At 39.8% G+C, this 102,769-nt stretch overlaps 1 protein-coding gene across 1 annotated transcript; it reads left to right on the forward strand.

Moving 5' to 3' along the window:
* The first annotated feature begins 997 nt into the window (after nucleotides 1-997).
* On the forward strand, nucleotides 998-46,330 carry LOC135473440 (uncharacterized). Its single transcript, XM_064753291.1, has 8 exons — nucleotides 998-1,077; nucleotides 40,476-40,600; nucleotides 41,107-41,450; nucleotides 41,990-42,043; nucleotides 42,694-42,832; nucleotides 43,917-44,032; nucleotides 44,622-44,733; nucleotides 45,370-46,330. The coding sequence occupies exons 1-8, from the start codon at nucleotides 998-1,000 to the stop codon at nucleotides 45,387-45,389; spliced, it is 990 nt and encodes a 329-aa protein (XP_064609361.1). The 3' UTR covers nucleotides 45,390-46,330.
* The last annotated feature ends 56,439 nt before the right edge of the window (nucleotides 46,331-102,769 follow it).

Raw genomic sequence — 102,769 nt, forward strand, 5'->3', positions numbered from 1 at the left:
CAAGCACGGCATGTCCAGCACTAGCCGCGGTGGCATCGCTAAGCTTTATTCATGCAGAAGAAAGCTGGGGAAACTTATCTCAATGACGTCAAGCATGAAACCCTTGTCAACCGCGATTACATCTGATAAGTGACTATGCCTATCAGCCTGATGTTAATGAATGATCTGTTAGCATCTCTCAGTTGCAGTGATTTGGTGGTATGCAAAGCCATATGGCAGGCGCTGTTGAAGTCACCTTGACATCTCAGAGCGTTTGATTGTCGTTGTAGGGACAGACGCCTTTAGCCGGTTTGCTAGTCTGACTTAATTCCACTGAGACCTGGACGTGTTGGTAAATGCTGACTGCTAAAGCCATCAGGTCGGTTAGAAAGAGCAAATAGCCCTTATAGAAGATCGGTAGATTCAAGGCTACTGACTCGGACGAGGTGTTGTATCGATATGACTATTTCGCGATACCAATTGAGGTTGGAGCTCAGGGAAAGCTCTTGTGGATTGCATAAGCACGGCCGGTAAAGCAGTCGACTCCAGGTTGGTGGCGGTGTATTTGGGATCGAATAAGGGAAGTTTGTCCCTTCTAGGTTTATACCCAGTGCAATCTTGTCTTATATCGATACCTGTGGACATTAGCAGATGGCTTTGGAGAAGCCGTGAAACAGTCACAGCAAAGAGAGAGAGAGAGAGAGAGAGAGAGAGAGAGAGAGAGAGAGAGAGAGAGAGAGAGAGAGAGAGAGAGAGAGAGAGAGAGAGAGAGAGAGAGAGTGAGAGAGAAAAGACAATAGTTTGCAATGTGTACTATTATTCACTATCCTGTTTGCAGTTGTGCTCTCTCTGTCCGATCGTTGTGATCATGGAAGTCTAGGCGGTAATAAAGACCAAAAGCAGCGGCCCGAGACTGCGGGGAAATTCATTGGCGCAGACGACCGTCTTGGGAGCCAGAGCAGGCCATAGGTGCGCAGGCTTGCACCGAGAAACAGTTCTGTGAGGAAGCGCTAGGAATATGGCCGACGAGGACTCCACCGAACAGACATCTTTACAGATTGACCCAGACACGGAGGAAGAAACCCCGGAACCAAAAACGTAAGTGATTAGCTTTTACTTTTGATGCTAACTGTTTTTCATTCTCTTTAAAAGCTTTCAGGAAATTGTTACCAACAAACTGCCAACACCATGTGTTTTTTCCCTTCTCTATCTCTGCAAGTCCAAATACATGCCATTTGTTTTAAACTAGTGGGCTAACCCAGAGAGCGGATTGCATAATGTGTGATTTGTCAATAGGTCGAAGTCTTTGATACCTACAGCCTACCATGTAGTAGCGTAGAGAGGAACTGTATCTATTACACTTAAGCTTACTTAATGTATACATATATCATGGTCAAGCTTTGGTGATGATCTTTTTGTCTGAGCGTGCAATCAAACGAAAATGAAACCTTTATGTCGTATTTATATTCTGGGCCATATTTCGATATTGATCAAGCCTGAACTGTTTTAACCCAGTTAAAAATGTAAGCATTATTATGTGTGAAATCCATGTGTCTGTCTGTGGCTGAATTTTTCGTCTGTGGAAATCGCTGAACCCTTTTCAATTCAACTTAGTGTTGTACAGTATTTGTAGAAATAGATAGTAAAAGTCCATTTTCACAAGGGATATATTTGGCCTGCAAAGCAATATTTCTTTTAATCATTCTCTTTTGGGGCGATTTTCATTACTCCGAGGACAATGTACGACGAAATGGACGGGAGCTTAAACGCTAACATTGCATTAATTATCTCTTACCAACGTACCGGGTGATTGTGGTTATGTTGGCCCCACTAACCTGGTTATTGTAGCTCCACTAAGGAATGTCAAGGGACAATATTTAGGTAACAGACTTAGGTACAGAACTGTTTGTTGTTCTAAATTTGTGAGTAATCATTGAACTGATTGCTTTGGCATAAGTTGTAGGTGAAAACGGTTACGACAAAGATGAAACTTAGTACTTAAAATCAGGAATATGGCCAAAAGTTAAGACTAAATCCGTGCTAAGCTTAAGGCAGGATGAACTGATATTATACAGCAAGCAAACGTATATCATGTAAACCGAACGATCATGAAGCAGAGCCAATCGAATATCATGTTGCACCAAACCTATATCAAATTAAACCAAATGTATGTCAAGTAAAACCACACGCACTACAGCGCAAAACCATTGAAAACGTGTTCCTTGTACAACTACGCCTATATTAAAGGGATACAGAATCGACGCTGATTGGCTGACAATGGAGTTTGAATTCCCTGGGTTAAACCCTACAACCTTGGTCACGCTTGAATAAATCCTCCATACCTGAAAGTCAGCTTAGGCTAGGCATATTCTGGACTTGTCTATCTCTCACAGCACCCAATCAGAATCGATTCTTTATCCCTTTAAGCAAACCCAAACGTCTGTCTGGTAAAACCACGCGTATTGTAAGGGAAACCAATCATCCACGAAGTAAAACCAATGAAAACGTGTACCATGTGTAACCAAACCTGTATCAAGTAAAGCCAGGTACATACAAAGTAAAAGCCCATGTACAAAGATATATACGTAAGAAGCAAAGGTGACCAGGTATTGCAAGATACATGGAATCAGAGAAGACAAGACATACTGGATGGCTGGTATAAGGTGACCTGGGGTGAACGATGTATTGATATTTCACTTTTGTTAGGCTTTTACTCCAACAGTGCGTTGATGGTTATGGTTCCGCGATGCTTTGCATCATCACGAGAAAAAACGCTGTATTCATTAAGCACAGACGCAGTAGAGTAAATGTTACATCCATCCCTAGACGAAGAGCGTAAGCTTGAACAACTGATGTGTGTCAAGGAAGAGTTGATTAAAATTTATTTTTTGTTGGCCTTTGGTTTCAATATCCAATTTGCAGCAGATTGGTCTAAGTTGGTCTGTGTTTTTTCCAACAGATATAGATATGATCGCAAAAAGTGATTAAATTAGGTGGAAAACTGAAAGCGTTATTCAATACAGTTGAAACTTTAATGATGAAGATGAAATTGGTTCATACTGTGTGTGCGAAGACGAAACAACAAATTGTAGTTGGTGATACTTGTAAGTACGTCTTCAAGCCGTAAGTGTGTGGAAGTACAACCCAAGAGGTGGGTGAAGAAATTGACAGGTGACTCAAACTGTAAGTGAAGCGGAGCACTAGCCAAATTGTAAGTGAGAAAACCGAGAGGGGGTGGGGGTCTCGGGGGGGATGGAGGTGTTGAAGTTCCAAGTGAAGTGAAAGCACCATCCAAACTTTTAGTGGTTGAAAAATAATAGAAAATTCAAGATAAAAATGAAGAGGAAATGCCAAGTTGTAGATGGAAATCCAAGTTGTAGATGGTGAGTCTGCGGGTTCAAGCTGTATGCGAAGTTTAAGCACCATCTAATCTACAGGGGCAAATCCCATACAAGATTGTAAGCTGTAAAACTGAAGACGTACAGCACAGAGAGATCAGAGCAGCGACTACAGTGTTATAGCTGGCAAATGGTTACACGTAGCCGGTGAAATACGGTCTCTTGTCAATCAAGGTGTTAATCTGACTGTTAATATAAATGTATAAATAGTAGCAATTTACAGCAGAGTTAGGTGAAAAAAATGCAGTGACGTTGATTTAGTATACGTCAATTTAGTATACGTCATTGGTGGCTGCAGGCAAACCTATGAATGATGACAGTGTCTTTGGTCAACACAAGAAACATATCGTAAAACTGTTAATTGCTAAAGCTGAAGAAATTTTCTGAATCATTAAACAAGCAGCCAAACCAGTGAATGACTCCACACGCAGGCTTGTTTGCCACGAGAATGGTTAACGGTACGAGTTGATGACAAAGTTGGCAAAGTTCGATATTCCATCGCGACGACTAACGGTGTGTTTCCACAAGAACTTATGTGACAAGCCTACAGAGCCTCTGGACCTTCATGTACCGTTATTTGTCGGATTCACAGGGAGCTTTATTTGTCCTGTCCGCGGGCCCTTCCGCCACTACCCGAAGCGCCTGGCTCTTTCTCTCATTTTCTCGGATTGAAATTGTTCTCTACGTCCGGACCACCATACACTTGCTGATCCCGCGTCACGCAGTTAACGTGGTTACTGGTGTTTGCGTGATGGCAGCCAATTGGACTGCATGTAACTATGATGGCTTGATAACCGGACTAAGGGCTTGTCCACGCTGTGTTCCTTGTTTCCGGCTGTCACCGGAGAGACACGAAGTCTGGCCGAGAAGTTTTGATGACCTTGATATATCTGCAGAAGTGACTCGGATCTCAATCTCAGTACATGTGGCGCATTAAAGCACTGCACCAATTACGTTTTAAAACAATAGTTTAATTGCAGAATAGTCGTTTTTGGACCCGTAAAATTTTTAAATGATACAACACACTTGGTTATTTTTCGCCGAGAATACCAGTAAAGATATAGCTGTTTTTTTGTTTTTTGTTTTCTTTTTTGTTTGTTTTCCTCTTCATTTTAATAAATTCATATTTACTTTTCCAGAATATATTGTTTTACTTCGAAAAACAAAACAAAACATATCGTGACCAGTAGAAAACTGTCTCAAGTAAGACCTTAACTTGATTCAACGTTCATCTTATTCAACCTCTTTTAACAAAACGAAATGTATTTCATCCCTTGCATCTTACGGTTGGCTTTCTACACCATGTTTGTATTGTTGAACATGAATGATGTCACAAGAACTTTCATTATTTTATATTTGGATATTTACAAAATTCTTGTGACGTAAATTCTATTATTGTCAAAAATATAAAGAGATGTTGAAAGTTGTATAGAGACAGCCATGACATGGATGGCGTCCAACATTTTCAGCTTGATTATGAAGCTCACCGTAGAATGAAAATATTAAAAAGCATGCTTATAATAATATTCAAGAAATATTTAAAACCATAATAATTATATGCACTAATAGATACAGTTTCCAGTGGGGCAACTGATGTTGATGACTGTTGCGATTTTGTTTTTGTTCCATGCATGAAGGACGTTTTATCGCATAAAGTATTTGCAAACAGGCCAGTCCGGTTTTCCACGTGGTTTCTGTTTTGTTCCCTGGGACGGATATAACAAATGTATAACAAGATTTATACAACAAATCTTCTATACATTACACTTTTCGTTCTTATCAAGTTTAGCTTTACCACATGGCTTCCAGCTTTGTTATTTACACTTAAGGCATTTCTTTTGACATTCACTACACCGGTTTTAAGGAAAACTAGATGGGATTGCCGGATTGCCCGCCCATTAACTATAATTTTCTTTTGCTCACGTGTTGCCGTTTTTGCAGACTTCACCATTTCCATGGCAACAATTTGAATTGGTGTGGTATCGATCGGAAACAGTTTATTAAATTGACATTCGCTTACTTTGCATCCTCCTTTTGCCATTTTCTTTTTTGGACAGAAAATTTCAAAGGATCAAATATCAGTTTCTTGCCGGTACTTCCGTCTTGAAATCTGTTTCCATTGGCGAAGACTTCCCAAGGTCACTTTTTGTAAGGGTCAAGGTCAAATACGTTATATAACGGTTACTATAATGTCTGAAGGTCCATTATTTCATCTTATACGCACAATGAACGTTTTAAACTTTGGACAAAACACATGTATAATGTCGTTGAGTTTTTTACTACAAATGTATTTTAACATTAACGTATACCTGTATTTGCGCGCTCGTATTTCTTACGTTTGCTAGGTTGTCCTTAACTTTACGGTAACTGAACGGAGTGTAAATAAATTATTGGGGTTAAGAGAATACAGCAGAACTATTTATTGTATTACGTTGTGCAGCATCGAAGTAAGGTGAATACTGTAAAGCTATTTAATGTGTTATGTTAATTGTGTTGCCATGTAGTAAAGTCATCGAAGTATAATATCTGTACTGGTATTATTTAGATTCTGTAGAAGTATTATTTATTGCATTAATGGACAAAACAAAGTGAATAAACACGAGCTATTAAATGTGTTACGTTTTGTAGTCTCTACGTAAAATTGAATAGCCTCCATCTTGCCTGTACGGAGGATGATCTCGTTTGAAACACTTACACGACGCGATAACAGTAATAATCCAGTCTTCTACGAAATAACATACTGTTGAGTCAGCCGGGCTTTAATCCGTTGGTCCGAGCAGTAATTCGAGGCCTAGGCACTCATTTCAGTGTGGACATCTTGTTAGCTTAAAAAGTCCAGGGCTGAAGTTCGTCCTGTGTATGTTATTGACACACCGCGAGGCCAGTGTATTGAGAAAGCTGGGTTTAGTGCTAACCTTTTCGACATTGATTAGGAACGATTCGCTGTAAAAAAAATCGATGGGAACCTTGATTTGGGGGCCTGCCATTGCCTGGTGGTATTTCTCGCATCGCACCACAACCCTGTCTGAGGGACAGGTGATGGCAACGAAACTGTGTGGTTCAGGCTTTATCTGACCCACGGTCTGGCTGGCAAATGATTGATACAGAACCGACGGTGTGTCCCTACCGCGTGTACTTTATGCCGAAGACTTTTGTACATATCATATTTATTTCTGCCTATACCGGTAATTATATGTCTAGCCATCCTTTTATAACCAAGCAATTGTTGCTTTTAGTGTATCCCATCATTTGTAATTTTATAGACCACAACATTTCGACACGTATATTCTAGCTGTGTCTTTGATGTTTATACGGCCAGGTGTACCTTGTCACTCGGGTACTTTAGGAACGGTTGCGGGGTTCAAAGTATCTGTCCTTGATACGCAAGTGAAGGTTAGCCAGTGTCTGGGTTCTTTCCTCGGGGAGAGATGAATCCACTAGTTTTGATGGTCCTATCTTATGGATATAGAGGGAAAGTCGCCATTTATCCTGTACGGCTGTACCCGCATGCCCTGGGATGAGATGGCTTTGGTAAATTTGCCAAAGTAGGGTATAGGGTATAGCTCCCGAGTTAATTTCCTAAATACTGCTATCTCGTGTCTCAATTTCTGTCTGCATTTCACATTACTTTCTCCAGTATCAGTCGATCATTGAATTTCAATGAGGCAGCAACCCACCCGATTCACATCAATTCCCCGTTCTTTTCACCTTTCAACAGTAGGTTTTAAATATTTAGATGCCAGCGTGTGCTATATTCCTGAGTATGGGTGTAATTCATTAGAATACGTCTAGTATTTTCGGCTGTTTGGTTTGTGTTTTTCTCTCCCCCCCCCCCAACCTCTGTAATATTCAACTTGTGAGAATGCTGTCAGGTAGTGTATATCTATATTTGATAAATGCTTATTAATAAAGCCTTACTCACAAATGTTTCACTTACATGTATCGATTACGCTGAAGTTTATGGGTGGGAGAAACTCAAGTTTATGGGTGGGATTTCCCGGGTAAACCACAGGGCCTAGTTGTTCCAATGTGTTTTAGCTAATACTCGTATTAAGTCATATTTTATATTTAAAGGGACTGGTATGGTAAAGCGGGGAATGGGCCCAGTGCAAGAAACTGTGCTCCCCAGGAATCGAAACTGACTATAGCTGTGAGTGGCAACTGCTGACACACTCGTAAAGCTATTTCTTTTTTCAGTTCTGTTTTACTTTTCTTTTCCTGTAATATGGCAAGAATGCATTCAAGCAATGTATAGTTCATAAAAGTATTTTTGCAAAAAATTGGCACCAGTCACACTGAAATGTCTTTTTTTTGCATTAGACACTGTAGAATGAGGACAATCACTGCACCACAAATGTAACATTCTGAAAAATTCTTGAGCACGCAGTTATGCACCAATCAATTAAATACGTATGCAACAAATGTTCAGCCTTATCCGCTACTCATAACATGTTAATGTTAATGATAGCTAGAGTACCCCATAGTCTCATACAGGATTCACGTACGATTTGCTATATTTGCCACACCTTACGTAATGCCGTGGCTTAACAATTATCCATTCTAGTTCATGATAACACTTATTTAATGCACAGCCTATATCTTTACTCACACAAAAAGTATGTTGCCAAAGAAAAACCTGTTCTCCAAAGTCACTTCGTAAATTCACTGTACTATGAAGGATGCCTGACAGACTATACAGATTTTAATGTTGCCAAAGTATGACAAAACAGATCACATTATAAAGTTTATTTTCTACATATGAAGAGGTTAACGAAAACGAAACTTTAACAGCATGTAGAACAATTCACGGGAAAGTTTTAGTAAAGATATTTTCCGATTAACGTTGATCTTACGTTAAATAAAAAACACTGTGCCTCTTTGGGTGCATTTTTGGAGGGTTATTACTAAGCAACCATGTCTTTAAGGCATTAGCGGGGCCTCCGTGGCTCAGTCGGTTAGCGCGCTAGCGCAGCGTAATGACCCAGGAGCCTCTCACCAATGCGGTCGCTGTGAGTTCAAGTCCAGCTCATGCTGGCTTCCTCTCCGGCCGTACGTGGGAAGGTCTTTCAGCAACCTGCGGATGGTCGTGGATTTCCCCCGGGCTGTGCCCGGTTTCCACCCACCATAATGCTGGCCGCCGTCGTATAAGTGAAATATTCTTGAGTACGGCGTAAAACACCAATCAAATAAATAAATAAATTTAAGGCATTATAACTTTCATCAGTGCTTCAAACTAGTTTTATACTTCTGATTCGGAAATTTACAGAATTGTGCTGGGAATTTGAAATTTTCACTTTTTTTAATCCTACCTCTCAGGGGCCGATTCTCCGCCTTACCGTATAAGGTCCTTTTTAGCAAAGTCCAGCAGCCAATTCAGTTCTCCAAAGTCCTGATGTTTTGCAAGTAAACTACATGCTTTCTCTCATGTAAAGAACAGATTTGCACATCACATCTGCGGAAGACAAATCTTATAAATCAGCCAGGCTGCGCATGCGGCCATACCAAGCAGCTTCGCCGAGTGGATCTACAGGTTCCTTGCCCAAGACTGCGTTAGAACCCGCACTCCAAGTGTCCTTGCGATTGAAAGACAAGCACCTCTAATCACTCACACAAAAAACACTTGTGTAAAAATCTAACACAACACGTTGTGCTGTTTTCATTCAACACAGGTGTCACCCAAAACAAACATCTGTTAAATAAATGTGAAGTACACTTGTTTGTGTTACAAAATAATAAAACACACACCAAAAATGCGAACCAAAACCAGTATTATGTTAAATTTATTGTGTATAACATCCAACACATCTTGTGTTAAATTCTTTCAACAAAAAACGTTGTTTTAATTCAGTACAAGATAGAGTTGTGTAAGGCCACTACAGGCCACAATGGAAAACCACTTTACTCGGTTGGAACAATTCATTAAAAAAAATCAAGCCGTTTTCCCGGACAGTGGTCAATCTAATATATACTTTGTTGGTGTTTTCTTTGCCTTTATAAATATGACACAAAGCTTTTGTTGGAAAGAACACAATATTGTGTTCATACAGCACAAATGATGTGTGTGTGCTATGTCACCATCCGCTCCCAATCAGGTTTATGGGTGGAGGAACCGGACAGAGCTGAAAGAAACGACAGCACCTTGACCAGGTGTCTTACAGCAACATGACGAATGGTCGCATCCAGTTCAGTGCTTTATTGAGTAGTTAAGAGATCTACAGTATCAAAATGAATAACTTGGCCGGCGACAAAAGAATTATCCAAATCTTTTAATCTTATTCGTGCCGATTTCACTGAAAATAAATTGATTTGAAACGCTTGGTTTTTCTCAGTACCATCTACACATCCAACACCATGATCTTAGCTGACATAATCAAAAGTAAAATTGTCACGACATCGCAGGTTTGAGGCTGATAATTTGTGAGGACCGCAATTCTTCATTCAATCGGATGGAAACAAATTTTAATGACGTTGGTTTGTTAGAAACCAAAATGGAACCTAAATTACTGTTTCGTTCAGTTATCGATTTCCAAGATCACTGCCTCACACATTATGAGCTAACATGGAATCTGTTTCTTGGCTGGGGACTTGGAATTGTAGTTTACCTCTACTCTCTGTGGTCTTCGGGACGATAATCTCACTAGCGAACGATAAACGGGCAAACAACCACGCGGACTTCGTTCCCGGCCGCTTGCCTTCCGCCAGTATGACGAGCATACCTGCATGTAACATGTGGGCAAAATCGTCAGTAAATTCCGAAAGGCAGATGGTTTACCCCAGGCTTTCTCCACCCATAAATGTTAACGCTATCGTAGAAGTGAATATACCCCACGCCATCGTGGATAATAACAACGTTGATTGCAGAGCTATCTATACATTATGCGATGACCCATCTATACATAATGGCATGACCTATCTATACATTATGCGATGACCTATCTATACATTACTGCATGGCCTATCTGTACGGGTACATTTGAATTTGAAGTCTTCGATGTTGTCCAAAAAGACCTACACATGTAGGCACAGAGGCTACCGCGAGATTCTTGAATACATCAATCTTCTATTGCTCTGAGGGTCGAAGATTGGCTGATGAGCAGTGCCCTCGATCAGACAATGAATGTCGGCTGGAATGAAAAACGTTATGGAGGGTAAGCTGACATCGACATGCTATAACTGCGTACAGACTTTCCTTGTCTGCGTAAATGTATACAAACATTAAACGAACCAATTCTGTGTATTCAGCATAGAATTTTAATGTCCTTTTGCTGGTCTCTGGTATGAATGTCGTGTTCTTGAGCGCGTATAGAAGTGATTAGGGCGTGGTAAATAATGAAGTTGTAGAATTATCTCACCACCTGCCCTATATAGATTGCCATTCTCACTCTCTCTCACGAACGAATGCCATCATGCAACTAGTTGTCATGCATCAGTTGAAAAGAAATCTGTGTGTGGTATGAAAAACGTTACCGATGGTGTACATTTATCTAGTTCCCCTTACAATAATGGCATATGTATAGTTGTGTAGTGTTGGGCAAAATATGACCCCTGAACGCTATTCCCATAATCACAAATGCCAGTGTAATGGTCTTTGCCCGTTGTATCAGTCGATGTACATGTATATAAGCAGTTAAATATGACTCCTGAACGCTATTCCCATAATCACAAATGCCAGTGTAATGGTCCTTACCCGTTGTATCGGTCGATGTACATGTATATAAGCAGTTAAATATGACTCCTGAACGCTATTCCCATAATCACAAATGCCAGTGCAATGGTCCTTACCCGTTGTATCAGTCGATGTACATGTATATAAGCAGTTAAATATGACTCCTGAACGCTATTCCCATAATCACAAATGCCAGTGCAATGGTCCTTACCCGTTGTATCAGTCGATGTACATGTATATAAGCAGTTAAATATGACTCCTGAACGCTATTCCCATAATCACAAATGCCAGTGCAATGGTCCTTACCCGTTGTATCAGTCGATGTACATGTATATAAGCAGTTAAATATGACTCCTGAACGCTATTCCCATAATCACAAATGCCAGTGCAATGGTCCTTACCCGTTGTATCAGTCGATGTACATGTATATAAGCAGTTAAATGTGACTCCTGAACGCTATTCCCATAATCACAAATGCCAGTGTAATGGTCCTTACCCGTTGTATCAGTCGATGTACATGTATATAAGCAGTTAAATAGGACTCCTGAACGCTATTCCCATAATCACAAATGCCAGTGTAATGGTCCTTGCCCGTTGTATCAGTCGATGTACATGTATATAAGCAGTTAAATATGACTCCTGAACGCTATTCCCATAACCACAAATGCCAGTGCAATGGTCCTTACCCGTTGTATCAGTCGATGTACATGTATATAAGCAGTTAAATATGACTCCTGAACGCTATTCCCATAACCACAAATGCCAGTGTAATGGTCCTTGCCCGTTGTATCAGTCGATGTACATGTATATAAGCAGTTAAATATGACTCCTGAACGCTATTCCCATAATCACAAATGCCAGTGTAATGGTCCTTACCCGTTGTATCAGTCGATGTACATGTATATAAGCAGTTAAATATGACTCCTGAACGCTATTCCCATAACCACAAATGCCAGTGTAATGGTCCTTGCCCGTTGTATCAGTCGATGTACATGTATATAAGCAGTTAAATATGACCCCTAAACGCTATTCCCATAATCACAAATGCCAGTGCAATGGTCCTTACCCGTTGTATCAGTCGATGTACATGTATATAAGCAGTTAAATATGACTCCTGAACGCTATTCCCATAATCACAAATGCCAGTGTAATGGTCCTTACCCGTTGTATCAGTCGATGTACATGTATATAAGCAGTTAAATATGACTCCTGAACGCTATTCCCATAATCACAAATGCCAGTGTAATGGTCCTTACCTGTTGTATCGGTCGATGTACATGTATATAAGCAGTTAAATATGACTCCTGAACGCTATTCCCATAATCACAAATGCCAGTGTAATGGTCCTTACCCGTTGTATCAGTCGATGTACATGTATATAAGCAGTTAAATATGACTCCTGAACGCTATTCCCATAACCACAAATGCCAGTGCAATGGTCCTTACCCGTTGTATCAGTCGATGTACATGTATATAAGCAGTTAAATATGACTCCTGAACGCTATTCCCATAATCACAAATGCCAGTGTAATGGTCCTTACCCGTTGTATCAGTCGATGTACATGTATATAAGCAGTTAAATATGACTCCTGAACGCTATTCCCATAACCACAAATGCCAGTGCAATGGTCCTTACCCGTTGTATCAGTCGATGTACATGTATATAAGCAGTTAAATATGACTCCTGAACGCTATTCCCATAATCACAAATGCCAGTGTAATGGTCCTTACCCGTTGTATCAGTCGATGTACATGTATATAAGCAGTTAAATATGACTCCTGAACGCTATTCCCATAATCACAAATGCCAGTGTAATGGTCCTTACCTGTTGTATCAGTCGATATACATGTATATAAGCAGTTAAATATGACTCCTGAACGCTATTCCCATAATCACAAATGCCAGTGCAATGGTCCTTACCCGTTGTATCAGTCGATGTACATGTATATAAGCAGTTAAATATGACTCCTGAACGCTATTCCCATAATCACAAATGCCATTGTAATGGTCCTTACCCGTTGTATCAGTCGATGTACATGTATAGAAGCAGTTAAATATGACCCCTGAACGCTATTCCCATAATCACAAATGCCAGTGTAATGGTCCTTACCCGTTGTATCAGTCGATGTACATATATATAAGCAGTTAAATATGACTCCTGAACGCTATTCCCATAACCACAAATGCCAGTGCAATGGTCCTTACCCGTTGTATCAGTCGATGTACATGTATATAAGCAGTTAAATATGACTCCTGAACGCTATTCCCATAACCACAAATGCCAGTGCAATGGTCCTTACCCGTTGTATCAGTCGATGTACATGTATATAAGCAGTTAAATATGACTCCTGAACGCTATTCCCATAACCACAAATGCCAGTGCAATGGTCCTTACCCGTTGTATCAGTCGATGTACATGTATATAAGCAGTTAAATATGACTCCTGAACGCTATTCCCATAATCACAAATGCCAGTGTAATGGTCCTTGCCCGTTGTATCAATCGATGTACATGTATATAAGCAGTTAAATATGACCCCTGAACGCTATTCCCATAACCACAAATGCCAGTGTAATGGTCCTTGCCCGTTGTATCAGTCGATGTACATGTATATAAGCAGTTAAATATGACCCCTGAACGCTATTCCCATAACCACAAATGCCAGTGTAATGGTCCTTGCCCGTTGTATCAGTCGATGTACATGTATATAAGCAGTTAAATATGGCTCCTGAACGCTATTCCCATAATCACAAATGCCAGTGCAATGGTCCTTACCCGTTGTATCAGTCGATGTACATGTATATAAGCAGTTAAATATGACCCCTAAACGCTATTCCCATAATCACAAATGCCAGTGCAATGGTCCTTACCCGTTGTATCAGTCGATGTACATGTATATAAGCAGTTAAATATGACTCCTGAACGCTATTCCCATAATCACAAATGCCAGTGTAATGGTCCTTACCCGTTGTATCAGTCGATGTACATGTATATAAGCAGTTAAATATGACTCCTGAACGCTATTCCCATAATCACAAATGCCAGTGTAATGGTCCTTACCTGTTGTATCGGTCGATGTACATGTATATAAGCAGTTAAATATGACTCCTGAACGCTATTCCCATAATCACAAATGCCATTGTAATGGTCCTTACCCGTTGTATCAGTCGATGTACATGTATATAAGCAGTTAAATATGACCCCTGAACGCTATTCCCATAATCACAAATGCCAGTGTAATGGTCCTTACCCGTTGTATCAGTCGATGTACATGTATATAAGCAGTTAAATATGACTCCTGAACGCTATTCCCATAACTACAAATGCCAGTGCAATGGTCCTTACCCGTTGTATCAGTCGATGTACATGTATATAAGCAGTTAAATATGACTCCTGAACGCTATTCCCATAATCACAAATGCCAGTGTAATGGTCCTTACCCGTTGTATCAGTCGATGTACATGTATATAAGCAGTTAAATATGACTCCTGAACGCTATTCCCATAACCACAAATGCCAGTGCAATGGTCCTTACCCGTTGTATCAGTCGATGTACATGTATATAAGCAGTTAAATATGACTCCTGAACGCTATTCCCATAATCACAAATGCCAGTGTAATGGTCCTTACCCGTTGTATCAGTCGATGTACATGTATATAAGCAGTTAAATATGACTCCTGAACGCTATTCCCATAATCACAAATGCCAGTGTAATGGTCCTTACCCGTTGTATCAGTCGATGTACATGTATATAAGCAGTTAAATATGACTCCTGAACGCTATTCCCATAATCACAAATGCCATTGTAATGGTCCTTACCCGTTGTATCAGTCGATGTACATGTATATAAGCAGTTAAATATGACCCCTGAACGCTATTCCCATAATCACAAATGCCAGTGTAATGGTCCTTACCCGTTGTATCAGTCGATGTACATATATATAAGCAGTTAAATATGACTCCTGAACGCTATTCCCATAACCACAAATGCCAGTGTAATGGTCCTTACCCGTTGTATCAGTCGATGTACATGTATATAAGCAGTTAAATATGACTCCTGAACGCTATTCCCATAACCACAAATGCCAGTGCAATGGTCCTTACCCGTTGTATCAGTCGATGTACATGTATATAAGCAGTTAAATATGACTCCTGAACGCTATTCCCATAATCACAAATGCCAGTGCAATGGTCCTTACCCGTTGTATCAGTCGATGTACATGTATATAAGCAGTTAAATATGACTCCTGAACGCTATTCCCATAATCACAAATGCCAGTGTAATGGTCCTTGCCCGTTGTATCAATCGATGTACATGTATATAAGCAGTTAAATATGACCCCTGAACGCTATTCCCATAACCACAAATGCCAGTGTAATGGTCCTTGCCCGTTGTATCAGTCGATGTACATGTATATAAGCAGTTAAATATGACCCCTGAACGCTATTCCCATAACCACAAATGCCAGTGTAATGGTCCTTGCCCGTTGTATCAGTCGATGTACATGTATATAAGCAGTTAAATATGACCCCTGAACGCTATTCCCATAACCACAAATGCCAGTGTAATGGTCCTTGCCCGTTGTATCAGTCGATGTACATGTATATAAGCAGTTAAATATGGCTCCTGAACGCTATTCCCATAATCACAAATGCCAGTGCAATGGTCCTTACCCGTTGTATCAGTCGATGTACATGTATATAAGCAGTTAAATATGACTCCTGGACGCTATTCCCATAATCACAAATGCCAGTGTAATGGTCCTTACCCGTTGTATCAGTCGATGTACATGTATATAAGCAGTTAAATATGACTCCTGAACGCTATTCCCATAATCACAAATGCCAGTGCAATGGTCCTTACCCGTTGTATCAGTCGATGTACATGTATATAAGCAGTTAAATATGACCCCTGAACGCTATTCCCATAACCACAAATGCCAGTGTAATGGTCCTTGCCCGTTGTATCAGTCGATGTACATGTATATAAGCAGTTAAATATGACTCCTGAACGCTATTCCCATAACCACAAATGCCAGTGCAATGGCCCTTACCCGTTGTATCAGTCGATGTACATGTATATAAGCAGTTAAATATGACTCCTGAACGCTATTCCCATAATCACAAATGCCAGTGCAATGGTCCTTACCCGTTGTATCAGTCGATGTACATGTATATAAGCAGTTAAATATGACTCCTGAACGCTATTCCCATAATCACAAATGCCAGTGTAATGGTCCTTACCCGTTGTATCGGTCGATGTACATGTATATAAGCAGTTAAATACGACTCCTGAACGCTATTCCCATAATCACAAATGCCATTGTAATGGTCCTTACCTGTTGTATCGGTCGATGTACATGTATATAAGCAGTTAAATATGACTCCTGAACGCTATTCCCATAATCACAAATGCCAGTGTAATGGTCCTTACCCGTTGTATCAGTCGATGTACATGTATATAAGCAGTTAAATATGACTCCTGAACGCTATTCCCATAATCACAAATGCCAGTGCAATGGTCCTTACCCGTTGTATCAGTCGATGTACATGTATATAAGCAGTTAAATATGACTCCTGAACGCTATTCCCATAATCACAAATGCCAGTGCAATGGTCCTTACCCGTTGTATCAGTCGATGTACATGTATATAAGCAGTTAAATATGACTCCTGAACGCTATTCCCATAATCACAAATGCCAGTGCAATGGTCCTTACCCGTTGTATCAGTCGATGTACATGTATATAAGCAGTTAAATATGACTCCTGAACGCTATTCCCATAACCAGAATATGAACCATCATACATATATTGTTGGCGTGAAACATTAGCCATGCTAGTGGTAAATGTCATGCAGTTGGCCTGGGCATTTTCTCCACAGGAGTTTAATATGATTGAGATGACATCACACCATGACCTATCTATACCTGTTTTGTGAGATGATGATTTTGATGATTCTGTTGCAGTGAAGATGACAATAGTAATGGCCCAGTGTTCTGCAACTTTCTTAATCGTTGTCTTTTGGATAATGGTGAAGGAATGATAATAGTGATGATGATAATGGCATTGGTAGTGAAGTGTCTAGACACTTTCAATGTTGTTGACATTCGGAAGGGTACTGATATTACATTTATTTAAATTCGGATAATGCTGATTTGTTGATGGGGATGATGCTGATGATGAAATGTTCGGGCGCATTCCACATGGCTGACATTCAGAGAAGTAATTATGTGATGATAGTTATACTTAGGACAATGTTGATCAGCTATACTTTTAGTACTGTTGACATTTGGAAGTGGTGATAACTATTTTGACAGGGATGATACTAAAGTAATGATGGTGTCGATGTTGATGTTTAGGTAAGTTTACTGTCAGTATCGCTGAAATAGCATTGTTTTGATGACTGTTTGAATATTTCATTTTGATGCCGACGTGTTGATCGTGGTAATGTTAATTACGAAGCCAAGTGGTCGAGCATTTCCCCTTCTTTCTAGCTTTCCATCAGGCACTCGTGAAGGCGGGGGCGTATATTAATATCAATCAGGGTAGTCAGAGCGATGCTGTCGTGCTACCAGACTTCATTAGGAATCAGATTTGCTTTGCCCCGTCCACGGATCTCATGTTACATAGCAGCTATTTTTAAAGACATATGATGTGACTGGCTATGCACTTGGTTTATCAGGACATGACAAATGTTAACTCTTCTCCCCAATATGTTGTGGTATATGCAGTCCTTTCTGATTGGTATCGCGGAACACATGATCTCAGATCCACAGAAGAGTGAGATCCGTATCATCATTGTGTATCTGATGCATGCAATACTTGAGCTGTGGATTTTGCTTTGCTTATTGGTTCCTTTGCATGGTTTTCATGTGATTGTTAGTTAAATGTGATTGTTAGTTAAATGTGATGACAACACAGCATTTGGAGCTTTTCTAGACCGATGACGTCAAATAAATTTCAATTAGTGCCTCTGTATTTTTTTACCTAATTTTCCTTAAGCTGTGGTGCTAAGGGACGTGTAAGTTGCTACGCAGTATGCATTTACATGAACAGTTAGAACAAAACCCTAATGGGGCTAAACTGAAAAGACTGGATTTCAGTGCTTACGCGAGAGCATTTGTAAACTGGGGGGGGGGGGGCTCCGTGGTTCAGTTGGTTACCGCGCTAGCGCAGCGTAATGACACAGGAGCCTCTCTCCAGTGCGGTCGCTGTGAGTTCAAGTCCAGCTCATGCTGGCTGCCTCTCCGGCCGTAAGTGGGAAGGTCTGACAGCAACATGCGGATGGTCGTGGGTTTCCCCCGGGCTCTGCCCGGTTTCCTTTCGCCATAATGCTGGCCGCCGTCGTATAAGTGAAATATTCTTGAGTATACCGTAAAAAATCAAATAAATAAATAAATAAATAAATTTCTCAACTGTCATCGCTCGTCTTGGCTTACTCACTATTATGCTGTAGTCTTTTTTATTGCATGGTGAGATGTTTAGCGTGGCCATCCAGACTACCTTTGTGTACTCTCCAGTGTGACATTTTCCTTGCCTAAGACCCCAGATTAAGATTTACACAAAAGTTACTCTGCATCTTTAATCAAGTTTTTTAGCTTACATTACCATTATCTTCTGCCAGAAAGTCTGTAATAAAGTGAAACGTTTGGTGTAATAAAACACTACACGAAACAATTGTCCAGATACTTAGCGGCTCGCAAAGGATGTCGTTAATTCTTAAAGCCTTTTCGGTGCCGAGCTAAATCTGCTGTTGTGGTCCTTTTCCGTATTCAGTACAAGTACCGTTGTAAATTAGCATCAACCGAACTGCCCCATCGTATTATCGCTTTTCACGACCAATTCCGCATCAGACAACGACTCTAGGGAAACATTATTTGCTAGGCGAACGTTTACCAGGTCAAACATTTCACATCGACCAACGGCTGAAGTAAAATTTTGAACTTAGAATACTGCTGGGAAAAACCGCAGCAGTTTACGCACTTCAGATGCAGTCGTTAATCAGACTCGGAAGAGTCGTACCTTTGCGAGGGCTGTTCAATATTTTACAAGTAAACCCGATCATTTAGTGCTTCTAAACACTTAGAAGTTGCTCCAATGGGCTATTTCCAGTCAAACTGAAAAAAATATGGGGACTTAAGCCGATGTCTTGTTCGATGTTCAGTGTCAAACATGTTATAAATATCTTTTTCCTCAAGCAGTGATCAATTGGCACGTAAAGTATTTTTAATTCAACTTTCTTATAAAGCTGGAAGGAGGAGGTGGCTGAAAAAGTTCGATTCAGCAGCTGGACAAAAAGCTTATCAATACCAAAGTGTACTCTGAATTAGTGATACGTTCACCAGGCTCCATAATCTCACAGAAAGTGGCCAAGTCTTGTTTGGTATTTACATCGCTGTCATCAAAACTAATTTACGCACTGACCTGAAAAGAAACCATCCTTTCTGCTGACCTTCCTGTTAGCTCTTCTGTGCCTCCAACTTCAGACAATGTCCACACTCAGCTTGTGTCTACTATACCAATCTATAGGGATAGTCAACACCCAAAAGGTTCTTGGTTCCAGACTGTCTGACCAGATGACCATCGCCAGGTTACGGCATTCCGCTGTACTGGACTGAACAAAGGATCTCATTGACCGCCTGTAAATGAATAAGTCTTGCCAGGCGGACTAAATTATGGGAAGCCTTGTGCAGGCACAGGTTCTGTGCCATTCAAGACGCTGGCATTTGACTCGTGCCTGGTGTTTGGTACTGACCAATAGAAAGGCCATGTATTATGGAACGTGTATTAAGGCCATATTTGGGCAGTACAACAATATTGTATCTCGAAGAGTGGTTCTTGGTTTTCATTGGTCAATACACGGTCACATGATATTCAAAGATAACGCAGGATGTACAACGATAACGCGCTCAAGCAAAGCAACGTCAGGCGCACAAGACGTCTAACGTTTGCGTGGCAAGATCCATCGATCTCGCGCTCAGTAATATCCAACGATCACGTGCGTTTATTCCACTACAGTTACCTCCCTTCGTGTGCTCACCGACGGCTACTTGTTTGTAAAGTGAACAACCGGATGGTTGCTAGCTCCGAACGTCCAAACTCAGTGACTTAATGTGTCAACGGAGCAATTATGCCGTTTCTGTATAATAAAACACATAGTGCATGCTTGGGGATGGGAAAACAGCAATGCCCAGATCTCGACAAGTGATATATTCTCTTGAACTTACAGTTCCTGATAGGGATATGCACTGTCTGTATAATGTATATATCTTGATAAAGGCAAATTACCAGCTGTTGACAATTCGACATATGATCCGTAAAATGCAGTAAAAAGGCATCCTGTGTGGTGACCCCGCAGGTTCTAGAAGTGTGAATATATTTTTTTTATAAGGAATAAAACATAGGTTAATCTGATATAGCAGTGTTGTAAATTATATAACATGGCTACTTCATGGGATGTAGGTTATTTGTAGCTCCACGAACCTCTGCACCTTCGCTAACACTACGAGGTACAGCTACACAACGTTCTGTTTGATTTTAAGTGGAGTAGTGCTAGAGTTCTGCAAACTCGCACCTCAGGCACTTTTCTCATGCCTCCTGCGTAAGTACAGACCAAGGCAAATATGCGCGCTACAATTTCGGCGGCCTCACCTTCATTCCTTAGGAGATTGACGGCCTCGAAGATCACCACCCCGTGATAAAACAAGGCCTGCACGTCATGATGGCCGTTCTGAGTGTAAACAATGTCGCCTCCTGTGTGTGGAGAGTTCCCACCGAAGTCGCCTTCAGCTAGTTCATTTTGAAGCCTCCAACTGCTGCAATATTTCACTGACACCTGTGTGGTCACTAATTCAGGTCTGCAAAATTTTAAAGGGGCCAAATGCTACGAAAGTCACTAGTCATTGCTAACACATTGCCTACGGCAGGTCGCCGTCGCCATTACAGGTTGGTTTTGTTTTAACACGCGACAATGATCTTTGAGGCCGGCAATCTCCTAAGGAATGAAGATGAGGCCGTCGAAATTGTAGCGTGAATACTTGAGTTGGTCTGTACTTGTGCTAATGAGCGGATGTTCGTGTGTCACACCTAAGGAACGTCAGTTACGTACCAAAGGATGGTATTTTATCGGTATTTGTTTTCTTTAGGTTGCCACCACCGACAAAATGAAGACATCGTATAAATGAAGTAAGGTTTTGAGTTAAACAACAATGAAATAAATAATTGAATGAATAAATAAATAAATAAATTTCTTTTCAAATTTTTTTTTTAAAATGTTGGATATCTTAAAATGGGAAACACACTAGTCTTGATTCTCCACCTACTTGGTGCACATGTTTCACAGTCACCTCGTGTCCTTCTCGTGTGTTAGCTGGATGCATGTGATCAACGTCCCGTTATTAATTTTGGCTATATGCTGCTGATGGATTAACTGCTGGATTAAGCTTGAATACTTGTGAATTTCAACATTAATTTCGATCAGTGGCAATTTTGGGGAATTTCTCAGCTCAATGTCGTGCTCTATGTAAAGAGCTACCTCACAGGTACATACGAATGAACTACTACTGAGCAGTTGCCATGGCAACTGTTACTTTCACCAGCTTTATCAAAATTGTTTATTTCTGCATCATACTATAGAAAAGGAGTTTCTTAGATAAGTTAGTTGATTTAACGGAGCTATTTATAGGAAAAGAAGTGTCATTTTCCTTCGACGACGTCGTAGCTCAGTTGCAGACATTTTGGCATGCGTAAGAAGCGCTTTTATCTTGTAATATCTTCGAAACCAGCTGCGTAAATATTTTAATGAAGAAGGTACCCATTTTGTCTTTTCAGTGAAATTTGATTTCTCAGTAGGGGTGAGGTTTTTTAAAAGCATATTGTGTTTTTCAGTTGCAATAAAAACATGTACTTTTTTTAGCGAATCTTTGAAGTAACGTCAAGTGATGTGTTATTGCGTGTCATTACGCTATGGTTTATGCCTACTCTAGATTACACCCACTCAAGATGTGCACTGAAATATATTTCCGCAAAGATCAAAAGCAGCTAAGAAGCTCTTATCGATATTTTTGTCTCATAACTCTAATAACCACAATGACCGTAAATATTTAGAATTAATATCACGTCCTGTATTGTTACTTCCGATATACCCGCCGTTTTAGGTAGCACTAAATAAACTGTGTCAAATTATTCCCATGTCCTGTGGATATCAGAAAGACGGAAATGTCAATATGTAAAGCAAGAACTTTGTTGACGTCATGTACATTCAATCAGTGCGATCAATGGGGAATAATACTCTCGTCCTCACAAGGTGCATTAAGAAGGCACAGCTTTGTTACCAGGCGGATAACAGAGAGATTAGCGTTGTATCTTGGCGCTCTGTAGTAGAGTGAATCAAAACAAACACAAGTAAATGATCAATGCCTTAAAAACCAGCTCCTTTGTTAAAACCGTCCATTTACGCTGAGTTACAAAATCCCGTTGTTAAAACCCATGACTTATTGCGTTCAGCAGAGTTCTGGCCAATCTCATATTCCAGGATTTTCCTAAAATTGCTTCTGGGAATCCCATCCCTTCTGCCGGGTCAATGAATAACATGGACGTTCGACCAACTGCTGTTATGTATATATTCCCTTTGCGTGTCACCGCCTTCTATAGAACTGGCTACTTAGAAAAACAAGCACCTCTGAAAGAATTGATAAAATAAATCTGGTCAGAAATGTTAAATGTTTGCTGGGTATTGATGCAGGTTACATGAAAAATGCCATTCGGTTACTACAGAGTGGTTGTGATATGGCGGAGTCAAGCAAATCAGTTTGTGCCGATGAAAGCATCCGCTGTGCTAGTTATAAAATTGACTACACTGAAAATTGGAGGCATTAGCACGTTTCACAAGTGAATAGTACAAATATTCGAAATCAGTTGCGCTGATTTATTTGACATTTAAATAATCCACACCATTCAGTATACGACATCTCAAAAAAGAGCACTTCCGTCAGTTATTAGCAATATTAGCGTTAGCGAACCCAAGCATGCGTGATTTTAGTCCATCAAACAAAACTTTATGTTATTCTTGACCTTCGGTCACGTGACCTGAGCCTACACATCTGTCTGCATTGTGGCGTAAACTGACCCATGTCAGAAAAGCAATAAACCGAGCAGGATTGCATGACGTCATAGCCTTGAAGCAGTGGGTGGTGTTACTGTATTTGAAACACGTCCGTGATAGCGTTGCCAGACTGTCCGCTGGACCCTCAGGAAGCACGAAACAAGATGATGTTCCCCTAAGACCAACTGATCGACTGCACAAGATGTTGCGTTACACGTATGCAATGCAGATTGAGGCGTCTTTTCTCCTGCTAATCATGTTGATCGCCTTTATTCTATTAATCATCAAATCGGGGATGAAAGTTCACTGTAATCGGGACTGAAAAAATAATTAGTACAGTCCCTTGGTGCAATTACCAGGAAATTTATATTGTATGAACGGAAACTAAACATTTTGTGCATAAATATTTATTTCATTGAGACGTTTAAATGAATCTGAATAAAGACAAAAAGTTTAGCCGGTCTTGTTTTTATTAAAAATATCTCGTGGATACGTACACAAATAAATGGAACAAGAAAACAGCGTGTAAGACTTTAGGCATTTTTTGAGAATTAAACAATAGTTTTATTCACTAGGAAAATTAGTCAGTTGCATATATACACATGTTGGGAATGTCAAAGGAAATTGACGGTTCAATAACCCGTTTTATAAATCAGTCATAACTCGCACCTTGCGTAACATCCATGACAACACATATATGGCGAATATACAGGGTGTCCCAGAAATCGCGCACCATCCAGGTTGAGGTTGAATGCTTGAGCTACAGAGCGGTGTGTTGCCCCATCTCTTCCAAACATGAAAAAACCAATTCAACCCTTTCTGGTACTGTTAGTTTATTAGCCATAATTAACTCTGAAAGAGAGAGAGAGAAAAAATTAAAATCAGTAATAAATTGGAAACACAGAAAAACAATTAAAAATCAGGATGGTGGGACACCCTGTATAACTCTCCATGTTAAATGCGCTTGACGCTGCCCTGTGACAGCTTAGGAAAACTGACACTTTAAGTATCAGTTTACTTTGTCTGGATTTATGGTTTACAGCTTACGTTTGTGAGAGGTTCTTGATAATCACGAGCTTTGGTTCAAGGCCCTTTTCAAGGTCAAAAATTGGCGAAAAGAAAGCAGACATCTTGACTGCAGTAACTCTTGTCTCGGACAAAAGACCATGGAAGTACATCTCATTGTCATGCTGCTGTTAAAACACACCTGACTTTCTGGTGCATATGGCCTGTGTTGTTCTAGGAATGGATTCACACGTTTGTTTTGTCTGAAGGTTGTAGGACCATTATATTTCTGGAGTTGGGGATGTTGCGAATGCGTGAGACGGTTCTCTGATCAAACTAACCTGTCAAACGTCCTGACCACACAGATCAATATGATCCATTCACCAAACACGAATCACCAGTCGTTACAAGCTTCACAATGTTCTGCATTGATTCGATTTGCTTTATCGCTAGTTTATGTCATCCTCATTACGTCTGATAGCCGGAAGATGCCGATTGAAGCTTGCCCACGCTTCTAATGGCCTATAAGCCACCAAAACGATGCAACAGCGGAAATAGACTTTCACGACTCACAATCGAATGATAATGGAATTAAAGTCAGTTCCGCTCAGAATCTTCCATCTGAAAGCTGAATATGGCATGCGAAATATAGTGGTTTATCTGGTGACATTCGAGTCAAAGGCTCCGGATTTATCTAATGACGTATACCAACTTTTTTTATTACACCCGAAGGGCTTCCTGTGGACGAGTTATTCATTATCCTGGAAGACAACTAGATATTGACCAATGGAGACGCGTGTTTGCTGTCAGTTCACTTTGGTGTGGCTGTGGCTTTAAGTAGGGCGGTCAAGCTTTCTTGTCCGTTAAGGTGTTTTTTTGCGGGCTGTACGCGCTTTATGCCAATCAAACAAATCTGACTGAAGTACTTTTGAGTGGGATTAAGATAACGATCAAACAAACAAGTAAAGCGTAGTCATAAATAACAGAACTATTTATATATTTGACATCCACCTATTCTTACCTTTTATATATGCACCTTTTTAAAAAATCCTTAATGTTTCTTGATTCGTTTGTTTATGGAATGAGCCTACTGTTTCAGGTATTTACACTAAAAGTATGCTTTAAAATGGTTTGCATTATGTGGCTGGATAATTTCACTGTATTTCCAGACATGCAGAGTGGAGTGTAAATATGAAAATGGACATTGTCGAAACCATCGATTATGTATACAGAAACTTATTTGAATACGTGCTGAACATATTGCTGCTTGGGTGTCGGTCACTGACGTACTGTTCATTTTTTTTGCCCATCACTCGTCAGTCAGGAAAATTTTCTTAGGTAGAAAACTCGGAAGAAATCAGAGCGCTTCGCAATGTGTACCTTAAAAAAAACCTTAAGACCGCAGCCACGCTGGGCAGAGTTTGATTCGAACATGCTACCTCGTTGGTGATAGGTAATTCTTTGTACTGAGGCAGTCCACACGGCTCGGTCATTATGATTGTGGTTTGAATGCATAACCACGTCAGTTATGTCATCTTGGCTGTAAAGTGTGGACCGAGACTTGTTTGTCTTTGGCGGGTTGAAGAGATTTCCATGTGAATCTTAGGGTCCGTGTGATGCTAATCGGTTCTTACTCACCGGCCCTCATAAATGTTCATGGTGAACGGATTGAATAATTCAGGGGTTTTCCGTCTACCGAGCTAGCCCGCCGATGGTGATCGTGGTGAGACACCAAGGGGCAGCGGGGTGTAACTACTAAATCCTACAACTTGCCATTTGGTGCGGTTGTCAGAATAATCCCCAAGAGGATTTGTAGGCTGGTTTTAACGGCATCCAGAATACATCAGTGTTCACATATGGAAAAGACTTTCCGCTCCAAAAATCAAACTTTACCTGCAGGACAGGGATTAATCTATTTCTGAGAGTGGATCTAGATCTGGTCGTTTGTGAAGCCCGACTGATCTTTGTTAGTTGGTCAAGTCATTTACAGATTAACAGCTTAACAACCATGCCTGTTTACTGTCCAAAAATGACGAAGATAAGCAGCGGCCCTCGCTGAAACAGTCGACTGAGCCTTTTTCTCTCGCTACAACCGATCAGCAACTGACCACTGAGGTCATAGGTTTGAATCCATTTTCCGGTACAAGCTTTGACTGCAGATTTTTCTGTAAGGGCCACCGATAAAATCTGGGCGCTCTGGTTATTTATTTATTTGTTCGATTGGTGTTTTACGCCGTACTCAAGAATATTTCACTTATACGACGGCGGCCAGCATTATGGTGGGAGAAAACCGGGCAGAGTCCGAGGGAAACCCACGACCATCCGCAAGTTGAGGGAAGACCTTCCCACGTACGGCATGAGAGGAAGCCAGCATGACCTGGCCTTGAACTCACGGCGACCTTAGCGCTCTGTTTACCCCAGCCACCAACCTGACGGCCGTCCTATTATGAAAAAAGTCACTTATTGTCGTGCAGCGTGAAACACCAATAAAATATACATGTGTCTATATACTGGCAACTCTGACAGAGACTAGATACAGAACAATGTAACTCGATCCATCGAATGTGACTAATACTCATGAGTTCATTGAGCGCATTTACGTAATTGATTAAAATTCGATTGTGGATGCTGAATGTCATCTATTTTTGGGTTATTCCGATGATAATCTTTCTTGAGTACTCTGTAATGTAACTCCACATAAATTCGTACTAGTTATTGTCTTATCTGAAACAGTTATGCTCTTTCCTATTTGCTACAAGATGGTTACTAGATAAGAAGACTACGCGTAGTTCTTTGTTAGTGTGTGGTGTGCCGTGAAAATTAGTATCTTGTATTTAGTATTTTGGATGTCGGCATGCGCTTACATTGTTAAACCCGGGTAACACTGTCCTTGTATACCGACTTGCAGAATTCGACAAAATCAAAGGTGTAAGGTTAAGTGTGTCATTTAATTTAAGAGAGATAGCACAAGTGATATGAGATTGAGTTGGTCCTATATTCAGTCGATTAGTCGCATTCGATGAATGAATTCGACAAATCTCAACGACTGTGAGTTCATGATGATGTCCTCAGAAGGGAACGCTTACGTGGCAAGTGATCGAAACTTTGAAATAGAGCATCTCATTGGGACGTCTTGTAAGAGAAATCAATTTCTGATTTAGAGACAATGGCTAAAAAACTCATACAAATGACGATCGGGAATATTTCTTCTCAAAATATCATTTATTTGTATATCAGTTTTGAAGATGATGTTGTTATGGAATTTCCCAGTGAAATTTTACTATTGTGACGAATATCATATATCTTCTTGTGGGACAACCGCATCAATTCGAAACGGCTGAAAAACAATTCCAGTTTAAATTATCTATTTGCCTCTGTTTGCCCTGTTCAACAATAGTTCACTTTTAAGACTACGGCCGAAGTTGGTGGGTAGAGATGGATGGTTGGAATGGGTATTGGGGGTTGGGGAAGGTGTGTGTGTGGGAGGGTTGGGGGCATTCGGAGGACACCGCAAAGCTGTAGAGGTCTTATTGTTCAACGGATATAGCCGTCTTTCGCGAGACCCCATTGGATGGCTTGAGTCGGAAGAATTGCGAGATTGTGAAAAAACATAATGCGCAGGGTTTCTTATGAGATATTCCATGAAACATAGAGGATATATGATAAAGCAAAAACGCCAGAGGCAGACAACACTGGCACCAAAAAAGAGAAATGACATGGGGAAGGGGATTGAAGACTAGCGGGGACCTAGTGATTGGATCGGTGTTTTTTATTCTAAAATATATGAAGAATGATACATGGAAACAGAGCTTGACTTTGCCAACAGATACTCCATATTTTGTTCGGTAATAAGTTTCGTTAACGCCAGTTTTTGTATAATTACTCATACGAAACCAAACGCATGTGAAACGGTAAACAACAACATCCACCTAGACTAGGATTTGCAATATCGACAATATTTATAACAGCCTCGGGAGATGACAATAATGGATAAATTACGGATACTAAGACTTAAAATGTATAATTATTGCTTGATTAAGAGTTTGAAATGAAATCAGGAACATTATAACCGGTTCTAATTCGTTTTGGTTTTACCGACCGTGCAACATGGTAGCCTCAAAGGATCTTATCTGGAACAGTGCAGCTCTCAGAGTAATAACCGATAAGCTTTCAGCACCGTTCTACTAGACGCATCTGCTAATTTGACAAATTTTGTTAGGATTGTGCCTTAGGTAGCGGGATATCCTACTGGAAATGTAATATTTTAGTAGCTTTATTACTTTAAGGCAAATACCGTAGGACTACATACCACTTGTGTAGTGCCATAGCAGTACGTGTGATGTGACTAACCTACAGCAGTACGTGTGATGTGACTAACCTACAGCAGTACGTGTGATGTGACTAACTACAGCAGTACGTGTGATGTGACTAACCTACAGCAGTACGTGTGATGTGGACTAACCTACAGCAGTACGTGTGATGTGACTAACCTATAGCAGTACGTGTGATGTGACTAACCTATTAGCAGTACGTGTGATGTGACTAACCTATAGCAGTACGTGTGATGTGACTAACCTACAGCAGTACGTGTGATGTGACTAACCTACAGCAGTACGTGTGATGTTACTAACCTACAGCGGTACGTGTGATGTGACTAACCTATAGCAGTACGTGTGATGTGACTAACCTGTTGTTCCTAAGCAATTCTCTGAAAACTGATTCGAATGAAATTAACATAATTAAACAGGAAGCCGTCGTAACTACACATTCTACAAGAGTTGCATACCATTCGGAAAGATAACAGCTATCACAATCCTCGTTATGCGGTGATTCATCTTATCAGTTTCATAACGCGGCTATTTCGTCGCAGATTCGCGGATATGTGAGTGTTATATGCTTGGGTTATAGTGGTAGCTATTGCCTGAGATAAGGCAGGGAACAGTTGAGGGAGGAGGTCGGGGGGGGGGGGGGGGGCGCTTAGGGGCTGGGGTGGGAGCTCTTGTAACAGTCAGCGTATAGAACGCACGGATTTGATGAATGTGACGTTAAGTGTGTGAACTATATGCCGGAGGAATAAGATTAGAGTGTTTATCTCAGCAATCAATAAAGCACACGGTAACATGACGACGACGACCTGTTGTCCATCCTCTCGTGTTGTGTGATCAAGCACCGCGAGATTCTTCACAGCTTTACGGTGGAACTCTGATTCCACCATAACACGTCAGTTCCTGCCAACATTCTCGTGGCCAGTGGTATTATTTGGACCGCAGTCAATGGTTATTGGCTTATTTTCATGCAGGTCATCAACTAATGCCTCGAGGGAAGTCGCAATTTCAGTTTTCGAAGTGAATGTCTCAAAAGGATACTTTGATCACAGAGAGAGATAAAAAGTTTTACCAGTGCACCCAGAACCACATTTCTATTGCGCAGCTTTATCGACACCTCATAATAGTTCTTCTTGACCTGACAAGAGGTGTGAGGATATAGACACTCAACAGACGGAGAGTCCTCAGTCGATGGACGTATTCTCTCTGCAAAACTACCGATAGTAACAAGAAAACATACAAATCGATCAGTTGGCTGGATCGATTCGCCTCAGACTGCAATCACTCCTCAAAGAAGCTTGGCATTCAATATACAGTGTACAGTAGTTTACCAGCTTCAGGTCATTAAACCATCTAATATGCAGATAACCAGACATGCCAAAGATTTATTGTCAACGTAATGCTCTTGGGACGTAAATTGCGTCCATTCTTTCATTTAAAATTGCAAAGAAGCAGTTGTTACTTCAGCTGTGCTGTTTTTTTTTTTAGCTGTGTTTAGCGATGCTAAACAAAGCATGGAATACAAGCACTTTGTATTTACTGCGGAGGGCAATTACCTCTTATTTGGTGTATGTAAAAGCTGATGACACGACAAAGTTGGATGACTTTGATCCGGAATGTATCGGATCAAAATTAAGCAAAAAAACTGAGCTTAATAAAATAAGAGCAGAGTATCTGGAATAATCTCGTGATTTAAAAGAAATTAGTTTGATGGTAACTGTGACTGTATTGTTGATGACACCCTTTATACGGTCGTATTTATCTTTAATATCATATACATGAAAGGTATCCAGTGAACAACGATTCCACAGATACTGTCTGTATTCTCCTTTTCATCAGAACATCTGGTCTCGTGCTCGATGTATTCCATTCTTTATTCAAAAATTTTAAAAGCTCTTCAACATATCGATTAAGAAGCTGCCATACTATTGCTCTAGCAGGTTTTTGCATCTTTATAATTTTCGTCAGATGGATATGTATAGTAACCACGAATAAGGGACGGCGAATAAGGTACAACCGCTGTATCAAGCCTTGATGCCAATTAGCTAATAGCCAGGAAAACGAGAAGCCTATACATGCAAATGAGAAATTGGACTGCCTCTGATATAAAGCTCTAGACAGCTGTAAGTAAGTTTTTTCTGTTTATCTTGTTTTAGGTTTTGAGATTTTAAACTTGGCTTACCATTAATTACGGTGTTAGAAAAATGCATACATATTGGAATCAGTCGGCAATGTGATAGCTTTGGGGCCTTTGTAACAAACAGATATATAATGGAAGCAGTCGGTAATGTAATAAGTTTGGGGTCTTTGTAACAAGCAGATATATAGTGAAAACATTCGGTAACGGAACAAGTTTGGGGTCTTTGTAACAAGCAGATATATAATGGCAGCCGTCGGCAATGTGATAGTTTGGGGTCTTTGTTACAAGCAATATATAATGGAAGCAGTGGTTAATGTGATAACTTTGTGGTCTTTGGAACAAGCAGATAACAATCAGGATTAAAAACTGTACGATAACCATCACGATTAAAAACTGTACATGTTGTTCGAAAAGATGGTTTAAAAACTGCTCTATGCAGGTTGTGTAAGACACTGGACTAAGTCAGAACGTCTTTGCTGAGCCAGATCTAGTCCTGATTATTTTCCCATTCTGCACCAGGCATCGGGTAATAAGAATGCGCTGGACTGTGGCAAATGAAGATTGATTGATGAATATATCATATGTCTGACAAAACAACGTTAAACAAATAACATTAGGAATATATAAAGCTTATAGTTTGTGGTACAGTTTGAGACCTTACTCCCCAAAATACACTAACACAAACATGTGAACAGTATTCTTGAGTACATTCAGCTGCTAATGGCATCACTCTGGTGTTGGTTTGAAACTCTGAGCATGTTGCCCCAGCGGTCATGTGACACATCCCCTGGCTGAGATGGACGCATATTGTTTCATTGAATGCTTGGAGCTTGACGTTGCTTTCGACATTATTTGGGTCACATCGATCTATGCGGTGTTTCGCAGCGGCCAGTCCAAACACCGAAATATTTGTAGTTCTAACTTTTGCACTGGCGCCAAACATGGCCCTAAGCCTCCAGCTTGATGTAAACACCTTTATTTGTGAAACGTTTAAAATGTCAGTGTCTTTACGACAAGAAGGATAATTTCAATTTTGACATTGTAAATTATCCTTACGTGGACAGCGGTATACGGAAGGGTCCTACATATGGCGTGTGCATATCTCGCCTTGTAGCGTGTGTGGCGATTTCAATCAATGTCACAGGTTATTACTGTAAAAACTAGTGTGTCAAGGTTATTCCAATGTTTCTTAAGTTTACAATGAGTATAATTCTTTTGTAAGTAAATATGGACTTAGCCTCCAGAATCCCTGCTTCATGACTGTGTCTAATTCTGCTTAACACGGGCCAGGGGCTTTATATTAATCGTGTTGAATTAGATCGCCACTTTGGATGTGTGAACAGCGTGAGTGAAATACATATTTTTTTTTACTTTTCAAGATCTAATCGCTATCTTGTTAACTGCAGCGATATTTCACAAATGTAGTACGTCCTTTTTGTATGTATATTTTGATAAATATATTTATATGTGATCACTCGCTTGTTTTTTGCATTTTCCCAATAAGTTTGTTGAATGGCGTTTCCATTCAAATGAATGATGTACGCCATGATTAGTGCTAAAACCAAGAAGTGTTCACATTAATGCAGTATAACTTAGAGGTGAAAATGAACTATACTCTAAATTTCCTCCTAGCACCTGGAAGCAAGAACCTTAATGTAGCTTCGAAGACTCTACCAGACTTTTTGCCAGGCCTTAAAACATTGTCTGGGCGAGGGCCTGTAATGCCAGCACACAGTAGTTCCACATAATAGCGATGTCTCTAGAGAGTATATTGTGGGCATCGGAACAGCATATGCTCAATTGTTTCCTCAATCTGGCAATGATTACAAACACCCGTATCATCTAAATGAAATCTGTTTAAATAAGAATTTGTTTGAATGTGCCCAGCCCTCAATCTGTTGCATAGGGTTTCTGCTCACCTGGAAGAAAGACTAACAAGATGAGAATTATGAAACAATGTCATTAAAATTATAAAAATATCTCCCTTTATAATGAAGGTGTCCCAGTCTTCCTGCCAAACTGAAAAAGAATCCGCTTAAATATATACATTGCTTCTGAAACAGACGCAGACACATGTTGAGCAATATGTAAATGAGAAAGCTCTTGTTTCGCTAGCTTGTCCGCCCATTCATTACCTGCAATACTAGAATGACCTGGGACCCACTCAAAACAGATTTTCATACCTTGGTAGAATAAACAGGTACATAAATGAAGTATATCAAAAATGATTGAAGTGCCTTTCCTTGGCGTAAAATTCTTTAAAGCAAGTATCGCACTTTAAGAATCTGTGAAGATAACGGCTCTTGCTGGCTTAAAATCCGATAAAAACTGCAACGCACACAGAATCCCAGTCAACCCAGCCGTAAATACCGATACTGCATCCGTAAGTCTAAACGCCTCACCATGGTGAATTTCTGAGACACAAAATGTACAGCCTGTTTTGTCAGTATCCGGACACTTTGAGGCATCTGTAAAAACCTGTCGATTGTGGCTCCACCTTATGGCAATATAATCCTAAGAGAAAAGGGAGAAAAGGGGGCAAACTCTGAGTTATCTGACTGTTTCACTTCTCTGTGTAACGCCCAATAAGTTTTTGAACATCAACAAATGTTAATAAAGTAATGGTAAAATTAATCACATTGCTGTTCGAGCCGTACAGTCCTTCAACAATGCAATCATTATCTTGTTAATTATAACCGAATTTCACAAATATAGCAAGCCGTTCTGTGTATGTATATTTTTAAAAAAAATACATTTGTACACATCTGGTAAGTCTCGAATTATTTTCAGCTGTTTCCCACTAAGTGATAAAGTTCGAATACCACTTACAGTCACAGTACATCGAAAACATAAGGAATTCTTTTTTCAATACCAAGGCGTTATTTTTGTGAGTGAGTCAGCGAGAGGTTTAACGTCGTACTTCCAAGGCTGTATGTAACTGTGGTTGTATAAACCTTCTGTCAGCTCAGTGTGGTTATTCCTATAGACGCTCATCCCAGGCTGGTGGTGTGTTATACCGGAACTGTCAGACTGGGATTAATTGACGCTTCTGGAGCGACCATTACGGTCTAGCTAATTTGAACCAAGCCAAGGGTCTGTAATGGCTTTATCTCACAGCCACAGGCTGTTACATACATACCTTGATGTGTCTGTAAAGGATTCCTAGAATGGCCTTGAACATAATTTAGTTAGGATTAGTATTTTTGTCATGGCAAGAAAAGAATAGCCTTTTGTAAAGAAGTCTACAATGATGTTCGTTTACCATATTTATATTAAGTATGTGAGCTTTACTGAAAATACAGTTTTAGCCTCTTTTAGATCATGATTGCTTTCATTTGTGTAAAACAAAGCTTTGTGGTTAGTTGGGGATATCCTATGACAAAAGGAAGGGTTTGCATTAATATTATTATATCAAGATTGTGCTTACTGGTAACAGACCAAACCCATGAATCTCCATCCGATCGCAGTATACAACTAGTTGACTAATGCTTAGCTTACCTCTTTGTGCCAATCATCTGGGAGCGATTCAACAAAGACATTTGTGACCCAAAATTTAAAACGTTGTCACAACTTTTAATTGTTGGTAATGGAAGTTGAACTTTTGAAACATTTGTGTATAGATAACATTGACGAGGCGGTCAAAATTTTAATTTACAGGATTCAAAACAAACTCCACAGTCATATTTCAAATTTTTGACTTAAGTCAAAACTGGCTATGTGGAATCGGCCCCAAGTGACGAAATACCAAGAATGTCCAGCACCTAACTACATGTGTGATCAGACTGGGGGTTGAACCCCGGCCTATGGCACACTAACCACTCAATCGTCAGTCAGGCTCATATTCATTTATTTATTTATTTGACTGGTGATTAACGCCGTACGCAAGGAAATATTTCACATATACAACGGCGGTCAGTAGTATGGTGGGAGGAAACCGGTGGGAACCCGAGGGAAAGGCACGACCATCCGCAAGTTGCTAACAGACCTTCCTACGTACGGTCAGAGAGGAAGCCAGCATGAACTGGACTTGAGCTCACAGCGACCGAATTGGTGAGAGGGTCCTGGGTCACTACCCTGCGCCATCGCGCTAACAACTGAGCCATGGACACCCCCGAGTCAGGCTCAGAAGGAAATACAAAAATTCCACTATAAATTTATGCCCACAGGAAAAAGTACATATCACCACACATGGTAATGTTCTCCAGGTTACACCACTTTGCACTTTCATCCCGTCTGTCTAAACCAACTAACAAGGCAGTGCCTGTTAGCTGCTAATTTAACGAGATGTGTACAAGTATTCTTTACCTAGTTACGACCCACCATGCTTACTGTATGTAGTTTAATCCTCTCTGTCGTGTTAAAGGCGTATCGTGTCAGCACAAGGGCTGCGCTTCGAGTTGCCATCGTTGTGAACGTTGCGGGGGCTTTATAAGAAACGAATGGAAAACGTGGACCACCAGCTTCACAGCCTGATATCTAATTCGTTTCATCTATTCTTGGCACGGCACAGTTCCGTGGACAGAAAGTCGTCAGATCCCAGTAGGCTAAGAAGTTTCCGAAATGGCGTCAAGATTTCATAGCCTTTCTCAGAAAATAGTTTCCATGAAGCCGTGAAATATATAGTTTTGGAGCAGTGGATCAGTAAGACAAAGAGATAGGTATCGTTATACACATGCCACATTTTTTTTCCAGATTCATAGAATCCATATATCTGCAAGGGCCATTGTCTTAGTGTCCTAGCTTAGACAGTAAGACCAGAGTAACGACGACAGTGTTCATGTATTAAATGGTTTAATAGATACAACGTACAAGCATTCCAGTACAATGACTTAAGGAGATTTGGCAAAGGTTATTAATTAAGGCTACATTAATTATTTTAATTTTTAATGTAATTAATACGCAAGACTAAAAACATGTGGTGACGATCGAAACGCTGGGTCGACTTCAAAAGGACATGAAATACAAAAGATTCTTGTACATGAATATATTTTCTTTGGTTAATTTGTGTACTTGCTATCATCCAATGCAAATTTACATCGCCTTAATGTTACCACCGTTTGGTTTCAAAATAGTTATCAATCTAAAATGGTGCAGATTTACACAAAAATAAATGGTTGATATGACAGCCAGTAATGCTGTCCGCTGTTGGATTTGCTGGGAGATTTGCTGTGTTTTAACATTTTTATTGCTTGTAATGGCGGTGTTGCTCATATCGGTAAAGCCGAGAAGTAGTTCCTCCGCATGCTGGGGCACGCGTGCACTTATATGAAGTGGGTATTCCAGCCGCAAACAATATCGTCAGCGATGCGGGGATTATTTGCAAAGCCACGTAATATGATTCGAACAGATGCTGACTTATAAGATTAAGGTCATGGGTTATATTTATTTGGGGTTTTATTTGTATACGTTATAGTTCTGGGGCCCTGTGTAGTTTTGCGCCCAAGTTACCATGCAGTTTCCATGGTCATCTCAGATATCTCAGGGTATCTGCCTCTGACAACTAATTAGGTATTCTAAGAATTCAGTGTATGCAACAGGCGGGTGGTTATTGTTTGAGCATACTGGATGATCTGATTTAGTATATCGTTTATGAAGTAGGGTCATTTGACAGCGCACCACAGAATGACAGCTTCATTAACAGTCATGTGGACCTAACACCTAACTAATCTACATTTGACTTCGTTAGTCCTTACGGTCTAGGGCTATGGAATTCCAAGCATCTAAACATTTTTAAGAGAATGTAATTGGCCGCAAGCTTGGAAAGTATGCATCTTTGAGAATCCAAAATTTTCATCAGCCTATACTAACAGTTTCTCTTACAATCCCTTGTCTTAATGGCGGCGAGCTAAACAGGACCCTGGTTATCTCTCGCTGAAGGTTTGTCCCTATGGAAAAGTTAACAACCCCTCTAGAACTGTTTGACGGTCGTTGACTTTAAGAATTCTTCAAAATTCCCGGACTGAAATCGAATTTGTGGAAACTTTCGTTTCATGGCGAAATGAAAGAAAAAATGTTTTTGATCAATTACGAAACATGTTGCTCGGTGTTGATCCCGTCGTCACATGACTTTGCTATTAACTTTGCGGCTGTTTTTTGGTAAGCATCTTCGCGAGTTTGTCGAAAGTCCTCAAAAAAGCTCTTCTAATAATCTGCTTCTGTGACAAACCTTTTGGATTGATGTCTCAGGCCATCCCGTGTCTGTGGTGTATTCGGGTTGCAGCTAATTTGACATGTCTGTTCCTCCGGTTAGGACCGTGTTATCGCTTGTCACTCTACTCTCCAGGGCCCGACCCCGATCCGACCACCAGCCGGCGCCATCGGCCAACCACCAAATAAATGTCTGTATATTGTCAGCCTGAAGGATTGAGTGTGTAGGAAAAAGTCATCTCAGGTTATAACCAAAGTTTTCTAAAATTAATACACTGATATTTTCTCAAGCCTTTACATGGCTCCAAAAATCGTTATAAATTACACCTCAGATTCCAAGGTTACATGTATTTGCAATTCATGAACATTATTCCAAATTTATGGCTTCGAGTAGCAGGGGGCATTTTTCCTGCAAGTATTTGTTCTAATATATCAAACTTGCATGGAGTATCTTTCTTAGGTTTAGATTAATTGCTTTTCCCGCAAAAACGGGTTATCTAAATAACAAGGGGTTGAAAAAGTTGTGAGTGAGACAATGCTTGAGGCAACCGGTTATATTTATAGTGTAGTGAACGTAGTAACAGGGATAAATGTTAAATTACTCTGGCATATATATGTACTCGAAAGTCGTATTGCATCGGTCACGTGTAACCATTTGCCAGGTATCACACTGTCGTCGCTGTTCTGGTTTTGCTCTCTATGCTGTACGTCTTCAATTGAACTACATTCACTCTAAGTTTCAGTGAGTATTAATCCCTGGTAAGTAAATATGGACGGATCATCGAGAATCTCTGGCACTCTGATTCATGATTGTGTCCAATTCCGCATACGCCAGGGCTAGGGCTCGTATGTTCATCCTGTGGAATTAGACCGCCACGTTGGATATATGAAAAGTTACACATCAAAGGACATCTGAGGTACATATTTTATTATCGATAAGTCAATCATATACTAGCATAGTACACAATTTGAATAATGATTTCACTTATATGCTCATAATGACAGCATCCAGACTCACATGCTTACAACCGAAGTCTTTCGAAAATCATTGAAAACTGTAGACTACTTATCTTCGTACGATTCTGTCATATTTTACTGCTTTATAAACTTTCATAGTCCTTTTGTGTTAATTGGCCTTGTGATTATTGAAGTGGAACGTACATCGTAGAACTTGCACGAAACAATGTCATCGATGACATCATCTATGTGTTAAATATGGACCACTGACCAGATGTGATTCACTGGGCAAGTTTACAAAACCGGGTTCGGGACGTCACCTGGCCCAAAAACTCGATTGGTATAATTCACATCTACGCACATTGTCAATTCATTTCCACCTAGTTACTAATCCCCTTGCGTGGATTATCTTTATCAACTCATCTGTAGGTAAAAAGAAATAGCGATAATCAATCGGTGTGACCATTTGCTATCGCAGTGTCGTGGTTGATCTTGTTTTACTCTCTATGCTGTAGTCTTTTCCATTTTTTCTTTTGTATAGCTTTTTCGTTTCCTCATAATGACACCATCCAGACAAATGTGAGTCTTTCATGCGTGTGAGTGTCGATCGAAGCTTAGTTCCACGTATACAGCTATGCTAATTGTCGATGAGCCAAAACTGACTCATGGTCTGAGAAATAGTTCAGACCTACCTGATTGTGGATCCGGGGATGTGCCTCTATTCCTGATATATCCGCTGTAATCAGCCTGGAGGACATTGATTTCCTAAGGCTACTAATGCTTACAGCTTGATGTGGGCGAGGACAACCTGGCTAAATCCTCCCCTACGGTGCTGACAGTGATGAGCTGTAATCGATATTACATCACCTTGCAAAGTGCAATGGAAAATTTGCTGCTAAATACCTTTCTGCAAAAAAGATCACTACTATACATATGGGAACTTTATGTGAAATCAACTGCTGGATCTGCAATCAAATATCCTGGATGTCATGTCAAGACCAATGTTTCAGTATGTCTCAATATTTTCAGAGGTGAAATGACATAACAAAAGGCTGCACTCAACAATCTGGTTTCCTATTATTTTACACGCAACATTTTTTCTGTCTCGCTGTGAAAGCTTTTCCCATAATTAAAGACGCACAGCACAGGAAGTAAGATCGCAGCAGGGACGACGATGTGATAGCTGGCAAATCGTCACACGTAACCGATAAAATAAAGCTTCTTGTCAATTTACCTCAGCCAGGGTTTTATTCTAACTGTTCATGTAAATGCATAAATAGTAGCAAATTACGATGGTTTAAGCGCTATGGCTTAAGCAGAATTAGATTAACAAAATGCAGCGATGTTGACTGCAATTTATTTGACGTGACTGGCATAGAATTACAAAATATGCTGTGTTGTCATCACATTTAACGTACAATCACATTAAACAATGCAGAGGGATCTAAACACGATCTTATGTAGAAGATTAAAATATGAAGCCAGCGAGACGTGACTCACTGTATGGTGGACAACAGCATGAGTGAATCGCTCCCGCCATATACTGTATGATGGACAACAGCATGAGTGAATCGCTCCCGCCATATACTGTATGGTGGACAACAGCATGAGTGAATCGCTCCCGCCATATACTGTATGATGGACAACAGCATGAGTGAATCGCTCCCGCCATATACTGTATGATGGACAACAGCATGAGTGAATCGCTCCCGCCATATACTGTATGGTGGACAACAGCATGAGTGAATCGCTCCCGCCATATACTGTATGGTGGACAACAGCATGAGTGAATCGCTCCCGCCATATACTGTATGGAATACCTCGGAAAGGGCCGTGACATCCCTGAAGCTAGCGGAGATGTGTTTTATTAAAACATGACAGAAAGAAATCGGGGGGGGGGGGCATTTAAGATAAGACTTTCTGACATCTTACATGGGTGTTCTCCGCAGCTTGTATATGTTCTAATTGATAGCTAGAAGACTATCAAAGGATAGGTAAATATTTTTTTCCTTTTGGTGCGTTGTAACTAAATCTGCGATGGAAGCCACAAGTGTTTAATGTTGTCTTGCTTCAGAAGCTATAACATATGATGTAATATGCGAAGTTAAAACAATCATCGGATATATGGATCAATCATTTTGTGTTTGATCTATAAGTGAAATATTCTTCAGTATGGCATAAAACAGGTATCAAGTAAATAAATAAATATATCCACAGATGGCGACTTTTTCAGAAAAGGAGTTAACTTAACTTCAGAGACCAGATGCATTTAATTCTCTTCGGATTTTTGGCCCTAGGTGGCGTGCTGGTTTGTTTGTATTTCACCGGCTATTAAGTCCATCATGACGCTGGTATGAAAAAAACACAGCACAAGTGGTTCCTTAAATTAAAGACCTGACCAGCCTTTCAGTGTGTTTTGCATTAGCCTTCACATGGTGTTGGAGAATTAGGACGGATATCTATAATTTAGAGACCACAGTGATGTGCGTTTTTCTGTATTTTGTATCTTTAGTTTTCCTTTACAGTAAAGCAGTTATTTCAAAGAATTTTAGAATACCTTTTTTCACGTAATTTTGTCTTTTTCGTATTCCGCTGCAACACACTGTACATTTGGAACATACAGCATAGTAAACCTACAGCACAGACATATGTAGCAAACGTAATGTAGCAACGTAAATGTTCATGGTGGCAATATAATTGAAATCGTCATTGCATTGATGTATATAGTTTTCCTTCATTACTGTTTTTGCAGACGCCGGGAAAAGCTGGGGGTTTTCCTGCAGAGTAACCCGGTACAGTATGGCATATTGGCCCTTGTCATCATCGACGTGGTTATAGTCATTCTGGAGATACTCATCGACTTTGAGATGATTGTCAGTAAGTTCTCTATATATATTATAAACTGGTAGGGGTAGAACCTACAATAGCTTAAAATGAAAGTGATGTAAAATAACTGTGACTATAGGTGACTTAGTGGGTTTAGTGTCTGGCGTGTTGGTTCTGATACCGGCTTGCTACAAGATGACACTGTCGTGACAAGAGCGACATACTGGCTTGCTACAAGTTGACACTGTCGTGATAAGAGTGACAAACTGGCTTGCTACCAGATGACACTGTCGTGACAAGAGCGACATACTGGCTTGCTACAAGATGACGCTGTCGTGATAAGAGAGACATACCGGCTTGCCACAAGATGACACTGTCGTGATAAGAGCGACATACTGGCTTGCTACAAGATGACACTATCGTGATAAGAGCGACATACTGCCTTGCTACAAGATGTCGCTGCGACATAATGTTTAAATAATATAAATCACATTGTAATACATATTTTCTTCTGTAAATAAAAATGAAATAAAACATAACATGTTTTCCTTTTTCAGTTCCAGAAAATGAAGACACGTCACTTTCTGTGACTGGGTCCAGCAGTTATTTCAACAACAGCACTGTATTTGACGCTTACCACGTTACGACTTCCGCTTATCATATGGAACCCCATGCTCTGAAAGCCGAACACGACCAATCAAATCACGAGATTCATCATGACGTCCATTCACCTCAACATGACTATGGATTATCCAATCATAGCGACCATTACAACTCATCGGATCACCATGACGATCACGGTGGCCACCATGGAAGCGGTCATCACCACAGCAATAAGGAAACTGTGGAACATATATTACACTACAGTAGTTTAACAATATTGGCCATCTTTGTAGTTGAGGTTAGTAATCTAATTCCCTTTCATCTTTTGTTTGTTGTTTGTGAGCAACTTGATAAATTTGATTGAAATGAAGCATTGTTATGAATATGCCTCCCGTAATAATGACCGCTATCGTATAAATGAAGACTTACCTTAAACGTACTGAAGTGTGAGGTCTTCTTCACCCTTGTGGGGGGTGGGAAGTGGATGTGGTCACCGTTGAAACGCCCATGCTGCCAAATAAGTTAAACTGAAAATGCATGTACATATCGGACGAACAATAACACTCAAGAGACAGATTGTATCTTGGTACCGGTATTCGAAAACGAGAGACAATTCCGTTATTTCAAATATGACGTCAGAATCCAACATGGCGGTCCATTCGAAGGACATTTCATTGCAGGATTAGCTGTGTTACAAAGCTGTATTAAAGAAAATATGGATCAACTATATAAAATCACTCCGCTTGTGTGTCACCATATGACGTTGTTTAGTATTATGTGCGTTTTCTTTGATCAAGGACGTTTTCCTTGACCCAGTGCGTTTTGTTCTTCTTGCAGGTGTTTTGTAAATTAATTGCAGAAGGTCTGCATTTTTTCAAACATAAAGCCGAGGTGAGTTAACACTGTTGTTTGTTTAATAACCAATGGTGGAATGTTTATCGGAAATAAAGGGATTTATTTTGTTTATTTCAATGATGGTTTGCGCTATAGACCTACTTAAGAATATTTCACTTATACAAAGGCGGCCTGCATTGTGGTGGGATGAAATTGCTCAGGGCACGACGAAAACCCATGTTAATCCGCAGGTCGACTGGAGAGGAAGACAGCATGAGTTGGACTTGAACTCACATCGATCACATTGGTAAGAGGCTATTCAGAAGGCGTCCTGCGCAAGCACCTTGACTCGCTTTGAAAAGTGATACATTCAAAGGATACAAATATAAATAAATTTTGCATTCTTTAGAATTATATATTTCCCCAGTCTGGACATGAAACAAGATATGGACTTTCCCAGAAAGTATTAATTATTTCCGGAATTAAGGTCCATGTAATAACTGGCCAATGGCAAGTCCACGTTCCACCAGACAGGGTGTACTCATTACGACCAAAGCCTTTTCCCATGGAGATTCAAGCATGGACATTACTGCACGAAAGTGACTTTGGCTACAACACAGTTACGAAAATGTCCTATTTTCCCCTTCAAATAGGAAGGGCTCGTTCGTCGTTTCTCATTGTGTTTCTCTCGTTACTCTTGATGACAGGTTTTTGACGCCACGATTGTGCTTGTCTCGTTTTCCATGGATATAGCTTTTTCATTCGTCACTGTGACGTCAGCAGCTCGTGATGCCACCGGGCTCATGGTCGTATTACGGCTGTGGAGGGTTACTCGCATCATAAATGGTAAGCGCCTATTAATGCCTTTCTCAAACAATAATGGAAATTTTGTACAAGCCGGTTTTGTTTTTGAGTATTCAATAGTATGAACAAGGACGTTCATGCCTCTACAGGCGAAAGGAAATAACCATAAATCATGAGAGCCCTGCAGAATTTGTTGGAGGCCGAATGTTTCGCTGGAGTAATCCAATTTACTCTGCCGCAATGTTACATCTCAAGTTGTCTAACATAGCTATGAGATCGTTTGGTCGTGCTACCTGCTTAACTTCCACATTAATCCCTCTGAAGCGTTACATTCTCTATCCTGGAACTCGAACACACTGTCTGCGCTGTCATAATAGGTGTACATCACAAAAACGGGTGTCTCATAAAAATCTAAATTCATGTCCTTTGCGGAAATGATAAAGATGATACTATATCAGTGAACGCAAATGTATCCGAAGTATCCACTCGGACAACATTTAACTCCACAAACCGCCATTTTAGAATTTCGTGATACCATTACTAGGGTGTACTAAGCTGCTCTTCCCAAACCTAAGATCATCTTATTTTCCACAATAGTTACCCATATATAGTTACTTCTATTCATTATTAAAACAAAAATTAAAACTGAGTCTTAAACAAGTTTGCAACACCATTTTTGGTCTTGTTTTCTATCTCATCGGATGATACCGAATTTGGCCGATGAGTTTGAAAATGTTCAGCTCGATGCGCCAGTTATGGTCTTTAATATTTACGAAGGACTAGGTTTAATATGAAGTGAGAAATACTTCAGGATCAGAGCAAACGTGTTTTTTTGTAGCGTTGAGCGTTCACATATTGAGGACAGCTCACTCGTTAGGTTAGTGAATGGAAAAGTACAGATCTATATTTATGAAAACTCTATACTAGAAAGGATGAAACAAATCTCAGATCTATGTTTGACGGTACATATTCTTATAGAGTACCGAATGTTTTGCTCATGTTCTCTCACCCAGATAGCCGTCTAAAGGTTACCTCTCCATACGTGTTAACCAATAAATTACCCTTGATTAGAAATTAAAAAAGCAACACAAAAACCCTGAATCCAATTCGCTCCGCTCTTTTTCAGGAGTGATTATGTCCGTTAAAAAGGACGCAGACAAAAAGATCAACGAGCAGAAAGCGGCAAGAGTAAAAGCAGAGGAGGAAGTAGAACGTATGCGTGGACGGATCGAAACGCTTCAGGTTGGTGCATTCTGGGAAATCCCAAAGGGCTGAGTAAAGAAATAACGCCATAAGTGGGTGGCTGGTTTTGACCAATGTCACAAAATCTCTACCCTAATTTCTAGTCGTCAAATTGATTTTTCCATTACACGTTTTAGCCATTCGCAGCCATGAACGATATATTTTCGAGCAATAAAGGGAACTGGATGAATCTGAAATGGCAAGATAAATAAAAATGTCACGGGATTCCGAGAAAGTCAGACTACACTAACAGGAATGTCTCCAGGTCTATTTAGGCAATCGACTGGCGTTCGTGGTGAGAAGAGAAAGTGCAATTTCTACAATATGTTCCGATCTGTTTCTCTGTATTTTTTCAAAGATGACAAATGTAAAATCTTAGCAACGTTGGCAAATGGCAGTCTAGTATGAAAGTAGTTTTATTACGGTAGCAACATTCTTATAATCTGCTATCTCGTATGCCAGATTTAAAGAAGACAAGGCCTAGGCTTATGTGTCCAGTGGAATTACACACATCTTTGGAGCCAGGTATTGGGATTTTGCTGCAATTTGGGCTTGGTATGAGTTGAATGCTGTGTATTTCTGATTCCAGAAAGAGGTTAACACTTTAAAAAAGAAGCTAAAAAATCATGAGCCGAGTACTAATAGCTGTAACCCTGGGTCGGCCGGGTCTACTAACGACAGGGAGTGTAACAGTTCTAGAGGTACGTTTACGGCGAGATGTTCAAATATTAAAGCATTCCAAAGAATGTTTCTTGATATCCATTTTTCTTGGTTTCATAGTTAGAAGCGGTTAATTTAAGCATTGACAGTCATTACATGGAGGTAGTGCTTTTATGAATGAAACGTCAAAGCATTTTTTCTCTAAGCCCACCCCCAAGGTTTTGTTTAAAGGCACATGTCAGCGTTCGTGGTGCTTTTTTGACTGTTGAGGTTCATATGTAAAAGGCTACGCCATACAGATTAAAACCAGAACAGTGACGACAGAGTAATAGTTGGAAGTAGTCGCACGTAACCGTTCGCGCAGCCTGTCGTTCCTTGAAGATCACGTGTCTTCCATCAGTATGGTGTGCACGTGTGTGCGTCATAAGTGACAAAGTTCGTCTGTAAGTTGCCAGAAGTCGGTGGTTTAAGCCGGGCACTCCGGCTTTCTTCCCTCATAAAACTGAACACAGTGATAAGTCTCCATTTCTAGTTTCAAACCAGTGAAGGTATTTTTAAATCCAGACACCCAGTGTGTGTCGGAAAATGAATCATGCTTTTTTGTTGATGTTTTTACTTTTATGGTTTTTTCCATAATACGGCATGTAAATGTAACGTGGTCTTTTTTTAACATTCAGATAGCCCAGATGACCGGTAACGAAGACTCAGCTGTGTTTAGCAATCCTTTTCTAATAATCGGCGACATTCACCGGTGGATTTGCCTCTCGTGCTGAGAAAGTCACCGACTTCTGTGGCTTCCTGAATGTGATAGTGTGTACACAAGTTCCACTGGGAAGCCCTGTCCCTGCGTGGGAAACCCCACAGAAATGGCAGACTGTGATTAAAACTTGGATGATGCCATTTCTGTGGTGGAAATGATTCATATCCGTTCAAAGTGAGTTAACGACGATGTAAGCAGCTGAACCAGCAACACTGTTTCTATTCCAAAAGAAAAAACTGTTTGGCAATGACTAATCAGCTAATTGTGGTGAAGTCTTAAAATAACACAACGCCTTGGGATAGTGTGGTGCGTTTCATTCTGGTGTGTGGCCTGGAATCAGGTACATAATTTAGACACAGAACCTTGACATAGAATTTCTGCTTCACTGTGTTATGAAAGCAGAGCAACGACTGAGGGTTGAGTTTTCTCTTAACACTCTCAGATATACCTGCTGCTTTGGCTGAAAGGCGCTCCCTGTCCACTATTGTCGTGAGGCAGGTTATACTAAGTTTCGTGTATAAATATCATAACTCGCTATGTTTAATACGAATTATGAAAGAGACCACACCGGATTACAGCAGTATTTATTGTTGACAACATTCCATTACTAAGGAAAGATGACGACCAAAAACATTGTCTTTGTATCTTTTTTGACGTTCATCATCTGTAACAAATTCAAGGACACTTGATTACCAAAGCAAATATTATGATAGGAGCTTGGGATACTTTTCTCATGGGGTTAGTACTTTACATCAGCTTTATAGGCTGTCTGTGTAATTAAGATGATGTATAAATGATCAACTGTGACATAGAATGTGTTTCCATCCAAGAAATAAGCAAGGACGAATCTTAACGGAAAGGGCATATAAATATCGTCTCTCCTCATCCCCATATACTCACATGTTGTGCTTTCATTGCCCTCGCTGCCTTAGTCGGCTTAAGTTGTTTTTTCCACAGGCGATTGTCACGTGACAGTGAGTTACAGGTTCGAATCCAGCTCTTGCTGAAAGGATTGTGGCTTTAAGTCAACTGATTGTTAGTTGCCTGACGAAAGGCGGTGAAATACTCTCAGCATTCTCGCTTTTTTCTCCAATAAACCTAATGATTTAGGCTTTAGTGGTTACTACCACAGTAGTGAGCATTGGTCAGAGCGGAAGCGAACTTTTGGTAAAACAGAGAAGCTAGTACAGTGTGAGGTGTCTATTCCTACTGTACCGGAAAACTTTTCCATTCCGTAACGCACAATTCTTGTTTTATCTGTTGTCTGAAAAGCTCTCTGATTTAGACTGAAATTTCTTGATACTAAATTATTTCGGATCGTTTGACTGAACTGAACTGATTTTATGACGGTTGTTTTTTTTTTTTCTTTTATTACCGTGCATGTTGATTTAGTAGTCTACGACGTGGTTTTCTTTCAAGGCCTACCTAGCGTTAAAAAAAACTTGTCAAATTCAGACATTTGACGACAAATTAAAATAATGAAATTTCCGTAATGACTATCTCACTTACACAGAGGCATATACATTATAATGTGTCATTCGTTAATATAAAAGGGGGCAAGTCTGTCAGCAGCCTGCGGATCGTCGTGGGTTTCCCCCGGGCTCTGTTTGGTTTCTTCCCACCATAGTACTGGCCGCTGTCATATAAGTGAAATATTCTTGAGTACGGCGTAAAACTCCGATCAAATAAATAAATAAGATAAATGGTTTCCATTCCATTTACAATAAGGCATCTAGTACATGCCCATTCACAAAGCTATGATGTCCCAAAACAGTCGGGAAACAGGGGTAAATAACCCAGAGTAGTTTGAGTGGAATGAGTATACCTAGAACCCCAGGACATCTGGACACTCTTTTGGTAAGTGTCCTAGCTTTTTCAGAGGTAGCAAAGCATAATGACGAAAGGAGTACTCCCTGTTGTGGGTTAGAGAGTAGGTCGTTTTTGTAGCTGTGAGCTTGGGTAAACAAGTGTATACTGTAGGTTCAGACATGCAGCAAAGTAGTAAAATACCGATGGTATGGCTTGTGTTATTATGACATATAATGCTATAATGTATAATTAATGACTAGAGCCGAGTCTTAAAGCTGTACTGGGACATCGCAATATCTGTTTGAATAAGCTTACTTTAATACAGTTAAATTCAATTCTGGTATCGCCTTTGTTATACTTTTTAGCAACTAAAATGCATATGATGCCAGTAAAGAAATTTTACGTCAGTAGTTTCTCATTTTAATGTGGCCAACTTTAACAGTATTTGACTTCTGATCAGTAACAGGGAATATCGAGGATCAAAAAAGCGAGCGTTTTAAATCAGAGCCTCTACTGGACTACAATATAGTTTTACTTTTAAGTGGGCACATAGACAAAATGGACTGACACATTCCGAAAAATTTTTATGTTTTGGTCCCTTTTCTATCTGTTGTTCTGAGTGGTTGATGAAATTCTGATCTGGCTTATGTGTAGCGATATCAGATGATTTGTCACTCTCGACCCGATGAGGGAACTTGCTTGATACTCTTATCTGGTAGTTTTGCCGGTTTCCTCCACCAATAAATCTGGCCACCAATGAAACGGGGCTTAATACTGGCGATTGAAATTAATAGGCTTTAAATGTCCAATCTACTGGCTTAGCAGCCATGTGATCTGGCGACACAAAGCCATCCTCAGGATATAATCATCGTACCTTACACATAATACAGGATCTTTACCATGTTATCAATGGACCACGTGTGACTTCATGTTCAGAAATACCTGAAGCTGCCTGAGCATAGGTGTACATGCCTAAAACGCTTTCCTGAATAGAAACCTTTGCACACTGTTACTTTTTGAACTTATAATCAGGTCAATGACGGAAAATGAAAACGTGAACATGTTACCAATGGATGCAGAGAATTTATTTATTTGTTTGTTTATTTATTCGATTGATTTTTTACGCCATATTGAAAAAATTCTCACGTGCAGAAGGTTTATCACTCACCTTTGGTTAGTGTGAATAGACCAGTGACGGTTAATAAATTACAGTTAACATTATTGCATTTATTACTTAATTCTGTTTAAGCCATAGTGCTAGGTGGCGTGTAATTTTCGACTATTTATGCATTTACATGAACAGTTAGAATAAAACCCTAACTGAGGTAAATTGACAAGACCGTGTTTCACTGTGTGACCATTTGCCGACTATTACACCATCGTCGCAACTCTCTATGTTGCACGTCTCTTATAGTATTAGAAGATATGGGATAGATATGGGATATTAGAAGATAGCCAATGGGATGTTCCCGACATAGATCTTGCCAATGTTATAGCAGGATGTACGGAATACTACCGATGTGATATTGCCTACATGGATGTAATACTACCAAGGTGATGTTGCCGGGATGGATGAAGTACCGCCAGTGTGACATATTAGTGATGAAATATTACCGATATTATTTTGTCAGAAAGGCGAAAATACAGTTTGTGTTATACTGGCAGAATATATAACGACATAGGTGAAAAGCTATTGATGCGATACAGTGCTTCCAATCTGTTTATGCCTCTGTTGATGATATATTGCTGATGTGATTTTGCCAGAATAGTGGAAATACTGAAGTTGGGACAGAAAACTGCTTATGTGTTGCCTACATGGATGAAATGCTAACAAAGAGTTGCTTCCATCATGGATGAAATGTTTCCGATGTGTTTTCTCTTGTAGGGATTGCATATTTTACTAATTTATGATGTGATAGGATACATCTAATCTGATGATAGCCGGATATAGAAAATACTACCAATACATTTATTATAGAATATAACCGATGTCATGTTCATCATATGGATGAAATATTGCCGATGTGATGTTGACCACATGGATTATATATTACCGATGGGATTGGGTACTGCATATGCGATGTTGACCACGTGGGTATGGTATTGCCGATGAGGGGATGGCAATATGGAGGATATACTACCGATGGAATACTACACAGCCAACGGGATATTGACCCTTTGGATTAAATGCTGCCGATGTGATGTTGACCCTAACCATTAAATGCTGCTGCTGTAATGATGACAGTATTGATGAACTGCTACAGTTGTAATGGGATATGCTGATGTGATGTACAAATTTGGATCAAATACTATCTATGCGGTGGGTTATGCCGATATGATGTACCAATATGGTTGAAATACTGCTTATGCGGTGAAACATGCCGATATGATGTACCAGTATGGTTGAAATCCTACTTATGTGGTGAGACATAACGATGTGATGTACCAGTATGGTTGAAATACTACTTATGTGGTGGGACATACCGATGTGATGTACCAGTATGGTTGAAATACTACTTATGTGGTGGGACATACCGATGTGATGTACCAGTATAGTTGAAATACTACCAATGTGGTGCTGGTAGCACATATGAAATACTACTGGCACGATGTTGATGTAATGGAATACTACTAAATGTGATGTGCAATGTAGGGACAATGAACTATTCGTTGTGCGATTTGCCAGTATGGAGAAATCACCGCCTATGTGAGGTGGGAGCATTGTCCAAATACAGTTTAACAGTACGTGAATGATTAAATGTAGGAATTCCACCTATATATGAAAAATGATCCCCATGAATCCTCCAGCATTCGTGAGGTTTCCAATAAGGCGGCACATTTTTCACGGCTTTTTGCAAGTGTGCAAAGAATGTCTAGACGTATGTACCACTTTGCCAAAGCCGTTTCTCTGCATCCATGCCAGAAGCATTGTGTAAGTGTTCAAAAATGTCTAGACGTAAGTACCACTTTGCCAAAGACGTTTCTCTGCATCCATTGCAGATGCAAGTGTGCAAAAATGTCTAGTCGTATGTACCACTTTGCCAAGGACGATTCTCTGCATCGATGGCAGATGCAAGTGTGCAAAAATCTCTGGACATATGTACCAATTTGCCAAAGACGTTTCTCTGCATCCATGACTGCATGTATCTCTGACGGATTCTCCTACACCAGAGGAAATGCACTTTCCAAAGGGTGGTCCTGTTAGTTTATGGCTGGACTCCGTCATTTTCACGCTTTAGTTCCTTACTAATCGACCGTTTCGACGATTTCCGGTCACCCACGAGGTCCACACGATCGGTTGAAAGGCACTGGTTGGGTATAAGGAATCAAACGTTATTTGGAGACATTGCTAGGTTAATCAAACACTAAATGCATGCTTCGCTAATGATCAACTTCAGAAAAATATCTACAGGCGAGGCTTAACGATGTTTGAACTAACTAGAAAGTTCAATTTAACTTGGGGAGAACACGAACTGAGCCAATTGTGACAATAATTTGACTGACGGTGTAGAGAAGTCTGTCGTCGTATAAGTGAAAATTTACTACAATCAAACAATTATGAAAGGACTAGACTCGTGGTCTGGTATAAGTCGGAATTTAGTGTGCTGTTATACGTTGTGACTGACTAGAGACAGTCGAGAAATAACATCTTTCATACACTTTTCATTTCCCCATTCAGCAAGTCGGAGCTGTAGGGTAAACTTCATCGTTTTAGACACTTTGAAATGTATTTATCTATTTGTATGTTGTTTTATCCGCTGTTTAAGGTCATAATCAGTTATACAAGGAAGAACATGGAGGATTATGGGTGGACAATTCGGGACCCGGATTAATCCATCAACCATCACCAGGTAATCTGCCAGTGAGAAACAACAGGTTGTTATGTCCCATGGCCAACATTGGCATAGCGTCATCTGGATGTGTTCAATGGGGAGGTGACTCGTATAATTCAGTGGGTAAATGAGCTAGATGACTGAATACACCACCGAGTTATCAATTCCCTTACACAACATCCAGATGGCGCTATGCCTAAGTCGGTCATGGGCTAATAATGGGTAGTGTTTCCCATTCTCCTGACTAAAAACCACAGTCTAATAGGTGGGGGATGCATTCGAGCCTGTAGACACAATTGGTTATGATCCCCTCGCTATCGGGAATATTCCTTTGTAACACGCGATTTATCCTTTACGTGAGTTACGAAGACGTTTTTCACATTTACGATGGTGGTATGTGTAACAATATTTCAAATTTACGTCTCTGTGTGTCGCACAGGGAGGTGAAACCTAAGCCGATCCTGCGGGAAACCACAGCCCCTAGTGACATACCTGACACACCAACTGACGTAAACTCGCCTACAAGTCTGCCATCTCACTGGCCAACGAGAACACCAGATGGTTCTAGCAGGAAGAGTTCCATATTTGTTCTCAGCAAGACTCAAGATTAAGACGGCAAAAATATAACGCATATTATTTGCTACTGTGTTGCATTAATTAAAGAGCATGATATAAACGCCATGAGCTTCCAGCTGTGTTTTCCAACTGAAAAATTAATTACATCGAAATATTTGTGTCTATGTCAGACAGGGGTTCTGCACGCCAAGTGACCACTCGTAAAACTAACGATTTACAACATAATTTTGGACACTTTTTCATTTTACCTGCATGTTGACGTAGAATATTATTCCCAAATCGATACGATTGCTTTACTTAAGCTGTAATTTCTCATCAAGGCAGTCTGGAGATCTAGGATGAGCGGGACTCCTTAACTGACTTACGCGTCTAGACTCAGGCCTCGTGTGTGACACGCGATTTATTATTGCTGATGTGCTTTTGCATCTTCTTTTGTTAGCTTATCTTATGACGGGCGTGTCTCAGTTCCCCGCTGACCTGTCAGTATCTGCGACGCTTGGCAACAGTAGCGTGATGTTGTTATTTGCGTCTGTGTAAATCCTAGCTTATTGTACACCTGTATTGATGTTAGTGGGTTTGAGGGTGCCCATGGGAATGGGGGTAAAGGTTGTCAAATTTGCTTTACCTGCATTACACACTGGTTCCATTGTTTGCCTCGAGTTATTCATGCTACGTATCCACCAGTTTGTCAGCGGACCACATGTGTTCAAGTAACCTGTTTCTTGTGTTCAAGTGACTTAGTGTGTGTTCAAGTGATGCGTGCATGGTGTTCAAGTGATGCATACCCGGTGTTCAAGTGACATACTAATTTCAAAGATTCCATTTAAAAACTGGCTGCTTCACTCACTGAGATTTGAAATTGCGGCCTCTGTGTTAAAAGGCGACCTTGACTGGGTGATCATCTAGCTTAAACACCTCAGTCTCAGGTTGCAACTGTTGCGTATCACGAACTGTTCACCTTTCTTACTTTGCTGTTGCTTGCATGACGTTTTATCTGAGGTAAACATTTCTACATTTATAATCTGGTTAAATTATTTCATTTGGTAATTCGTACACCGCGTCATAAGATTGAGCATGTCCGATTTACACTATAGGGGGCCTATTGTCTGTTGTCGACATTGTTTTGTTTCGCTTTCTAGTTTTCTTAAGGTTAAATGTTGATTTCCAGATTTTTCCCTCAGGTCAGAGTGGTAACTCATCCATACATTAGCCCCTGTTGTATTATACTTTGGGTTTTCCTATTACCTTGACATGTAACGCTGAACGTCAGCGGGTCTAAATTCAGACAATCACGTCACAATACTCGTCCTTAGACGACATTATTTCAAAGTAGGTGGTTATCACAGGTGTTCAAGTAGCTAAATTCTGTTAATCAGATGACAGCAAATTCAGGCTACTTCAGAAATAAAAAAACATGGCGCATACTGTTGGAACCGAAGTTTATTTTGAGGGAGAGAAGTTTAATGTTATTAGTGTTTACCGGGCGTTAACCACTCAAGAATGCTACTAATAGATAAATTCAGTCGGCAGACAAGAAAGAGCTTTTAGATATGAACTATCTACTGTCACTAATGTATATCCCAAAAAATATGAGTCGATTGATGATTTCGAATTTATGTGTCACCTTTTGATTGATATAATAAAATTAATTAAAAACTAATTTGCTACTAACATGCTTCATTCCCTCCTTTGAATGTGTACGATCCTTTCCAAGACGCTCTCGAGCAGTTGCTGACAGCGGACGAGAATCTTCAGCGATAAGGACAGGAAGGTTTTGTAATTTGTCCTGCGTTTGCGTCATTTTCGCCTCAAATGAAATGCAAATGTTTAAAGCAGGTATAATAGAATAGAAAAACTAAAATGAGTAATAAACAACTATTATTTCTTCAATACATAATGCTGTCTCACTAAAACGCTATGCACAAAATACCAGATACTATGGTCAAAACCTTTGTTTGATGATATGACAGCCTTAAATTATGTAATTATAATTGATTATCTAAAATATCTAATTACCGATAAAACAACCGGTAATATTACAGCATATTACAGCATAACTTGAGGATTGCGATGGGAGCTCTTGTAAAGGCCTATAGAACGCACGGATTTGCTGGATGAGACGTTCAGTGTGAGAAGTATATAGAAGGATATAGACACTCAACAGACGGAGAATCTTCAGTCGATGAACGTATTCTCTCTGCAAAACTACTGATAGTAACAAGAAAACCTATAAATCGATCAGTTTGATTGGCTTCAGACCACATTCACTCCTAAAAGCAGCTAGGCATTCAATATACAGTGTACAGTATTTTACCAGCTTCAGGTCATTAAACCATCTCATATGCAGATAACCAGACATGCAAAAAGTTCATTGTGACTGTCAACGCTTTTGGGACGCGTACTGAGTTCATTATCTTCATCTAGCATTGCAACACAGAAACGATTGTTACTCTAGCCATGCAGTTAAAACAAAGCTGAATGAATGGTGTAATTCATTTGGATTCATTTTTGTCTTTAAAACGTTAATTTCCAAGCAGTCTTCAAACGCCTTCTTATTTTCAATCAGCCCAAAGTTTATTTTCAACATAATAGTTATTTTTGACATATATTCTTCTTTCTTCCCTGTCAATCTGGGCATAGACGTGTTACCTTCTGCAGTGGACAGCTTTTATCTGAAACTGGCGCCAACAATAAAGTAATGACAAGACAAAAGAAGAAGAATATATTAGTTGTAAAAATACATGAAGGGAAATGTTTTGATAGCCTCGCTTCCATGGTTTAAAGACGCTCTTTATTTCCAAGCAATTGTCAAAGCCATTAAGGTTATTGCTTTCGCGCAGGGTATATTGTCATCGTAACTGCTGTGTTGACGTATATTGTCATCATCTGTAATTGCTCAATATCACTTCCACATTTACTGTCAGGACACTGAGTTAAAAACAAACTTTTGAAAACGTAGAGCGGCATATTCGTAAAAAAATTCGCGATTTGCAAGAAACTAATTTGATAGAACAATTTTCTTTGTATGACTGTATTGTTGATGACGCCCTTGTTACTTTCTTTGTAAGGTCGTACTTATCTTTAATAGCATATACGTGAAAAGTATCCAATAAACAGTAATTCCACAGATGCTGTCTCAGGTATTCGCCTTTGGACGAGAACATCCGGTCGCGTGGTATATGTATTCCAATTCCTTTTGCCAAATATATCAAAGGCTCTCCAGAATATCGATTAAAGAAGCTGCTTGAGTGTTCCCGTTGGAATGTTCTGCATCTTTACCATTTTCATCTGGTGAGTATGGATAAAAAGCATGAATAACGGAAGATAAAGGACATCCGCTATGAAGCCGATTAGCCAATAGCCAGGATTAACAGAAGCCTATGCATACAGATGGGAAATATGACTGCTTTTGATATCAAGGCAGCTATAAGTAAGTTATTTTTCTGAGCCAGCTGGCTTTTTTTTGTTCAATTGTTAACATGTTTTTGAAAAAAGCTATACATATGCTTTAGAAAAGACGGTATAAAATTTTCTCTGTACAAGTCTCTGGATTAAGCCAGAATATCTTTGGCGATCCAGATCTAGTCCAGGCTATTGTCTCATACTACAGCATACCGCAGCCAGGGTAATAAGAATGCGCTGGACTGGGGTAAATGTTGATTCATTGACGAATTCATAAAGGATATGTCAGAAAACATAACGTCAGACAAATAACAACAGGAATATGTACAGCTTATAGTTCGTGGTACCTGCATAGCTATTTGGAGAACTTACTTTGTTTTAGATGAATGCAGATGGATTGATTGAATGTTAGTGGATTAACGCTGCTTTCGACGGCATTTTGGTCATATCTCAACAATGTCCCTTTCTATGAGGTCAGTTCTAATGTCAAAATATTCGCAGTGCCACTAACCCGTTGTATGGAGATAACCCTTCCAATCACTGTATATGTTGGTAGTGAGCTTACGTTGTGGGTCTATCCTCCTTTACCGAGTTCAAAGACACTGAAGTACCAAGAATGCCGATCTTAAAGCTATAGATATGGCTTAATTCGGGATTCGGGACAACCACGTACGAGGTGGAGCCGTAATCACTCTGCCCATACAGAGCGGCGATCCTTTTGTCACTGAATGTAAGGTGTCCTCACCCTTCTATCAAAAGGACTGAACATATTGCTCGCATTAAATATAATGTAGTTTTTGTAGCAATTTTTCAACGTTTTGCCGAAAGGCGACATCGCAGCACATTACATTATCACGATGAACAATTAAATGAAACCACCCTCTGTATTTTAACCATTGCGTTAAATTAAAAGTCACAGAAATCTCATCTTTTGATCTTTGTACTGAAAATACTTATATTAATGAAATGTTTGAAGCACCACGGTGTTGTTATGGATTGATTTTAAAACATCAAGAAATGTGATTGGAATAAAGCTAAAAGCTAAAAAAAAAAAAAAAACGTTGGCTTTGAAGCCACAAAGTGCTTTCCAAGGTCTAATCGACGTCTTGTTGTTAGCTATAGATATATTTCCCAAATATAGTACTCCATATATACCTGTGTGTATATTTTTTGATAAACACATCTATACATGGTAAATTACGATTTGTTTTTAGCCGTACCGCCCATAGAGGTAAAGTTCCAATGTCATTTGTCACCTTCTATCAGTTCAGTCATATCAGTGTGGTAATTCCTATAGACGCTCATCCCAGGCTGTTGATGACATAGGTTATATTGGAACTGTCAGACTGGGATTAATTGACGCTTCTGGAGTGACCATTACGGTCTAGGTAATTTGAACTAGCCAAGGCTCTATAATGGCTTTATCTCACAGCCACAGGCTGTTACATACCTACCTTGATGTGTCTGTAAAGGATTCCTAGAATGGCCTTGAAGATAATTTAGTTAGGATTAGTATTTTGGTCATGGCAAGAAAAGAATAGCCTTTTGTAAAGAAGTCTACAATGATGTTCGTTTACCATATTTATATTAAGCATGGGAGCTTCACTGAAAATACAATTTTAGTCTCTTTTGGATCATGGTTGCTTTCATTTGTGTAAAGCAAAACTTTGTGGTTAGTTGGGGATATACGATGACAAAAGAAAGGGTTTGTATTAATATCATTATATCAAGATTGTGCTTACTGGTGAAGTCCAGTTCCATTAATCCACATCCGATCGGAGTATACAACTAGTTGACTAGCACTTAGCGTACCTCTTTGTGCCAATCATCTGGGAACGATTCAACAAAGACATTTGTGACTCAAGTCAAAATTTAAAACGCTGTCACAATGTTTAATTGTTGGTAATGGGAATTGAAATTTTGACACATTTGTGTATAGATAACATTGGTGAGGTGGCCAAAATTTTAATTTACAGGATTCCAAAATAAGTTCTACGATCATATTTCAAATTTTTGACTTAAGTCAAAACTGGGTTCGTGGAATTTGCCACAAGTGACGAAATACCAAGAATGTCCAGCACCTAACTGCATATGTGATCAGACTGGGGGTTGAACCCCGGCCTATGGCACACTAACCACTCGATCGTCAGAATATCGGGTTCATAAGGAAAAACAAAAAGTCCACTATAAATTTAAGTCCACAGGAAAAAGTGCCGATATCTATCTCTGACAGCTAATCAGGTATTCTGATAATTCAGTAATCTCAACTGGTTGGTGGGTGTTGTTTGAGGGCCCGGGGTGACCTGATTTATAGTTATGTAAAGTTTTAAAGACGGGTCATCTAACACAATGCTGCAGAATGACAGCTTCATCGGAAGCCATGTGAACCCAACAACTAAGCAATTTGCATTTGTCATCTTTAATTTTTGTGGTTAGATGTTGGACAAATCATGGGAATGTGAAAGCATTTTTACAATAACTTGAACTAGCCGCATGTGGGGAAAATATGAATACATACATGGTAATGTTTTCTAGATTATACCGGGTTGCGCTTTTCATCCGGTCTGTCTATACCCACTGACGAGGCAGTGTCGGTTAGCTGCTAATTTAATGGGCAAGTAGTCTTTACCTAGCTAAGACCCACCATGCTCACTGTACTTGATCTAATTTTTTTCCCTTCTAAAAGGTGTATGGTGTTGGAACCACGACATCGCCCCTGGTTACCATGAGTGGGAACGTGGCAGGAGGGTTATGAGATCCGAATGGAAAAACTGGCCAGTTCTGTTCACAGCCTGCTATCTAATCCATTTCATGTGTTTTTGGCACGGCACGGTACCGTGGACAGGAAGTCGTCAAATCCCTGTAGGCTAAGAAGTTTCTTTTTAAGGTACTGGACAGAAATGGCGTCAAGATTTCATAGCCTTTCTCAGAAAATAGTTTCCATAGAATATATAGTTTTGGGCAGTGGATCGGAAAGAGATTCTGAGATGGGCATCCTTATACATTAGCAAAAATCATACATCTGCATTTTCTGCTGTTTCAATGCCCCAGTATAGAGAGTAAAACCAGAGTAGCGACGACAGTGTGATAGTTTTCAAATGATCACAAGTACCTTGTGAAATACGACCTCTTGCCAGTTCCCCGCTGTTAAGGTTTTCTTCTAACTGTTCATGTGTTAAATGGTTATACAGATGTGACATACAAGGCCCCTAGCACTATGGTTTAGGCAGATTTACGTAAGGAAAATACAGTAATTTTTATTGTAAATTATATGTTTTCCAATCACCTTAGAACGGAAGAAAAAAAATGCAGTGATCAAGACGATGGGGGTCGACTTCAAAAGGAAATGGTATAGAAAAGATTTGTGTATGAATGTATTTTCTTTGGTTAATTTGTGTGCTTGCTATCATCTAATGCGAATTTACATCACCTTAATGTTACCACCGTTTGGTTTCAAAATAGATGTCAAAATGAAAAGGTGCAGATTTACACAAAAACAAATGGTTGATATGACTGCCAGTAATGCTGTCCGCTGTTGGCTTTGACAAAAAAGAAAATATGTTTCTATGGAGACCATAGAAAAAGATGTTCTCAAATTGTACAAAAACGACGTTTTCCACTGTTACCTTGCAGAATTTACGACCGGTATCACACGATACTCTACACACACACACAGATCTACCCGACGGACGCAGAATTGCATGGGCTTTTCCAATTAAGTTCTCTCCTATCAGCGGCTTTATTTGTGTTTTAACTGGATTTTATCGGTTGCAGTGGCGGAGGAGGGTAGTTAATCATATCGGTAAAGCGGAGAAGTAGTTCCTCCGCATACTGGGGCACTCATGCACTTATATGAAGTGGGTATTCCAGCCGCAAACAATAACGTCAGCGATGCGGGGATTAATTGCAAAGCCACTTAATATGGTTCAGACAGGAGATGGTTTATAAGATTAAGGTCGAGGGTTATACTTATTCGGTATTTCATTTCCATACCTCAACTTTGGGCACTAGGTGGTTTTGTGGTCAACTTGGCATGTAGTTTGCGTGGTCATCTATAAGAACTCAGGATATCTGGCTCTGACAGCTAATCAGGTATTCTGATAATTCAGTAATCTCAACTGGTTGGTGGGTGTTGTTTGAGGGCCCTGGGTGACCTGATTTATAGCTATGTATCGCTTTTCAAGACGGGTCATATAACACCATACCGAAGAATGACAGCTTCATCGGAAGCCATGTGAACCCAACACCTAAGCAATTTGCATTTGTCATCCTTAGTCTTTGTAGTCAGATGTTGGACAAATCACGGGAATATGAAAGCATTTTTTACAATAACCCCAACTAGCCGAATGTGGGGAAAATATGAATCTCTCAGAATACAAAATTTCCACAGAAGAAATCTGCCAGGTTTAACTTTAGCAATCAATTTGAGTTGTCATTTCATAAAAGTCCTCAGTACTATTGTCATGGTATCAGTCCTCAAACCTAAACTAAAGAGGAGAAGTGACCCATAAGTGTTTACTAGCCTCGACAACATGCTCATTTTTGCAAATGCACCACACAAACAAGAAATAGAGGGTATTGCACTCAGAAGGTTGAATACCATAAACATGGTTCGAGCTTCGCGTCTTGTGGGCTATCATTTCTACCTTCCACAAGAACAATATTTATGGTATTCAACCTTCACTGTGCAATATTCTATTTGTTATTTGTATCCTGACATTTTCTCTACATGTATATAAATGCGTACCAATTTATCTGTGCATCCGTGAAAAAAATAAGCAATGTGCCATCTTCGTCGCATTCCCTCTCTCCCTCCCACATGCTCTCCCCACTCTCCATTTCTGCTCAATGTACGTCAGTCCACTTAGTATTTTAATTCTGCTTATCCGTTGGTGAAATTTTGCCTTATGAAACAGGTTAGCAACACTCCAGAGTTGTTTGACGGTCGTTCATTTTATGAATTCTCAATGAAGATTGAAATCATCGAATTTGTGGAAAATGTCGTTTCAATGGTGAAAATAAAAACAACAATATTTTTGATCAATTAGGAAACATATTGGTCAGTATTGATCCCGTCGTCACGTGGCTTTGCCATTGATTTGGTTGCTCTTTTCTGGCAAACATCTTCGTGAGTTTGTGAAAAGTCCACAAGAAAGCTCTTCTGATAATGACAACCTGTGACAAAACCTTTTGGATGGATTTTCTCAGGGCGTCCCGTGTCTTTGGTATATTAGAGCTGCACCTAATCTGACATGTCTGTTCCTCCAGTCAGGAGGTTATGTATCCATGTTATCACTTGTCACTCTGTTCTCCAAGGCCTGATCCCTACCCAACCCCAGCCGGAGCCATTGGCCAACCATTAAATAAATGTCTGTATATTGTCAGCCTGATGGATTGAGTGCGTAGGAAAAAGTCATCTGAGGTTATAACCAAAGCTTTCCAAAATTAATACAGTGATATTTTTTCCAAGCCTTTACATTGCTCCAAAGTTCGTTATAAATTACACCTCGGATTTCAACGTTACATGTATTTGTAATTCATGAGCATTATTTCAAATTTATGGCTTCGAGTAGGGAAGAGAGATTTTTTCTGCAAGTATTTGTTCTAACATATCAAACTTGCATGAAGTATTTTTTTAGGTGTAAATAAATTGCTATTCAAGCAATAACGGGTTATCTAAATAACAAAGGGCTTTTTTGAATGAAGCAATTTTAATTTGTAGGGCAGTGACCGTGGTAACAGGGTTACATGTTAAATTCCTCTGACATATATATGTACTGAAGAGCCATCACTCTAATTTTTTTTAAGTTTTACCATGAGTACATTTCTCTTGTAAGTAAATATTGACGGGGACGGCACTATAATTCCGCTTACCTCGGGGTTATTACCATTCCTCGTATATACATCGTGTGGAATTATATTATCAACGTCTGGATATATGGATAGTTGCAATCAAATCGTATGCTGTCAATAGCAACAATGGTTCGGTGTCAGCGTGAACACGGATGAAAACGTCTTGGGTGGAACTTTCTCTCTGTCATGTCATGTTCTAGTATGTGTATAGATAGGGATGCATTATGATACATACATATGAATTACATCAAACACAGAACTTGTACGAAACAATGTTATGGACATCATATTTGTATTAAGTGTAGGCACGTTAGACGAGAGATGGTTGAACGGGCAATTTTGTGCTTTTTCTACCAAACCGGATTCAGGACGTCTTCTGGCGCCAATACTCTGTAAATGAACGATTGGTATGTATCTCATCAACGTATAGTGTCAATTCATTTCCACCTAGTCACTAATCCCCTTGCGTGGATTATCCTAATCACCTCATCTGCTAAGCTGGCTTGTAGGTAAATAGAAATAGCAGTAATCAATCGGTGTGATCGCTGTAGTCTTTTTTTTTCTTTTGTATAGCTTTTTCGTTTCCTCAAGATGACATCATCCAGGACCAATGTGAGTCTTTCAAGCATGTGTATTTCGATCGAAGCTTTGTCACACGTATATAGATATGCTAACTGTCGATGAGCCAAAACGGATTCATGGTCAGAGCAATAGTTCAGACCTACCTGATTGTGGAGCCGAGGATGTGCCTCTATTCCTGATATATCCGCTGTAATCAGTCTGGAAAACATCGATTTCCCAAGGCCACTAATGCTCGTCAGCTGAGAACTGCTCGTCTAAATCCTACCCTACGGTACTGAGAGTGATGAGCTGTAATCGATATCATATCACCCATCCTGTCAGGAACACGTGACATATATCCTACTTCTAAGGCCCATTGGTCTGTTCCTTGTAATTGAACGTAAAAAGGAGGCATCAGGCAAACAATGTATTTCAAGGAACACTTTATGTCTGCAAAACCTTGCACGAATACTCGATGGCAAATGCGATTGGAAATGGTTAAGTAAATCATAGACCTGACAAGTCTATCGGTGTGTTTTGCAGTACCCTTCACACGGTGTTTGAGAATCACGATGGATCCGCTGCAACACACTGTACATATGGAATATAAAAGACCACAGCATAGACATACCTGGATAGAGCAACGCAAGAGTGTTCATGGTAGCAATATCAATGAAATCGCGTTGGTGTAAGTGGATTTCCTTCATGGAGAAGTTGGGTGTTATCCTGCAAAATATCCCGGTACAGTATAACATATTGGCCCTGGTCATCATCGACGTGGTTATAGTCATTCTAGAGATACTCATCGACGTTGAGATGATTGTCAGTAAGTTGTCTAAATCTACTGTACAACAATGCCAAACCATAGTACCAACCATGATATTAGCTCAAATGTGGAGATGGGCACATAAGAGAAGGGAAAAAGCTTTGACTAAGTAACTGCATTATTGGTGTCTTACGGCATTTCGTTCCAGTGTGGCAGCACTAAAACGACATCGGCTCTGATACCGACTTCTTACAAAGAGACATGAGTGAAGAAATGCTCAAAGTGTAATGTACATTTTCCGCTGCATGTAATTATAAAATAAAAATAATATTTTCCTTTTTTCAGTTCCAGAAGTGAAGACACGTCACTTTCTGTGACTGGGTCCAGCAGTTATTTCAACAACAGCGCTTATCGTATGGAACCCCATTCTCTGAAAGCCGAACACGACCAATCAAATCAAGAGATTCATCATGACGTCCATTCACCTCAACATGACTATGGATTATCCAATCATAGCGACCATTACAACTCATCGGATCACCATGACGATCACAGTGTCTACCACGGAAGTGGTAATGCCACAGCAACAAGAAAACTGTGGAACATATATTACGTTATAGTAGTTTAACAATATTGGCCATCTTTATAGTTTCGTAATCTAATTCCATTTAATCTTTTGTTTGATATTTGGGACCAACCTGATAGATTTCTTTTCCTCCTGTTGAGAAAGTAATGCTTTTGGTTTAGAAAGGTAATAAGAAATAATCCATTCTTAAAATGGCCGTTTTACCAGCTTTTCTGTGAACGTAATGTCGCTCACTGGTGAAGGGTTCAATCCCACCCTTGGATTTATTTATTTATTTATTTGATTGGTGTTTTACGCCGTACTCAAGAATATTTCACTTATACGACGGCGGCCAGCATTATGGTGGGTGGAAACCGGGCACAGCCCGGGGGAAACCCACGACCATCCGCAGGTTGCTGGCAGACCTTCCACTTACGGTCGGAGAGGAAGCCAGCATGAGCTGGACTTAAACTCACAGCGACCGCATTGGTGAGAGCCTCCTGGGTCATTACGCTGCGCTAGCGCCACGGAGGCCCCTCCCCCACCCTTGGACAGGACAGTTTTAGATTCCCCATAATTAATGAGGCCTTGGTGACAATCAGGATCTACGGAGTTCCGTGGGGCAACGTTCGTTTGTGCTGTCTTATGTTCTTTAAGAACACTTGATTTCCACCATTAACTGAGAAGAAAACATAAAAATGATGCCAAAATCAGAGGAAAGACCATCAAAACTTATTTGCTAATATGATCTTTAATATTTTTGGGAATTTTGTTTTTCAAGAGAAAAGGGTATTTGAAAATATTTTTGTACGGTGTGTATTTGGGACCATCTTCTGGTATTTATCGTTGTTGCATAATAATGTTCTAAATAAGGAGGTGATGCTTGTCTAATAAATTTATTTGAATGCGAATCTGTTATTTATATCGAAACATATGCATTTAATCTAAATTATGATAATATTTATTAACATATTAAAAATATAAATATGATCCAAATTGAGGTTTAATACATTTATTAGTTGATAAGAGCAAATTCTTGCTCAAAAATATTTATTAAACCTGTGTTACATCCTCATTTATGACATTATTAAACAAAGACTATAAATACCAAAAAAGACCCAAATACCCACCAAACAAAAAGTTTTTTCAAGCGTCTTCTTCTCCTTAAGGAAAAATCGGAAAAGAATATTGAAGACCACATTTAGAAATAGCTTTTCGCACTCTTTCATCTGAACTTTATTTCATCTGTCATTTTTATGTTTTCTCCACCTTTAAGCCGTACAAGTCTGTTGGTTACGCGTGTGAAAGTTTGTCAGTAATATGCAGTTATGTGTGCGTCACGTTGGTCTTCATCTAATACGTTTTCTTATCCTTGTAGGTGTTTTGTAAATTAATTGAAAAAAAAAATTGGAAATAAAATGATTTATTTTGTTTATTTGATTGGTGGTTACCCCATACTTAATAATATTTCACTTATACGATTATATTAGGAGGAATCCACTCAGGGAGCGAGGGGAATCCACTGTAATCCGGTGATTGTTGACAGACCTTCATCATGTACGTCTTGAGAGAAAACCAACATGAGTTGGAGTTGAACTCTGAGCGACCGCATTTATAAGAGGCTAATGAGGCGTTTCGTTGCGCTAGCAAGTTGACCCCCGAGGTGAAGTGATACATTCAAAGTACACAAATAACCCAAATTCTGCATGCTTGAGAATTATGTTTCACCAGCCTGGATACATTTCCAGAAAGTATTAACTCATTCCAGAATAATGTCCTTGCGGTAATTGGTCAACGGCAAATCAACGTTCCATCAAATAATGTGTTCTCATTACGACAAAAGCTTTTTTTCCTGTGGATATTCAAGCATGGACAGGACTGCACGAAAGTTACTTTGGCCACAACACAGTTATGAAAATGTCCTATTTTCACTTTCAAATAGGAAGGATTTGTTCGTCGTTTCTAATGACGTTTCTCTCGTTATTCTCGATAACAGGTTTTTGACGCCATGATTGTGCTGGTCTCGTTTTTCATGGATATAGCCTTTTCATTAGTCACTGTGACGTCAGCAGCTCGTGGCGCGACCGTGATTATGGTCATGCTACGGCTGTGGAGGGTTACTCGCATTGTGAATGGTCTCTCTTAAGCACTATTGCAAATTTTGCACATATCGTTGTTGTTTTGAGATGTTTACAAAAATGAACAACATATTCCTGTAGACCAGAATGTGCATGGATCTACACACGAAGGAAAATGAATGTAAATTGTGTATGGACACAGACAGCCCTGCGGAATTTGTAACAGGCCGAAATAATCGAAGTCGAAATAATCCGATTTACCTTGCCGCACTGTTGCTTCTCATGTTGTCTTACATAGCTCTGAGATAGGTTGGCCGTGTTCCCAGTTTAGCTTTCACATTAATCACTCTGAGTCGTTACATTCGCAAACCTGGAGCTCGGCTCCGCTGTCTGTGCTGTCCTCAAAGCTGTACACCACAAAAACGGGTGTATTGACTTAAAGTAAGTATAAATTCATATCGCCTCACTTTGCGGAAATAATAAACTCCAAACTCTCTTTTGTTTCAATCTAAACGTTCGATTAGTTTATCTTTTTACGGATGATGTCGAGTTGTCGATGTGGTTACCAAAGTTTGGCTCGCTGTCGATGCGCGAGCTAATTTTGTGTTAATTGTGACGTTTATGTCTTTGTTATTCACGAAGGTCTCTGAGGTCAGAATTAATTCAGCTTTAAAGGAAACGTTATTTTGTAGCATGTAGCTCACTCAAAAAGACCAAGTTCCAGTTATGTGAATGGAAGGGTACATATCTGTAATTCTGAAAAAATGTAAGCCGGGAAGAGCGAATAGCACAGATAGCCGTATAAAGGTTAGCTCTCCATAAGTGTTAAATCTTTGATTAGATTTAAACAGGACATAAACAACACAAGAGTACTGAATCAAATTCACTTTTTCCAGGAGTGATTTTGTCCCTTAAAAGGGACTCAGAAAAAGAGATCAACAAGCAGAAAACGGCAAAACTAAGAGCAGAGGAGGAAGTAGAACGGATGCGCGCATGGATCGAAACCCTTCAGGTTGGCGCATTCTGGGAATGCATTCCTAAAAAGTCAGACATGATTGTCTCCAGGTCTTTTTATGCAAATCGACTGGGGTTCATGGTGAAAAGAGAAATTACAATTTTTACAACATATTCCGATCTGTTTCCTTATAATTTTGAAAGACGTTTTTCAAAAATTTTTAAAAATATATAAAATGTTAGAAACGTCGGCGAATGCCAGTCTAGTATGAATGTAGTTTTATTACCGTAGCAACACTCCTATAACCTGCTATATTGTCGTATGCCAGATTTAAAAACGACAAGGGAATAGGCCTATGTGTCCAATGGTAGTCAACACATCTTTAGAGCCAGATATTGGAATTTTGCCACAATTTGGGCATGGTATTTATTGCATGCTTTGTATTTCTGATCTCAGATGGGAAAGAAGCTAAAAAATTATGAGCCGAGCACTAATAGCTGTAACTCTGGGCCGGCAGAGTGCTACGGAGTGAAGCAGTTCTAGAAGTACCTTTACAGCGAGATGCTCCAATATTAAAGCATTCCATAGAATGTTTCTTGATATCCACTTTCAATGGTTTCATGGCGAGAAGCGGTTAATTTAAGCATTGACAGTCATTACATGTAGGTAGTGCTTTCAAGAATGAAACATCAATGCGATAAATCTTTTTCATGTTGATGTTTGTGAATAGACCAAACTGATGACATAGGGCGTATTGCAGTTTTTCTCTAAACCCACCCCCCAAGGTTTTGTTTAAAGACACATGCCAGCGTTCGTGGTGCTTTTTTGACTGTTTAGGGTCACGTGTAAAAGGCTACGCCATACAGAGTAAAACCAGAACAGTGACGACAGAGTAATAGTTGGGAAGTAGTCGCACGTAACCGTTTGCGCAGCCTGTCGTTCGTTGAAGATCACGTGTCTTCCATCAGTATGGTGTGCACGTGTGTGCGTCATAAGTGGCAAAGTTCGTCTGTAAGTTGCCAGAAGTCGGTGGTTTAAGCCGGGCACTCCGGCTTTCTTCCCTCATAAAACTGAACACAGTGATAAGTCTCCATTTCTAGTTTCAAACCAGTGAAGGTATTTTTAAATCCAAACCCCCATTATGTTTCAGATAATGAATTATGTTTTTTTGTTGATGTTTTTACTTTTATGGTTTTTTCCATAATACGGCATGTAAATGTAACGTGGTCTTTTTTTAACATTCAGATAGCCCAGATGACCGGTAACGAAGACTCAGCTGTGTTTAGCAATCCTTTTCTAATAACCGGTGACACTCACAGGTAAACTTGTCTCTTGTGCTGAGAAAGTCACCGACTTCTGTGGCTTCCTGAATGTGATAATGTGTACATAAGTCCCGCCGGGAATCCCTGTCGCTTCATGGGAAACCCCACATAAATGGCCGACTGTGATTAAAGCTTGCATGATGCCATTACAGGAAGTGAATCATATCCGTTCAAATTGAGTTACGACGATGTAAGTAGAGGAACCACCAACACTTGGTATTCCAAGAGGAAAAGACTGTTTGACTTTGTGTAATCAGATAATTGTGGTGAAGTTCAAAAAAATACCTCACCGCCTTGGAATAGTAAACCAGGTTTACACTGCAGAAACAGAACCTTGACATAGTTTATTTTCACGTTATTATATGAAACTGTTAACGAGGCATGCAGCTGATTTTGACGCCATAAACAAAAACATTTCACTTTGCAGCAGATTTAACCCGACCATTGGTTTTTATGACTAGAAAATACTGATAGGCAATGTGATGTTGCCAGCATAGATTTAGGCCATTTAATATTGCATTACCAAATACTTCCAAAGTGATGCTACCAGGATGAATAAAACATTACAGACGTGTGGATTCCAGCATTAATGAAATACCACCAGGTTGACATTTTCAGCAATGAAGTTTGCTGATTTTATTTTTCAACACCGCGAGAGTAACATTTGTGTTTTATTATTCCAGCATTGAAGGAATACTATCGGGGTGACAATAATGCCGTAGATGAAGTGTTACTGATATGAAATAGTGAATATAATCTTTCGTTGCCTGCATTGAAGAAATACTGTTGATGTGATTTTTGCCAGAATAGAGGAAATATCAAAAATGTGACGGAATGTTGTGTTGTCTCTAAAGTTTTGACACACTACCGATGAGTTAATGCCAGCAAGGATGAAATGTTTCCAATGTCTTGTTTCAAGCATGGATTAAATACATTTCTGATGTGAAAGATATTACCAGTGTGATGCTGACTACATGGAAGAAATACGACTGTAGAATACCTCCGATGTGATGTTGATCACATGGATGTAATCCCACCGATGTGGATGAAATACTACCGATGTGGTGTTGACTTCACGGATGTAATACTACCGATGTGGTGTTGACCTCATTGATGTAATACTACCGATGTGGTGTTGACCTCATTTATGTAATACTACCGATGTGGTGTTGACCTCATTGATGTAATACTACCGATGTGGTGTTGACCTCATTGATGTAATACTACCGATGTGGTGTTGACCTAATGGATGTACTACTACCGATGTGGTGTTGACCTCTTAGATGAAAAACTACCGATGTGGTGTTGACCTCATGGATGAAATACTATTGATGTGGTATTGACTTCACGGATGTAATACTACCGATGTGGTGTTGACCTCATTGATGTAATACTACCGATGTGGTGTTGACCTAATGGATGTAATACTACCGATGTGGTGTTGACCTCATAGATGAAAAACTACCGATGTGATGAGACACTACTACCGATGTGATTTTGATCATCTTCTACGATCGACTGCAAGTGTGCAAAGACAGAGCGTCTAGTTATATGTAGCACTCTGCCAAAGACGTTTGTTTGCATCCATGATGCAAGTTTTTACTTTGAACGCATCACTAATGGACTCTTACACCGTAGGAAATGGCTTTCCGAAAGGGTGGTCATATTAGTTTATTTCTTGCCCTGTCACTTTTACACTTAAGTGACTAAATTATTAATACACGCTGTCGGCGATTTCCTGCTACAGCCGAGGTCTACATGATCGACTGAGAGGCACTGGCTGGATATAAGCCAATCAAACTTTATCTGGAGACATGCTAGGTTAATTAAACACTAAATGCATGCTTCGTTAATGATCAACCTCAGATAAATGTATACAAGAGTGGTTTGACGACATTTGTGAAAGTGAAATTTAGTTTTGCTTGGAGAGAACACGAGCTTAGCTAATGGCGAAAAGCTTTTCCTCAAATAGGTATACAAGTGAGGTGGGTGAAGTACAAGGTGGACAATTTTAACAGAGGCCCAGAATTCTAACACGTAGCAGTGAAATTTTGTTGAGTATAATGTAAAACAACAATGAAATAAATTAAGAGGTACACAAACAGAGAATGAGACAAAAAGCAGTCTTGATTCTTGAGGTCCAGAATCCGTCATCATGCAAATCAAAAATTTTGAATACGAGGGTAAACAACAATCAAAATAAATAAGAAAGTACACCAACAAACAAAATTAAATTCTGGTATAATTTGGAATTTAGTTTGTTGGTTTGAACAGCTATCTAAAGCCCGTCGAGAAATTTCATACCCTTTTCACATCCTCATTCAGAAATTTGGAGACTTGAAGTAGAATGCATCGTTTTAGATACTTTGAAATGTATTTTATCTTCTAACGCAGTGGTCAAGGTTATTTTCATTCATACGATGAAGGTCATCAAGACTTATGAATGGAATGATCCAATAGCAACTGCTAGTTCCCCTGAGTTAAAACTACAGCCTATTATGCAAGGATTGGATTCGAGCCTGTGAATACAATGATGGCCTAATGACTGTAAAAATGGATTCACGTGTATAAAGATATGAAGATTTTTTCCTATGTACTCATGAAAATTTCTCTTATAAGATGGCATCCACCATTATATGGTGGGAGGAAAGAGGGCAGATCCCCCCCCCCCCCCACGGCCTTCCGCAGGTGGACCTGCCCATGTTCGACAGGAAAAGAAGCCAGCATGGACTAACAACGATTGCTTGGTGAAAGGCTCCCGAGCCACTGTGTCCGTATTTCACCCAGACGACGATGGCGTGTGTGTGACGCAGGGGACCACACACCTGGTGATATACCTGACACTCCATCTGCCATAAAGCCGCATTCAAGTCCGCCAACCGGCATCGATAGCTCAGCTGATAGAGCCTCCGCTTCCGGATCCAGGGTCAATCCTGGGTCGAGTCACACTTAAGACCTTAGAAGAGGAAGTTGTAACTCGCTTGACGTTAAGCATGAAGGGGGTGGTGCAACGACTGATATCAGTATAATGGCTCGGGCGAGACGGCTTACTTGCCTTCGGTAAGTCGTCTCAGTGAAGCAGCACTGGATTAAAGAGCGGTGGAAATCCGTCCTGCAACAAGGTGGCACATTACATGCACTGTAAGGACTCTTTTGTTGTCATATGACTGAAAAATTGTTAAGTAAGGCGTTAAACCCCAAGCACTCACTCACTCAAGTCTGCCATTTCATTGGTCAACACCTTCCCCAAGAATACTGGTAAAGAAATAGTGGAGTTCCGCGATGGTTATTAACAAGACTTAAGTGACATAATACCATGCCCAGGGAGTGCTAAAATATTGAATTATCACAGAACATGACAAAAAAAAAAACGCTATAGGCAGAAAACGCTGGCATTAAATCGAAATCGATACGACTGCTGTACGGGGCTGTTGTTGCTCACTAGGATAGACTGGAGGCCTGGGATGATCAAGACTCCAAACTGAGTCACAACGTCTGGACTCACATGTGTTCTTGTTTTTTGTCAATTTCTCTTCTTACATCGGTCATGATGACACATGATGCCCTTAGCAACAGTAGCGTAATGTTGTGATTTGCATCTGTACATACCCAACCTTTTTGTCCACGTGCTCGTTGTTTGGTGTTAGTGGGATGGGGGTACATGTAGAAGTAGGGGTAACGTTGTCAAATATCCTTTACCTAGTTATCAATGCAGTCGCTGTGAGTTCAAGTCCAGCTCATTTCTCTCCGGCTGTACGTGGGAAGGTCTCCTGGCAACCTGCGGAAGGTCGTGGGTTTCCCCCGGCTCTGCCCGGTTTCCTCCCATCAAAATGCTGGTCGCCGTCGTATAAATGAAATATTCTTGAGTGCGGCGTAAAACACCAATCAAATAAATAAATAAATAAATATATCAATAAATAAATTTACTTTCTAATGTCATAAAATGATTCTCTTTACTTTTCAGGAAATTGTCATTTGCACAACTTTTTGCATTTTCTTACATGTAGGCAAACATCTACAATCCGCCCAATTTGTTTGATCTGGTAATTAGTCTTATAGGAATACACAATGCTTCCCAGATGGGGCAAGTCCGGTTCCGTTGTTGACAATGTTTTGTTTTGCCGTCTTGTTTGCTTAAGATTAAATGTCGATTTCTTGGAAACTTCCGTCATGTTACAAACAAAATAGTGGGATGGTACTGTTCGGCTCGGGCCACACGAGGGAAGGCCGTGCGTTTCGCCCGGATTCTACCCGGTTTCTTCAAACCATAATGCTTCAAACCGTCGTTGTATAAGTAAAATTATCTTGAGTGCTGTGTAAAACGCCAATTAAATAATTAGAAATAAATTATAGATAAATGAAATGCAAAGCTATCCCATTACTGGCTGCCTCCCTTCTGTATACACTTTTCGTACAGTCCTTAGACTCTGCTATTAATGGCAAACTATGCAGGGAAAATACGCTTTCAAATCTCTTCAATAATTAAATAACAAAATATATCAGCAATCTCAGAAAAATTATCTTCTGGGGGAGGGGGGGGGGTAGAAGGCATCACATGTGTAGGCTTCTTTTAATCCTGGTAATTGGCTATCTGCTCTCAAGGCTTGATACAGGGAATGGACCTCTTTGCGTTATTTTGGCTCCTTCACCTACTTATCAATTGAAAATGGTGAAAGTAAAGAAAGTTAGAAACAGCGATAGCCTGGGAGCTTATTTTATCGATATTTTATGGGATTTTTGATATCTTTGGACGAAGAATGAGGATGCATCAAACACAAAACAGAGTATCAATGGAATCATTGTTCATTGGTTTCTGTCAACTGTTTGATACTAATGATCAGTATGGCATGAGGACTTAAAAGATGTATTTAATTGTTACTGTCACAGAAAGGGACCGTATCTATCAGGCTAATCGCCTTCAACTCACGTCATTATTTCGTATACGTTTCTATCACGTATATCTCGTCACCAGCCTTAAAACAACAGCATTTCGCATGTAGCCGTTGGTCTATAAGTCTTGATCTCTACCTCAACAAACCATTTGAGTAAACCCTGGGCCGAATCAGCAATAGTAATAACTTTGGTGATAGCTTAGATACAAAGGAACAAGGAACTGAATCTAACAAGCATTTTGGAATTCGTTCATCATATTTTCATTCCGGACCCATATGATTTTTATCACTTGGTTTGCCATCTCTTTTATTCTAGCAATGGTTTTTAAACAAAGTACGCTGTCCACTGCAGAATTTAAAACTTTACTCTAAAATTTTTGTCACAACTGACGTAATGCTTAACAAGAATTGATGAGGAGGGTAGACTATATGTCAGTACAGCAATGACGTTGACATTAATTCTTTGATGATTGTTGAAAAAATAAACGACGTCTTTAAAAAATGGAACAGAATTTGTCAAACCATTCAATACAATGTTCAAGTTAATTGTTTGGATAACATAAGTTTTGTATTGGCACAAGTTACCTCTGCAGTCTGAAATGTAAATATACTCTATGCTTTCTTTTAGATTTGTTTTAACTACATGACTACAGTAATGATAACCGCTTCTTTGAAATTTCAGATGAAGAGAACGGACGCTGCAAACGTCTTGAGAATATTAACGTTGACAATAAACTTTCTGCATGTCTGTTTTTCTGTGTATCAAATGGCTATAACCACCAAAAGTCGATATGATACTGGGTAATCTACGCTGTATATTGAATGCCAAGCATCTTTGAGGGCAGAATGTGGTCTGAGGCGACCGAACAAGCGAACTGATTTATAGGTTTTCTTGTTACTGTAACAGTAATTCTGCAGAGAGGACATGTCCTTCAACTGAGATCTCTCTGTCTGTTGAGTGTGTATATCCTAACAGTTCTTGCCAGGTCAGGGAAAATTTTTATGTGGGTGTTAGATAGTCGCAAAAGAGAAATTCGGTTTTGAATGGTCTGCTAAACGTTTTATCTCTCTCTTGTCACCATGGGACTTTTACGACAAAACATAATTGCGGTCCAAATATCACCTATGGCCACGGAAGGGCAGAAAAACGTGATCGCATGAGCCGGCCTAAATATCACCGCTGTCCAAAAGAAGGTTGGCAGAAACTGATATGTTATGGTGGAAACGGAGTTTCGCCATGAAACCGTGAGGAATCTACCGGTACTTAATCACGGAACACGAGAGTGGGTGAGGGGATTGGAGATTAAGCGGTGGACGTCGTCGTGTAACTGTTCATTTTATGAAGCCTAATCACATATTGATTGTTGAGTTTAACGCCGTAATCTTATTCCGCCACCATATCGTTGGTGATTGTTCTCCTACATGCTCTCCTCCACATACTGAACGTCTCTTTTACCAAATCTGTTTTCTATACGCCGTTACCAGCCCCAACTCCACCCACCCACAATCAACCCAAACTCTCCATCCTCGCACACACGATATCCAACCTTATCTCAGGTTATAGTAACTCAGGTTATAGTAACCACCCAGGTTAGAGTAACAACTCAGGTTTCAGTAACCACTTTAACCCAAGAATATAACACTCGCAGATCTGCATACATTGGCACAATGAGGATTGTGTTAGCTGTTATCTTTACGAGTGGTGTGTATCTCCCGTATAATATAGAATTACGATTATGTTAATTCCATTCGAGATAGTTTGGTAGTCTGGTTACCAAATACTAGAGATATAAACAGGTGCATGACCATGTAAACTCTTTAAAGACTAAAACAAGAAGATTAAATTTATATCGATATAAAGTGGATATTACTTTAATGCTGCAAACAGATCATAAGACGGAGTACTGGCATCACAATCCAAAATAAGGTGCATAGATCTTTTTAGCAATCCATCTAGCCTTGACAAGTTTGTTTTACTACAGTTGCCCCAAACAGTAATACCGTAATCCAAAAATGGTAGGACATATCTATGGAAAAATTGTTTTCGAGCCGTTAAACGTAAAAACTTCTTAATTATGGCCAGAAGGTGTAATTTACTTTCAGCTTTTCGGATGAGTCCAGAGACACGTAAGTTCCTAGATAGAAAGGTTGCGGAGAATTACGCTTAGTAGTTTTTCATCACTAACAATTTTCAAGTAGGTGTTGACCAAGTGAAATATTCAAGTAAGGTTGTTCAAAATATGCCCTTTTCAGACGGCTTGTTATTAACATACGTTTTGTTTTTTCTGCGTTAGGACACATCCTGTTTATAGTGCACCAGTTATTTATATTGTCAATATCGCGATTTAACTTCTGTTATAGCTCTGCTACAGATTTTGCTGATGAGAAAAGTGTGGTGTCGTCAGCAAACATTCCCGTTTCACAATCAATTGTACTAAGAGACATGTCCTTTACATACAGTACAAGTAAGAGGGGACCAAGAGTAGAGCCTTGCGACATCTCGAAGGACACATGCGTACTCTCTGACACACCGCCATTAAAACATACAGCCTGTCATCTTTCACGGAGAAAGAATTTAAATATACACGCGGCATTACATGGTATACCATACAGTTTAAGTTTCTTTAGAAGTAGTTCATGGTTCACCAAGTTCAAGACAATTTTCAGGTTAAGAAAAAGTACACCTGTGAGGTCTTCCTTTTCGATCTGTACACTTCAGGAGTCTATTAGAGACAGAAGAGAAGTTTAACATGAGTGGTATGACCTGTAACCTGACTGTTTACAAGAGATCGTGGACTTGTAGATGATCCATCAAGTAGTTATGATCATGACGTTCAAAAATTTTAGACAATATAGGCAGAACACTTATTGGCCTGTAATTACCAAGTTTCTTGGCTTTGTAAAGAGGGGAAACTTTGGCGCACTTCCAAAGAGCTGGAAATTGTCCAGATTTGATAAATTAGTTAATGATATTTTAAGGCTATCATGTTGCACGGTCAGCGAAACGAAACTGAGTTAAAACCCGCTTTGATACTCATGTTTTCCCTTCCAAGCTCTTGATGGGTAGTTTTACATGCGTTTGCCTTCTCCCAACTGGTTATAGAAATCGGCGTAAAGGAAAATGTTACTTGGCCATAATACGGAGTATTTGTTGGCAAACTTAAGTATGATGAACAACTCATAGCTGGCTCGCTCTTCAACTATACCTGGGAAGGTCTGTCAGCAACCTGAGGATGATCGTGGCTTTCCCCCACTCTCTATTCCGTCCCCTCCCCCCCCCCCCCGACTATACGCTGGCTGCCGTCAAATAAGTGAAATATACTTAAATACGGCGTAAAACACCAATCAAATGAATTAATAAGTATACTGAGCAAGGACCAGATGACTAAAGGATTTTCGCGACGAACAAACTCCTTTTTTGCACTATAAAAATTGTGCAAAGAACTACAGCAACTTGTGAAAGTTGTAGTATTGAAATACATTTTGAATTAAAGGGCAATGCCCAAACATCAAACATGTATTTAAGTATCATGAAATATTCACCAGTTATTTAAAAACGTGGCAGGTGTATAAAACGTTGTCTAGGTTATAGTGCCATAAGGCGACATTATTTACAAGAAAAAATACGGAAACTTGAATACGACGTTTTTGTGAAAGCGGGGCCCTGAGATGTTTCCCTGCATAACAGTTTATGATGCTTCTCCGATCTTTATACTGCGTTTCTCTATATCCTTATTCTGTGTTTTCTTGTACCATTCTACCATAACTTTCACGTGTCATTCTTTGATTGATATATTGATTGAATGCTTGGAATATAACGTCACTTTGAATATCACGATTTTGCCTCCTTGTGACATGGCTTTCCCATTGTATATTCATAGTGCTGCCTCACACGAACGTCATGTACAAGACACCAAACTCCAGGCATGCAGGCGCAGTAATGGCACAATGGGCTTACACTCATGTCCTTGGATATCAAACGGCTATTGTCATGGCAGAGAAATAACAAAGACTGTTCATTCTAATGCCTTAAATATGGCTTGGGCATTATAAGGCGCACGCTCTAACCACTAGGCAACTACAGAGCTGCCTTCCTCATGGTGTTACACTGAAGCCCTCAATATAAGCAGTGCTCATAAAGGTATCAAAAGCACTGAACATACTGCTGGCATTAATTTTTATGTAGTCTTCGTTAAAATTGTTGTGCATTTTGAAGACGATTTAATATACATATTAATAAACACAGTTATTAGTGAAATGTTTCAACCCCAAGGGGCATATGTTGTTCGAGTGTAAATTTTGGGATATCAAGGAATGTGACTCGAGTAAAGCTAAAATTAATGATGTTGCTATTATTAAAACCGTACAGTGATTCGACAGTCTGATCGATACCTAGTTAATTATAGCCGTATTTCACAAATATACTAAACCATTTACTGTATGTATATTTTTTAAGCTTCATTTCTATACATATGGTAAGTCGCGAATTATTTTTAGCCGTTTCCCACTAACAGGCAAAGTCCTAATATCATTCAGTCGCAGTGTAACAGATAATAAAGTCTATTTGTAAGATGAAGTTGATTTGCATAAACGATGAGAATGAATGAATGAATAAATGAATGAATGCTTGGGGTTTAACGTCGTACTTATCAATTTTCGGCCATATGACGGTGAGGAGTCAGTAGGTGTGGCAGAGCGAGTCCATGCCGCCAAAGCTCTCCTGCCACTGAAGTAGCATGCTGAAAAAAACCAAACATGGCAACCCACCCAGTCACATTATACTGACACCGGGCCAACCAGTCATTTTTCCTTGCTTTAACCTCTCAGTGCTGAACACCAAGCGAGGCAGCAACAAGTACCAAAGTCTTTGGTATGGCTCCACCCGGGTTTGATTCTGGATCTCAGGAGCGATCCTATTGTCTATGTAACAATTGTAAAGAAGACATAGCTTTAATGAGAAAGTAACATTATCCACTATCACACAACGAAATTTTCTTTTTTTGTTTTTTTTGTTTGTCTTTTCCGGTAAAATGAAATAAAAGGCCAGTTCCATCCAAGCACAGTAACTACCAGGCCTCCGCAAAGCTCCATCCAAGCACAGTAACTACCAGGCCTCCACAAAGCTCCATCCAAGCACAGTAACTACCAGGCCTCCGCAAAGCTCCATCCAAGCACAGTAACTACCAGGCCTCCCAAAAGCTCCATCCAAGCACAGTAACTACCAGGCTGTCAAGCGAAGAGGAATAGCGAGTCTTGGGTCTTATTACTGAGACGAAAATACACCAGACGTCTGTGTTGAAAAGTACTAACAATTTCATTCATTGTACATGGTAATGTTTTGCAGGTTATATGCACTTTTACACTTTCCATGGGGTCTGTCTAAACCCATTTACAAGACAGTGTCTGCTAGTTACTATAACCCAATGATCCCAAGTCTTTATCTAATTAAGACTCTCCATGTTTACTGTACAAAATCTAATCTTCTTTGCCGTATTAAATCTCTACCATGGTAGCTCTGGCACTTGGCCATCAGTGAGAACGTCGCAGGGGCTTTATAAGACACGAATGAAAGAGTGGATCGCTAGCCTCACAGCCTAGTTTTAAATTCTCACGCGAACAGAACCCTGGAGGCTTCGAAATTTCTTGAGTTCCGTACCCAAAATGGCATATAGATTTCAAAGCCTGTCTCAGAGAAATTCCAGTTTCCAAGAAGCCGTAAAATACAATATGGCTTTGGGCACTGAAGGAAAAAGGCGTGGATATCGCTACAAATGCGCTTCATAGAAATGACATATGTTTGAGCGGCCTGGACAGATATGTTTGTCCCACAGCCCCATAGCTAGGTTTATCTGACAAGGCTGACGTTTTCAGATTACATGAGAGGCCAGTAAAAAACATGGTGAAGGAAGATGCCACGGTTTTCTTGTTTCAATACCGATTTGATTTCACAAGGATATTATATTCAAAGATTTTCGGGGAGATATTATGTCCGCTGTGCATAATCGACAAGTTAAGCTCTTGTCGAAAACAGCTTCCAAACAGAAATCAACAACTTTTTACCCATGACATCGCAAGCAAAGGCTTCCTTTAATCCTGGCAGCTGCTGTCGTAAAACTCCAAGAAAAATTGGTACATGAGTTCTGTTGATTGATTTGCTTACTTACCAGTTGAAAATGGTAAAGTACGGAAAATTCCAACAGCAAATTGTGGGAGCTTCTTTAATCGATATTTTGGAGAGTTTTTGGTATCTTTGGATAAGAAATGGGGCTGCATCAACCACAGGACCGGATTTTCTGAGCCAAAGTAGATTACCTCGGCGAGTATATCACACTATTAAAAAGTAATTTACTTTTTGAGAAATTCACAATAACGACGTGTTTGATTGTTACTGTCACACGAAGGAACCAAATCTATCAAACTAATTTTTTTCAACTTACTTTTGAATCATTTCATGTACATGTCCGTTTCTCTGAGTTGCTTTTTGGTCATTAGCCTCTAAACGAGACCAATTAGTTGTTCATGACTCTTGCACTCTGCGTCAACACGTTTAAGTAAAGCTTGGGCCCAACCAATGAAAATAATGGCTTTCATGATAGCTTGGATAGCTCATATTTTAATTTCGAATATATTTTACTTTTTGCTTTATTTTTGTCTAGTTTCATGTTGGCATAGGTTAAGAGAAATTATGTTGTCCACTGCGGAATGTAATACCCTTGTTTTACGACCACAGACGTAATGCTTAGCAAGAACCGATAATCCTTCGGCAGACCGATAACAAAAATGCCATTAATGATTGCTTGAAAACAAACGACATCTCAAAGAAAACATGAACAGAAGTTCTCAAGACATTCAACTCAACTGCTTCACTCGCACAGGTTTTATATCGGCACCAGTTACCTCCGCATTTGAGGACGAGTAAATGTGCTTTATGCTTTGTTCTAGCCTTGTTTTAACTACACGACTACATTAACCATAATCGCATCTTTGCAATTCTAGATGATGAGAACGGACGCAGTACACGTCCCAAGAGCATTAGCGCTGACAATAAACCTGCGCCATGTCTGGTTACCTGCATATCGGGTAATTTAACGACCGAAAGCTGGAATAATACTGGTTAATATATGTTGTATATTGAATACCAAGCTTCACCGAGGAAGGAATGCAGTCTGAAGAAATCCGATGCGACAAACAAATCGATTTATCGGTTTTCTTGTCACTATCAGTAGTCTCGCAGAGAGGACATGTCCATCGACGGAGTACTGGCCGTCTTTTCCATGTGTATATCGTAACGGCTCTGTCAGGTCGAGGGAACATTTATGTGGGTTTTACGAAGTCGCGAAAGAGAAATCCGTTGTGATCAGTCTTTTTATTTCTCTCTGTGATCAGAGTGTCCCTGTGAGATTTTCACTTCGAAAACTAGAATAGAGAGGTTGATCAGTGATAATAAAAGAAACAAGAAAAACGTGATCGCGTTTTAAATATCATTGCTGGCCAAGGGGGTAACAAAACGAAGGAGAAGGTTTGCGGAAATTGACGTGTTATGGAGGGATCCGAGTACCGCCGTGAAGCTGTGAATTGTCTCGCAGTACTTGATCACGGAACAGGACAGCGGTCATGTTGCCGTGTACTTTATAAAGCCTAATCATACGCTGATTGCTGGGATAAACACCGTAATGTTACTCCGCCGCAGTGTCAGTGGAAGCTGATTTTCTCAATCCCCTACTACAAGCTCTACTGCCCACGTTGAACTTCCAGCAAATCCATGTGTTCTATACGTTGTTATGAGAGCCCCCCACCCCCCAAGCCTTAACCCCAAAGAACATCCCACCCCCACCCTCACCCTAGCACAAAAACCTTCCAGCCTTATCTCAGCTTATAGGAATGACTATATCCAAAGAATATAACACTGAAAGATCTGCACATATCGGCAGCGAAATAGCCGCGTCATGAAACCGATACGGTGAATCACCGCGTAACGAGGATTGTGATAGCTGTTATCTCCAGGAGTAGTGTGCAACTCTCTTAAAGTGTGGAATTACCACGGTTTCCTGTTTAGTGATGTTAATCTGGTTCGAAACAGTTCGGTAGAGCTGCTTAGAAACAATACGTTTTCATGGAATTTCACGCTCAGTGAAACCAAAACCAGTTAGAACCGGTTTTAATACTTCTCTTATCCTTCCAAGCTATTGATCGATAAATAATCGTAAATTTTAAGGATGTTAATCTGTTATTTACCCATCATCATTATTTCCTAATGGTGTTATAAATATTCTTGATGTTGCAAATCTAAACTAAATTGGATATTTTGTTTACACTTTCACATGCACTTCCCTTCTTTCGAGTGATTATAGAACAAGGCATCGAGGACAATATCATCGGGCAATGATACCGGGATATCTCTTAGGAATATTAGGTACAATTTGTTGTGCAAAAACTGTGCAAAGAACTAGATCTAGAACTTGTAGAAACTGAAGTGTTAAACTGCATATTGAATCTGTTGATGTCTTACCATTTTTATGGGCAGTGGCAAACATCACAATTATGTTCATGTGTCATGAAATATTTGCTATCACTTCCAAAAAAGTGGCAGGGTGACCGTATTTAATGTTTCATTAAAAAGAATGTCTGCATATTTGCAGCATATATCATTCTGCAGTGCTTCCCTGTACTTTGTAAAGCATTCTGCGTTGTGTCGCTGTATAATGTATCATCCTGCAATGTTTGCCTCGGTATCATTCTGTGGTGTTTACCCAATCTCTCTGCTGCGCATTCCTCTATCCTTACGCTGTGTTTCCGTGTATTATTTCGCCGTCTTTCCACCTATCAATCTTTGGTTGATTTACCCTTTCAATGTTTGAGATTCAACGTCACAATGGTGTATCATTCTGGCATGTCGCACCCACTGACATTTATTGGGCTGCACAAAGTAGCAGTATTCTTACAATGGGCTCACAAATCCTTGGATTATAACATCACATTACGGGGCATGGAATACTGGACAAGGTATATTGTCACGAAATATTTGAATTTTTTTTTATTATTTTAGTACCATTCGCAAGAACTTTGACTTTGAGTTAAAGTGTGTGTGAATGCGAAGTTCATTGGAATGGTTTTTAATGAATGTAAGACAGCTTGAACAGCCCTACAAACGCAGTAGTTAAGATAAAATAAACAAACCGTTAAAGAATGGTGAACTGGAACTAAATTCACAAACCTGACCTACAAACAGAGTGAGTGAGTGAGTGCTTGGGGTTGAACGTCTTACTTAACCATTTTTTTGGCCATATGACGACGAAGGAATCCTTATTGTGCATGTTATGTGCCACCTTGTTGCAGGACGGATTTCCACCGCTCTTTTATCTAGTGCTGCTTCACTGAGACGACCTACCGAAGACAAGTAAGGCGCCCCGCCCGAGTCATTATACTTATACTGGTCAACCAGTCGTTGCACTATTCCTTTCATGCTGAAGGCCAAATGAGAAAGTAACAACTTCCTCTTTTAGGTCCTCTTTTAAGTCTTAGGTGTGACTCGACCCAGGATGTACCGCTCCCGAAGCATACGATCTACCAACTGTGCTATCGGAGCCGGTAACAGTCCTACGAACGCCGCAATTAAGATAAAACAAAGAAACCGCTCAAAAATGGTGAACTGAAACTATATTCACAAACCTGAACTACAAGCAGAGAAGACGTTGTTAAACTACTGTAGTGTAACATATGATCCACACTTTCCTTGTTGATGTGGTCATGATCGTTTCCATCAATGATCAGCCGTTTTATTGATCTTTACAAATATTCTCTGCTCTAACGTCATTTGAAACAATTATCCAAAAGAGATATCTGTAATCATGCGTTTAATATAATCTGCACTAGTTTATATTGCAACCTCCTGGACTGATGTGTGCACACTACGCTGGGATGTCTGTTCTGAATGGCTATACTCATTCGCATCCATGGACTGCCGTTTTTGGTATCTATTTACACAAATTTGGAAGGAAATTAACACATCGGGAAATTTTGTATTACTACATGTATATTCAGACACGTCAGATATTTTCCAGGTGTCTATGAAAAGACAGGAACAAACATTTAAACATCAGCTGTCGGAACTTTTTACATCAGCAGTCGCACCGTATAACCGTATCGGTTATAGTTTAACCGTATCGGTACAAATGTTTGTCCTGATCTCCTTTGAACAAACAAGAAGATGTGAGTAACAACGGTTCATCCAGGAGCCTTAGTCGCCCGTCCTGCAAAAAATCCCCTCAATTTTTGTCGGAAATGCAACAACTGTGCATGGATTTGACGCCTGAAGCCTAACGGAACTATTCGGCAAAGCCGCATTCATCTTGAAGAAGAACATTACTGACTGTCTTGTAGAAAAATTACTCGGCGTTCTTGCTGGATTGAGACTCCAGATTGCAGAATCCGCACCGCGGGGTTTTATCACAGACAGCTTCATTACCAGGCAAAGCAACCGAGAAAGAAAAGAACTAATTGCAAAGCTATGACAGTATAAATGCTGTACCTGGGGTATTTGATGAATATCCTGTATTAGTGGATCCAGGGTTCTGTGCTTCGAGCGGTTTTAGGAGTTGACAGCTTTTATCTCCCTCGTGACCACATCCCCATTCCCCCGGGGGGACGTTTACATAAGAGTCACGTTATTGAGGGATGTACAATTAAACCATCCTTTCCTCGTCAAAATCCTCGTATCACGACAACGTCCTCGCCGCATCCAGTGTTGAATGGCACTGTTGAGTAACAAAGGCGACATTTAGGGACTAGGAGTTATAAAGTTTGTGCAACTGCAGCTGATTTGAAGCGCGTTTGTCTAGAAATCCAGATGCTAAAGAAGACAACCAAACAAGTACACTAATAGTTTTGTTTAATGTATGTGTTTATGAATCACATGTATGGAGAGTCTTTAGAGACGTGCAATGAACAATTTACTCCGAGCACTTCGGTTTTCTCCACCGATAAAACTTGCTGAAATTGTGTAAGTATAAGAAAATATTAAGTTTGGCGTTAAACAATAAATTAATGAAAGAAGTCAATAATTAAAAGCGATAAAAGGGGCGTTTTCAAAAATTCAAGTGTAAAGAAAATACATGTATGTATGTAGTGGCGTGCTCTCTGTACGGTTTATTCTGCAATGTTATCATAGCTCCTAACTTCAACGCCGTTTTGCGAAACAAGCGATTAAGTAGTAACGACGCCTGGTCAATACAGACCTGAAGCCTCCGCCATAGTACTTAAAAAGTCCTTGGACAGGACAGCGGGTTTCCTGTATTATATATTTTTTTCAATGGAAAACTATTCCGTGAAAAAAATGTATACGAAAGGCAGCGTTTCGGTAGTCCATTAGAGGTATTACATATCTCTAATCACCAGGAAGGCTGAGAAAGCTTTTTCATTTTTTATTTTAAAATAAAAAGAAGCATATGAATAACAGAAAAACGCCTAAGATCGTGGTCTCTAAATTATGCATATTCGTAGCAAATCTCAACCACCATCACTAAGGTGAAACCCACTAAAACGCTTGTCAGGTCTGTAACTTATGGTGTCACTTTTGCAGTGTTGCTTTCAATATAGTGCTATGCTAGATTCATTGGCCTGTGAAATACAATTAAAGCAGCACATCATCAAGGGCAGAGAACACGAGACGAGTGAAATGCATTTGGTTTACGTAGTCGTTTATCTCTGTTCCCGAATGAGTCACCATCTGTGGGTATAGATATCATCTATTGAATCCTTAATGGAAAAATACACAGTGATTAATAAATGTGTGTCTACGCCATTAGATTTAGCTATCATGCAAGACAACATTTAACACTGTCATCAGCAGCACAAAACCCTACAGATCTTTGCAAGGAATAAAAAGAATGCCTAAAGGGAGAAATGTTTCTCTCCCTTCTTTCTACACCTTAATCTACAAATGCGTTAAATGAGAAAATGATAAACACTTCAAGGATCTCGGGTTCCAGCTCTAGGCGATCCAAGCTTTGAATGTAACATATACCAGCCGCAAATTACACCTCCTGCGAAATGCCGGAAAACCCTGTCTCAGATCCGCCTCCGCTGTTGTTCAGCAGCTTGTGCGAAAACACAGGCCTCTGGTGACTAAAGATCATGGGTTTCAACTCGAGGTACTCAATATATACGTGTGGCAAAAACCGCCACCACTGAGAAAGGCGGAAGAACGCGATTCGTCCTTGGCTGTTGTCCACGGTTATGTAATAAATCATGTCTTTTTCATAGGATCGTCTTATGATCAGGAACTCAATTCTCTCTAGTGACATAAAAGAATGTTCCATGAAAAAACAATGTGTTACCGGACCATTGTTGGTTTCCTTTGATTTTGAAAACATGGACATAAATCACGCATTGATACTTGACACGATACATATGATATTACTTTGCAGATCTACAAATAAATTGCGCATGTGCGTTTTAACCCAATATACCTATCCAAACAAGGTGCATCAAGTTCATTTTCAGTATTAAGCTGAAAAATTCATAAGATTATACTCACGCGAAATTCATGCGTGCATGAAATGTGGTTGTACATTGAGTTTATACAACTAAATGTATTAAAGTCTTAATTGTATGACGCGTGGAGAACGCTATTCGTGCGCGTTACTTAGGCCTATGTTGACATATGTAGTAAATGTGAATACGCGACGTCTTGCGGACATAAAGTGTTACTGGCACATATGACATATAAGATATTTTCCTTGATATTATCAACTATAGGAAACTTTCCAATGCGACCTATAAACATGACATGTGATTAACAGGTCTCTTCTTCCTTTGTATGTCCAACCTAACTATCAAACTTAAGCACACAGGTAAGAGTACGTAATATATGCCTATATGTATGCACATCTGCGGTTGTAAGGAAAACAATAGGCTCGTAGTGCCTTTACGTAGACTTATACCCGTAAATATGTATGCCTTCCTGTCGAAGGTTACTAACCAGATTGCCCTGCGATGAGCTAGATTGGCCAGATTCAGGAGATCGAGGACGTTGATTATAAAATCAGGACAGACATGATGATATGATTGATTTGATTGATGGTTCTTACCTTTGGCAAGTCACTGAAGCACTTTCCCACTTGTGACGGACATGCGCACATTAGTGGTGAATGGGAAGAGGTTTTCAACAAACTAGTGTGCAAATCGACCACCAACACAGAAATCAGGGCCCGGTTTCACGAAACTTCTTAAGTCCAGTAAACTGCTTAAGTGGGACTTTTTTGGTTTTTTTTGCCAAAGTTCAGGATGGAGTGTTTCTCGACAAAACTTAAGTCAAACGTTCCATAAGTATAGTATTATGTTACTTTAGCAACACACTTTTGCTGAAGCAGGATGACTTAAGAAGTTTCGTGAAACCGGGCCCAGTTTGTTAATTTTAACAGAAAATGTGTTGATGCTAGAATGTATTGTTTTTGTATCATAATACTGTCATATTCAACACAATATTGTATTAGTCTGTTACAATATATCTGTTGAATTAATAGAATCTGTCCTCGCTTAAACATCAGACTCACTACTAAATTTGACAGATAATTTGTTTGATAGTACCACGAACTGTAAGAGTGGGAAGCGACAAATTCCCGCGGCAGGGATGATCAGACTGTGGCAAGTAAGTGCAAGCTCCATGATGACAAGTGGTGGGCGATGAAGACGCACAGGGGGCAAGTGTGACTGACAGGACGGGTGAAAACGCTGACTGATTATATGTCTGTTTATCTAAAGGCCAGTTTGACAGATGAGGTGATTAACATAATCTAGGCAAGAAATAAATCACCATCAAAATACATCTTTAATTAAAAAATCCCAAGAAAAATACTTTTGCTGAAATGTTACCTCAAAGAGTTATTCTAACATATATCATTTGTAGAATAGGAAATCAGAGTAAATTCAGTAAGACATTTTTTGACAATCCATCAAGGGCTGCTACAGGAGGGTTCAATTACTTTGCTGGTGGGGAAATAACGTCTTGAAAATTCAGTCATAATGGTGGGAAATTTCTGTGGAATTTGGTTGATTGATTGAAGACAGCTATTGAAACAAGAAATGGTTTCATCAGCCACATCCGCGTACAAATCAGGAGAACGGGATGGTTTCCAGACAATTCCTGGTAAGAAGTGAATGATGTTGTGTTTCTTTAAATACCACCAAGTCTACAACCATGTCTATAGTTAGTGTGAAAATCACTATCGACAGTAAATCGAGGTTGAATATGAATCTATACATTATAAAAGGCTACAGTACAGATAGTGAGACCGGAGCAGCATCGACGGAGTGATAAAATGTCACACGTATATAGCTCTCGAGGACACACATTTTATAGGAATTTAATATTTACCATTTCTTAAAAGTCCCTAAGTAGGCTCTCGTGTTTGTCAATACGTCAAAGAATGACGTTTTGCCTCATTTATAGTATCATTCACAAGTTCTTCAAAATTTTATTGTCTAGAAACCACTTGTTCCAGTAAAAGCTGTTCGTTAAAATCAAATAAATAGGTACTCATTGCAACCTTAATATATTACAGAACCAATGAATTCAGAAAAGTGCCTCCTCTTACTTGAAGGTATAAATTTGGAGCATAGCTCATGAATTACAAACCCATGTAACGGTGAAATCTGAAGTATCATTTACAAAGCCCGTGGAAACTGTCACTATTAATTTTGGAAACCTTCGGTTATAACCTCGCACGAATTCTCTGCGCACTGACAATGTACAGACATTTATTTGATGGTTGGCCAATGGCGCCGGCTGGGGGTCGGATCGGGGTCAGGCCTTGGAGAGTAGAGTGACAAGCGAAAACATGGCCCTGACTGGATGAACAGACACGTCACATTAGCTACAGCCCTAATATACCACAGGTATAAGTGATGCCTTGAGACATCCGTCCTAGAGGTTTGTCACAGGGGCATATTGTTATTAGAACTTCCTTAAGATGTTTACCAGAACCCAGCTGCCATATTAACACCAAAGTCACGAGTCACACGGATCAGCACTGAGCAGAATGTTTTCTTTTTACTTTTTTTATTTCACCATGTAACAAAAGTTTACAAATTCGATTTGAATCTGTGATATATGAAGAATTTTAATAGCCAGCAGGCGTCAAACAGCTCTAGAGGGGCTGTTGACTTTTCCATAGGGGCAAACATTCACCGAGGGCAACCAGGGTCCTCTTTAGCTCGCCGTTATTAAGACGAGGGATTGTGAGATAGACTGGGTATATCGCGTGATGAAACTTTTGCTGTGCGGTTAAGTTTTGGATTCTGAAAAATGCACATTTTTCAAGCATGCGGTCAATTACATTCAATTAAAATTGTTCAGATGTTTGGATTTCCATAATTCTATATTTTCCTAACCTCTGACCGTAAGGACTAACGAAAACAAACGTAAATTGGTTAGGTGTTAGGTTCACGTGGCTGCTAATGAAGCTGTCATTCTGTGGTGCCAAACGATCCTACTTCAAAACAATATATAGCTGTCTGCTTAATCAGGTCAGCCAGGGCATTCAAACAACACCAACCGTCTGTTGCATTTCACTGAATTCTAAGAATGCGGCCAAAGGCAGATATCCTGAGATATCCGAGATGACCATGGAAACAGTTGAGCGCAAAACTACACACGGCCAAAGAGCTAACGTATAGAAATGAAATGCCGAATAGGTATAACCGATGGACTTAATCTTATAAGTCAGTTTCTCTCAGAATTATATTAAGGGGCTGTGCATTTAATCCCCGCATCGCTGACGATATTGTTTGCGGCTGGAATACACATTTCATGTACGTGGAAAAGTGTGCCAGCATGCGGAGGACCTGCAATGTGATGAACTAACCTCCTCCTCATCCTATAAGCGATCAATTCCAGCTAAAGCACAAATACACCCACTGATAAGAGAGAGCCTTATTGGAAAAACCAATGTGATTCTGCGTCTGTGGACTAGATGTGTGTGGGCAGGGCATTGAGTGTTCGTGGTTGCAATCACTCTGAACTCCTCACTCGCATGGGTTCTGGAGTTTACAACCACTTCTGGTCAGGACAACAAGTTTTCATTGCTGGGAATAAACAGACGAAGCATAATACAGCAGAGTTATACTGTGTTGCTCAAATGCTTGATCAAATCAGTTTTACTTGACAATACCTGATGGGAATATAAAATTACCTTTTCTAAGTATTAAAATTGCTCATGCGTCATGTTGTATGTGGTATTCTGTGGATTATTGTTTTATGAAGTATGCATAGTTTTATCTACTAAATCTATCATCGAGCTCAAGAAAAGCACAATGTTACCGGGAGGTACGTAAACGATTTGAATACTCATTTCGCTCACTAGCCTAGAACATCCTTTCCATCTTTCCAAAATCATTTAAAAATGTTCTCTGCTTCTTTGTGCATGATTCCGTCACACTTTCGTACTTTATATACTTTCTCAGTTCTTTGTGAGTTTATGTTAAACGTTATTTTGGGAAATGGCCTTGCGATTATTAAACTTGAACGTCCATTTTGGTTTGCTGGTATGCGTTTCGACGCATAGAATCGAATCTTTTGACAGCAAATCCGTATTCAACAAAGTCGATTCTGTGTGTTCTTCGTCACCGTGTTTTTTCCAGCCTTCTCAGATAATTTGAAAACCTGAGTCATGTCATATTAGCCTAGCTATGGGGCTTTGGGACAGGCTTGTGTATCCACGTTGCTCAAAGATATGTCACCTCTATGAAGGGTAATACAAATGTCGCATTTGTAGTAATACCCATGTTTTTCTTTCTGACCAAAATGCCCAAAGCCATATATTTTACCCTTTATTAAAAAATGGGGAAGTTTTGAAATCAAGTTGCTATTTTCGGTGCAAACTTCAGAAACTTCGTGCCCTACAGGGATTTGAGGAATTCGTCTCCATGTCACGTTGTCGTGCCAATAACATGATGTGAATTAGACATCAGGCTTTGAGGCCAATGGTCTACTTTTTTCCATTCGTGTCTTATAACGCCCCAGCCAAATTCCCACTGATGGTAACCCGAGGCGGAGCCCTGATCCTAACACGATACACCTTCAAAAGGAGAGATAAGATTAGATTACGTAGAGTAAGTATGGAGAACCTTTACTGGGTACTGTTGCATGGGAACATCTCTTTAAATTATAGTAGCTAGCAGACACTGTCTTACAAATAGCTTTAGACTGACGATACGAAATGTGTAAACCGGTGGATAATCTGGAAAATATTAATAAGAACAATCTGCAGGATTCCATGTACTTTTCAGCAGAAACCGGGGTTCAAACCCTCGACGTGTCATATGTCTTAGCTTGATGTTTATGGATAAGGCACCTAGCAGTCAGCGTTGTAGTATACTGTGATTGGCAGGGGCTTTATAATACTGGCCTATAATCTGCAAGTACAGTTTTCAATTTACAGTAAAATTAGAAAAAAAAACCCTGCAGACTTTATTCCTTGCCTTGCTAAACAGAAACTGTAGCCTTCGCCATTGTACGTGAACATTCATTTTACAGGAAAGGGGACTTCACTTGGCGAATACTTTCGTCAGTGCAAACTATGACTTGAAAAGAAATACGAAACGTGTGTAACAATGAAAAATATAAAGCACCGTTCCGGTTTATCCATTGCATTATTCATATCTCTTGGCACCTGGAAAGAATAGGTGTCTGTTTTATATTTTATATTTAAAGAATAGAGAGGATATGAAAAACAGAAAAGCGCACATGACCGTGGCATCATGATCGTGGAAGCACTTTTGCCGTGTCGTTTTTACAGTAACGTCGTAAATGGTTTATAAACCTGTGAAATACAACCAAAGGAGCACGCCACCATTGCCAGAGAACATGAGAAGAGTAAAATGGACACAGACCCCCATTACAACTTCCGTTTTTCGGTAGGGTTGTAGTTCTGTGTATTTTTAGGGTATAAAGTCTTTTTTTGCTCCCAGGCGGCCATGTTTGGTGTACAGGTGCATGCTTGGTATTAAAATGCTGGAAACTGTCTAAACTTTGAGGAGGTATGAGCTTTACTGATGAAAGTTTGAAATCCTGGGTGAGAGAACACAAGGTGTGAGGTAGTGATGAGGCTGCGAGTGACGTTCCCCTGGCGTTGCTAGGCACGCCTCCCAGCTGCCGGCATGGAAAGGTCCAGATTTTGACTGTCAACCTATGTCAAGATTTTTATGGCTTGTTTCTCACAGGCTTATTGGCCATGGAATGTTTGGGACTGAGCTACAGCGCTAGACGTTAACATTGTCGCTTATGGAAAATTAATGGGGGTCGGAGGTCAATTGCATGTGGTTTCCGTAGTCATTAACCTCTTTTCCCGAGTGAGTCACCATCTATGGGTATAGATGTCATCTATTGAATCCTCATTGGAAAAATATATACAGTGATTGATGGATTTGTGTGACGATGAAGTCTATATTACACTTAACTTCCTGATGCAAGACAGCATTTAACACTGACGTCATCCAGAGCTGATACAGGACTGATTAGTTAGTCGAGGGTAGACAAGGTGCGTAAGGTTAGTTTTAGTGCAAGGACAAAGGTTTAATATCCATGCGATGATACTCAGAGAGTATGGCCGCACATGGAATTTATACAACTGACGATATCTAGCTGCAATACACATGTGGAACATAATTCGTACCTGGGGCATAGTCATAGTAAACGTGAAGATGTAGTAAACGTGAAGTTGTGTGATATTTCCCCTTTTGGTGCTACCATGACATTTCCAATGGCTCCTTGAAACAGGACAGATGATTATTGGGTCTCTTCTTCGTGTGGCACGTGTAATGGACAGGCGGGGTGATGTCATATCGATTACAACTCATCGCTACGATGACCGTAGGGTAGGATTTAGCCGGGCGGCCCATGTCCACCTCAGGCGGTAAGCATTAGTCGTCTGGGGAAAATCGATGTCCTCCAGACGGATTACAATGGGTATATTAGGAAACAGAGAGAAACTCCAGGCACCTAAATCTCAGTCTTGTATCTATACTATTGGTCACACTCTGAATCAGGTTTGGCTCATCTAAAAAGAGCCTAGCTCTGACTAGGCCGCCGTTAGCACACATGCATGATTGACTGAAATTTGTCTGGATGATTTCATTCTAATGAAAAGACTGCGCTGTATAAAACATCGAGTGGCTTACTGTATGTCAGCTTGTATGGAGTCAAAAAGGTCGAAATGAATTGTGCGGTTATGTGATAATTTACAATGACTAATGTGGCGCCACGTGACGTTCCGATTCCATTCTAACAAAAAACTACAAAATTCCCACTTATCCTTCAGCTGTGATGTGAGGTGCCGACATTTAAGATATAGATATGTGATGACTAAGTTCATTACATAGTTCGCACAAGTTCTTTTTCTCCTACAGGTCATATGCATCAGCTTAATTTGAGCAAGACAAGTAAATTTCCACTCACAAAGTTTTCATGAATACTTACACTGCCAACGACTCATTGTCGGCTATGTCGCGATATCTTACTTCGGTATATCAGCATCAACATACATCTAGAATCAGGAAAATCAGAAAAATTGCTTTTGCTTAAATGTCACCTCCACATGTTATTCGAACATACATCATTTGTAGAAGAACAAGAAATCAGAGTAAATTCACTAAGGCACTAGTTATTTTTTGCAAATCCATCAAAGGCTATGACAGGAGTGTTCAATTACTTTGCCGCAAACGCTATGATGAGAAAAGAACGTCTGGAAGATTCTGTTTTTTAGGATGAATAAATTTCTCTAGAATTTCGTTGACAGGTTGAAAACATTTTCTTCAGCCCCATTCTTGAGCATCCGCGTGCAAGGCTGGCAAATAAAAAAAGCAAAGAAGACTGATATTGTGATTCTTTGTAACGAGCACCATGCCTGTCACGCCGTAACTGGGGGTGGGATATGGATCTACATAGAGCAAAACCACAGCAGCAAAGGCAGTGTGGTGATTGGCCACACATATATACCCCTCGATTACATTCATTTCGTAGGAAATTAATATTTACCATGTCTTTCAGAAAACTCTAACGTTTCTTCAATACGCAAAAAAAATACCCTTATTATTTTTATTGAATAACACAAAGTTATTAAACAAACTTAATAATTGCCGGAAAAGTGCCTCCGCCTACTAGAAGCCATGGCAAAATGTCACTCTGTTAAATTTGGAAAGCTTTGGTTATAACCTCTGACTATTTTTTTTTGGCGCACTCAATCTTTCAGGCTGACAATTTATAGACATTTATTTAATGGTTGGCTAATGGCGCCGGCTGGGGTTGGATCGGGGTCAGGCTCTGGCGAGTAGACTGACAAGCGACGTGGTCCTGACTGGAGGAACAGACATGTCACATTAGCTACAGCCTTAATACACCACAGACAAAAGATGCCCTGAGACATCAATCCAAAAGGTTTGTCACAGAGGGAGATTATTAGAAAAGCTTTCTTCATAAATTCAGGAAGATGTTTACCAGAAAACAGCTGCTAAATCAATAGCAAAGCCACGTGACGACGGGATCAACACCGAGCAACATGTTTCGTAATTGATCAAAAACATTGTTTTTTCATTTCGCCATGAAACGAAAGTTTCCACAGATTCGATTTCAATCTTGGAAATTTGAAGAATTCATACATTCAACGATTGCCAAACAGTTCTAGAGGGGTTGCTATTTTTTCCATAGGGACAAACCTTCAGCGAGAGATAATCAGGGTCCTGTTTAGCTCCCCGCCATGAAGACGAGGGATTGTAAGAGAGACAGAGGTAGTAAATGAATAATTATAACTTAACGCCACATCGGCAATATTTCGGTTATATCGTGGCGAGAGACTGGTAGTATTGGTTGATAAAAGCTTTGGATACTGAAAGATGCATACTTTCCAAGCATGCGGCCAATTACATTCACTTTAAAATGTTCAGATGCTTGGATTTCCATAGTTCTATATCTTCCTAACTTCTGACCATAAGGACTAACGAAGACATATGTAAATTGGTTAGGTGTTAGGTTCACGTGGCTGCTAATGAAGCTGTCATTCTGTGGTGTGCAAAACCACAGAATGATCCTACTTCAAAAACGGTATACTAAATCAGATAATCTAGTATGCTCAAGCAATAACCACCCGCCTGTTGCATACACTGAATTCTCAGAATACCTGATTAGCTGTCAGAGCCAGATATCTTGAGATATCTCAGATGACCATGGAAACTGTATTGCAAGCTGAGCGCAAAACTACACAGGGCCTCAGAGCTATAACGTATACAAATGAAACCCCAAATAAGTATAACCCATGGCCTTAATCTTATAAGTATAATCTTATCTGTCCGAATCATATTAAGGGACTGTGCAATTAATCCCCACATCGCTGACGACATTGTTTGCGGCTGGAATATCCACTCGATATACATCGACGTGCTATAACATGCGGGGAACTACTTCCACGCTTGGCCAATATGATGAGCTACCTACCTCCGTCACTACAAGCGATAAAATCCAGTTAAAGCACAACTGCAACCGCTGATATGAGAAAATCTTTTTGGAAAAGCCAATGTCATCCTATGATCGTAGGCTAGACCTGTTAGGGCAGGGAACTGTTAGCTCAGTGGTATCCAGAGCTCGATTAGCACATGTAAAGGCCTGAGTACCTTGCTATCTGTCCTACGAGGAAATTTTCACCGACCTTTACAACGGGAACGTGTTCTTATATTTGGTATACTCGGATTCCCTCAGTCATCCAAGTGTACGTAGGTCAAAGCCATCATTACTAGACTGTAATGCAGCCGCCTAAACTATTGAATCGAACAAGTCGAACCAATGTCCTCCATGTTTTGAGTTTGAACTTCCGGCAAGTTCAGGTGAGGTAGGCCTACGTGCTGGTTGTTTGAAAATTTCTTCCTTGACCAAATCAGTTTTACTTGACCATTGCCTGACGAGATTGTAACATTACCGGCTCGAAACGTCAAAGCTGGACGTGCGCCGTTTTGCATTTTGAACATTTTGAACATTTTGTGGTTCATTGAATTTTAAAGCACGCTGAGTATGTATCTACCAAATCTGCTAGCGAGCTCAAGTAAAGCACAGTGACACCGGGAAGTCTGTAAACTATTTAATGTGTTCATAAATCAGCTCTATATTTTAATTAAACCGTTTTGTATATAGTAACATAGATGTGTTGCCCTATCATAGATCGAGATTACATATTAGCAAACACACGCGTAAGGCGACACAATAACTCCACGAAAAATCTCTTTTTTAAAATCAAATCGGTAATCAAGCAAATCGATCTTATGTCTCCTTTGTCACCACATTTTTTCCCTGCCTTCTCAGATAATTTGAAAGCGTCAGCCATGTCATATAAACCTAGCCACGAGGCTTTGGGACAAACTCAAGTTGTGTAAACACAGCCCTCAAGGGGATATCAGTTCTGTGAAGCGTAAAAAATATCGCATTTGTTGTAATACCCGTGTCTTCTTCTTTCTGATCCAGTGCCCAAAGCCACATATTTTACAGCTTCCTATAAACAAGAAATTTTCTCTGAGAGACTTTGAAATCCAGATACCATTTTAGGTACTGAACTTAGAAACTACGTAGCCTACAGGGATTCATGGACTTTCTGTCCACGTCACTGTGCCAATAACACATGATGTGAATTAGATAACAGGCTGTGAGTCTAGTTGTCCACGTGTTCATTCGAGCCTTATGACGTCGCCCCCCCCCCCCCCCCCCCCCCCCGCCCATCCCTCCCCTCAGGCGATGTTCACACTAATGGTAACCCGAGGATCAGTGCCAGCAGTAACAGGGTAAAGATTTAACAGGGCAGAGACGATTAGATTACGTAAAGTAAACATGGAGAGTCCTAACAAGATAAAGACTGCTTCGGAACATCTCTTTAAATTATAGTAGCTATAACAGACGACCGTGTAAGTGGGATTAGGCAGACGAGATGAAAACAACAAACTATTGGATAATCTGGGAAACATTATCCAGCCTGATAGGTGCAATTCTAAGAGTCCGAGGACCAGTTGTTTGAAAGTGTAGTATCTAATACTGGTATTAAGTCATGTTTTATATTTAAATTTTTATCCTAACTCAGAAGCCAATGCAGTTCTTCAAGTCGAAGTATAACAACCGCAGTTTTAGTTCATATTCAATATAATGTTACACAGTTTTTGTTTGGCTAAGTACAAAACTGAACACTTGGCTTAAACTTAAATCTGGTATTAAGTCTTAAACCAGTTTTGAACAACCCGGTCCGGGGTTCTAACCCTAGTATTACCATACATCTTCACTCCATGACCCTAAGCCACGTACCAGTGAGACTGGCAGTCTACTGTGACTGGATGGGCCTTCATGGTTGTAGCCCGCTACCTGGAAGGACAGTCTTCACTTCTCGGAAAAGCTAAAAATAAAATAAGAAGAAAATTTCATTGTGTGATGGTGGGTATTGTTATTTCACATTAAAGGTTTGTCTTCCGTACAGACCGGTAGATCCAGGATCAATCCTTGATCGAGTCACACCTAAGACTTTAAAAGAGGAAGTTGCAACTTCCTCGCTTGGCGTTCAGCATGAAGGGGATAGTGCAACGACTACGGTTGACCCGTATCAGTATAATGGCTCGGGCGGGGCGGCTTACTTGCCTTCGGTAAGTCGTCTCAGTGAAGCAGCACTAAATAAAAGAGCGGTGGAAATCCGTCCTGCAACAAGGAGGCACATTACACGTACATGCACCCTAATGATTCCTTCGTCGTCATATGACTGAAAAATTGTTGAGTACGACGTTAAACCCCAAGCACTCACTCACTCTGTCTTCCGTACATATTTGATATGAATAGTATAATAATTCATTAAGAAGTTGTTCTCTTTTCCAAAGAGCAAAACAAAATAAAAAAGACAACCTTAACCAAATTATAATTAAGACAATCCTGAGATAAAAATTTGGGTTGAATCAAATTACCCAGTCTGACAGTTCCAATATAACCTATATCATCAACAGCCTGGGATGAGCGTCTACAGGAATTACTACACTGACATGGCTGAGCTGAACTAAGATACGGTTTTTGCGCTCACAATTACAACCCACTTGTTATTTAAAATATATTTTTTTTGTTTTATTTCATTTGTGTTTTACGAATATATCCCCCATATGATGGCGGCCAGCATTATGACGTGAAGAAACCTGACAGAGCCCGGGAGAAACCACGACCATTCTCAGACCCACCCACTTGCGACCGAAGAGAAAGCCAGCATGAGCTGGACTTGAACTAACCATCAGGCGGCGAAGCCTCACAGCCCCTCCCTAAACAGGCTTTCTTGTTTTTGTTCTACTGTGATAAAAAGTGCTAATGGTATTTCATCTCTTAGTGATAAACAGCTAAAAAATAATTCACGACTTATATATAGACACGTATTTTTTAAAAAAATGTGATTAATTTGAGCATTACTCCAGTTGCTTTGCTGACGTTCTAGCCAACAGATGCATCCTATCGTTTGAGTTTGGGGTTTAACGTCGTACTCAACAATTTTTCAGTCATATGACAACGAAGGAATCCTTAAGGTGTATGTAATGTGCCTCCTTGTCGCAGGACGGATTTCCACCACTCCTTTATCACTGAGACGACTCACCAAAAGTAAGTAAGCCCGAGCCATTATACTGAAACAGGTCAACCAGTCAACCACTATCCCCTTCATTCTGAACGAAGTTACAACTTCTCTTTTAAAGTCTCAGGTGTGAGTCGACCCAGGATTGATCCTGGATTTACCGCTGCCGAAGCAGACGCTTTACCAACCGCGTTATCCGGATCAGTCCTGTAGTTCGAACATTTTACTACTAAGTGTGTTTATTAATGAGTACATTAAAATGGTTGTGACATTTCTGTTAACGTTGACACTTTTATTTAAGTAATGTATCCATCGTGATAATCTAATTTGCTGCAATATAGCAGTTAATTCTACCAATAAATCCAGTGCTTTTCATACCATTGTGAGGACAGTATACGCTGAGCGCTGAAATGTAACAACAAATACTTCAACCCATCACCTAATAAATTACCTTTAAGCAGGCCTTGGTGCGAAAAGGGTGCACCAGGAAATCAAGCATTGTTATGAATATTCAAAATGACACTTTGACTAAGGTAAACAGGTATCGGGTATATAGGGTCGTCCAGTTATGATGCCAATTTTCATCGAGTCCTATCTGCCTTGGGTAAACTTATCTCGCCTCATGTTCTTCCTTATGAAATGTTTACCCTTCTTGCAGGTGTTATCGTGAAAATAATTATCAAAGGCACACATTTCTTTAACTATAAAGCCAAGGTGAATTACACTTTTAATTGTTTGTTTTCCAATAAATGGTAAATTGGTATCCATAATTTAGTCGAAATTGTCAATTTACAAAATTCAAATATATAATATCTATCTCAAGTCCACACGTCATCATGTTCATCCTCAGCTAATGCATCCAGTATACATCAGCGTAATTTAATAATCCACCAATACAATCTAGATATGTAACTACGTATGAATATCTCAGCTTAACCGTTTAATTCAATACGAATACATTCTGAATACTTAATTATATACAGTCCAATGATTACAATCTAGCAAAAGATTTGAAATGATATTTGATGCTTGAGAGATTAGAGCAAGAAAACAGGACTGTACAGGACAGTAGCACCCTGACTCCGTACTGACAGCAGAGACTGAACACCAGTTCTTATTGAACACAAAAAGCCCGGTAGAATTAGTAAGAGGCTACCCATTTCGGAAGAGTTAATTGTGAACCCAATAATGGACTGTCCGAAAGTGGAATTTGTCTTTAAGGCGGACGTAACTCACTTTGTGGGAGTTCTGCGATATCTCTAGGTTGAAAATTGGTGGTATACGTTTAACTTGGTAACTGTAATAACAAAAACATTTGGTCCATTTTCCTTTGAAAGACATTTTTATATTGGAAACTTTAGTTAAGCGACATTGGTGTCAAAACAAAAAGGCATTGATGAAAAGAAAAACTAACAAGAATGTTTGGACATCTTGTAAGCTTAGCGCGAAATCAGTTAAAAGCAATGAGTTGGTTCACAATTTACCTTGACGCACTATTGAATATGTTTTAGTGTCTGACGGTATGTGCTTTTTTACAGGATCTATGCTTTTGCGAATGTCTTTCTATCCAGAGGACCATCAAAAGATCGTTCGTTAACTCTCCAGGAGCATTAACCAATGAATTATTCTGATCTAGATTTAATTAAAGCAAATCAGTAGGAAAACCGTGAATCCAATTCGCTTTGCTTTTTCATTGGGAGTGATTACCTCCACGAAAACAGGACGCAGACAAAAACGGAAAAAAAATAATAAAAATAAAAGAAGGCTGTAAGAGTAAAAACAATATAGGAAGTATGTACGGACGGATCAAAACGCTTCAACGCTTTCTTGGAAGTCTCAAAGGGCGAGATGAAAAAATAACGAAATAATGGCTCTTTGGTTTTGTCTCAAATCAACACGAAAACCTCTATCTTAGTCGCCAGATTGATTTTCCCATTACTAGTTTAAGGCTGTTGCAACCCATAAGTGATATATTTTAGTGCTCAGAAGGAAACATAATGGATTTAAAACTGCGCTATTATTAAGGCATGTGACGGGTTGCCTATAGGGCCAGACAAGACTAACGTAAATGTCTCCATCCCTTTTTAGGAAACCCTGTTAAAGGGTGAAGTAAAATTTTCTGGAATACTTTCAGATCTGTTTCCCAGTGATTTTTTAAAAATGATAACACATGTGTTCACTGTCCTGACGAGTGTTAGCCTACTATGACTGCATGTTTACAAGACACTGAAAGAATTTGATCCGCGTTGTAGTCGTGCTAAGGCAGTTTATAGAATATCCAATATCCCTCAGCTCAAGGTCAGAGGAGGTTAATTTTAATATCGATCATCTGTACATCGACGAATTGCTTTTAAAATTAAAACGTCAGTATGAGAAATCTTTTCACTGATTACCAACCTCATTCCCTTAACCCTAATTTTATTTTCTCATCCGTAGGTGTTCCAGCCGAATTCTTCCACCCATAAACCGCTGCATAAATGGAATGTTTTTTTTAACTGACGGAAATAAGCAAATTGAATATGACATTATTTAATCGGATATTGTTCATTCACCACGTGGGATAAGTCTTAATATTTATGGAGACTTTTGTTTCCAGATTACGGTACTGATTGAGATTAATATATTCAATAGGCAAGCGTAAAAGTGACAAAAGTCCGAAAATGACGATTTACAGGGAGAAAGTATATTGTCATGACCCTGTCCGTCGATCTGTTACGGTTCTTGTAGCCGCCATCTTTGGGCACACTGAAAGGAAATTCATTTAACATTTGCTTAAACGATCAATGTTACTCGTACATGTGCCTTTTAACCTTTTCAGATCTAAACGTCATTAATTAACTGTATCTCGGAGCCTGTATTAAAACAAAAAACATGGTGTTTTAGCATCGTGAACCATACATGTGAATCGTGGCTTATTCATGTTTACCGTATTATTTTACATATTACTCAGCATAATTTGTATAACTGTCAGTATTTTGTCACCACTGTATCTTTGAAGCTGTTAAAAGGAAAGACGTGGTGTTTTGCAAAGACACTTAGTCGTTTGAAATCTATACAAATTAATTGCATACTGAAGCGTTTAACTTCGGTAATTGCTTTAACCGCCATATCTCCGGATCTGAAACATCTTGAAACCCCCGCATTCCAACAGGTATTTCTTGTTGTCTTTATTTCTAAGGCCTCTTGATATAGATATAATATAATAAATGACAGCACAGAGAGTAAAACCATATCAGGGACGACCGTGTGGTGGCTGGCAAATGGTCACACGCGAAAGGTTGAACACAGCCTCTTGTCATTTTATGTTTTACCTCAGTCACACTCCAGATGGACTCGCTTGGCGTGCAGAGAGACTTGCAGAATATTGTGAGATCCTGAATGTGATAGGTGTATACACAAGTGCCGCTGGGAAGCCCTGTCGATGCGAGGGAAACCCCACAGAAATGATAAACTGTGATTGAAACTTGAAAAGCGCCATTTCCTTGGAGGAAATGATTGATGTCCCTTCAAGGAGAGCTTTTGATGACCGTGTTCATCTTCCACTAGGAAAAGACGATTTCAGATAATTGGAGCGAAGCTGTAAAATATCAGAGTGTCTTCACTATCGTGTGGTGCGTTCAATATTAGTGACTCGGAAAACAAAAATCAGGTATAGACAGTAGCTACAGAACCTTGACAGAGAATTCCTGCTTCGCTATGTGGCTGTGACAACAACGCAACGTTCGTGGGTTGAGCTTTCTCTTAACACTAACAGATATACCTTCTGTTTTTGTTGAAAGGCGCACCCTTTCCATTGTTGTCGTAGGACAGATTATACTAATTTTCGTGTATTGTGTGTACTTGAATATACATGTATCATAACTCACTGTGTATAAATGCGCGCTGTCGAAGTAATCACAGCATAGACAGTGATATTCTGTACATATTCTGTGTGTAGACCTTCTTCGTGACAACATTCCGGTGCTGAATAAAGAACCCGGTTCCGTGACTAAAATACAGTCAGCTGGTTGGAACTGTTACATGTTTCCATACCGCCTTATGTGACCAGCTTCACCAGCGGCCTGGTCAACTGCATCTAAAGGTAATACACAAGTGTATTTATTTTCTGCAATGTAAGAAAACATATGTGGAACCTGGGTGAAAAAGCCCCTTCATATAACTCGTTTTGAGTTTCGTCTACTTCGTCTAAGTCGCATTTCAACTTAATTTGCTCAGTCAGATTCAATATTTTTTTTCAACCAGACGATAGACCATTAAGGTCACGGGCTCGAATCCATCTCTAGCTGGTCTTTACATGGCTTTAAGTATGGAGGTTTTTCATGTTCTTGGAGAAGGGCTGAAATTTACTCTTGACACTTTCGTTTTTAGTTGGCCATTTGTCAACTATCACACGCCAACACTACTCTGGTTTTACTTTCTATGCTCTACATCTTTAATTATATCGTATAAGTAAAAAGATCTTAGTCTTGGCGGATAAGTAAGAAAGGTGTGAGGTGTATGTTCCTGGTTTGCTGGAAAGCACTTCCAGAGACTTCCTGTAACACAGAGACTTTTCTTTATCTGCCTTGTGAAAAGCTGACTTCTCTGCACTGGAATCTAGTTCCTCTGATCCAGGATTGTCATGGATCATTTCTAATCTGATTTGGTAACAATCCTATTGGGTCTCAGTGTGCATGGTCAGCTAATTCTTCTTTCCTACCCTAAGACCAGCTTGACCAAACCAAACTTCCGTGATCAACTCCTTCACTAAGAAGCATAAAGTAGAAGGTAATTCGTTCAGTAATGTTTCCAACATGGTTGTTATCAACTAAAATAAGGTATGTGGTACAGGACCAGATCCACAATAGTTAGACAATCCAGAAAGTCAGAGTTCAAAGTTTCAAGTAGTATACGTTCGTCGAAAATGACAGCATGATGGTAATGGCACTGAGTACTGTACCTTGGTAGTTGCATGTACAAATTTTATGGTCTCACAGTAAAGACAATGCACTTAACGTAAAAACACCAAAACACCTGGACACTCTCTGGCTAAATGTCCTGGCCTATCGCTGAGGTAGCAATGCTTAATGATGGAACAAATATTTTATCAAAGTCTAGTATGTGGGGAATAATATGATGTAGACTCAAAGATCCGGTGTAATTATAAAACAGGGCCGTGTGAAACATAAGATATACGTATTGCATGTGTGATTATAACATATAATGCTATAATGTCAACAAGCACTTGTAATAACTGTATGTAATAATACATCGCAATACATGAAAGAACAAGCTTAATGGATTGACGTTTGATAAATTGCAACTAACATCACTGTATTTTTAACACATAATTTTGCGTAAGTCCTGTTGACAGAGGACATGCTTTTAGGGATACACATGAACTGTCGGAATAAAGCTCTGAATTAGGACTATGGACAACAGGCCAGGTTTCACCAACTGACCATTTGTCAGTGTCAGACTATTATCACTGCTCTGGTTCTTACTCTTTATGCTATAGCGTTTATATTAAGAATGGTTTCTTAAATTTAAAACAGTGAAATAAATATATTAAACAATACAGAATGCTACGACGATTATTTGATGATGATGACAAGATAGTGTCCGTGTGGTGATGACTATATGGATAAAGTAAAAAATACGGATGAAAGACATCCGATTTGATTTACGAGCATCGATGAAATACTGCCCATATAATGCGCCAGCACGGATGAAATTCTACCAATATGATGTTGAGCATGTTGACGAAATACTGCCAGGAACCCACAGAAACTATAAACTGTGACTGAAACTTGGAAAGCGTAATTTCCTTGGAGGAAATGCCCCTTAAGGAGAGTTTTTGATGATCGAGACCACGGACCTTGTTCGTTTTCCACCAGGCAAAGATGATTTTAGATAACTGGAGTGAAACTGTAAAATATCACAGTGTCTTCACTATTGTATGGTGCGTTCAATTTTAGTGACTCGGAATAAATAATCAGGTATGGACACTAGCTACAGAACCTTGGCAGAGAATTTCTGCTTCGCTATGTGGCTATCACAACAACACAATGCTCGTGGGCTGAGTCTTCTCTTAACACTGTCAGATATACCT

Source organism: Liolophura sinensis, chromosome 8 (assembly GCF_032854445.1).
Source record: "Liolophura sinensis isolate JHLJ2023 chromosome 8, CUHK_Ljap_v2, whole genome shotgun sequence".
NCBI classification, from domain to species: Eukaryota; Metazoa; Mollusca; class Polyplacophora; order Chitonida; family Chitonidae; genus Liolophura; species Liolophura sinensis.

Bases quoted from the DNA above. Each gene is read 5' to 3' on its own strand.
- LOC135473440 (XM_064753291.1), top strand. From the start codon at position 998: ATGGCCGACGAGGACTCCACCGAACAGACATCTTTACAGATTGACCCA. The intron at 1,078-40,475 runs GTAAGTGATTAG...CTGTTTTTGCAG, and splicing joins GAAACCCCGGAACCAAAAAC to ACGCCGGGAAAAGCTGGGGG. The intron at 42,044-42,693 runs GTGAGTTAACAC...TCTTGATGACAG, and splicing joins TTTTCAAACATAAAGCCGAG to GTTTTTGACGCCACGATTGT.